Source organism: Pan paniscus, chromosome 6 (genome assembly GCF_029289425.2).
Source record: "Pan paniscus chromosome 6, NHGRI_mPanPan1-v2.0_pri, whole genome shotgun sequence".
Taxonomy (NCBI): Eukaryota; Metazoa; Chordata; class Mammalia; order Primates; family Hominidae; genus Pan; species Pan paniscus.
In genome coordinates this window covers 81682960-81827138 of record NC_073255.2, presented here as the reverse complement: position 1 = coordinate 81827138, position 144179 = coordinate 81682960, and the positions used below count along the sequence as shown (strand labels likewise).

Genomic DNA, 144179 nt, shown 5'->3' with positions numbered 1-144179 from the left:
AGCTGGGATTACAGGTGCATGCCACCATGCCTGGCTCATTTTTTTTTTTTTTTTTTTTTTTGAGATGGTGTTTTGCTCTTGTTGCCCAGGCTGGAGTGCAATGGCATGATCTCGGCAACTTGTGCCTCCTGGGTTCAAGCAATTCTCCTGCCTCAGCCTCCCGTGTAGCTGGGATTACAGCCACCCACCACCATGCCTGGCTAATTTTGTATTTTTTAGTAGAGACAGGGTTTCTCCATATTGGTCAGGCTGGTCTTGAACTCCCGACCTCAGGTGATCTGCCCGCCTCAGCCTTTCAAAGGGCTGGGATTACATATATGAGCCACCGTGCCCTGCCTTAATTTTTGTATTTTCAGTAGTCCTGATCTCAAGTGATCTGTCCACCTCAGCCTACCAAAGTGCTGGGATTACAGGCATGAGCCACCATGCCGGCTCAGTCTTCCTTTTAATATGCCCAGACACACCGGGCGTGTGGCTGCATTTCATCCTGGCCTGCTGAAGCCTTTGATTCTACTGCAGGATCACAACTCTTGCTCTCCAGCCCTGTTGTGTAGCTTTTTGCTATCTGCAGCAGACTCCCTCCTGGCATAGAGCAGGCCCTGCAGAAGAGCTCCCTGTCCCAGCAGATCTCCTCACCACTGTATGCAAAAATGACGCTGTGAGTCTCCCAGTTTGAGAACCATCTATTCCCCTGGAGGAACAAACCCTTAAGAGTTTCTTCTTTCTTGCTGCTTTCAACCAAACCAAGCCTATTTTTTTTTTTTTTTTTTTTTTTTGAGACAGAGTCTCCCTCTGTCGCCCAGGCTAGAGTGTAGTGGAGCGATCTCAGCTCAATGCAACCTCCGCCTCCCGGGTTCAAGTAATTCTCGTGCCTCAGTCTCCTGATGACGGGGAGATTACAGCTGGGATTACAGGCGTGAGCCACCACGCCTGGCTAATTTGTGTATTTTTAGTAGAGATGGGATTTCGCCATGTTGGCCAGGCTGGTCTCGAACTCCTGACCTCAAGTGATCTGCCCGCCTTGGCCTCCCAAAGTGCTGGGATTACAGGCGTGAGCCATCGTGCCCAACCATAAACCAAGCCTAAATGTATGCTATTACAGTAACACAGAAGTAACAAACACAAAATGGAAATATCATCTTCCCATTCCCTGTTTTGTTTTTTATTTTTTTGAGGAGGGGTCTTGCTCTGTTACCCAGGCTGGAGTGCAGTGGTGCAATCATAGCTCACTCTAGCCTCCAAACCCCTCCTGGGCTTAAGTGATCCTCCCACCTCAGCCTCCTGAGTAGCTGAGATTACAGGTGTGCACCACCATGCCCAGCTAATTTAAATTCGTTTTGTAGAGATGGGGTCTCGTTATATTGCCCATGCTAGTCTTGAACTCCTGGCCTCAAGTGATCCTTCTGTTTCAGCCTCCTGAGTAGCTGAGACTACAGGCATGTGCTGCCACACCACAGCTTAAAAAAAAAATTTGTAGTGACACAGTCTTGCTATGTTGCCGAGGCTGGTCTTGAACTCCTGGGCTTAAGCAATCCTCCCACCTCAGCTTCCCAAAGTGCTGGGATTATAGGCATGAACCACTGTTCCTGAAATCCCCCAACCACATTTGTACTCAATAACTGCCATTGCCTTCTCCAAAGGGACTTTTTATCCCAGCTGGGCACACAGAGTGTATCCATGCATGCTGCCCCGGGACCTCACTGGCAAAAATGCAACATGCTCAAAGAAACAGAAAGAGCCTGGAGAAGCCGCTGCTGGACTTTCCCATCCTGGGACGATGGGGCATTGCCCCCAGTCCCTGGCCCAGGACACCAACACGCCAGCCTGGAGAACCCGTGAGCTGATGGGATGTTCCCATTCTGCATCTGGGCCAACTGAACACTGCTCTCCTGAGACTGCAAGAGGGGTCAGCTCGGTGGCTTTGGGTCTGGCAGCCCTGGGGAGCCTCATGTCTGCCAACTGCAGCCAAACCGCATTTAACACCTTGCTGTCAAAGAAAAAAAAAAAAGGAGAAAAGAAAGGAGGCCTGGTGCGGTGGCTCATGCCTGCAATCTCAGCACTTTGGGAGGCTGAGGTGGCCAGATCACTTGAGGTCAGTAGTTCAAGACCAGCCTGGCCAACATGGTGAAACCCTGTCTCTGCTAAAAATACAAAAATTAGCCGGGCGTGGTGGCGGGCACCTGTAGTCTCAGCTACTTGAGAGGCTGAGTCAGGAGAATCGCTTGAACCCAGGAGGCTGTGGTTGCAGTGAGCCAAGATTGCACCACTGCACTCCAGCCTGGGAGACAGAGTGAGACTCTGTCTACAGGAAAAAAAAAAAAAAAGAAAGAAATAGTGGCCAGGCGCGGTGGCTCACACCTGTAATCACTTTGGGAGGCCCAGGCAGGAGATGGCTTGAGTACAGGAGTTTGAGAACAGTCTGGGCAATATGGCCAGACCCTATCTCTAAAAAAATAAAATCAATCAATTCAATCAATCAATCAAAAAATTAGCTGGGCATGGTGGCACACACCCGTGGTCCCAGCTATTCGGGTGGCTGAGGCACAAGAATCGCTTGATGGCAATTTGGTGCTGCTCCTGCCCCTGGGTGCTGAGCAGGCCTGGTGCTGTCTCCCGTGGACCTGGTCAGGCCTTACCTCTTGATGACAAACTGGATGCTGTTGCTGGCCTCCAGAATCTTCCAGAGCTTGGCGATCCCGAAGCAGTTGGGTCTGCGGAGGGAGATGCCTTCGGGCAGCCCCACCACAAACAGCTCCTCCGGGTGCATCAGAAACTTGGAGTACAGCACCTTGATGGGTTCCGAGATGCCAATGGCCTTGGCTGCAGAGACATGGCTGCTGTAATTCCAGCCGGTGCCACAGGGCCAGGAATCTCAACCCCTGTGTCCCATGCCTGTGTAGAGGGCAAAGCTGCCTGTCCTTTTGAGGGCCTTCCTGGGAGGTGAGCCAGGCGTGAGCCACCTTGCCCTGCCTATATTACTTATTTGCTTACTGCTTATCTCTCCACACGAGGATGTGTACCCCAGGAGGTGGGGACATCTGTTTGGTCCACTGCTTTTCCCCCAGCCCCTTGCACAGGACCTAGTACACAGTAGGTGCTCAATAAATATTTGTTGAGGCAGGGTGCATTGGCTCACGCCTGTAATCCCAGCTCTTTGGGAGGCCGAGGCAGGAGGATCATTTGAGGTCAGGAGTTTGAGACCTGCCTGGCCATCATGGTGAAACCCCGTCTCTACTAAAAATGCAAAAAAATTAGCCAGGCGTGGTGGTGGGCACCTGTAATCCCAGCTACTCAGGAGGTTGAGGCAGGAGAACTGCTTGAACCCAGGAGGCGGAGGTTACAGTGAGCTGAGATCGCACCACTGCACTCCAGCCTGGGCGACAGAGTGAGGCTCCATCTCAAAAAATTTAAGAGATGGGTCTCTCTATGTTGCCCAGGCTGATCTTGAACTCCCGGCCTCAAGTAATCCCCTTGTCTTGGCTTCCCAAAGTGTTGGGATTATAGGCATGAGCCACCTTAGCCTGCCTATTTTACTTATTTGATTACTATTTATCTATCTCTTCACAGGAGGATGTGCACCCCAGGAGGTGGGGACTTCTGCTTGCTTCACTGCTTTGTCTCCAGCCCCTTACACAGGACCTGGTACACAATCGATGCTCAATAAATAGTTGTTGGATAAATGGACAAATTAATCACAACAGGTGGCTCCTGGGAAGCATGCTGGGCCTTGTTAGAAATAGGGCCTATGGTAGGGCGTGGTGGCTCACGCCTGCAATCCCAGCACTTTGGGAGGCCAAGGCAGGTGGATTACCTGAGGTCAGGAGTTCGAGACCAGCCTGACCAACATGGCGAAAGCCTGTCTCTACTAAAAATACAAAATTAGCCAGGCATGGTGCCACGTGCCTGTAATGTGTGCCTGTAGTGTGTGCCTGTCAGTGTAGATTCTCAGGAGGCTGAGGCAGGAGGATCACTAGAGCCCAAGAGTTGGAGGCTGCAGTGAGCTGTGATCGCACCACTGCACTCCAGCCTGGGCAACAGAGGGAGACCTTATCTCAAAAAAAAAAAAAAAAAAATGGCCGGGCACAGTGGCTCATGTCTATAATCCCAGCACTTTGGGAGGCCGAGGCAGGTGGATCACCAGAGGTCAGGAGTTTGAGACCAGCCTGGCCAACATGGTGAGGCTGAGGCAGGAGAATTGCTTGAACTCAGGAGGTGGAGGTTGCGATGAGCCGAGATCGCGCCAAGGTCTTTAAATAAATAAATAGAGCCTACTTGAGGTTTCCAAAAGGAACCCAGCCTTGGATTGGAGTCAGGCATATATTGGGTTTCCTCTACTAGAGGTGGTCAAAATCAAGAAAAGCCTGAGGCCTGCCTGGCCCCCCACTTTCCGTTTGCTCCCTGGGGAGATGAGTCCCAAGCACCACCAGCCCAGCTCCATTTCTTACCTGTCAGCATCTCCATCCCACAATCAGAATCCTCCGATGGCAGGTGCCCAGGCATCGAGTCTGTCATTTCCTCAGAGGTTGGCGAGGGGTCTGAAGACAAAACTCCAAATGACATGGGTGTCTTCTGCCTGTCATACTCCTGTCACAGTCCCTCAGGGCCCACCCAGCCCACTCTCCCCACAGGCAAGGGTCTTTTTCTTTCTTTTTTTTTTTGTTCGAGATGGAGTCTCACACTGTCGCCCAAGCTGGAGTGCAGTGGCGCCATCTCGGCTCATTGTAACCTCTGCCTCCCAGGTTCAAGCGATTCTCCTGCCTCAGCCTCCCGAGTAGCTGGGATTACAGACGTGAGCCACCACGCCTGGCTAATTTTTGTATTTTTAGTAGAGACAGGGTTTCACCATGTTGGTCAGGCTGGTCTCAAACTCCTGAACTCAGGTGATCCACCTGCCTCAGACTCCCAAAGGGCTGGGATTACAAGTGTAAGCCACCGCTCCTGGCCTTTATTTTCTTTTCCTTTTTTTTTTTTTTTTTAGACGAAGTCTCATTCTGTCATCCAGGCTGGAGTGCAGAGGCATGATCTCAGCTCACTGCAAGCTCTGCCTCCCGAGTTCATGCCATTCTTCTGCCTCAGCCTCCTGAGTAGCTGAGACTACAGACACCCGCCACCATGCCCGGCTATTTTTTGTATTTTTAGTAGAGATGGGGTTTCACCATGCTGGCCAAGATGGTCTCAATCTCTTGACCTCGTAATCCACCCGCCTTGGCCTCCCAAAGTGCTGGGATTACAGGGGTGAGCCACCGCACCTGGCCTATTTTCTTTTAATGAGAATCTCAGCCAGGTGCAGTGGCTCAGCCCTGTTATCCCAACCCTTTGGGAGGCCGAGGCAGGAGGATCACTTGAGGCCAGGAGTTCACGACCATCCTGGACAACATAGTGAGACCTCCGTCTCTGTTAAAAAAAAAAAAAAGAGGGGACCTCATTAAAGGTATACAGCAAATGAAACTACGATATGATATATTTTGGCTTTGTAAATCAATGTTTTCACATACTGGTTTTGTTAGATTTATTTTTCCATCAGTGAAAACATTTTTTGAACACAAATTCCTTTTCCAATTAAACAATTTGTAAGTAAAGTTTATTCAAATGTATGTTAAAACATTTAATGTTTGTCTTCTGAAGTTTGTCTTTATGTACACCAAGATATTGTTTGTCTTGTTTTAAATGTATCATTGGATATCACATATTCTATTCGTTGTTTAATAAGGGTAGTGCCCATCTAGGAATGAAGAGTTTTTTAAAATCAAAAACAAGAAGACAAGTGACAAACTCCATGTGGCAGATAAAAGGTTAATGAGCTTCACATATAAAGAACTTCTTCAAATAAATTAAAAAAAAAAAATTTAGGCTGGGCGCGTTGGCTCACGCCTATAATCCCAGCACTTTGGGAGGCCAAGGTGGGCGGATCATGAGGTCAGGAGATTGAGACCATCCTGGCTAACATGGTGAAACCCCATCTCTACTAAAAATACAAAAAATTAGCCGGGCATGGTGGCGGGTGCCTGTAGTCCCAGCTACTCAGGAGGCTGAGGCAGGAGAATGGTGTGAACCCGGGAGGCAGAGCTTGCAGTGAGCTGAGATCTCCCCACTGCACTCCAGCCTAGGTGACAAAGCGAGACTCCATCTCAAAAAAAAAAAAAAAAAAGAAAAAGAAAAAACATTTAAAACATTAAATAATGCACCAAGGACATGAACGAACAATTCACCATTTAGACAGACAAAGGGCCAACAAGGGATGAAAAATATTCATCTTCATTAGTAATAAATGTCATTTGAGATTTGTGAAGTTGTCAAAAATGAAAAATTTAGTTTTGGGTTTTTGTTTTTGAAATGAGGTCTCCCTGTCTTGCGTTGCCCGGGCTGGTCTCAAACTCCTGAGCTCAAACAATCCTCCCACCTGGGTCTCCCAAAATGCTGGGATTATAGGTGTGAGCCACCACATGGGGCCAAGATAAAAATTTAGGATTGTATTTTATGCCTATGAGTGTACAGAAAAATGTACCTCCCTGATAAGCAAAAATTGTAACATTTCCAGGGAGCAATTCAGTACAATGTGTCACAAGCCTTAAAAATCTTTTTAGGCTGGGAGCAGTGGTGGCTCATGCCTGTAATCCCAGCACTTTGGGAGGCTGAGGCAGGAGGACCACTTGAGCTCAGGAGTTCAAGACCAGCCTGGGCAATATAGTGAGACCTCATCTCTACAGAAAGTTTAAAAAAATATTATTTGGGCATGGTGGTACATACCTGTAGTTTCAGCTACTCAGGAGGCTGAGGTTGGAGGATTGCTTGCACAGCCCAGAAGATTGAAGCTACAGTGAGCTTTGGTCACACCACTGCACTCCAGTCTGAGTGACAGAGTGACTCTGCCTCAAAAAAAAAAAAAGAAAAAAGAAAAAAAATTTACTTTTTGGCACACTCCACTTCTAGACATCTATCCTAAGATAATAATCAACATATAAAAATGCACATACAAATATTGACTATAAGAATAAAAAATTTCAGCATTTAAGTTGTACAGGTGAATGTTTAAATTATGGTACACCCATTTGTGTTATTTATTTTAAAAAAATTTTTTGAAGTATAACTATGTAGAAAACTGTCCTAGCATAATGTTAAGCATCGTTCCCAATGTGTTTTAAAATCTGATGCAAAGCAAACAGAAGGCAGGCAGATGGGAAGGAAGGATGGGGGAAAGAAAGAAAGGAACAATGAAAAGGAGAAAAAGGAAGGAAGAGAAAGAAAGAAAGAAAAGAGAGAAAGAAAGAAAAAAGAAAGAAAAGAAAGGAGGAAGGAAGGAAGAAACATAGGGAGGGAAGAGGGAGGAAGGGAGGGAGGCAGAGAGGGAGGGAGGGAAGAAAGAAGAAGAAAGGAAGGAAAAAGGAAAGGAAAAAGAAAAATGAAAGAAAGGAAGCAGAGAAGGTAGGAAGGAGAGAAAAGGAAAGAAATAGGAAAGTAGGGAGGGAGGGAGGAAGGAAGGAAAGAAAAGAGAAAATGGGAAAAAAGACAGCAAAATCTTAACAGTAGTTACTATTGGATTTGAAGGTTACAGGTGCTTTTAATTTTCCTTTTTAATATTTTCTAAATTTGCTATAGGGGTAGAATCACCCCCTCTTGGCAGGTTCTGAGACTTGTCCCTCCTTAATAGAATAAGGAGTTGGGCCGGATGCAGTGGCCCATGCCTGTAATCCCAGAACTTTGGGAGGCTGAGGCAGGTGGATCACAAGGTCAGGAGATCGAGACTATCCTGGCTAACATGGTGAAACCCCATCTCTACTAAAAATACAAAAAAAAAAAACATTAGTCAGGCGTGGTGGGATGCGCCTGTAGTCCCAGCTACTCGGGAGGCTGAGGTGGAAGAATCGCTGAAACCTGAGAGGTGGAGGTTGCAGTGAGCCGGGATTGCACCACTGCACTCCAGCCTGGGTGACAGAGCCAGACTCCATCTCAAAATAAGTAAGTAAATAAATAAATAAATAAATAAATTAAAAAAATGTGAGTTGTCTGCGGGGTACGTGTCTGGTTACATTTGCTCTATAGAACTGCACATCTGCAGAATGCTTTCACTGCCGGAGAAAATTGCTTGCTCCCTTAATGAAAAGTCAATAAAGCTGAAAGAAATCTACTTCTTGGATTTGGGGTGGAAGCCAGAAGACTGGTAAGCATTCTTAAATGCCAGGGAAACTCACCCGGGCACTGAGAGGGGATGGTTGTCAGGATGGACCTGAAATTCTCATGACATTTGCTGTGTGGGCCGTGGGCAGGGCCTCTAGTCACTGCCTCCTGATTTGAAAAGTTAGAGGGGTGAATGAATGCACAGGACCATGATTTCAAGTGGAAATGTCATCACTTTGAAAATAATAGCAACTCATCCTGAACTCCCTACCTTGTCTGTGTGAATGTAGATGAATCCATCAGTGGGGGACTGGGCTAGATGCACTTCCTTTCACACCACATTAATTCTGTGCCCTAAGGCCAGGCACAGTGGCTCACACCTGTAATCCCAGCACTTTGGGAGGCTGAGGCAGGAGGATGGCTGGAAGCCCAGGAGTTTGAGACCAGCCTGGGCAACATAGTGAGATCCCATCTCTACAAAAAATAAAAAGAAAATAAAGTTCTATGCCCTAAATATATGTCCAGCTCAGGCTACATATCTATAGTGCTGGTGAGCCTGCAAGAACACACAGGTTCTGGACCTTGCTTTCAGTTTATTTATAATTCAGTGGAAATGGAAAAATATGAAAAGTTGCCAAGCACAGTGGCATATGCATGTCATCGCAGCTCCTGAGGGGGCTGATACAGGAGGATTGCTTGAGCCTGAGAGTTTGAATCCAGCCTGGGCAACATAGTGAGACTCCCTGTCTTAAAAAAATAGAAAAAGGGGCCAGGCGTGGTGGCTCATGCCTGTAATCCCAGCACTTTGGGAGGCTGTGGCGGGCGGATCACCTGAGGTCAGGAGTTCAAGACAAGCCTGGCCAACATGGCGAAACCCCCTGTCTACTAAAAATACAAAAAAATTAGCCTGGCATGGTGGCATGCGCCCGTAATCCCAGCTACTCAAGAGACTGAGGCAGGAGAATTGCTTGAACCCAGGAAGGACAGGTTGCAGTGAGTCGAGATCACACCACTGCACTCCAGCCTGGAGGACAGAGTGAGACTCCTCTCCAGGGGGTGGGGAAATGCAACTTTTGGCAGGCATGGTGACTCATGCCTGTAATCACAGATTTTTGGGAGGCTGAGGCGGGCAGATCACTTGAGGTCAGGACTTCAAGACCAGCCTGGCCAACACGGTGAAACCCAGTTTCTAATAAAAATCCTAAAATTAGGCCAGGTGCAGTGGCTCACGCCTGTAACCCCAGCACTTTGGGAGGCAGAGGCGGGCGGATCACGAGGTCAGGAGATCGAGACCATCCTGGCTAACAAGGTGAAACGCTGTCTCTCCTAAACATACAAAAAAATTAGCCAGGTGTGGTGGCGGGCGGCTGTAATCCCAGTTACTTGGGAGGCTGAGGCAGGAGAATCGCTGGAACCCAGGAGGCAGAGATTGCAGTGAGCCGAGATCGCGCCACTGCACTCCAGCCTTTTTTTGAGACTCCGTCTCAAAAAAAGCAAAAAACAACAACAAAAAAACCCAACTCGGGTGCTGTCGCTCGGCTGCAGTGGCTGCGGTTGGTGGTGGCTGCGTCGGCCACCTCGAGCTCTCATGCATCCGCCGAGGCGGGGCGGGGCGGGCCGGCCGGGGGCCAAGGGCCCGGGGCTGAAGCCTGAGGGCCGAGGCGGGCGGCGACCGAGGCGGCTCCTGCCAGGGTCGGGCCGGGGGCCGGTGGGTGGCGGCCGTGGCCGGGACGATGACTCTGGAGTCCATGATGGCGTGTTGCCTGAGCGATAAGGTGAAGGAGTCCAAGCGGATCAACGCCGAGATCCAGAAGCAGCTGCGGGGGACAAGCGCGACGCCCGGCGCCAGCTCAAGCTGCTGCTGCTCTTCACGGGCGAGAGCGGGAAGAGCACCTTCATCAAGCAGATGCGCATCATCCATGGCGCCGGGTACTCGGAGGAGGACAAAAGGGGCTTCACCAAGCTCGTCTACCAGAACATTTTCACCGCCATGCAGGCCATGATCCGGGCCATGGAGACGCTGAAGATCCTCTACAAGTTGGAGCAGAACAAGGCCAATGCGCTCCAGATCCGAGAGGTGGACGTGGAGAAGGTGACCACCTTTGAGCATCGGTACGTCAGCGCCATCAAGACCCTGTGGGACGACCCCGGCATCCACGAGTGCTACGACCGCAGTCGCGAGTACCAGCTCTCAGACTCAGCCGAGTACTGCGTGACCGACGTAGACTGCATCGCCACCTCGAGCTACCTGCCCACCCAGCAGGACGTGCTGCGGGTCCGCGTGCCCACCACCGGCATCTTTCGACCTGGAGAACATCATCTTCAGGATGGCGGATGTTGGGGGACAGCGGTCGGCGCAGAGGAAGTGGATCCACTGCTTTGAGAACCTGACGTCCATCCTGTTTCTCGTCGCCCTCAGTGAATACGACCAAGTCCTGGTGGAGTCGGACAACGAGAACCGGATGGAGGAGAGCAAAGCCCTGTTCCGGACCATCATCGACTACCCCTGGTTCCAGAACTCCTCCGTCATCCCCTTCCTCAACAAGAAGGACCTGCTGGAGGACAATATCCTGTACTCACACGTGGTGGACTACTTCCCCGAGTTCGAAGGGCCCCAGCAGGACGCCCAGGTGGCGCGGGAGTTCATCCTGAAGATGTTAGTGGACATGAACCCCGACAGCGACAAGATCATCGACTCCCACTTCACGTACGCCACCGACACGAAGAACATCCGCTTCGTGTTCGCGGCCGTGAAGGACACCATCCTGCAGCTCAGCCTCAAGGAGTACAACCTGGTCTGAAAGCGCCCAGGCCCAGGGAGACGGGACGGAGACAAGGGCCGGGACAAACCTTCCTTCACACCCAACCCGCGGCTGCAGGCCAGGCGGCGCTGCTGAGCCCGGGCGGGGCCTCTGCCAGCGGAGGATTTTTTTTTTTTTTTTTAATATTTTTAACAAATGGTTTTTATTTCACAGTTATCAGGGGATGTATATCTGTCTGCACACTTCGCGCACCTCCTCACCTTTTGTCAACGTCAAAGGGAGCCTTTTTCTGGCCTTGACTTACGGTTCGCTTTTTTCTAAAAAAAAAAAAAAAAAGAAAAAAAGGAAAAAGAAAAAACCCAACGAAACCTAAAACACACGTGCGCCCGGTGTCCCCAGCGACTCTGGGCCTCACAGAGCCCCTTGCCAGCCAGCATGGGGGTCCCCACCCCGCAGCCTCCCGTGGCTGTCCTTCCAACCCCACATGCTTTTTCTTTCTCTTCCCCGCTTCTTTTCTTCTTCAACACGAAAGGCATGGAGACTCGGGGACTGATATTTTCCCCCCTTTTTTAAGTTATTGACGCCCAGTGCGCCTCTCCTCTTCACAATTCAATGCTGTGTTTTGCCCACTGGACTCCTGAAGAGGGGGTGGGGCACTCCCTCAGTCGCCCACCCTGGGAAGTGCCTAAACTTTTTTTTTTTTTTTAAGTAAAAAGAACGCCTCACTGCACAGGTTCAAGAAATGCCCAGGGTCCTGTCTTATGGCCGGGTACCCCGTCCCTCTGCAGAGGCTGGGAAGGATCCCTGGGCTGGAGTTACAGGGGCTCGAGGCTCCTCTGGGCTGTGCCTCCAGGGGCAACACTGGCAGCTTGGGGCTGCCGGGGGGCTCCAGAGGGCTGCACAGCCACCCTGTCCCGGCTGGAGTGCACCCCACTGGAGCTCACGTGGGCTTAGCTGCTGGAGGGACGGTCCCCCAGTAACACCCAGAGAAAGGCCACTTGGATGGGGGCATTTCTTTTCGTTTTGTTCTGCTTTGTATTGTCCCCAATTTGGAAACAGTGAGGGTGGGGTGGGGACTTTTACAGAATATTCTCAGGTGTGTACCTGAGAGGTAGAGAGAGGGACATGGCAGGCAGCTCCGTGCATGGCCTTGTCCCATGCACTTGTGCCCGCCCCCGAGGAGCGGGAAACCAGCACTTGCACTTGGGCCAGGGGCGCATGGAAGGTGGTGGCAGGCACTGGCCCTGGCAGCTTCCAGGCCTGGCTGGTCTGATGGGGAGCCCGCCAGGCCACGGCTGCGCACTGAGCCACAGCCCCAGGGACTGCCTCCCGGGACCCCTTTAGGCACTGAGGTACCCAGACTGGTTCTCCCCGAAAGACTCGGAAGGTGGGGAATGAGGGGATTCTTTTTGGGGAGGTGGGTTTTTCGTCTGCTGTTGACTGAACACTGTGGCGCTCTGTGGGTCTGGGCTTCTCATAGCTGTCCCAGGGATGGATCGCCCGTGCTGCCCTCGCCCGCTGCCATTCTGGGACCCTGCACGGCTGCTTCTGGCCTTGACAGATTACAAAAGAAATAGCCCCCAAATAAGACCACCCGGACCAGCAGTTAGTTCCCAGCTGCCACTGTCAGGCCTGCCCCGGACTCCTCGTGCACAGGGGCTGTCTGCTGGCTTCTGGGGGGAGAAGAGGGGGAGCCCCGTGGAGGGGGCAGGGGAGATGCATGCTGGTCAGGGCAGGTACATTTCTGGTGATGAGCCCCACTGGGAAACGGGGCAGTGCCCCCCCTCCCCTCGCTTCCCCACGCCACTTTTCCTCTTTTGTCTCTCCTGGAAGTGTCCTTTTTTTGTGCCAAGTGTCTACTTAAGAGGGTTGGTACCAGAAGCCCCCATGGTGAGTGCTGGGGCCCAGAGGTGCCCTGGGGGAGCACATGGTGCCACCCCTGGCGGGGCCGGTGCATCCATGGCTGGCAGCGGACCCCTCTAGGGGGCCTGGGCTTGTGGCATCTCTGAGGGCCCAGATCGCACAAGGGGACCCGAACCCGGCTGGAGGATGGAATCGCCTAGCATGCAAGCTGGGGCGCTGCTGGGCTAAGTATTAGCCCTTCCAGGGGAGGGGGCCGTGCCAAGCATCCCAGAGCCAGGCTGAGGCCACCAAACCATCTTGGCCTGGGTCCTCTGGGTCTGACTGCCTGATCCCCTGACCCCTCAAAAAAGCAGAGGTGGGTGTTGCAGGCCCGGGGCAGGGGTGCCTGTCCCAGTAGAGTCCCAGGCAGTGGTTCTCGTGCCAGTGACACCCTCATGTCAGGGAAGGGGCAGCCGACCCCCATCCTTATCATGTGTGGGGCCATGTGTGGGGTGTGTGTTTTTACCTTGGTGAATCTCACCTGCCAATGCTTTCTCATTACCGCCGACCACCTTCTCTGACCATGTCACGCCCAGGCAGCAGCAGCCCCTGGCCATCGCAAGAGCCACACCCTGGGTCCCCCCGGCTCCCATAGAAGAGCATTCCTGTGCCAATGTCCCCCAGTGGTGGCAGCAGATACTGCGGCTGGCCTGGCAGACAGGATCCAGTGATAGTTGTCCTGATTTCAGACAATTTCAACCTTATTTAAGAAAGAATATTCTATACCATGCTGTTTTTACACCTTTTACCATTTGAAATGCATGTGTCGTGCATGTTGGGGGATGGGAGGGGCTGAGGAGTGACTCAGTGTCAATTCCCATGGCCACTGGCCTTGACCCTTAATCCAGACACCGATGGAAGTTGACTTTTCATATCTTTCTCCTGAAATGAACTGTTTTAAATTGGAACATATTTTGTTAAAAAAAAAGACCCCCAAACCCCAAAAACAAAAACGAAAAACAAAATACCCACTAATAGATCCCTCTATAGAGTCACCAAAAATCCTAAAGCTGAAAGCACTAACAATGCCAAAGATTAGGAGGATGTGGTGTAACAGAAATTCATACAGCTCTAATGGGAGTTTACATTGGTGTACCCACTTTGGAAAACTGTTTTGTAGTGTGTGGTGGTGTTGGTAACACACTCAGATCTCCCTATTTTATTTTTTTGAGGTAGAGTCCCACTCTGTCGCCCAGGCTGGAATGTAGTGGTGTGATCTCGGCTCACTGCAACCTCTGCTTCCTGGGCTCAAGTGATTCTCCTGCCTCAGCCTCCCGAGTAGCTGGGATTAAAGGTACCCACCACCACGCCTGGCTAATTTTGTATTTTTAGTACTTATGAGATTTCACCATGTTGTCCAGGGCGGTCTCAAACTTCTGAGCTCAGGCAATCCGCTCACCTCGCCTCCCAAAGTGCTAGGATTACAGGCGTGAGCCACTGCGCCCAGCCAGTTCACTCTTTAGTAAAATTTTTATAGCAATTTCTCATTCCATAGTGATTTCAGTCACTCTCAACAAATTCACTTATAGTTATCAGTATTTGAACTTTTGCAGGTGTTGTCATAGATAAGAAATTTGGCCAAATGGACTCTTGATTATTGCAGTAAAAATTCTGCTCAAATTAGGTAACAGGCATTTGAAGTTTTAAAATTATGCAAACTGTGTTCCAAAAATTTCACTTCTAGGGATTTAAGAAACAGTCATGATTGTACAAATAAATGTGCTGCAGGGATGTTCATTTAACAAAATGTATAAAACAGGGAAAACCTGTAAACAACCTAAGTGTCCTATAATAGAATTCATTAAATAAGTTATGATACATACATATGATGAAATGTATGCAACCATTAAAAAATGTTATGAGGGGCTAAGTGCGGTGGCTCATGCCTGTAAGCCCAGCACTTTGGGAGGCCGAGGTGGGTGATCACTTGAGGTCAAGAGTCTGAGACTAGCCTAGTCAACATGGTGAAACCCTGTCTCTACTAAAAATACAAAAAAATTAGCTTGGCTGGGCATGGTGGCTCACGCCTGTAATCCCAGCACTTTGGGAGGCTGAGGCAGGTGGATCACAAGGTCAGGAGATCAAGACCATACTGGCTAACACGGTGAAACCCCGTCTCTACTAAAAAATACAAAAAATTAGCTGGGCGTGGTGGCAGGCGCCTGTAGTCCCAGCTACTCGGGAGGCTGAGGCAGGAGAATGGGGTGAACCCAGGAGGCGGAGCTTGCCATGAGCCGAGATTGCGCCACTGCACTCCAGCCTGGCTGACAGAGTGAGACTCCGTCTCAAAAAAAAAAAAAAAAAAAAAAAAAAATTAGCTCGGCTTGGTGGCTCATGCTTGTAATCCCAGCTACTAGGGAGGCTGAGGCAGGAGAATCGCTTCAACCCGTGAGGCAGAGGTTGCAGTGAGCAGAGATCGCACCATTGCACTCTAGCCTGGGTGACAAGAATGAAGTTCCGTCTCAATAAAAAAAAAAAGGAAAGAATATTTGACATGAAAGGTATTTTTTATAATACATACATTAAGTGAAAGAGCAGATTACACCACAGTACATATAGTGTATTTATATTTTGAGAAAATATATATTTTGAATATTGGAATTATATACATCCAACTAGTAATGTTATCCATTGATTCATGGAATTACAAGTGACTGTTTTTTTTGCTTGTCCCTATTTTCCAATTTTTCTACAGTGACCGTACTTGCAATAATTAAACATAGTATGGTCATTTAAAATATGTCCCCAAATTTTCTGATACTCTCTTCAAAAGGCGGAGCCCAGTTCCTATCCCTTTTAGTGTGGGCTGGGTTACGTGATTCCCTTCTGACAGATAGGAAAAAGCAAAATGGCTTGCAACTTTGCAAACTACATCATAAAAGGTACTACGGCTTCCTCCTTGCTCACTCTTTGATTACTCACTTGGGAAAGCCAGCTGTCACACCATGACACCTAAGCAGCCTGTAGGGAGGCTCATGTGACAGGAACTGAGGCCTCCGGTCAGCAGTCACATGAGTGAGCCATCTTGGAAACAGGCTTTAGGTGACTGCAGTCTCAGAGGACAGCTTGACTGCAATGTCACGAGACACCCTGAGCCCAGATGACCCAGCTATGCCACTCCTGAATTCCTGACTCACAGAAATGGAGTTCCTAAGTAAGTATTTTATTTATTTATTTATTTTTGAGACAGAGTCTCACTCTGTCACCCAGGCTGGAGTGTGGTGGTGTGATCTTGGCTCACTGTAACCTCTCCCTCCCTGGCTCAAGTGATTCTCCCACATCAGCCTCCTAAGTAGCTGGGACCACAGGTGTGCACCATCACACCTGGCTAATGTTTGCATTTTCTGTAGAGATGGAGTCTCACTATGTTGCCCAGGTTGATCTTAAACTGCTGGACGCAAGTGATCTTCCCACCTCGGCCTCCCAAAGTGTTGGGATTACAGGCATGAGCCACTGTGCCTGGCCCTAAGTATTTATTTTCAGCCACTAGGTCTGGAGTAATTTGTTACATAGCAGCAGATAAATAATACACGTATTTTCTATAGCGATCACATTTATAATTTAAATTGAATTAAAAAGGTTGGGAGCAGTGGCTCATGCCTGTAATCCTAGCACTTTAGGAGGCTGAGGCTGGAAGATCGCTTGAGCCCATGAGTTTGAGACCAGCCTGGGCAATATGGCAAAACACTTTCTCTACAAAATACAAAAAAAAATTAGCTGGGTGTGGGCCGGGCGCGGTGGCTCATGCCTGTAATCCCAGTACTTTGGGAGGCTGAGGCCACGAGGTCAGGAGATCAAGACCATTTTGGCTTTAATAGATGGTGAAACCTCGTCTCTATTAAAAATACAAAAAATTTAGCCAGACGTGGTGGCAGGCGCCTGTAGTCCCAGCTACTCAGGAGGTGGAGGCAGGAGAATGGCATGAACCCAGGAAGGAGAGCTTGCAGTGAGCCGAGATCGCGCCACTGCACTCCAGCCTGGGCAACAGAGTGAGACTCTATCTCAAAAAACAAAATAAACAAACAAAAATTAGCTGGGTGTGGTGGCGGCGTGCACCTGTAGTCCCAGATACTTGGAGACTATGGTGGGAGAATCACCTGAGTCAAGGAAGTCGAGGCTGCAGTGAGCTGTGACTGTGCCACTGTACTCCAGCCTGCATGACAGAGTAAGATTTTGCCTCAAAAAATTTTTTTTTGGCCGGGCGCAGTGGCTCATGCATTTTGGGAGGCTGAGGCAGGCGGATCACGAGGTCAAGAGATCAAGACCATCCTGGCCAACATGGTGAAACCCTGTCTACTAAAAATACAAAAATTAGCTGGGCATGGTGGCATGTGCCTGTAGTCCCAGCTACTCGAGAGGCTGAGGCAGGAGAATCGCTTGAACCCAGGAGGTGGAGGTGGCAGTGAGCCGAGATCACACCACTGCACTCCAGCTCAAAAAAAAAAAATTTTTTTTTTAATTAACAAGTTCTAGTATCTAAAATGAGCAAAATCGTCACGTGTGGTGGATCACACCTGTAATCCCAGCACTTTGGGATGCCAAGGCACGTGGATCATCTGAGGTCAGGAGTTCAAGACCAGGCTGCAGTGAGTCAAGATTGCACCACTGCACTCCAGCTGGGGAGACAGAGTGAGACTCCATCTCAAAAAAAAAAAAAAGAAAAAAAAAAAAAGTAAATATGCGTTTGAAAAGAACAGCATCAGCCAGGTACAGTGGCTCACGCCTGTAATCCCAGCACTTTGGGAGGCTGAGGGTGGAGGATAGCTGAGCCCAGGAGTTTGAGACCACCCTGGGCAACATGGTGAAACCCTGTCTCTACAAAAAATACAAAAATTAGCCAACTGTGGTAGCACAACCTGTAGTCTCAGCTACTTAGGAGGCTGGGGGAAGGATTGCTTGAGTCTGGGAGGTCGAGGCTGCAGTGAGCCATGATTGCACCACCTCACTCCAGCCTAGGCAACAGAGCAAGACCCTCTCTCAAAAAAGAAAAAGAAAACAAAACAGAACAGCATCATTTCCTTATCATTAGTTTGAAGGAAGGGAATCACTGGTAAAAGTTTCCATTTTCTTTTTTTTGAGATGGAGTCTCACTCTGTTGCCCAGGCTGGAGTGCAGTGGCACGATCTTGGCTCACTGCAAGCTCCACCTCCCGGGTTCACACCATTCTCCTGCCTCAGCCTCCCGAGTAGCTGGGACTACAGGCACCTGCCACCATGCCTGGCCAATTTTTTGTATTTTTTAGTAGAGATGGGGTTTCACCATGTTAGCCAGGATGGTCTCAATCTCCGGACCTCGTGATCCGCCCGCCTCAGCCTCCCAAAGTGCTGGGATTACAGGCGAGAGTCACTGTGCCTGGCCAAAAGTTTTCATTTTCAAAAAAAGCATTAAAATGTAGTGTGAGGCCAGGCATGATGGCACATTCCTGTAATCCCAGCACTTCCGGAAGCTGAAATGGATAGCCTGAGCCCAGGAGGTTAAGGCTGCAGTGAGCAGTGTTTGTGTCGCTGCACACCAGCAGCCTGGGCAACAGAAGAAGACCCTGTCTCAAAACAACAAAACATGGTTTACCACAACCAACAGGAAAATTCTGGATAAAGCTATGTATGAAATATTTACTGCTCTGCTCAACAAGGTAGTGTAGAGGTCAAGGGCAAAAGTCCTGGGGTCAGGTCACCTAGTCTGCTGTCTAATTAGCTGTGTCATCTTTGGAAAGGTACTTGAACTCTCTGTGCCTTAGAATTCATTTTCTAAAATGTGGGCAGGGCGTGGTGGCTCATGCTTGTAATCCCAGCACTTTGGGAGGCCAAGGCGGGTGAATCATCTGAGGCCAGGAGTTCGAGACCAGCCTGGTAAACAAGGTGAAACGTGGTCTCTATTAAAAACACAAAAATTAGCCGGGTGTGGTAGTGGGCACCTGTAATCCCAGCTACTGGGGAGGCTGAGGTTGGAGAATTGCTTGAACCCAGGAGGCAGAGGTTGCAGTGAGCCGAGATCATGCCATTGCACTCCAGCCTGGATGACAGAACAAGACTCTGTCTCAAAAACAAACAAACAAAAAGTGGATAGCAGTATCTACCTCGAAGAATTGTTATGGGATTGACAGTGCAGATAACCTAGCAACTATAAAATAAAAAAAAGTTTCAGGACCCTCTATAAATTTATCATGCCAGGAGGGAAGTTACACCCTGACCGAGTCACATAGCATGTTTGCAACTTCTGCTTCTGTTTTTTTTTTGAGACGGAGTCTTGCTCTGTTGCCCGGGTCAGAGTGCAGTGGCAGGACCTCAGCTCACTGCAAGCTCCACCTCCCGGGTTCACGCCATTCTCCTGCCTCAGCCTCCCAAGTAGCTGGGACTACAGGTGCCCGCCACCAAGCCCAGCAAATTTTTTGTGTTTTTAGTAGAGACGGGGTTTCACCGTGTTAGCCAGGCTGGTCTCGATCTCCTGACCTCGTGATCCACCCGCCTCAGCCTCCCAAAGTGCTGGGATTACAGGTGTGAGCCACCGCGCCCGGCCACTTCTGCTTCTTAAATTATAATTTATTCCTTCCTTATTATTTTCATTCAGTAAATGACTATGAGAGACCAGAGACTAGTCCTACTCTCCTTCCAATCACTCATCTTTATTACACATTAACTGCCTCCTTTATTGTTCTGTACCTCACGCCAGATGGCACAAAAGACCCCATGATTTACATCTTCAGTGTAGAAGGTAAAATACACCTTTCCCGGAAAAAAGACCACCTAGTCTGGGCGCCGTCACTCATGCCTGTAATCCCGGTACTTTGGGAGGCCGAGGTGAGTGGACTGCTTAAGCCCAGGAATTTGAGACTGGCCTGGGCAATGTGGTGAAACCCTGTCTCTACAAAAAATACAAAAATTAGTCAGGTGTGTTGGTGCACGCCTGTAGTCCCAGCTACTAGGGATGCTGAGGTGGGAGGATCACTTGAGCCAGGAGGCTGAGGCTGTAATGAGTTGCGATTGCACCACTGCACTCCAGCCTGGGTGACAGAGTCAAAGAAAGACCACCTGAACCAATCAGATTGTTTTAACTATGTATTAAGCCTTAAACGGAGAGATGCTGAAATTCTGCTAAGCTTCCCTAAACTTTGTCTATGCAAGTGATCCCAAACTTCTAAGCCTTGGAACACTGTCTTCCACCCTTGGGTACCTGTGCTTCCCAGGTGGCTTTCCTTAAAGTCTGTGCATGAATAAACTCCCTTTAGATTCTGACCCTTTTGATTATTTGAGGTTGACACACTGTGCAATATACATCACAATACCAAATATTAACCTTCAGAGTAGTCTGTGACATTTAGGTAGAAGTCTTTTTTTTAGACGGAGTCTTGCTCTGTCGCCCAGGCTGTAGCGCAGTGGCATGATCTTGGCTCACCGCAACATTGGCCTCACAGGTTCAAGCGATTCTCCTGCCTCAGCCTCCCAAGTAGCTGGGACTAAAGGCGCCCACCACCACACCCATCTAATTTTTGTATTTTTAGTAGAGATGGGGTTTTGCCATGTTTGCCAGGCTGGTCTCGAACTTCTGACTCCAGGCGATCGACCACCTCGGTCTCCCAAAGTGCTGGGATTACAGACATAAGCTACCGTGCCCTGCCAACATTTAGGTAGAAATCTTACACATATTCCTATCTTTGTTCTCTCCCCACTTACATTTCTGACCTCTTCTTTACAGCTAAGAACAAATCATTTGTGGACTTGAAAAGAGTTATCATAGTAACTGAAAAAAAAACCCCAAAAACCAGAAGAGTTAAAATGCCATTCTTGCTGCTCTTTTAATTAATAAACCCTAAAAAGGCTAACTCACTTGGACACTACTTAACAATCAATTAGTAAGGAAAAGATATTGAAGCAGTAAACTTAAGTGGCAGCGAAAAGTTCTGTTGACCAAACATGGATTCTCTCCTCCTAGAACCAAGTTACAGTTGGAGTTACAGAAAATACTTTGAACAGGTCCTTCGGTATCCTGTAGGAAATCAGACAAAAACACAGATCAGTTACTTTCTTTTTCTTTTTTCTTTTTTTGACACAGTGTCTCACTCTGTCGACCAGGCTGGAGTGCAGTGGTGAGATCACCGCTCACTGCAGCCTCCACCTCCTGGGCTCAAGCGATCCTCCCGCCTCAGCCCCCCAAGCAGAGGGGACTACAAGCCCGTGCCACCATGCCCAGCTAATTTTTTGTGTGTGTGTGTGATGGAGTCTCGCTCTGTGGCCCAGGCTGGAGTGCAGTGGCGCGATCTCGGCTCACTGCAAGCTCCGCCTCCCGGGTTCACACCACTCTCCTGCCTCAGCCTCCTGAGTAGCTGGGACTACAGGCGCCCACCACGACGCCCAGCTAATTTTTTGTATTTTTGGAGAGACCGAATTTCACCATGTTGCCCAAGCTAGTCTGGAACGCCTGAGCTCAAGGGATCCGCCCACCTAGGCCTCCCAAAGTGCTGGGATTACGGGTGTGAGCCACTGGGCCGGCCCAATAACTTTCTTCAGTCTGAGCATGAGCACTGGAAGAAAAGCTCTTACTTGCATATATTTTTTTTTAGAGACAGGGTCTCCCTCTGTCACCCAGGCTGAAGTGCAGTGGTGTAATCTCGGCTCACAGTAACCTCAACCTCCCGGGCTCCATCGCATATATATATATATATATATATATATTTTTTTTTTTTTTAGACGGAGTCTTGGTCTGTCGCTCAGGCTAGAGTGCAGTGGCACGATCTCTGCTCACTGCAGCCTCTGCCTCCCGGGTTCAAGCAATTGTCTGCCTCTGCCTCAACCTCCCGAATAGCTGGTATTACATGTGCCCGCCACCACGCCCGGCTAATTTTTGCATTTTTAGTAGAGACGGGATTCACCATGCTGGCCAGGATGGTCTTGAATTCCCGACCTCGTGATCCACCTGTCTCGGCCTCCCAAAGTGCTGGGATTACAGGCGTGAGCCACCGCGTCCGGCCCGATCGCTTATATTTTTAAAAAGATGTTTTCTTGGTTTCCTAGCCCCTCGTACCCCCTACAAAGTTCCAAAGGCTTTGATGTTGTTGCAAGAGGTCAAGCCGAGGGGTGCAGCTCCCTAATGCGGTGCAGCCTCAGACGGGGCCGATCCTGCCCAGGATGAGCGGCGCCAGGGGTGGGGGACGCTGCCGGCGTCCCCGGGACCTGGCTGGGGGAGGAGTTGGGGGGCGCACCTACCCAGGCTCAGGTGACGCGAGTGTGCGGCAAGGGCTGTAGCCGGAGCTAGCGGACTTGTGGTGGCCACTGAGGAGCTTCTGCCTGAACGTGCCCCCCAGGAGACAGCCGCTTGGTGCGCAGCGCCTGCTCGCTAAGCGTCAGGCCCTTGCTGCGCCCTACGCCGCAGGCTGGGAAGTCGCGCAGGTAGTAGTAGTACAGGCAGCGGTAAAGCTCCTCCTTGTAGCTTATTGGTGTCGGCGGCCTGGTCTGAGCCTGCGGACCCTAACCCACCGCCTGCTGACACTGACCGGCAGCCTGTGGCCACGCGTCTGCGCATGCGCTCTCCTGGAATACCCAGCCGCCGCGCCTCGAGTTCCGATTGGTTCTACAGAAGGGGCGGGCCTGTGTGATGTCACAGGGGCGCGCCTCAGCTGACGTCACAGGCGCGGGCCTTCCGGCGTCGTAATAGCGCCGGCCTTCGGCGACGTCACAGTGGCGCTACAGTGCCTGGAGCTGGGCTGGTTTCTCCTCGGGGTGGAGCCTGGTAACCGCGACTTCCCCGCCATGTTCTGTGTGTTGCTGGCTGGAGAAGGGTGGTTGACAAACTCCGACCCAGCACAGTGTTTCTGTGGGTCAAAACTAGAAAACTATGTCCAGGCTCGGCCGAGGCGGAAGGATCCCTTCAGGCCAGGAGTTAAAGAGCAGCCTGGGCAACATGGCGCGACCCCATCTCTGTAGTCCCACCTCAGCTTCCCAGATACTTGAACCCCAAGGTTCAAGGCTGCAATGAGCTATGATCCCATCACAGCACTCCATCCTGCGAGACGGAGGTAAACCTTGTCTAAAAAAATAAACTATCCAAGTGTGCAACAGGGAGGGACTGCTTAAAGAAAACATGATAATTGTATGTTCAAATACTTTTAACAAGTGCAAAATGTATAGGCTGAAATAAATAGGGCTGGCCGGGCACGTTGGCTCACGCCTGTAAATTCCAACATTTTGTGTGCTCGAGGCATTCCGATCACTTGAAGTCAGGAACTCGAGGCCAGCCTGGCCAACATGGTGAAACCCCATGTCTACTAAAAATATAAAAATTAGGCCAGGCACTTTGCATCGTTTTAGGGGGCTCGCACCTCCCTAAGGGCCCGGAAATTGAACCCCCTGGACCTGAGGGTGAGAAACCTTGGCTCAGTTCTTCCCAGGGTGATCAGCCCAGGGGTAAGCGAGGAGAGGCCAGAAAACAGGACCCATGAGAAGGTCCCCCTCCTGGAGTTTGAGGCCCATTCCTTCTTGTCCCTGCGTCTCCTCTTTCCAGGACTCCTCCCTGCTCTGCCCCACTCCTGGGAGTGGGGCCATGGCCATGGGGGGCTGCTTTTGGGTACAGGCCCCAGCGGCAACTCTGGGCCCAAAGTGGGCAGGCTCACCTGGAGGGGATCAGAGTAACATGGCAAGACGCAAGGGGAAAAGCCGCGCTGGAACCGCAACTCTCTGCCCCCTGAACCGCAACTCTCTGCCCCCTGACGTCAGTGGGTGCACTCTTCCCTCACCTCACTCAGGCAGCGGCTTGAGTTCCATGGGAGCACTGTCCTGCTCCCTCTGCTGCCTCTTTTTAGTCTTGTGGCTACTATAACACTTTCCCTTCCCCAGCCCTGCCAACCTGGTGGGACATTGGGCTTCCCTCTTCCTGGGGACAGGCGGGTCCTGGGGACAAGCCTGTCCTGTATCATACCTGCAGCGAGACTCTTTTTTTCTCCAGGACCTGCGGAGCAGCCAGGCTTCATGAGTTAAATGCAGATCTGAACCATACCCAGTTGGGATTGGGGTACACACTCTACTCCTCTGAAAACTAGCTAGGGGTTCGAACTTGGTGAGAGGGAGAGTGGGACAGAGCCAGACCAGACAAGGACTGATCACCTGGAAAAACCTGCCATCAAAGACCTTGACGAGTGCTGGGGGCGGTGGCTCATGCCTGTAATCCCAGCACTTTGGGAGGCTGAGAGAGGTGGATCACTTGAGGCCAGGAGTTCGAGTCCCGCCTGGGCAACATGGCAAAACCCTGTCTCTACTAAAAATACAAAAATTAGCTAGGTATGCTATGCTCCTGTAATCCCAGCTACTCGGGAGGTTGAGGCAGGAGAATCGTTTGAACTGGGGAGGTAGAGGTTGCAGTGAGCTGAGATTGTGTCACTGCCCTCCAGCCTGGGTGACAGAGTGAGGGCTCCGTCTCAAAAAAAAAAAAAAAAAAAACGCACCTGAAGAAGGTTTCCAGTTCTGCCAGCAGTCCCCCACCCAACCCCCAGAAGCAGACATTCCTTTGCTGTGGGCCATGGACAGGCAGAAGGAAGCGCCTCCTCATGGCAGAGGCCTACCCAGGAGAAACCCAAGGGAAGGCACTGCTGGGCCAGCCCCTCTGCCAAAGCCATTTTCTTTTTTCCTTTTTTTTTTGAGACACAGTTTCACTCTGTCTCCCAGACTGGAGTGCAGAGGCATGATCTTGGCTCACTTCAACCTTCACCCCCTCCCCCGCCCCCTGCCGGGTTCAAGTGATTCCCATGTTTCAGCTTCCTGAGTAGCTGAGATTACAGGCTTGCGCCACCACACCTGTCTAATTTTTGTAGAGACGGGGTTTCACCATGTTGGCCAGGCTGGTCTGGAACTCCTGACTTGAAGTGATCTGCCCACCTCGGCTTCCCAAAGTGCTGGGATTACAGGCGTGAGCCACTGCGCCTGGCCCCTTCAGGTGGGTATTGAGGCTTCACTACAATACTAGTTCCCCGTTGCTGCCGCAATAAATTACCACACACTTAGTGGCTTAAAACAGCACAGAGGTATTCCTTTACATTTCTGAAGGCCAGAATTCTAAAGTCAGTCCCACTGAGTCAACGTGGGAGCAGGGTCAGTGCCTTCCCAGGCTCTGCGGGAGAATCTGTTTCCTGGCCCTGGAGGCGGCCTGTACTCCTCAGCTTGTGCTGCCCTTCTCGAATGACTCGCGTTTCCTGTTTTCATCACTACACCTCCCACCGCTCTCCATCACCTGCTCTGCTCTTATAAGGATCCAGGTGAGTACATAAACCCTGTGGGGACAAGCTGGCCAAAGACTCTTAACTTCATTATACTTGCAAAGCCCCTTTTGCCATATAAGGTCATGTTCACCGGTTCCAGGGATTATGATGTGGGCATCTTGGGGGCATCAGCCTACTACAGCTAGGCTGCAAAACTATTACACCCTCCTGGTGTTTCAATGATTGGGAGAAAAAGGGTTGGGATTTTTTGCTTTGGGGTCCCTGTTAAACTTGTATCTGTAAGGTCTGGGGTCTCTCTTAACCTGGTGTTTTTGTTGTTGTTTTTTGAGACAGAGTATTGCTCTGTCATCCAGGCTGGCAGTGGCACCGTCTCGGCCCACTGTAACATCTGCCTCCTGGGTTCAAGCAATTCTCCTGCCTCAGCCTCCCAAGTAGCTGGGACTGCAGCTGTCTGCCACCACACCTGGCTAACTTTTGTATTTTTGGTGGAGACGGGGGTGGGACTGGGGGGTGGGGGAGGGGAGGGGGGGGTTTCTGCTGTGTTGACCTTAGCTCAAAGGATCTGCCCTGCCTCTGCTTCCGAAGTGCTAGGATTACAGGCCTGCACCACCACCACTGTAAAATCTTATTTCCACACAGCTGAGACATGTTTTAGGAAGTTTGCTAAAAGACCCCTGGAGACCTCATTGTGGCCTCCCTGCTGTTGTGTTTAATTTGATTGATCTTCTCTGCCCTTCTGCTTTTCAGAATTAAAAGACTAAAAAGAGGTACTAAACTTTAAAACTTCTCTTATAGTTTCCCTTTAAAGTAGTTCTAAGAACCACCAAAAAGGGGAAAAATTTTTTCGAAAGCAGTAAAATGATATGGTCTGTTAGGATGTAAAATATAGAAAATAAGTCATTATATGTTATTGCTGCTTTGACATAGGGATGTATTGAGAATCAACTTTTGGTCAATTTTCAGAGAAATGGAATAATCTTATTGCTGATCTATGTAAACAAGTTGAAGAATTGTCTGAAAGAAAATACAGTGTGTCTAAACTGGAAAAGTCCTGTAATAGTTTGTTCATGAGCATTTACACAATGGAGTTACTGTTCATCATGGGGGTACTGTGGACAAGCCCAGGGCTGCTGGTGAGTCACGCCATCCTTACACGTCTCTCCTTGTAAGGTACTTTGTAGTGTCTGTCTAAATATTAGAAACATTCTTTGTTTCTAGATTAGTAGAAAGCTAAGGAAAAGTTGTATTTCTCTAATTATCAATTAGCATTTCTTTTAAACTTTCAGCATAGATATTTGGGATTTATTTACATATTTATTGCAAATCCCTGGATCTTAGGGATTTAATTGAACATATATATATATATATATATATATATATATATTTTTTTTTTTTTTTTTTGAGATGGAGTCTCACTCTGTCGCCGAGGCTGGAGTGCAGTGGTGTGATCTCAGCTCACCGCAACCTCCGTCTGCCAGGTTCAAGCAATTCTCTGCCTCAGCCTACTGAGCAGCTGGGATTACAGGTGCCCACCACCACGCCCCACTAATTTTGTATTTTTAGGTGAGATGGGGTTTCACGATCTTGGCCAGGCTGGTCTTGAACTCTGGACCTTGTGATCCACCCACCTTGGCCTCCCAAAGTGCTGGGATTATAGGCGTGAGCCAACTCGCCAGGCCATTTTTTATTTTTTTAAACTAATTGTTTCTCTCAATCTGCTTTGTTAAATTTGTTATTTGGTCAGGCATGGTGGCTCATGCCCATGATCCCAGCACTGTGGGAGGCCGAGGCAGGCGGATCACCTGAGATGGGAGTTCGAGACCAAACTAACCAACATGGAGAAACCCTTTCTCTACTAAAAACACAAAATTATCCGGGTGTGGTGGCGCATGCCTGTAGTCCCAGCTACGCAGGAGGCCAAGGCAGGAGAATTGCTTGAACCTGGGAGGTGGCGGTTGTGGTGAGCCAAGATCACACCATTGCACTCTTAGTCTGGGCAACAAGAGCAAAATTCTGTCTTAAAAAAAAAAATTCGATATTCATCAAGATGCCCCTATTGTCTCTACTTTTATCTTGATGCATTGCCGAGTTGACGTTAGATTTCAAATTCTTCTTTGCCCTTATACTATTCTATCCTAAAGCCACCTTTATATAATGATGAAAGAAATTAGCAATTTGTTGTTATCTCTTTGATGGTATATAGCAAATGCTTACCTAAAAATAGCAACAACCGGTGAAAAACATCATGTGTTTTGCCCTATTTACTTTGCAGTCTACTAGCAAGCTATAGAATTGTGTGATACGCAGAATTTTAACTGAAGTGCTTTAAGTGAACATTTAAACATGATAAACCATATTAATGGTGTTTATGTTAATATACTTGAAGTGAACATTTTCTCTTCATCATGAGTAATATAACGTGCCCCTCAATGAAAGTCTAGAATTAGAGTAAATTTGCTAATTAATTAATAACTTTTCCATAATATTTTTAGTTATGTGCTTAAGGCTCTTTTAGTGTTTCTCCTACTTTTTAATAGCTTATGCCTTTTTTGCCTTTGTTTTTTATTGGTTCATTTTAAAGCAAAAACCTCATAACGTGTTATTTGGAAGCACTGTAACCTAGTGGTGAGATCATAGGCTCTGGGGACACAGCCTGGCCACATCTCTTCTCCTTCTGAGCCTTAGTATCCTCTTTTGTGTTCATGAGAACTGAAGATCTATCCCGAAGATTTGATAAGATAGTAAAGTGCTTCACATAATACCAGGCATATAAATACATAGTAAATGCTTCCTTCTTATGTTTTTATTGGTTGATTGAGTGATTGATTGAGACAGAATCTTGCTCTGTCACCCAGGCTGGAGTGCAGTGGCACTATCTCAGCTCACTACAACCTCTGCCTCCCTGGTTCGAGAAATTCTGCTGCCTCAGCCTCCCAAGTAGCTGTGATTACAGCTGTGCATCACTACGCCCAGCTAATACCAGCTAATTTTTGTATTTTTAGTAGAGACAGAGTTTTTCCATGTAGGCCAGGCTGGCCTCAAACTCCTGACCTCAAGTGATCCACCTGCCTCCCAAAGTGGGATTACAGATGTGAGCCACCACACCTGGCCTATGTTTTTATTATATTGTTAATTTAGTACTATTCTGAGTAAAAATAATTTGCTATTACAGTCTTATAAATTGACTATGACAATTTTATAAATGTCAATGCTTTTTGTAAGGTGAAACATTAATGTTGTGGGGCTTTTGTTGTGATGGTGATTTATTAGATTATTTTGTTTAAAGACAATAATGTTCAGCTGTTGTGAAATTACAAAAACAGTCTTCACATTTCATAATTTTAAAGCAATATTAATGGTAATTACCTTAGAGAAAGATAGTTTTATTGTGATATATAAGTATGATACTGAAGTTTAGTGTACAGCAAAGGATATTAAACCTAAGTCAGCACTAATGTGTTATATAGTACACTTGAAACTTTAGTATAGATATCGATGTTTAGCAAATAGACATTGACACATAATGATAGCAAAAAATGGAGCTGTTCTGATGGGAGACCGTTGATTATGTTTGATTTTAATACTTCCCATGCTCTTGACTTTTTTTTTTTTTTCTTTGAGAGAGAGTCTTGCTCTGTCACCCAGGCTGGAGTGCAGTGGCACCATCTCAGCTCACTGCAACCTCCACCTCTCAGGTTTAAGCGATCCTCTCACCTCAGCCTCCCCAGTAGCTGGAACTACAGGCGAGTGCCACCTCGCCTGGCTAATTTTTGTATTTTTAGTAGATATGGGGTTTCACCATGTTGGCCAGGCTGGTCTCAAACTGCTGACCTCAGGTGATCAACCTGCCTTGGCCTCGCAAAGTGCTGGGGTTACAGGCATGAGCCACCACATCTGGTCAGCTCTTGACTATTTATAGCTGTTGTATTATTTTAATCTTGAGTAAATAAATGCTTGCTGAAATGTTGCAGTTCATGAGAATCTTCTTCTGTTATTTAAAAAACTATTTGTAAAAGTCCAATAAGGTTACACTAATGTTTATGTTTTGAAAATATTACCTCTTTCATTTAGTAGTATATGTATTAAATAAAAGTAGACGGTTTTTTTTTTTTTTTTGGCTTTATAATGTGGTTCAGATTTTTTTAGAAAGTCTGGCTGTGTCTACATTGCCTTAAAGCAATAGGATATTTCTCTTTATTTATTTATTTGTTTGTTTTTTTTGAGCTAGAGTTTCGCTCCTGTTACCCATGGTGGAGTGCAGTGGTGTGATCTCGGCTCACTGCAACATCTGCCTCCCAGATTCAAGCAATTCTCCTAGCTCAGCCTCCTGAGTAGCTGTGATTACAGGCACCCACCACCACACCCTCCTAATTTTTGTATTTTTAGTAGAGTTGGGGTTTCACCATGTTGGCCAGGTGGGTCTTGAACTCCTGACCTCAGGTGATTCTCCCACTTCAGCCTCCCAAAATGCTGGGATTACAGGCATGAACCACCTTGCCCCGCCAGGAATGTTTTTTAAGAAGGCTATCTACTTACAGAATTCCTGGCCTTGAGAGGATATTACTTGGAAAGGAAAGGATTCGTTTTGTGATTAAAAAGTAAGACTCTTGGATTCTTGTTGGACTCTTATCTCTGTTCTGAGTAATATATCTTTGTTATTGTTGACAAATATTCATTCACCATTAGGGTTATATTTAATTAAGTTTGAGTTATTTTATGTTTTTTGTTGTTGTTGTTGTTGTTGTTTTGAGATGGAGTGTTGCTCTGTCGCCCAGGCTGGAGGGCAGTGGCATGATCTCGGCTCATTGCAACCTCCACCTCCCGGCTTTAAGCAATTCTCCTGCCTCAGCCTCCCGAGTAGCTGGGAGTACAGGTGTCCACCAACACGCCCCGCTGATTTTTGCATTTTTAGTAGAGACGGGGTTTTACCATTATTGGCCAGGCTGGTCTTGAACTCCTGAGCTTGTGATCTGCCCGCCTTGGACTCCCAAAGTGCTGGGATTACAGACTTGAGCCACCGCATCCGGCCTATTATATGTATTTTTATGTATCACTTTTTAATTTATTTGGGTCCAACATTGAGTCAGTCATGCCAGTGTTACCTTTTGAAACATGAACACTGCCCGCACCTGACTGGCATGCAACTGACATTTTGTTTCACAATTTTCTGCTACTTTTGCTAAAAATAATAATATCCATGTCTTGCTTTTAGGCCTAAGATTTTTATAGCATATGTGGGAATATATGATCGTTTTTCTAGATGTGTAGAGGAAGATAGTCTTGAATGCAGTGTGATATTAAAGGATCCCATTTAAGATTTTTGTAATATGCTTCAAAGACCTATGGGTTGCAAAGTTACCACTTTTGAGGACACATGCTCCATGAAGCACCTTATGTGACAATTTACAATTATTGTTTTGTTTTGTTACTCTGTAGAAACCTCAAATGAAGGTGTAGTTGGGCTCAAGCATCCAGATTATCTTTTCTCTTCTTATTTTTTTTTCTTTTCCCAAGATGGAGTCTTGCTCTGTCACCCAGGTTGGAGTGCAGTGGCATGACCTTGGCTCACTGCAACCTCCGCCTCCTGGGTTCAAGCAATTCTCTTGCTTCAGCCTCCCAAGTAGTTGGGATTACAGGCACCTGCCACCACACACGGCTAATTTTTGTATTTTTAGTAGAGAGAGTGTTTCGTCATGTCGGCCAGGCTGGTCTAGAACTCCTGATTTTGTGATCTGACAGTCTCGGCCTCCCAAAGTGCTGGGATTACAGGTGTGAGCGATCGTGCCCAGCCTGTCTTGTCTTTTCAAAACCATCCTTGGTGATTCAGTGTTAAATATGTACTAGTGGATGTTACTTTGCTGAATATTGCCTAGTGAATATTAAGTATTCTCACCTTTCAGACATGAAGTTATGAATTTAAGATGTGAAGATTTACAGCTTGATAAACCAGCTTCAGGAGGTAGGTCTTCAGTCTTAAGTCAGATTGGAAGATTATATGCAGGCCGGCCATGGTGACTCACGTCTGTAATCCCAGCACTCTGGGAGGCCGAGGCGGGTGGATCACGAAGTCAGGAGATGGAGACCATCCTGACTGACAGGATGAAACCCCATCTCTACTAAAAATACAAAAAACTAGACGGGTGTGGTGGCAGGCACCTGTAGTCCCATCTACTCGGGAGGCTGAGGCAGGAGAATGGCATGAACCCAGGAGGCGGAGCTTGCAGTGAGCCGAGATCCCGCCACTGCACTCCAGCCTGGGCGACAGAGCAAGACTCTGTCTCAAGAAAAAAAAAAAAAAAAAAGATTATGTGCAATAATTATTTAATGCTTAACATTGTTTTTTTTAAAATGGTACCTTCCACATGAAATAATATGCCTGTAACTATTAATTATGTTCCAGGATAGGAGAATTCATGTTGTCAAAATTCTTTTTTTTTTTTTGAGATGGAGTTTTGCTCTTGTTGCCCAGGCTAGAGTGCAATGGCACAATCTTGGCTCACTGCAACCTCTGCCTCCTGGGTTCAAGCAATTCTCCTGCCTCAGTTTCCCGAGTGGCTGAGATTACAGGCATGCACTACCACACCCGGATAATTTTGTATTTTTAATAGAGACGGGGTTTCTCCGTGTTTATCAGTCTAGTCTCGAACTCCCAACCTCAGGTGATCCATCTCGGCCTTCCAAAGTGCTGGGATTACAGGCGAGAGCTACCCCGCCTGGCCTCACGTTGTCAAAATTCGAATACTCTCTAAAACAGTGAACTCATTTTCTTTTTTTCATCTCTTAATTGTTAGATGCGTTTTGAAAGAAATAGAATTGGTTTTCATACTTGTTTTGCTTCTGGAGTGAAATGGGGACAAAACAATGGAATCACACTGTTAAGATTTACTAAAATGGAAGGATTGCAGCAAGATCATATCCCTAGTCTCCCCATAACAAATGGCACCTGCTAGCTGTTCTTTTTTTTTGAAACGGAGTCTTCCTCTGTCACCCAGGCTGGAGTGCAGTGCTGCTATCTTGGCTCATTGCAACCTCTGCCTCCCAGGATCAAGCAGTTCTCTTGCCTCAGTCTCCTGAGTAGCTGGGATTACAGGTGCACGCCACCATGCTTGGCTAATTTTTGTAATTTTTTTTTTTTTTTTTTTTTTTGAGATGGAGTCTTGCCGTGTTGCCCAGGCTGGAATGCAGTGGTGCGATCTCGGCTCACTACAAGCTCCGCCTCCCGGGTTCATATCATTCTCCTGCCTCAGCCTCCCAAGTAGCTGGGACTACAGGCACCTGCGACCACACCCGGCGAATTTTTTGTATTTTTAGTAGAGATGGGGTTTCACCATGTTAGCGAGAATGGTCTTATCTCCTGACTTCATGATCCACCTGCCTTGGCCTCCCAAAGTGCTGGAATTACAGGCGTGAGCCACTGCGCCCGGCCCTAATTTTTGTAATTTTTTAGTAGAGATGGGGTTTCACCGTGTTGGCCAGGCTGGTCTGAAACTCCTGATATTATGATCCGTCTGCCTCGTCCTCCCAAAGAGTTGGGATTACAGGTTTGAGCTACTGCGCCTGGTCATAATGTTTTCTATAATGTTGTTTTATTTTAGGAAAGTAAATACAATGAGTAGGACACAGCTCCACGATTCTCTTAACTGTTTTTTTTTTTGTTGTTGTTGTTGTTGTTTTTTGAGATGGAGTTTCACTGTTGTTGCCTAGGCTGGAGTGCAGTGCTGTGATCTCAGCTCACTGCAGCCTGTGCCTCCTGGGTTCAAGCAATTCTCCTGCCTCAGCTTCCCGTGTAGCTGGGTTTACAGGTGCCTGCCACCTTGCCTGACTAAATTTTGTATTTTTAATAGAGATGGGGATTCACCATGTTTGCCAGGCTGGTCTCGAACTCCCGATCTCAGTTGATTCACCCGTCTTGGCCTCCTAAAGTGCTGGGATTACAGGTGTGAGTCACTGCACCCATCTGTAATGGGATATTTCACTGCAGACTTTGATAAACAGAATATTAGCATTTTTGGTGGTGTTTTTATTTTACTCATAATATTTTTCTTTTGACTCAATTACAAAAACAAGTAAAGTTCAGATTATAAAAATTAAAGAGCAATACAGATTCAATATTTTTTTCTACATATTGTGTTTAAATGATATCCTTTTTTCTTTTTGTCCTTATAGCTCAAGCTGTAAAAGCCAAAGGTCCACCCCTTTTTTCCAGTCTCATGTTGAAGATCTTTATGTAGAAGGCCTTCCCACAGGAATTTTTTTTTTTTTTTTTTTTTGTGACGGAGTTTTTACTCTTGTTGCCCAGGCTGGAGTGCCATGGAGCCATCTTGGCTCACTGCAACCTCTGCCTCCCGGGTTCAAGAGATTCTCCTGCCTCAGCCTCCTGAGTACCTGGGATTACAGGTGTGCGCCTCCAAGCCTGGCTAATTTTGTATTTTTATTAGGAACAGAGTTTCTCTATGTTGGTCAGGTTGGTCTCTAACTTGCGATCTCAGGTGATCCGCCTGCCTCGGCCTCCCAAAGTCCTGGGATTACAGGTGAGAGCCACTGCGCCCAGCCTATTTTATGTATTTTTATGTACCACTTTTTAATTTACCTGGGTCCAACATTGAGTCAGTCATGCCAGTGTTACCTTTCGAAACATGAACACTGCCCGCACCTGACTGGCGTGCAACTGACATTTTCTTTCACAATTTTCTGTTACTTTTACTAAAAATAGAATAGTATCCATGTCTTGTTTTTAGGCCTGAGATTTTTAAAGCATATGTGGGAATATATGATTGTTTTTCTAGATGTGTAGAGGAAGATAGTCTTGAATGCAATGTGATATTAAAGGATCCCATTTAAGATTTTTGTAATGTGCTTCAAATACCTGTGGGTTGCAAAGTTACCACTTTACTTTTGAGGACACATGCTCTGTGAAGCACGTTATGAGACAATTTGCAATTATTACTTTGTTTTGTTACTTTGTAGAAACATCAAATGAAGATTTAGTGGTGCTCAAGCATCCAGATTGTCTTTTCTTTTCTTAATTTTTTTTTTTCCCCGATTTGGAGTCTTGCTCGGTCACCCAGGATGTAGTGCAGTGGCATGGTCTTGACACACTGCAACCTCTGTCTCCTGGGTTCAGGCAATTCTCCTGCCTCAGCCTCCCAAGTAGCTGGGATTACAGGCACCTGCCACCATGGCTGGCTAAGTTTTGTATTTTTAGTAGAGATGGGGTTTCACCATGTTGGCCAGGCTGGTCTCGAACTCCTGACCTTGTGATCTGCCAGCCTCTACCTTCCAAAGTGCTGGGATTACAGGCGTGAGCCACCATGCCCAGCCTGTCTTTTCTTTTCAAAACTACCCTTGGTGATGAAATGTTAAATGTGATTAAATGTTAAATAAATACTAGCGGATATTTGCTGAATATTGCCTAGTGAATATTATTTATTCTTACCTTTCAGACATGATCTTATGAATTCAACACATGAAGATTTACAACTTGATAAACCAGCTTCAGGAGGTAGGTGGCACACCCCAGTCAGTCACTTGTGCATCCAGAAGGGAGGGAACGTGTTTCAAATATGAGTAAAGGCAGGGAGGTATCAGGTATGCTCACATGTTCACATACCTCACCTATTCTGTGTGGAGTGAGGAGTGCCATGTGGGCATTGTAGGATTGCATAGATAGACTTGGGTGGCCAAGTGGAGGAAGGCCTTAGATCCTACAAAAGCAGTGGTAGTCATTAAATGGTCTCATAGCACTTCTCTCTTAAAATAATGTGGATCTGTCCTTTAGAAAGATTATTCTGGGTTGATTTTGAAGGATAACACAGTGGGTAGTTTGAGTGTGGGGGGTAGGAACAGAAGGCCTCTCTCTACTCATGGAAGGAATGTTGAAGTGGGCAGAGTCTTGTTTACTGATTGGGGTTGTGTATCTGTGTATATTTGTTGGGACTGAGTTATAAGGGAGAGGAAAGGTTTAAGATGATGCAAGCTGCTTCTGGCTGTGCTGTGGGACAGTTCATCCAAGATTCAGAAACAGAATTGAGCTGGTTTGGGGGAAAAGTGACTTTTGCTTATTTATCTTATAAAAAAGATGACTTTGGAGACATCTAGATGGTCTCACCTGAGTGTCTGAAAATTGCTATTTTCAAAATTCAAGTCACCAGAATGAGTTTTTTCACTGTAAAATGAAGGCAGAGTGGACCATGTTTAAAAATTGGCTGGGCACAGTGACTCATGCTTGTAATCCCAGCACTTTGGGAGGCTGAGGCAGGTAGATCACCTGAGGTCAGGAGTTCGAGACCAGCCTGGCCAACATGGCAAAACCCTGTGTCTACTAAAAATACAAAAATTAGCTGGGTGTGGTGGGGCACACTTGTGGTCCCAGCTACTCGGGAGTCTGAGGCAGGAGAATTGCTTGAACCTGGGAGACAGAGGTTGCAGGGAGTCGAGATTGTGCCATTGCACTCCAGCCTGGGTGACAGAATGAGACTCCATCTCAATAATAATAATAATTATTATTATTAGCAGTGCACAGCTGTGTGAGAAAGGCCTATAAATTTCTTCTAAATGCTTTATTATAATACTAATATCAACTATGTTTTTACAGATCAGAACTTCTTACAATACAGCTGACGTTACTCAGCCTAGAACAAATACAACAGGTAACATAGTTGTGAAATCCTTTTTAAAAGCACAGATTAATCTTTAAGCTTTTAAAAATTAATCTTTTAATTTGATGGAACTGCTCCTTCCTTCACCTCCCCAAAAAATCTTTTGCTGAAGCTCAATACAGGCACCCCTTGATTTATCAATATGAACATGTGCAGTGTAGGGATCACTCAAGCTTTTTTTGTCTTTCTTCCTTTTTTTGATACAGAGTCTCACTCTGTCATGCAGGCTGGAGTGCAGTGGTGCAATCTTGGCTAACTGCCACCAGGCTTAAGCAATTCTCCTGCCTCAGCCTCAGCCTCCTGAGTAGCTGGGATTACAGGCGCGCACCACCATGCCTGGCCAAATTTTGTATTTTGTGTTTTGGCCAGGCTGGTCTCAAACTCCTTCGCTCAGGTGATCCTTCTGCCTGAGCCTCCCAAAGTGCTAGGATTACAGGTGTGAGTCACCGCACCCGGCATTAATGTACTCTGAGGATGCTGACTTCCAGATAGCCATTTTTGGGTCAAGGAAAGTTCAAGTCTCCTGAGTATAGTAGCCATACCTCCTAGAGAGCTTCCTTTTGGTTTGGTTACAAAATGTATTTTAGCTTAGTTTTCTTACATTAGGTGGGCGAAATAAGAATGAGCAGAAGGCTGGGCACGGAGGCTCACGCCTGTAATCCCAGCACTTTGGGCAGCTGAGGCAGGCAGATCACCTGAGGTCAGAAGTTCAAGAGCAGCCTGGCCAATATGGTGAAACCCCATTTCTACTAAAAATACAAAAATCAGCTGGGTGTGATGGTGTGTACCTGTAATCCCAACTACTTGGGAGGCTGAGGCATGAGAATCGCTTGAACCCAGGAGGCGGAGGTTGCAGTGAGCCGAGATTGCACCATTACACTCTAGCCTGGGGGATAGAGCAAGACTGTCTCCAAAAAAAAAACAAAAACAAAAAGGCAGAAAAGTTTAGGGACACCCAACAAAACTAGAATTGGAAACTGGGAATTACGCTGTTTGTAGATGATTTCTTTTCAAGATGGGCTAGTGGAGTTTCTGAGCAGCAGCTACGTTCTCCTTTCACATCTTCAGGTTTCATAAGGTTACCTTTAGCCCTCTGAGTGATCAGATTTCCCTCACAGTCACTCACGGGAGCCCTTGATCTTGACAAAATAGAACTTGAGTAGCTGAGTTCAAATAACTGGGGTGGCAAGAGGGGATCTCCTTCTTGGTTCTTATATTTTTTTTAAATGAAAGAGCTAGAGAAGCAATCTCAAGGTCAGGATAACTCACCCTGATGTTCTCACTTTTCAGGGATTGTGCTGCATTCTGACTTGGATTCTGCCATCGAACACAGAATGCCCTGATTCTTAGATGCAGAGGCAGCTCTTCAGCCTATGGGGTAAGTAACCAGGGAATGGAATTCTCACCAATTCTTATTTTCTATGCTAAAAGTTTTACTTTACGATTTGGGCCTGCTTCTTTTTTTTTTTTTTTTTTTGAAATGGGGTTTCATTCTTGGTGCCCAGGCTGGAGTGCAGTGGCACTGTCTCGGCTCACTGCAACCTCCGCCTACCGGGTTCAAATGATTCTCCTGCCTCAGCTTCCCAAATAGCTGAGATTATAGGCATGCACCACCACGTCTGGCTAGTTTTTTAAAATTTTTAGTAGAGATGGGGTTTCACTGTGTTGGACAAGCTGGTCTTTAACTCCTGACCTTGGGTGATCCACCTGCCTTGGCCTCCCAAAGTGCTGGGATTACAGGTGTGAGCCACTGGGCCTGGGCCTGCTTCTTTCTCTCTTTCTCTCTTTTTTTTTTTTTTTTCAGTAGCAGTTTAAAATTGGTACCTCATTTAGACACAAGCAAAAGGATATTAGCCCACTTTGGAAATAGGTGTGAGTCCACATATGATTTTCCTAGTTTTTCCTCTTCCTTCACTTTTTGCTCTCTTGGTAGTATGTTAATTCTATTCTGTCTCTGAATCTTTTTTCTTCATTTCTTTGGCAGATATTTTTACTTGTCTTGGAAGAGTAGTTTTTAGGACTCTTTAAAAGGGTACAATATGGATGACAATCTTGGCTAATGGTAACCAGATCCAGGGAGCTGGGGTCAGCGTTAGCTGGAATCAGTTCAAATTAGCAAAGCAGTGGTGTTCAGTGGCAGGAATACAAGTGTCCACATCTTGTTTAACACAAGATATGTTAAACACATCTTGAAAGGGATAGTGACATCATTCTCAGAATCTGTTGGGAATACACATAGCCTGTAGACCCATTCGTCTTTGACCCTGTAAAGATATTTTAAAGAGTAATACCCTGAGTGGTTTTCTGTCCAGTTTGCCTGCTCATTTATCTTTGAGGACAGTATGCCTTGTGGAGCTCCGCAGGCCCCAGGGGTGTGTGGATTCTACATTTGAAAGTGCTGATGCTGAGAGACTGTGTCTTGGCGGACCCCAAGGAGTCTGCTTTTCCTCTACTTATTGTCCCTACTTTTCCTGGCAGCTGGCATTGCTGTTTAAATGGGTTGTTCTTTGCTGTTTAAGTTATTTGGTAGTGGTGTGTCAGGATGCGGGTTTTCTGAATACTTTTCCAGCTGGTTACTTGAGTGGTGGTTAGGGAGGAGCTGTCTTGGGGCTGTTCTGGAGCTGTTGAGGTCAGGTGTCTGTCTGGATACTCACAGCCTATCTGTTGAGGAGAATGCTGTTCTCATTGTGCTGCCTTTGGTGGTGCTTTAGATGTGGGTGGAGGTGAGTTCGGGGAGTTAATGAGATCTTTTTTAGGTGCTTTTGATAAAGTAGTCTGCACTAGAGGATTCATTGTGACTTTCTCCCTTAACCTGCACATACTTCTCTGCTCACCCTTGCTGTCTTTCTCATGCCTTTGATTTTCCCATCTCCTGTTGGTTGAATTTACATAAAAGCTCTGCTGTAGTTTAAATGTGTCCCCTAAAGTTTATGTGCTGGAAACTAAATCCTCAATGCAACAGTTGGAATGTGGGGCCTAATAAGAGAGCCCTCATTAATGAATTAATGTTGTTATTTTGGTAATAGATGAGTAATCACAAGAGTGGGCTTATTGTAAAAGAGAGTTCAGCCCCTGTTGCCCTCTTGCTTTCTGGCACTCTCTTGTCCTTCTGCCTTCTGCCATGGGATGATCTTTTTCTGTCATGGGATGATATTCCCTCATATTCAGAAAAGGGAGTCTCCCATTAGGAATAAAGTCATGAGAAGAAATGGGCATTTTCATAATTGGGTGTTTTCTTTATAGCAGTGGTTCTCAAAGGTAATTCCTAGCAGTATCACCTGGAAACTTGTTAAATTTGAATTCTCAGGCCCTATCCCAGGCCAGCTGAATCAGAAACTCTGGGGTGGGACCCAGTACTCTGTGTTTTAACTAGTCTTCCAAGTGATATTGATGCGCATTCAAGTCTGAGAACTACTGCTTGTCAAGTTAGTTGTTCGCTAATTTTTTACTCCCACCTTCACTGGGCCCTGGAGAGTGTGGAAGGGACAAAAGTGAGAGAACACTGTCTCTGCAGGTACTTTGTCAGTCTTCTGATGAATCGTTTGAGAAACCTAGAAAACATCTGTTGAGCACCTGCTCAGTTCCTGGCACTGTGCTAAGTGGCTAAGAGCATGGGGTGGACATGTAAGCAAGTAATTGTAATAGGACATGAGTATTATAATGGCTGTATTTATAAAAAGCTACAGGAACTGGAGAGAAAATTATCCTGTGAGTGGGGAAGATGGAGTCAGATGTCACTTGATCCTTGAACAGGGTAGGATTTGAAGGTGAACAGACAGAAGGGTATCCTAAATGGGTTCATACATAGGATGACCATGCAACTTATTATCCAAAGGAGGTCACTTTTGAGAATCAAAGGGGGTGCTTTTATAGGCCAGGACTGTTGCTTGCTAACTGGGATGTACGATTGCCCTATTTGTAAAGTATGAATGATGCTGTGAACCCAGAGTTTGATGTAAATTTGTGGAAAACTCATTTCTTCTAATTATTTGTAGAGTTTTCAACAATTCTTATTGGAAGGTATATTTTTTTCCCTAGGGTTGCTGTAAAATATTACAGGCATACTTTGGAGATGTTATGGGTTTGGTTCCACACCACTGCAATAAAGTGAGTCACACAAATTTTTGTGTTACCCAGTGGATATAAAAGTTGTATTTTGGGCCAGGCTCCCTCTGCATCTCTGTGTTTCAGTTGGGGTAGGGTAATTTTCCTTTGAGTTTGAAGAGCTGTCCCTGGTATTTCTTCCAGTGGATGTCTTCCCATAACAATTTTTTTTTTCTCATCTGAAAATGTCTATTTTGCCATCTTTTTTTTTTTTTTTTTTTTTTTTTGAGACGGAGCCTCCCGCTGTCGCCTGGGCTGGTATGCCGTGGCGCAATCTTGGCTCGCTGCAACCTCCACCTCCTGGGTTCAAGTGATGCTCCTGCCTTAGCCTCCCGAGTAGCTGGGACTACAAGCGTGCGCCACCACGCCCATCTAATTTTTGTCTTTTTAGTAGAGTTGGGGTTTCACTATGTTGGCCAGGTTGCTTGAACTCCTGACCTCATTTCCACCCTCTTCTGCCTCCCAGAGTGCTGGGATTGCAGGCGTGAGCCACTGCGCTGGGCTATGTTTTTCTTTTTTTCTTTTCTTTTTTTTTGAGATGGAGTCTAACTCTGTTTCCCAGGCTGGAGTGCAGTGGCACGAGCTCAGCTCACTGCAACCTCTGCCTCCTGGGTTCAAGTGGTTCTCCTGCCTCAGCCTCCGTGTAGCTAGGATTACATGCGCGCGCCACCATGCCCGGCTAATTTTTTGTATTTTTAGTAGACACAGGGTTTCACCATGTTAACCAGTTTGGTCTCAATCTCCTGACCTCGTGATCTGTTCACCTGGGGCTCCCAAAGTGATGGGATTACAGGTGTGAGCCACTGCGCCAGACCTTTGCCATCAGTTTTTAAAGGAAACAGCTACTGAGCACTGGATGCGAGGTGGGCAGGTTTCTTCTTTCAGCTTTTTTTTTTTTTTTTTTTTAAAGCCATCATACTTTAGAATCTTTCAGCACTGTCAAATTATCTTCTGGCTTTTATTATTTATGTTGAGAATTTAGACCGGGCGTGGTGGCTAACACCTGTACTCCCAGCAATTTGGAAGGCCATGGTGGGTGGATCACATGAGCTCAGGAGTTGGAGACCAGCCTGGCCAACAGGTGAGGCCCTGTAGCAACATATGGTAGCCCTTTTTCAGTACATTGGCCTGATCCAGCTTAGTTGGATGTCATTTACATATGTGTCTTATATCTTAGATACAAGAAATTTCTTAAAAGCTTAAAGCATAACACAAATATTTACTTGATTGCACCATCTAACAAATCTAAATAAATACATTTCAGGTCTAGGCATTGCGTTTTGTATTTCTCTAAACCAGTGTGCGCATGTATTTCTCTAAACCAGTATGTGTGTATCACTTTACCCAGCCACAGCAAGTGATTATGGATGAAATGGCTGCAGCAAAGCTAAAACTATGATACGCCTTTGAGAAAAAAATATTGAGCTGAGGCCACCGCTGTCGCGGCCGCCACAGCCGCCGCCATCTTCTTCCTGCCCTTGCCTTGGTGGGTGGCGGTTTCCTGCGCCGTGTCTGGCGTGGCCAGCCGGGGCACCGCGCTGGGCTCCATGCGGCCAGGCTGCGCGGCCGCTCAGAGCGGGTGCCTCCGGGGCTCCGGTCGGGGGCTTGGCAGGAGCGGGCCGGGGATGGCCGCGGCAGGCGGCAGGTCGGCCGTGGAGCCCCGGGGAGGCGGCCGCCACGATCGCTGCCCGAAGTCTCCGAGATGTCCGGCAGTCCGCTCAGGGCCCCTTTTGCAGACTCGGTGCCCGGTGTGCGTCGGCGCCGCCTGCTCGGTCTTGGCACCGCTGGCGCGGCCGCCGCGTAGGAGGCCTGGCTCCAGATCCCCGACCCCTACGAGCGCCGGCCCTGCGTGCCTGCTATGTTGGTGCCATCTCTTCTGCATATTTATGCTTGCCTGTCACATTCCCTGGCCTCTGAGTGTCCTTTGGCAGTTTCCGAAGCATTTGGGCAAGAAGGAGCTTGGGGAGCTTCACAGCAGGTGGGGGTGCACAGGGGAGGGGCCGCGGCCGGACCAGCAGAGCGCTTCAAGGGCTGCCGCGCTGACGGACTTCCACACTGTCTTTCGGAACTGGGGTTAGGGGACAGCCCTTAGCCACCACTGTGTCCTTACTCTGTCGCTTTGCTTGGGCCTGGACCTCCCCTTTCCAGCTCTGGCGTGTGACACTGCACCGAGCATGGTGTCGAGACCACCACTGGCTGGGGCCGTGGGATGAAGGGTGCCCCAGGCTCGGGGAAGGTGGGGACCTTTTCCCCGCTCCCCAGATGATTGTTGCATGCTCTGGTGAGGGGACAGTTGTACTCCATTTCCCGTGTGCCAGCTTCGGGACTCAGCTGTGCTTTTGTGTCTCTTTGATTAGCAAAAGCAAAACGAATTCCTCCCTGAACACTAAGCTTCCTGGAAACTTCCCTAGACCTAAACCTGAGAACCGCATATAAACAGGCCTTGAGGGTTCTGTTGTCAGTAGCGGGTTACCTGATTGCAAACTGAGCAAGTTTAAAACGGAGTGGGCTGCTTTGGGCTGCACAGCCACCTGGCATTCTGACAGCTAAGCAGGAGGCAGAGGTGAGAGACCAAGATGGACTGAAAATGCCCTAGCCGCTGGGAGCCCAACTCGGCCCAGCCTCGTTGAAAGGAGGAACATTCGGTGCAGCCATCGGAATCTTATCCTTTATAAAACGGGACAGCTCACAGGATTACATTTCTAAGCCAATCCTGTGACCATCCTCCATGAAATTCTCTATTTTGGTTACATGTGGTCAAACTGAGCCTCACTGAAACAAATGAAAAATACTCTGGACAAATCTTAAGAATCGTTTTGAAAATCAAAAGGTATGGAAAATGTTGTGGCTTCTTTCTAAGCTTTCTTCAGCCCAAATTCTGTTATTCTCTGATCTTTTATGGTGTGAAATCATACCCATTCCATTATGTATTGATTGTCAAGAAGGAAGTAGGCTTTTATTGCTATGTTTATGTCAGTTTCCGTTTATTGTCTCACCACATTTATTGGGTTATTGCCTTTGCCTTTGACTCAACAGGAGCTGGAAGGGAAAGAATCCCAAATTCTGTTTCTTAAGGCAGCCAGTTGTCAGAATGAACTTTCCTCATTTTCTATTGTGAGGCCTGAGGAAAGACATTCAGTTCCAAAGGCTGTGCCTATCCTTTTAAATAGAAGAGAGAGGGCCTGGCACGGTGGCTCATGCCTGTAATCTCAGCACTTTGGGAGGTGGAAGAAGGCGAATCACGAGGTCAGGAGTTCGAGACCAGCCTGGCCAACATAGTGAAACCCCGTCTCTACTAAAAATACAAAGAATTAGCCAGGCGTAATGGCGGGCGGCTGTATTCCCAGCTGCTCGGGAGGCTGAGGCAGGAGAATCGCTTGAACCCGGGAGACGGAGGTTGCAGTGAACCAAGATCATGTCACTGGACTCCAGCCTGGGCGACAGAGTGAGACTCCGTCTCAAAAAAAAAAAAAATAGAGAAGAGGAAGCAGCCGTGCCAAGGCTAGGTACTGACTGAAGCAGGAGGAACAAATTGGAAATGTGGGAATGTGAATGTGGGCAAGTTGAGGGACTTGTAGCTTCTCTTCGGTTGAATCTTTTTGCTGAAGCTGCTTTATTGTATCTGACATGTGAAACTACACAATTTCAAACAAACCCCTATTGAAGTCAACATACAAAAAAGCATTTAAAGAACAGCCATTAGTGGCCAGGCATGGTGGCTCATGCCTGTAATCCCAGCACTTTGGAAGGCCGAGGCGGGCAGATCACGAGGTCAAGAGATCGAGACCATCCTGGCTAACATGGTGAAACCCCGTCTCTACTAAAAATACAAAAAATTAGCCAGGCGTGGTGGCAGGCGCCTGTAGTCCCAGCTACTCGGAAGGCTTGAGGCAGGAGAATGGTGTGAACCTGGGAGGCGGAGGTTGTAGTGAGCCGAGACCGCGCCACTGCACTCCAGCCTGGGAAACAGAGTGAGACCCCATCTCAAAAAAAAAAAAAAAAAAAAAAAACATTAGTAAAAATAATTTTTTCAGTTAATGCTATTTTTCCCTTGTATAGGTGTTGGTAATCAGATAAATAGCTTATTGCATATGGAAAGTTGTTTTCTTTAAGTTAATTCAACCTATTGCAACTTAGAATCCAGGAAAATAGTATTTTCAAATATGTATTTGGAATCTTCAAAATATTAGATTACAAATTACCTTAAAATAATAAATATTTATGCAGCATAGAAGAATCAGCAGTTCTCTGAGGAAGGTAAATAGCAGTTAAAATATCATAATGCACTTTTTATCAGTTGTAAAAAGAAAGATCCAGGCTTAGATTTGTGGTATTACCATTAGAAAAACAGTGTGAGTATTTAAGAAACATAGCAACCCTAGCCATTAAGTAGGCATCAAATAACATTCTGAATTAAGTTACAAGATAAAACCAAGATTTGGATGACAATGACAATATTGTCCATCATTGTTATCCAATTCCTGGTTTTATCTTATAACTGGTTTTAGGGGCAATTCTAGTGAATTGTCCCTAAAAGATGTTTGAAATTAGTTCCATACACTTTTCCTGAATCAACTTAAATATTGATTTCACAAACAATAAGATGGTGTGCTGTAGCATGTCATTGCACTAGAAAGAAAAGAAATACTCCACTAGTGGGGAATAATTTCAATAGAGGAAAGTGATGAATGTTGGATGTGAGTTCAGAAACCAGAGGTTGATAAAGTCTTATGATTGCTATATGCACTGTGAGGCTACTGTATTTGGAAAATTGCAAAACAAAATATTTTTTAAAGAACAAAAATCTGGTGAGTAGCATACACAGATTTCAAAAATAAATTGCATAACTTCATATTTCAGTAATTAAAGATTTAACAATTGTGATTTTGTGGCTAAACAAAATATACTGAACAATTATGTATAAACCATGGATTCAAAGCTCCAGAAAATTATCTTAATGAGAGGTATAAACTCTTTTTGTTTAATGTCCACACCAAATCATTATGGTCTGCCATTTCATGAAATAACAAGAGTTTTAAAATAAGTGATGTTTTTTAGTTTGTGTATCTGTATTCTTTCCTACCAGGTATAGCACAGTGTAGTACAAGGGCCTACAGTTGTAAGCCTTGGGAAAGATACTGTTTTGGCCACATATTTCAGCTATGTGACCCTGGAAATAGGGTCTCAGAGGGACACTGTGGCCCTCAGTGTCTTTTCATTGGTAAATGGGGGCAACATCTCTTGTATAATGACAGCTGAAAAAAAATACGATTTTCCTTTTATTCTCCCTTCCTTTCATTTAGGCTGTAGTTTTCACTTTTTAACTACAAAGCGATTTATCTCTTGATAACACTTCTAGTGTATTGTCCCTAAAACATTTTTGAAAGTAGTTCTATACACTTTCCCTGAGTAATGAAAACATCATGTATTTGCTAACTTGGAAGAATCCCGAGTCAGGAGATGGCCTGGATTCTCTCTCACCCTTCAACTGAAGTCTTTGACCAAAGGAGCACAGATGACCCCTCTCTCCTTCATTTTCTGACCTGTAGAGTTTTGGACTCAATGACTGATTCTCTCTTCTAGCTCCAAAATACTGGGCTAAACTCCATGGAACTCCCTTCTGAGTTAAAAATAGTAGACATGCCTGCACTATCAACATTTTTAGAAAATTATGAAATGCTTAGAGTCACTTTGTAATTGAGTCTAAGGTTTGAATGCATAGAGTTCAAATGCAATAACTGTGTTGATAACACAACAAAGACATGTACGTTTTTATGTACCTTTATGTTCTATGCATTAGTCCTTCATTCCTTGGCATGAGGAGAAGTGATGGTTTTTCAGTGACCTTCCAGAACTCTAAGGCTGTGTTTCACCAGGCCTCAGGGTTTCTACAGTTTGAACAAATTTCTGATATTGTACCCATGCACACCTGAGTCTAAGAACTCTGCTGTAAGGTGACATTAAACAGCACCCGAAGTTATATTTGAGATGATTATTCAGTAATCATTGTACAGTTGATTTTCATAGTAGGGATTCAAACACTGAATAGAGTGCAGTTTTAATTAAATCTGTATTTCTCAGTTGAAACTTTATTTTAGCAGTACATGATTTCTATTTCATGAATCATAAATGTCATGTGTCTTCACAAACTGTAGTTCTGAATTTAATTTATTCACCATTTTGTCGTCAAAAAGAAGAGTTGATGTTTTTGAAAGATCTAAACAGCTTTGCAACCGATGTTCTAAAGAAATAAAATATACCGCTGAACCCCCCTCCCAAAAAAAAAAAAAAAATACTGAGCTGAGTGCATTGGCTCCTGCCTGTAATCCCAGTACTTTGGGTGGCCAAGGTGGGAGGATTGCTTAAGGCCAGGAGCTCGAGATCAGCCTGGGCAATATAGCGAGATCCTGTCTCTACAAAAAACAACAACAAAAAAATTTAGCCAGGGATTCTGGTGCACACCTGTAGTCCCAGCTACTTGGGAAGCTGAAGTGGGGAGGATCACTTGAGCCTGGGCAGTCATGGCTACAGTGAGCTGTGATCATGCCACTGCACTCTAGCCTGGGTTAATAGAGCAAGACCCTGTGCCAAAAAAAAAAAAGGAAAGAAAAAATAAAGAAATGCCTTTAACACAGAGACCACCTCATGTATTGCAGGTTGCTGTTACTTTAGTGGAGTTAAGAGAAATAATTTTTGGTCAGTGACTTATTGAATAAATTGACCATTTGTGCTGCTTCCCTGGGCGAGGGCATAGAGAATGGTACAAAGTAGGCTACAGTAGCCAGATAATCTTGTATGTAATTTTGAGCTATTAGTCCGGAGAATGGCATGCTCAGATTAGAGTTATAATTTTGCTTAATCAAGGAGGGCGTGATCTAGTACAATAGAAGACCATTGTCTAGAACTCATTCCTTAAGAATGCTCCCCTGCTTGCTCTGCTCATTCCAGCAGCAATCAACTCTACATTTTATTCCAGGGAGTTGATTATCATTTGGAATTATTTGTCTAGGCTAATATTTGGATACTTTGTTTTGTTATATTTAACATTAAAACTCTGACATTGATTCTGTGTGACATTCACATTCATTTTGGAAGCATTGTATTTAATCATATGAAAGTTGGTGAAACTTGGATTACAGATTGCAAATGCTAATAAGTCTTTTATTAGAATTACGGTGTCTTCATACCATCAAGTTGAGGACTGAAAAATATATAAGAAGAGTACCTATAAATCGAAAGAAAACAGTAATGACATAGAAAACTGAGCAAAGACAGTTAATTTATTCAAAGAAATTATACTAGTGCCAATAAATATCTGGAAAGGTGGCTAACCTTAGGGAAAAGCACGTTAAATGAATTTTTTTTGTTTGCCTGTCAGACTGACAAAAATTAAAGTTCGATAATGCTATGCTTATGAGGTTATGGGAGACCAGATTCTCTCATACACTGTAGGTGGGAATGTAAATGGTATAGCCTTTTTGTCAGACCAGTTTGGTATATGTCAGAATTTTAAATGCACATACCCTTTGGCATTCCATTTCTGTTTCTAGCAAACTGCTCACATTTTGCGGTCTGCTCAAGGTCATGATCTGCTTATAACCTTGTCCTGCTTGGCTATCAAAGGTTTATAAATTTTGTTAGTACTATTTCTGAATTTAATAAAATACTTCATTGTCCTGTTTACTTCAGATTTTTTTTCTAGTCCCTTATTTGCTTTTATGTTTTGGCTACAGATAGCCTATTAAGAACCAGCTAGATGTTTCAGTTTATGTATTTTAAGTTTTGTTTCCATTTTGACTTTCCCTGCAGTTTGTAAACTTAGATAACCCTCACCTCTTTAGAACTTTCATGAATACTTCATTTTAGTTCTTTCTATTTTCTGTTTGTTTCTACAAACTTTTAACTTTTTAAAGATACCTGTAATTAATGTAGGGGGTAGCAGATTGCTGACCAGTTATTGCAACACTATTTATTGAAAATTTCCCGTTCCCCTCCTTCTTCTAACATTAAATTACCTTATATTAGATTAGATTAGATTAGATTCATTTTTGAGTCAGTCTGTCCTGTAGTGGTTTGACAGGTCTGTTCTTGAGTTCACAGTCTTCTAACTAGTTTGCAAATAAAAATTCAGAAAATTAATTTAGAAAATCAAAAAATAATTTAGTGTTTATTTTTGCTGACAGAATCATTTTGTTGAGTTCCAGAAAGTCTTGTGGGATTTTTATTGCCATTCGTAGTAAACTTACACATTTTGGAATGTTTGACATGGTTATAAGATTTTATTTTCGCACATTGCGTTAAGTATATCTCAGTGTTTCCATGTGGATTATAATTTTCTCATTAAAATATTTTCCATAAGTCTTTACATATTCATGCTATTTTGACTGATATCTCTTTTTATACTTTCTAACTTGTTATTGTTTGTCTGTTACAAGAGTTCCACAGATTTCGTGTACCTATTTAGCTTATTTCACATAAATATGAATTCTTTTATGAAAGTTAGCCATTTTAAAGTTAATTTCTCAGCAGTAACAGTGTTTTATTTTCTTTAGGCCTTCCACATATACAGTCATATTTCTTATATTACACGGTAAGCTCCACAAGGACTGAAATGATTTATTTTTAGTTATATTTGTGTCCTAAGTGCCTGTCATTCAGTAATCAATCAGTATATAAATATTTGTTGAATGAGTGCAAGGGAACACTATAAGAATATGTACCATATACAGTGACTCTATGACTAAAACTTTTTTTTCTACTTGTCTATATATATCAGGTTTTGTAAATAATGAGTATTCTTTACTTCTTTAACTAGAAAAAAAAACAAATTTAAGGGAAAAAAATCACCTGTAAGTTTTATTTCTTAACTGAGGTCAATGGATAGCTTATCATTTTACTAGAATTGATTGGATGTTTCCTGTAAGTCCCAGATGAGTTGTCTGGAGATAGGAATGACCTCTGAGGGCATGACATTGAACCCAAGAATAGGAAGCAGGGCCTGCTCAAGGATAGAGGGAAACTACTCACATCTGTAAAGTGTTTTGGTTTTGCTTTTCTGAGATGAAACTGGTTTGCATCCAGAGCCTTAAGAAAGAACACTAATAGTTCTGTGAGCTTTGTAAGTAAGCTTTGTACCTCTCTGGCTTTTGTAGGTACCTGGACCTAGAATAAATCCTAGCCCTGGGGCACAATTTATAGAATCCTAACTGTCCCAGCAGCAGAGATCATTTTTACTCTGTCTTCCCTGACATAAGTGGGACCAATTGAATCGTGCATTCTTTATGCCCAGGTTGCTCAATCAAGCTCCTATTTATTGGAGTGCGGTGCTCAAACAGGAGCGGCATGTGGCCCCTCGGAGCTCCCTCCTGGAAGCAGTGCTGGTGGTGGTTACCTGTCTAGGGACAGGTCTGTCTGCCCAGGAAAGAGTTGAGTCTCATGCAGTCGATCCCCCATGTTTCTTCCTGTGTTTACAGGATATGCTGTCTGTAGCTCTGATGTCCAATCTGGGTGTGCCGACTCTCCTGCCTTCTACCATAACAGCTGTCGGCACCACCACATAGCCTTTCAAATGATGGCACTCTCTTTTGGTGGTACCCTTGCTCTCTTTTTATACTTAGAAGCAGCAGAATGATCTGAGTGTTGTGTTTAACTGGTACACATTAGTTCCATGATAGGTGTTTATTTTTATTAAAAAACGTTCATGTGTGATTTTTAACTAAACTTTAGAATTTGGAATAATTAATAACGTCAAATCCATAGGAAGCTGTAAGGATAATACAGACAGGGCCTGTGTACTCTTCTGGTTTGCTTAATGGTTACATCTTACATAACTGTAATATAATGTCAAAACTAGGAATTTGATATTTGTGCAATGTATGTGTATAGTGTCATGCACATTTTATCTCATACATAGATTCCTGTAGCCACCACCATAGTCAAGATACAGAACTATTCCATTACCCCAAAGACCTCCCTTATGCCCTTTTAGTCACATCCTATGTCAGCAGTCCCCAGGGCTGCCCCCAGGTTTCGTAATTCGCTCAAGGCTCTCACAGGACATTCTTTGCTATGGTTTGTTACAGTGAGGGGATACAAAGCAGGATTAATAAAGGGTAGTTGTGCATTGAGAAGATTCTATAGGACACGAGCATTGTGAAGATTCGGAGTCTTCTCTCCATGGAGTTGCCCAGGATGTGCTTACTTCCCCAGCCATAAACTCTAGCAACACATGTGAAGTGTTTTCTATTGTGAAAGCTCACATGAGCCTCAGAATCCAGGGCTTTTATTGGAGATGGGTCACATAGTGTATTAGTTTGTTCATTCTCACATAGCTATAAAGAAATACCTGAGACTGAGTAATTTATAAAGAAAGGAGGTTTAATTAGCTCACAGTTCTACAGGCTGTACAGGAAGCATTGCAGCTTCTGCTTCTAGGGAGGCGTCAGGAAGCTTCCAATCATAGTGGAAAGCAAAGGGGGAGCAAAGTGTCTCCCCTGGTGGGAGCAGGAGCAAGAGAGAAGGTGCTACACACATTTAAACAACCAGATCTCACAAGCACAGAACCACAGGGGATGGTGTGAAACCATTCATGAGTAACTGCCCCATGATCAGATCACCTTTCACAGGCCCCACTTCCAACATTGGGGATTTCGATTCACCATGACATTTGGGTGGGTACACAGATTCAGACCATATCACATAGGCATGTAGTTCCTTTGCGACTGATCGCTATTACAGCAACTCCAGAAGGAAAGCAGGTGTTTACCATAAATCATACAGTTCACATAAAATATCTAGAGAAGCTGGTACAGTGTGGTTCAGTACCGTAACCATACAAAACACCCTTATCATTTAGGGCATAGGGCTAGTACAAGACCTCAGTTTCTAGGAGCTGACCAAGGGCCAGTCTCAGAAGCAGGCTCGTCTGAGAATGTGCATCATTTGAGCAACTCAGCTTGCTGAGTTAACTGCTTATACTATTTTCCTTCCCCTCCTCTCCCTTGCCTTCACCACTGTTAACCTGGAAAAAGCACTAATTTGTCCTCCATATCTGTAGTTTTGTCATTTGGAAAGGTAGTATAAATCCTAGAGTATGTGACCTTTTAAGATGGACTTTTTAAAAAACTCAGCATCTTGCTCTTGAGCATCCAGGCTTTTGCGTGTGTTAACAGTTTGTTCTTTTTAGTGTTCGGTATTCTCTTGTGTGGTCATGCCCCAGTTTGTTTAACCATCCCATAGATGTTTATTTTCCCTTGTAAAGTTGATGAGCATGTATAATTTTTTTTCTTTTTTGAGATGGGGTCTCGCTTTGTCGCACAGGCTGGAGTGCAGTGGCGTGACCTCGACTCACCACAACCTTCACCTACCGGGTTCAAGTGATTCTCCTGCCTCAGCCTCCCTAGTAACTGGGACTACAGGCACGCGCCACCATGCCCAGCTAATTTTTGTATTTTTAGTAGAGATGGGGTTTCACTATGTTGGCCAGGCTGGTATCCAACTCTTGCCCTCGTGATCTGCCCGCCTCGGCCTTCCAAAGTGCTGGGATCAGAGGCGTGAGCCACCGTGGCCGGCCAGCATGTATAATTTTAACGTAATTGCTAATTACTCATGAGGGGAAGAGATTTTTAAACATTTTTAAATAATAGAGACAGGGTCTTGCTATGTTGCCCAGGCTGGTCTTGAATGCTTGGCTCCAAGCCATCCTCCCACCTTCGCCTCCCAAAGTGCTGGGATTATAGGCGTGAACCATTGCACCTGACCCTGGGGGAAGGGACTTTTGTATTTATTAAGCATTTAGTATGTATCATTGCTCTATAGCCATGTTATTCTATAGTCTCTACAGTAACCTTATTCATTCAGTTATTCTTTCAACAAAGATTTGAGAACGTATGATATGCTTGGTTGTGTAGGGAAAAACAATTCTCAAACTGTGTTTTTCCTCTGTTCACGCCACAGTAATCATCAACACAGAAGACTTCCATGACCATATGTGTGGGGATTCTTCCCCTACACACCACACCAGCTGGGTGTCTTCTAGTTCACTTCCTGCACCATCTACCAGGAGGTAGTGTCAGATCGCACAGGGTGAGGACTCAGTCCCCATGAGTGCCCCTCCTAACCCCCATCAGTTGCAACTCCGGGCCTCCAGGAGTTCTAACTGACCAGCTTCAAGTTGGGGTTCCCATGGCTCCCTTTTTAGGTTCGATGAATTTGCTGAGGTGGTTTACAGAACTCAGGGAGGTGCTTCTGTTTTCCGGTTTATTACAACAAATGTTGCAAAGGATCCAGAGGAAGGAGATGCTGGGGGCGAAGAATGGGGGAAGATGCGAGCTTCCATGCCCTCCCTGGGTGCACACCCTCCAGGAACCTCCACTGTGTTCAGCTATCTGAAAGCTTCTTGGGCCCAGTGCTCTTGGGTTTTTGTGGAGGTTTCCTGACATCAGCATTCGTCCCTGAGAGTATAGAGCGGGCCCCTCCCTGAGGAGGGTTTAAGACCAGTCATCAGAAAGGCACGGGGAGTAGAGTCCTGCCTTGGGGCAGGTGAAAGGAGGGCAGAAGAAAATCAGAGAAGCTGCCCACGAGGCCTAACACACCCAACCTTGTAACAAAAGCCTGGGGCTGGGACTGGTGGCTCACGCCTGTAATCCCAGCACTTTGGGAGGCAGAGGTGGGTGGATCACTTGAGGTCGAGTTCGAGAGCAGCCTGGCCAACATGGTGAAACCCCGTCTCTACTAAAAATACAAAAATAGCTGGGCATGGTGGTAGGTACCTGTAGTATCAGTTACTCGGGAGGCTGAGGCAGGAGAATCTCTTGAACCCGGGAGGCAGAGGTTGCAGAGAGCCGAGATCTTACCATTGCACTCCAGCTTGGGCAACAGAGTGAGACCCTGTCTCAAAAAAAAAAAGAAAAAAAATGCCTAGTATGAGCGCTATGGTAGTTACCAGCCAGGAACCATGGACAGAAGTCAATATATATTATAACACCACACTGGTACTATTTGAGTCACTAGAAATGTAACAGTGGAGAAGGAAAATAAGGTCTCTGTCCTCACTAAATTGCATTCTGGCAGTGAGGGAGACAGACCAACAGGTAAATAAGTAAATAAAAAATATTTACTAGAAATAAGACATGGAGGCTGGGTGTAGTGGCTCATGCCTGTAATCCCAGCACTTTGGGAGGCCAAGGTGGGTGGATCACTTGAGGCCAGGAATTCAAGATCAGCCTGGTCAATATGGCGAAACCCTGTCTCTACAAAAAAATTCAAAACTTAGCCAGGTGTGGTGCCACATGCTGGTAGTCCCAGCTTCTCAAGAGGCTGAGGTGAGAGGATCGCTTGAGCCTGGGTAGGTCGAGTGCAGTGAGCCCATGATCGTACCACTGCACTCCAGCCTAGGTGACAGAGTGAGACCCTGTCTCAAAAAAAAAAAAAAAAAAAAGGGAAAAGAGAAAGAAATAGCACATGAAGCCCAGGCATGGTGGCTCACATCTGTAAGAAGTTAAAGACCAGCCTGGGCTACGTTGTGAGACCCCGCCTCTACCCCTCCCAAAGAATAATAAGAAATAGGACATGGAGAAGCGGCATTTGGCCCAGGACAGAGGAGAGGGTTGGGTAGGTTGGGGTAGGTAGTATTTCACAGAGGCTAAGGAAGGCCTCTCACAGTTTGATGTGAAAGCTTAGATCTAAATAATGAGAAAGAAACCACAACCTGGACAGCAAGGAGCATAGCATTCCTCACATTGGAACAGCATGTGCAAAGGCTCTCCCAGCAAAGGGGGAAGTGGAAAGGATAGCAGTTTAAAACAACATTCATTTATTTTTTATTTTTATTTTTTTTAAAAGAGAAGGTCTCTGTTGCCCATGCTGGAGTTCAGTGGTGCAGTCATAGCTCGCTGCAACCTCAAATTCCTAGCCTTAATCAGTCGTCCTACTTCAGCCTTCCTAAGTACCGGGAATACAGGCATGAGCCATCGCCCCTAGTCCATAGCACTCATTTATTATCTCTAAGTTCTGTAGATTAGAGGTCCAAGCAGGCTTCGCTGGGTATTCTGCTGAGGACCTCAGGAGGTCAGAATTAAGCATCGGCCAGCCTGGGTTTTTATTTGGAGGTGATAGGGAGAGTCTCCTTCCAGACGCACTCATGTTGGCAGAATTCATTTTCATGTGGTGAAGGTCTGAGGTCCTCATTTCTTTGCTGGCCGTCAGCCAGAAGTCATTCTCAGCTTCTAGAAGCCACTCAAATTTCTTGGCTTTTAGTCTCCTCCAGCTTCAAAACCATAAATAGTGCTTTGACTCTAACTTCACATTCTATCTCTTCTGTTTTTTAAAAAGACAGCTTTATTGAGGTGTAATTCACATACTATACAATTCTCCGTTTTAAAAGTGCACAATTAAGTGACAACCATTACCACAGCCAATTTTAGAACATTTTCATCGTCTCAAAAAGGAACCCATGCCCTTTCTCTATCCCCTTTATTCCCATCCTCTCCCCTCTTAGTGCTCAGTGACCACCAGTCTATTTTCTGTCTCTAGATTTCCGTGGTATGGATGTTCAGATGAATGTAATCATATAACGGGTGGTCTTTTATAACTGGCATCTCTCACTTAGCATGTTTTCAGGGTTCACCATGTTGTAGCATATATCAGTACTTCATTCCTTATTATGACCAAGTAATATTCCATTTTATGGATATACCACATTTTGTTTATTAATTCATCATCTGATGTACATTTGGGTTGTTTCTGCTCTGGGACTATTACGGATAATGCTGATACAAACATTGATGTACAAGTTTCTCTCTGGACACGTTTTTATTTCTCTTAGTCTAGGAGTGAAATTGCTGGTTTCTGTGGTAATATTGTTTAATCATTTGAGAAACTGCCAGACTTCTCCACAATGGCTGTACCATTTTACATTTCTACAAGCAATGTATGAGGGTTCCAGTTTCCCCACATCCTTGCCAACACTTGTTATTTCTGACTTTTTGGTTCTAGTCACCCTACTGGATGTGAAGTGGCATCTCATTGTGGTTTCGTTTTGCATTTCCTTGATGACTGATGATGTGGAACATCTTTTCACATACTCATGACTGTTTGCCTTTCTTTCTGGAGAAATGTCCATTCAGATCTTTTACCCGCTGAAACAGTTGTTACTTACTTTTTATTATTGAGTTATAAGAATTCTTTATGTATTCTGGTTTACGAGTTCCTTATTACATAAATGACTTGCAAATATTTTCTCTCATTCTGTGGGTTCTGTTTTCACTTGATAAGGTCCTCTGAAGCACAAAGATTAAAATTTTGTTGGAGTACAATTTATCTGTCTTTTGTTGCTCCTGCTTTTGGTGTCATATCTAAAAATCCTTTGTCAAATCCAGTATGAAAATTTTACCTGTATATTTTCTTCTGAGAGCTTTAGTTTTAGCTTTTACATTTAGGTCTTTGATTGATTCTGAGTTAATTTTTGTACGTGGTATGAAGTAAGCATCTAACATCTAACATCGTTCTTTTGTACGTGGCTATCCAATTTTCCCAGCACTATTTGTTGAAAAGACACTTTTTTCTCCATTGAATGGTCTTGGTACTTTTGTGGAAAATCAGTGGACAGAAGACGTGTGGGTTTATTTCTGGAATCTCAATTCTATTCCATTGATTTCTATGATTGTCCTTGTACCAGTACCACACTGTAGTAATTACTGTGGCCTTGTAGTAACTTGAAATCAGGAAATGTAAGTTTTCTTACATTCTTTTTGAAGATTGTTTTGGCCATTCTGGGTCCTTGTTCTCTTCTGCATTTTAGGGTTCATGTGCTTTTGTTGGGCCCATCTAGATAATCTAGGATAATCTCCTTATTTCCATTATCAGTCAACTTAATTATATCTGCCAAGTCTTTTTTGCAGTGTAAGGTGACATAATCACAGTTGTAGCACCAGAGAGTGAAGGTCATGGGTGCACAGGTCCTATGAGGCTTAGTTTGGTGAAAAGATAGAGAATGATAGGAGCAGAGAGGCTGGAGAGGGAGATAGGAAAGGGAGTTTCAGAAATATTACATAGTTTGCCTAAAGTCACATTTCTAGTATGTGGCAGAGCTGGGGTTTGAGTGCAGATTTGACTGATCTCTGTGATTTCATGGTCCACACCAAATAAGTCTTCTTAGACTCGGAGCTGTTGTTATTGTTTCTAATACATAGTGAGCTTTTAATGTGTGCCAAGTAATCCACAGAGCACTCCTTTATTTTTTTTCTAGCTCTTAAAGAGCATCTGTACAAGTCTTTTGGCATAGATAATAGGCTGTACTGGAACTAGCTTGATAAAAAAAGAAAAAAGCAGTTAGGGGACCAGGGGGTATGACTCAGAATCTGAGGGTGGGCGTGCACCCAAACCTTAGCCAGGGATTGGAACTGGGAGATTGAAATCACTCAGGACGTACAGGACCTTCTACCTTTCTCTGCTTCTTGGCGTATGTCTATTTCACTCTGTGGACTGTCTTGATACTTGGACCACTTGATGGAAGATGGTCATTTCACACAGCTCCATCATTCAAGAGAACAGCCCCGACTTAGTCCCATTTGCAAAACTCCAAGCAAAAGACTCTGACACAGTTTGGGGCAATCAGCTGTGACCCTGAATTGGGGGACCATTCAAATTATACAAACATAGCTTCTGCCAGCTTATCTTTGTGGATTCGGAGGACAGTTTCCTGATACACAGGAGGTATTTGCACATGTGCTAGGCAGACTCCCCAAATTATGTTCATTTTAGTAACATCTACTAGTATTATCATACTTATAGTACAAAATTTTAAAAACTTAATTGATCTATGGAAAAAATAGGTATTTCCTTTTGCTCATTTCTCTTGGAAGGGAAGAAAAGGGACATCAGGATGATAATGGCGAGAAGATTAGCTCAGACTTTCAAAATAATTTGAAACCCAGGACTTGGTATACTAAGTGTAGGCTTACTTGAGCCCAGGAGTTCAAGACCAGCCTGGATAACATGGCAAAACACCGCCTCTACAAAAAAATACAACAATTAGCCAGGCATGGTAGCTGAGTGGTGGGAGTATTGCTTGAGCTCAGGAAGTGAAGGCTGCAGTGAGCTGTGATCACGCCACTGCACTCCAGCTTGAATGACACATCCTGTGTTCCAAAAAAAAAAAAAAAAAAAGGAAGCTTAGTGATGTCTCTGCCACTTAATACTTTTTGATTGAATAAGTTATGATTTCTTAATGTTAGTATCTTCATCTCTTACAATAGGACGTAGTAGATGGTCTTTAAAGTTTCTGCAGGTTAACATTTTAGGACTATTTTTCTTTTTCTTTTTTTTTTTCTACTTCTCATTTTCTTTGTTTCTACCTAAGCCTCATCTACTATTTATAAATGGCTGGTGTCTTAGATCTAAATCCTGACTTTGGGAGGCTTTAACCTTGTAGAGGAAGTAAACAGTAAACTTGAGAGTTCTTTCTAATTAGATTTCCCTCTCCCCTCGAGGTCTCATTAAATAACTCTTACAGATCTGACCTCTAAGGTAGATTACCACCCGTCATCTTTCCCTTCCCATTGTGTTACCTCTTATTTATTTATTTATTTTTGAGACAGGATTTCACTCTGTTGCCCAGGCTGGAGTGCAGTGGTGTGATCTCGGCTTACTGCAGCCTCTGCCTCTGCCTCCCAGGTCCAAGCGATTCTCGTGCCTCAGCCTCCTGAGTACCTGGGATTACAGGCAAGCGCCACCACGCCTGGCTACCCACTGTGTTACTTCAAGTCCTCTAATTGTAGTTGTCTCTTGGTCAGTATCTGTGTCTCCTGTTCTGTACTTCTCCCTAATCCAACCTAGAAACTGCCTCTCAAGTTTCTTCTTCTTTTTTTTTTTTTTTTGAGATGGCGTCTCCCTCTGTTGCCCAGGCTGGAGCACAATGGCATGATCTTGGCTCACTGCAACCTCCATCTCCCAGGTTCATGCGATTCTCATGTCTCAGCGTCCCGAGTAGCTGAGATTACAGATGTCTGCCACCATGCCCAGCTAATTTTTGTATGTTTAATAGACTAGATGGAGTTTTGCCATGTTGGCCAGGCTGGTCTTGAACTCCTGCCGTCATGTGATCCACCTGCCTCGGCCTCCCAAAGTGCTGGGATTATAGGCATGAGCCACCATGCCTGGCCGAGGTTGTTTTTTTTTTTTAATCATAGAGTAAAATTGATTTGGGAGGAGTATAATGTTCTGCGAATTTTTTCATTTTATTAGATTTATGTAAACACCTCCACAATCAGAATACAGAACAGTTTCATCACCCCAAAAAACTTTCTTATGCTAATCCTTTATAGTCACATTCTTTCCTACCCCTAGTTCCTAAATGGAATCATACAGTATGTAAACTTTTAAGATGACTGCTATGGTCTGAATCTTTGTGTGTCCTCCAAATTCATATGTTGAAATTCTAAACCACAAGGTGATGCTACTAGGAGGTGGAGCCTTTGGGAGGTGATTAGTTCATGAAAGTGGAGCCCTCATGATTGGGATTAGTGCACCTGTAAGAGACGGCAGAGAGCCTAGCCATGTGAGGACACAGGGAGAAGGTACCTTCAGTGAACCACCAGACACCAACATCTGTTGACTTCTTGATCTTGAACTTGCCAGCTTCCTGAACTGTGAGAAATAAATTTCTGTTTTTTATAACCTACTCAGTTTATGGTATTTTGTTACTGCAGCCAGAAGGAACTAAGATTCTGGCTTCTATCAGCATAAAGCCTCTGAGATTCATCGAAGTTATTGGGTGTACTAATACCTGTTGTTGTTCTTGTTTTCCTGAGTAGCATTCTGTTGTATGGAGGCACCATAGTTTGTTTATTCATTCACCCATTGAAGGATATTTTAGTTGTCATTTTTTTGTCATCACAAATATTGCTACTATAACTGTTTAAGTACCGAATTTTGAGTAAATAGCAGTTTTTATTTCTTTAGAGGAAATACCCAGGAGAGGGATTGCATGGTTGGATGGTCATTGTATGTATACATTTTTATGAAACCATAAAAGTGTTTTCTCTAGTGTCTGTACTATTTTGCATTCCACTAGGAAGGTATGAGGGTTTTAGTTGCTCTGCATCCCTGCTACCGCTTGGTATTGTCAGTATTTATTTTTTTTCTGAGGTGGGGTCTCACTCTGTCACCCAGGCTGGAGGGCAGTGGTGTGATCTTGGCTTGCTGCAACTTCCACCTCCCAGGCTCAAGTGATGCTCCCACCTCAGACTACTGAGTAGCTGCGACCACAACCATGCACCACCATCGCTCCCTAATTTTTTTTGTATTTTTTTTGGTAGAAACAGGGTTTTGCCATGTTGCCCAGCCTGTGTCAGTATTTTCTATTTTAGCCATTCTAATAGATTTGAGTGATATTTCATGGTGGTTTTAATTTGCATTTCTCTAATGACTGAACAATGTTGAACAAGTATTCATATGCTTATTTGCCACCATGTCAATAACTGCAAGGGACCTGAATTTTGAGTTCTCCCTACTTAAATGTAGCAAGTTAGTCTCCATGGTTTCATGGATATTGGCCCAAGACATGAAACTCCTGGGTTGGAGGCAAAAGAGGAGGACACAGGTCACAGGACATCAGCAGAACCAGCTTCATGTCCACGTGGACTACCTTTGCCCTGTAAGTTCCCTGTGGGCAATGACACAAGTAGGAAATCCAAGCTCAGGGAACTCAGCTCTCATAAGGGGTGGCAAACAAATGTCTCAAACCTTTGATATGAAGGGAGACATTATATTTACTGTACTGGACAGTTAACAAATTGTCTTCTGCTGTGGAAGGAGCTATCATCTTTCTCTTGTAAGGATGTTCAATATACAAACATCTTTGACTGGACAGTATGTAGCAAAGGCTTCTCACGGAAATGTGGGACACCAGTATGTATATCTTCTTTGGTAAAGTGTCTGTTGAGATTTTTTGCTCATTTTTAAATTGGGTGGTTTGTTTTCTGACAACTGAGTTTTGAGAGTTCTTTATATATTCTGGATATGTAAGTTCTTTGCCAAATAGGTGATTTGCAATTATTTTCTCCCATTCTGTAGCTTGTCTTTTCATTTTCTAAACAGTTATTCCCAGAGCAAAAGTGTTTTGTTGTGTTGCCAAGTTTGGTATACAGGTTCTGTGGGCTGTGGCTTTAATGTCAGTATATTGTTTAGAGTTTTGTAGTGCTGTTTCCATCTGTTTCATGTATGTGCTGATCTGAGACCTGCATAGTGGTCTCTCCGTTAGTTCCAATTTGGAAACCTTTGGTATGGAATAGCGTCAGATCCATGCATATGCAGCCTAGGGGTAAGCCTAGAAATTGCTTTCTTGAGTTCTCCTCAGCAATTTTTCCCACACTTTTTGTTCTCAAAGGGCTCATATTTTCTTTCTTTTGTCCAGAAAACTGTGGATTTACTCCACTCTGCCATGTCTTTCCACCACTGCCTGCACATTTGAGACCAAGGATAGAGATGGGGAAAAATTGATAGTTCTCCTGCCTCAGAGTTTGGCTCCTGCACTCTCATTTCAGCCATAGCTGTAGACAAAGCACACGATTGCTGGGCACTGTGGCTCAAGAGAAGGAGGAGATGGTAAGTGGGGGGATCCCCATATTCTCTCTGGCTGTTAGGAGTTCCCTTTCACATGCCTGGAGCCCGAACTAGAGGAGCTTTCTCTGTGCTGTGGGGCCCATTTCCAGGTCGGCTGGTGGTATTGAATGGGAGAAAGTGGTAATCTCTTAGACGGCTGGGTGATACTTTCAATTCTGGTCTTCCCCACATCTCCATTTTGCTTTTCAGAATCCTCAAAAGTAGTGCACACTGCATACTGTCAGGTTTGATAGCTGGTGACTCTCCATCCGCACTTGGTAGCTTCGAGTTTTAAAAATCCATGATGATTTGACTTCCCACCTAACTTCTTTAGTTTACCTTCTGTCTATACTACATCATTCATATTTTACATTTGCCTTCCTGCTTCTGAGCTTTTTGTGAAAGGCATTCTTCCTGTCCAGAATATCCTTCCTCTTTCTGTCATGTTTCCAAGACCCTTTCAACACAAGGCTCTTTAAGGTCTATCACCAGCACCCCCAAGTGTGGTCTCTCTATACTCCCTAGGTCAGAATTTGTATGTGTGTTACTCCCCAACAGTTTCCTAACACTTTCCCTTTTTCCGCGTTTTTCAGTCTGGCTGTACTTTTGGTTATGAGCTTCATGAGGGCAAGGACGTGTTCTATCCGTTGCATCACCAGTGCCATCTAGCTTAATTCTCTGCACACAGTTGGCACTTAGTAAATGTTTGAGTTAAATTAATGAGACCTCCAAGATATAGGGCCTAATTTTATCTGCACATGTGAGTCTCTTGAGTGAATGCTGTAGAGTGCTGCTTTTTTACTGTGCTTCTTTGGCAGTTTGTTATTGTGGAGAAGAATGAGGACCATGTGGTTTCAGTTTGAAAGGAAATTGTTACATAGCGATTTACCATACAGCTGTGAGACTATGAACAAATGAGTTTAAATATTACACAGTGGAAAAGAAAACTAACTTTGGAAATTATGATATTACTTCAATTTTTTTCTCTTCTCTTCTTTCTGGACAAGGCCTTGCTCTGTCACCCAGGCTGGGGTGCAGTGATGTGATCATAGCTCACTGCAGCCTCCCATCTCCTGGAGAGGCGATCCTCCTGTCAGCCTCCCGAGTAGCTGGGACTACAGGCATACACCATCACACCCCACTAGTTTTTGTATTTTTTTGTAAAGATGGGATCTTGCTGTGTTGCCCAGGCTGGTCCTGAACTCCTAGCCTCAAGTGATCCTCCCACCTTGGCCTCCCAAAGTGGCATGAGCCACTATGCCCATCGTGGGTTTGTTTTCTTTTACAGTAGCCATCCTAATGGGTATGAAGTGATATCTCATTGTGGTTTTGATTTGCATTTCCGTGATGATTAGTGATGTTGAGCATTTTTTCACATGTTTGTTGGCTGTTGGTATATCTTTGGAGAATTGTCTATTGAAGTCCTTTTCCCATTTGTTAACCGGATTATTATTATTATTATTTTTTGTTATTGGCTTGTAGGAGTTCCTTTATATTCTGGATATTAACCCCTTATTATATATGTGGTTTGCAGATATGTTCTCTCATTCTGTGTGTTGTTCCTTTTTACTCTGTCAGTTGGTTCCTGTGTTGTGCAGACATTTTAAATTTTGATGTAATTAATATATTTGTCTGATTTTGCTTTTGTTGCCTGTGCTTTTGGTGTCATATCCTAGAAGTCATTGCAAAATCCAGTGTTGGGAAGCTTTTCCCCTAAGTTTTCTAGTTTCCAGCCTTTACATTTAGGTATTTAATCCAATGTTAGCCCTTTCTTAATGGGTTCTGTGTATTTTCGGCAGGGAATAAGTCTTTAATATGACTGTTTCAGGAATTTACCATAGTTAACTTTTCCTTTTTCCTTCTTCCTTCCTCCTCTCTTTCCCTCCCTCATTCCCTCCCTCCTTCATTCCCTTCTTCCCTCTCTTACAGCCTGAAGATAATGGAATCACTCACTTTTTCTTCATAATTGCTAAGACTTTAGTTAGTAGAATGAAAATTCCTTTTCAACAGCACTTTGTTATTTGTTCATTGGTTAACAGTAAGAAGACGAGCCTTAAGTCTGAACGCTGAGGAATTCATGTGCATCAGTCGGACCTCCTGTGCAAGAAAGGATGTGGTTACTACGGCAACCCTGACTGGCAGGGTTTCTGCTCCAAGTACTGGAGGGAAGAGTACCACAAAGCCAGGCAGAAGCAGATTCAGGAGGACTGGGAGCTGGCGGAGTGGTAAAAGGACTTAACTAGGGGCGGTTGAACAGTGGCGTGACTGGATACATACTTCTGTCACCGTCCAAATACATTTTTTTAAATTTCTGCTTTGACCTATCAGCAAGTCAGTTTAAAATTAAGGAAAAGGATGTTTCCCCCTCTTCTTCTCAGTCAACCTTTAATGAACAGCTTTGAGTATTTTCTTCATTTTTTGTATGTCTTAACTTCTGATTATATTCTTTGGGTTGCGTTAATCTTAGTTCTCAAATGTAGACAATAAGCTCCTTGGAGTGGAAGAATGGAGATAGGCATATTTCCTGGTGAAGATTAAATGAGCTAATAAATATGATGTACCCAGTGCAGGGCTTGCAAATGGCACTCATCAAGCATTATTTCCCTCATTCTTTTTTTTTTTTTTTTTTTTTTTATAGACTACTCTCTCAAGCACTTTATTTAGAACAAAGAAATATTCCTTGAAGACACTCAAATCTGAAACAACTTCAATCAATGCCAGTTTGAGATGCTCAAGAAGGTCAGCTGATGGAAGCAGCTATTCTAAGGGAGCAAAGAAATTTAACAAACACTTAAGGCATTATCTCTAGGGTGGTGACTTCATAATTGTTTGTATTAGATGTCACTGTAAACAAACCTTTTTTTTTTTTTTTTTTTCTTTTTTATTGATCATTCTTGGGTGTTTCTCGCAGAGGGGGATTTGGCAGGGTCACAGGACAATAGTGGAGGGAAGGTCAGCAGATAAACAAGTGAACAAAGTTCTCTGGTTTTCCTAGGCAGAGGACCCTGCGGCCTTCCGCAGTGTTTGTGTCCCTGGGTACTTGAGATTAAGGAGTGGTGATGACTCTTAACGAACATGCTGCCTTCAAGCATCTGTTTAACAAAGCACATCTTGCACCGCCCTTAATCCATTCAACCCTGAGTGGATACAGCACATGTTTCAGAGAGCACAGGGTTGGGGGTAAGGTCACAGATCAACAGGATCCCAAGGCAGAAGAATTTTTCTTAGTACAGAACAAAATGAAAAGTCTCCCATGTCTACCTCTTTCTACACAGACACAGCAACCATCCGATTTCTCAATCTTTTCCCCACCTTTCCCCCCTTTCTATTCCACAAAACCACCATTGTCTTCATGGCCCGTTCTCAATGAGCTGTTGAGTACACCTCCCAGATGGGGTGGTGGCCGGGCAGAGGAGCTCCTCACTTCCCAGTAGGGGCGGCCGGGCAGAAGCGCCCCTCACCTCCCGGACGGGGCGGCTGGCCGGGCAGGGGGCTGACCCCCCCACCTCCCTCCCGGACGGGGCGGCTGGCCGGGCGGGGGGCTGACCCCCCACCTCCCTCCCGGACAGGGCGGCTGGCCGGGCAGAGGGGCTCCTCACTTCCCAGTAGGGGCGGCCGGGCAGAGGCGCCCCTCACTTCCCCGACGGGGCGGCTGGCCCGGCGGGGGGCTGACCCCCCCCACCTCCCTCCCGGAGGGGGCGGCTGGCCGGGCAGAGGGGCTCCTCACTTCCCGGTAGGGGCGGCCGGGCAGAGGCGCCCCTCACCTCCCGGACAGGGCAGCTGGCCGGGCGGGGGGCTGATCCCCCCACCTCCCTCCCGGACGGGGCGGCTGGCCGGGCGGGAGGCTGACCCCCCCACCTCCCTCCCGGACGGGGCGGCTGGCCGGGCGGGGGGCTGACCCCCCACCTCCCTCCCGGACGGGGCGGCTGGCCGGGCGGGGGGCTGACCCCCCCACCTCCCTCCCGGACGGGGCGGCTGGCCGGGCGGGGGGCTGACCCGCCCACCTCCCTCCCGGACGGGGCGGCTGGCCGGGCGGGGGGCTGACCCCCCCACCTCCCTCCCGGACGGGGCGGCTGGCCGGGCGGGGGGCTGACCCCCCACCTCTCTCCCGGACGGGGCGGCTGGCCGGGCGGGGGACTGACCCCCCCCACCTCCCTCCCGGACGGGGCGGCTGGCCGGGCAGAGGGGCTCCTCACTTCCCAGAAGGGGCGGCCGGGCAAAGGCGCCCCTCACCTCCCGGATGGGGCGGCTGGCCAGGCGGGGGGCTAACCCTCCCACCTCCCTCCCGGACGGGGCGGCTGGCCGGGCCGGGGGCTGACCCCCCCACCTCCCTCCCAGACAGAGCGGCTGGCCGGGCAGAGGGGCTCCTCACTTCCCAGTAGGGGCGGCCGGGCAGAGGCGCCCCCCACACCTCCTGGACAGGGCGGCTGGGCGGGCAGGGGGCTGATCCCCCCACCTCCCTCCCGGACGGGGCGGCTGGCCAGGCGGGGGGCTGATCCCCCCACCTCCCTCCCGGACGGGGCGGCTGGCCAGGCGGGGGGCTGACCTCCCCACCTCCCTCCCGGATGGGGCGGCTGGCCGGGAGGGGGGCTGACCCCCCCACCTCCCTCCCGGACGGGGCGGCTGGCCGGGCAGAGGGGCTCCTCACTTCCCAGTAGGGGCGGCCGGGCAGAGGCACCCCTCGCCTCCCGGACGGGGCGGCTGGCCAGGCGGGGGGCTGACCCCCCCCACCTCCCTCCCGGACAAGGCGGCTGGCCGGGCAGAGGGGCTCCTCACTTCCCGGTAGGGGCGGCCGGGCAGAGGTGCCCCTCACCTCCCGGACGGGGCGGCTGGCCGGGCGGGGGGCTGACCGCCCCACCTCCCTCCCAGACGAGGAGGGAGGACGCTCCTCACTTCTCAGACGGGGTGGCTGCCGGGCGGAGGGGCTCCTCACTTCTCAGACGGGGCGGTTGCCAGGCAGAGGGTCTCCTCACTTCTCAGACAGGGCGTCCGGGCAGAGACACTCCTCACATCCCGGACGGGGCAGCAGGGCAGAGGTGCTCCCCACATCTCAGACGATGGGCGGCCGGGCAGAGACGCTCCTCACTTCCCAGATGTGATGGCGGCCGGGAAGAGGCGCTCCTCACTTCCTAGATGGGATGGCGGCCGGGCAGAGACGCTCCTCACTTTCCAGACTGGGCAGCCAGGCAGAGGGGCTCCTCACATCCCAGACGATGGGCAGTCAGGCGGAGACGCTCCTCACTTCCCAGACGGGGTGGCTGCCAGGCAGAGGCTGCAATCTCGGCACTTAGGGAGGCCAAGGCAGGCAGCTGGGAGGTGGTTGTAGCGAGCCGAGATCACGCCACTGCACTCCAGCCTGGGCGCCATTGAGCACTGAGTTAACGAGACTCCGTCTGCAATCCCGGCACCTCGGGAGGCCGAGGCTGGCGGATCACTCGCGGTTAGGAGCTGGAGACCAGCCCAGCCGACACATCGAAACCCCGTCTCCACCAAAAAAATACGAAAACCAGTCAGGCGTGGCGGCGCACGCCTGCAATCGCAGGCACTCGGCAGGCTGAGGCAGGAGAATCGGGCAGGGAGGTTGCAGTGAGCTGAGATGGCAGCAGTACCGTCCAGCTTCGGCTCGGCATCAGAGGGAGACCGTGGAAAGAGGGGAGAGGGGAGAGGGGAGAGGGGAGAGGGGAGAGGGGAGAGGGGGGAGGGGGGAGGGGAGAGGGGAGAGGGGGGAGGGGAGAGGGGAGAGGGGGGAGGGGAGAGGGGAGAGGGAGCTCTATCTACCACACAGTCCTTCTCTGAATATCTAAATCCTCCCTCATTCTTTTAATATATTCAGCGTGGCATCTAGCTCAGTGATAAAACACAGTAGTAGAAATCTGTTGACTTGTATACATAGTCCTTGCATTATAGAAATTTAACTTTTCCTTAAAAATTAGGTTACTCAAAGGCAGTTTGTATTATCTGGAAATATAATGATGTTAAAAATTAAATAATGGGCCAGGCGCAGTGGCTCATGCCTGTAATCCTAGCACTTTGGGAGGCTGAGGTGGGAGGATCACCTGAGGTCAGGAGTTTGAGACCAGCCTGACCAATATGGTGAAACCCCATCTCTACTAAAAATATTTAAAAAGTTAGCCAGGCGTGGTGGTGTGCACTTGTTATCTCAGCTACTTGGGAGGCTGAGGCAGGAGAATTGCTTGCACCCAGGTATCGGAGGTTGCAGTGAGCTGAGATTGTGCCACTGCACTCCAGCCTGGGCGACAGGGTGAGACTCTGTCTCAAAAAAAAAAAAAAAAAATTAAATGATGGGATGGCTACTGAGCATAGGAACTAATAAAATGCCATGAATAATGTTAATTCTTTGCCAGAGCATTTTAGAAATTCTAAAACTGCTTCAACAGAAGAAAGGCAAATGGAATTCTGCCAACTCTTCTTGCTAGTTTTTTTGTTTTTTCATCCAGTCAACCAATATTTGTTGAGTGACTACTTTGCTGGCACCTGTGGTGAGCTCAGAGAATTAGAAATTACACATTGCTTTCAGTGACTGTGGTCATCAAAGAGAAAATTTTAGCCAAGAACATGAATGATCTCCTCAGGGTTTCCACTGCATGCCTGATGTTGTCAGTAGCAGATCCTGTTTCAAAAACAGAGTAGAGGCCACTAGGCACGAACTGCCTCAGCTTACTCCCCTCGCCACATAAAAATGTACTAATATCTTTATATTAACTTCTTGTCCGTCCCAGAGAAAGAAGTGTCCCGATTCCATACTCAGACTTAGCACCTCCCCTGTGGTTTTTGTTTCTATTTCTTACTGCTTTTAATTGTGACCCTGCTAAATCTCTTGGAAAGCTTGTAAAAGCAGTGATTGCTGGACCTTACCCACAGAGTCTCTGATTTTAGTAGTTTGGGAGTAAGACTAGAGAATTTGCATTTCTAACAAGTTGCCTGGTGATGGTGCTGCTGCTGTCTGGGGAACCACGCTTGGAGAACCACTGTCTTATAGATAGTGCTTGAGTTTTTTGTTTTGTTTTGAGACAGGGTCTTGCTCTGTCACCCCGGCTGGAGTACAGTGGTGCAATCTCAACTCACTGCATCCTCTGCATCCTGGGCTCAAGTGATCCTCCTGCTTCAGCCTCCCAAGTAGCTAGGACTACAGGAGCATGCCACCACGCCCAGCTAATTTTTGTATTTTATGAAGAGACAGGGTTTCACCATGTTTCCCAGGGTGGTCTTAAACTCCTGAGCTCAAGTGATTCGGCTGCCTTGGCCTCCCAGTGTGCTGGGATTACAGGCGTGAGCCACCGCACCCGGCCTGTGTTTGGGATTTATTACAGATGGTTCACATGCAGCTAATCCAAACCCAAATTTATTGCTTTTATTTATTATTCTCCGCATTCTGAACATTTTCCTCCTAACCCTTCTCCTGAGTCAATTAATGGCATCATTGTTTACCAAGTTAGCTAAAAAACCTTGGTTTCATTCTTGATTTCTCTTTAACCTCCCTTGGCACCTACAGTTTGACCAAGTTCCATTTGTTCCAACTCAGAAAAGTCTTTTGCATTTTATCTTTGCTCCTCTTCTTTTCCAGGTATTTATTTTCTTTTACTTAAACCTTTATAATATACGCTTAATTCCTGTCCGTGTCTCTAGTTTCTCTATCCTTCAAGTTGTTCACATAGCTACCTGCATGATCTTTCTAAAGCACAGATCTGACAACAATAACTTTTGGGATTTGCAGTTTTTCTTGCTTCCCCACCACATGATGAAATCCAGAATAGGCTTAGCAATGGGCTTAGCAGTCAAGATTCCCTACCCTCTGGTGCCTTCCTGTGTATCCAGCATCACAGTTCATCACACGCCCAGTGCTCTGGCTACATTCAGCTTATTGTGAAGCAAACCACAGGCTTGCACATTTGTAGTTCCTTCTTCCTGGAATGTCCTTTCACTTAGAATCCTAATCATCCTTATCAGTCAGGCGTGGTGGTGTGTGCCTGTAGTCTCAATAACTTGGGAGGCTGAGGGATGAGAATTGCTTGAACTTGGGAGGCAGAGGTTGTAGTGAGCTGAGATCGTGCCATTACACTCCAGGCTGGGTGATGGAGTGACACTCTGTCTCAAAAAACAAACAAACAAAAAAAACAGAAACAAAAAAAGGATCCTATTTGTTCTTTAAGACTCACCCCAAACATCACCGTTGTAAAGCCTCATCAGACTCCTCCAGCAGATTGCGTTGTTCTTTCCTGTGTTTTCACAGCACTCAATTTTTACTCTCTGATGTAGCAGCTGTCCCATTATATAGCAGTTGTTTACTTACCTTTTTGTTTGTTCCAAGCTTGAGCTTGTTAGGGAAAAGGACTAGACTTTATTTATTTCACTGAGCTTGTTGGGGAAAAGGACTAGACTTGATTTCTTTCATGTAACCTAGAGCAGTTGCTGAATGAGCATGAGAGGATCCCATTTGAAATCTGTAGTGCATGAAGAGCCGTCCATCCTGTAGCTATGTGAGACCTCAGACTGATTTGGCGTATTTAGTCTCTAGTTCTAAAATCTTTAGATCCTCCTGAATTAATGGAGTAATAACCTTCACATACAGAGAAATCTTGGAGAATATCTAGATCATTCTAATCCTCTCTTGAATTGCAGACTCCAGCGGGAGGAAGAAGAGGCCTTTGCCAGCAGTCAGAGCAGCCAAGGGGCCCAATCCCTCACATTCTCCAAGTTTGAAGGAAAGAAAACCAACGAGAAGACCCACAAGGTTACCACAGTGAAGAAATCTTCAGTGCGTCTTCCAGGGTCGGATCAAAGAAGGGTAATGTTCTGATACTCTTTTTTTTCTTCTCTGCCTGAGTGAGACACAGAGGAGTTCCCCAATGCTCATAGGCTCAGCTTTGTAATTTCTGTCAACTTTTTGAGATCATCAGCTCAGATTTGACACTGAAATTGGGCTTGAGGGTCAGACAATATATGAAACCAATACTCTCTTTAGTTGAAAGACATTGTGTTTTAGAGAAATTTGTTTACTCTGTAGGAGGAATAAAGAGAATTGAAATAGATAGTTTTGTTTATGAAATTCATCCCCATCCAAATGACTATCTCTTTGGATGTTTTGGGTTTTGTGCCTTTATTTGTGGATCCTGGTTTGTTCTGTGGTATAATACCCTCACTGTTCATAGCTTGTCAGAAATGGTGATTTCTAGGCTTGAAAGTCATCTGAGAGAGAGATTTTCTGCCCGAGAGCTTATTTGAGAGACAGCTTGTGTCTTGAGAACATATAGGAAAAGGCCCACATTGGGCTCCTGGAGGGATGAAAGTGAGCCATAGTAGCTATTTTCCAGTGCATGGATTTGTATGTAGGTGATCATATTCACCTGGCTTCTTAAAATGCCATATGACCAGCAAGAAGATTGTCATGTAAGTCACAGTTGTTCTATAATTGAGCAGACAAGCCAGTTGAATGGCCCAACATGAAGCAAGAAAAGAATCTCTGTGGTTAGGCCTCGGTCTCTGAAAATTTACGTTGGTACTCAGTTATACAGTTAATGTGAAATGATGAGGGAGACTGGGAACCAACACTGATGCTGTCAGAAGACCTGTTCTCTGGGAGCCCCCTCACTTGCTCCCCAGTTCCTACCCTGGGGTAATTGTAATGAGGTCTCCCCTGGAGGCAGGGGAATGAATAATAAGACACTGTTACCCTTAAGACCCTTGCCAGTCTTCTAGGTTTTGTGACTTTTGCTGTTTCCTTTTGTTTTATTATAAGGAAATAAAAGGAAATATTGCTTACCAAAAACACAGTTCTCTTTAAGACATTGATACCAGGTGCAGTGGCTCATGCCTGGTAATCTCAGCACTTTGGGAGGACACGAGGGATGGATCACCTGAGCTCGGGAGTTTGAGACCAGCCTGGGCAACATGGTGAAATCCCATGTCTACAAAAAATACAAAAATTACCCGGGCACAGTGGCATGATTACATGATTAATTTGAAGTTGTTTCTTGGTTGGCTGCCAGTTTTAGCTATTTTGTCTCTACTAAAAAGGGGGAAAAATTAGCACCTGCCAGAGATTAAATAAGAATGTATTCAGCTTATGATTTATTAGGAGGTGAAATTTTCAGGTGGTTAGTAAGGTGACTTTGGAGTCACTCTTGATTTGAGTCCTAGCTTTGTCATTTACCAGCTTTGTGACCCTGGGCGGACTAACCAAGTCTTGTCCACACTGAGGGACAGTAATACCTATCAGAGACATTTGATGAGGATTCAATTAGTTGACATATGTAAAGAGCTTAGCACAGTGCCCGACACACACAGTAGATCTCCAGTAAGTGTTAGCTTTTTTAAAATGCAAGTTCTTCTTCTGATAGAATAATCTTGCAGGGAGCTCAAGGCCATTTATTATTAACATCCTTCATTCCTATTTAGCTTAAAGTCTGTTTCTTGATGATATGTAGTGAAATGGTAAGTATGATAACATGAAATAGTAAAAAAAATCATCGAATTATCAGCTCTAATAGCCTCATTTTGCAGATGATAATATGAAAGTCCATAAAGGTTAACTAATTTACCGAAGGTTGAACGATGAGTTTGTGCATGAGAACTCAGGTTTCCTAACTCCTGGGTCAATATTTTTCCATTATATTCCTTTATTCAATGTGTATACTTCAGAAACCCAGGTTATTTAATGTATATAATAAATAGTAAATATATATATATAATTAAGTTTCTGTTACTTAAGTACATAATTGTCATTTATATTCACTGACTCTCCTTGGTGGTTTTAAAAACCTGTGTCCCAAAAGCCTCTGTACAGTGTGCATGATACTATGGAAAGAAGATTTACAATTTAGTGCCGAGTCTGTACTTTAAAAAGAAACCATTCTGGAGTTGGGTACAGTGGCTTGTACCTACCTATAATCCCAGCTACTTGGAAGACTAAGGTAGGAGGATTACATGAGCCCAGGAGTTAGTGGCTGCAGTGAGCTGTGATTGTGCCACTGTATTCCAGCCTGGGCAGAAGAGTGAGACACCATCTCTAAAAAAATTAATTAGTTAAAAAAAGAAACAATCCAAGTGACTTTTATTTTAAAAATGTGTATGCAGAATGGTTTTTACCTTTGTTCTTGTTTCCCCCCACCCCGCATCTTTTTGAATGGTAGATTTGTACTTTCTATTTTTTGTTCTTTAGTTGCTTTTTGTCAGTAGAAAGCTTTGGGGATAAAGATCTTAAAGTATTTGAAAATTTATGTTAGAAGAGAAGATTCCATTATGTCTTTGTTTCACAGATCACTTAATATAACTTAGCCAGGTAAATTTTGCATTTCACACTGATTACTTGTTTGGCCATCGTGTTTGGATAAGGTTAGCCTCAGTGCAGTTTTAATGTATTGGGTCTAGACTAGAAACAGACTTTTTGGATTTTGTATTCTTGATCTTCTTTAGTCCGTGATGCCCTTGCTCTTGGTATTTTGCTTGTTTCTGTTAGTAGCATAAAGGAAAGCTTTTCGCCATACAAAGCAGCTTGGTAGCAGACAAAATACAAATAACCTTCTAAGGAATTTGAAGAATATTTTCACATTTTTTTAGAGTTGGATTCACTTTCAGAGAAAGTAAATGGAATGTCTTGACTGTAAAGACTCAGTTAAAGTGTTTTAGTCTCCACAGTCAGGGTGAGTGAGCTGTATAGAGGAAGTCATAGTGGTTGGCCAAGCTGAGATCACTTGCTTATACATTCCAAAGTGCCCTTTTCTTTCAGAACTCCTATAATCTTGTCATCCCAAGTAGAATCTTGTGTACCTCTTTCACAAACGGATCTAAAGACAGTGATCCTCCAAAGCGTATCTTTTCTTTTTTAGAGTTAAAATACCAATACCACCCAGACCTTAGATTCTAAATAGTATTATTCATTAAAGTGAGCCAGGGCTTCTTAGAGAAATGACTGATTCTGGGGCTGGGGCAGGGAAAAAAAGGCCCCTTCAATATTTTGGTTACATTTCAGAAGATCTAGAAGCCAGCTTGGAGGGGTTTCCACTGGCCAAGTCTGGGATAATTTGAGTGTCAAAATAAACAAGGACAATAAGGCCGGGCACGGTGGCTCACACCTGTCATCCCAGCACTTTGGGAGGCCAAGTTGGGCAGATCACCTAAGGTCGGGAGTTCGAGACCAGCCTGGCCAACATGGTGCAACCGCATCTCTCTTTTTTTTTTTTTTTTTTTTTTTGCACAACCCCATCTCTACTAAAAATACCAAATTAGCCAGGTGTGGAGGTGTGTGCCTGTAATCCCAGCTACTTGGGAGGCAGAGTCAGGAGAATGGCTTGAACCCAGGAGGTGGAGATTGCAGTGAGCTGAGATCGTGCCACTGCACTCCAGCCTGGGCAACAAGCGAGACTCCGTCTTAAAAAAAAAATAAAGTGAAGAAATCAATAAATAAGGACAATAAATGAAGTATAACTGAACAAAATCATAATCCGTGTGTTAATTTAACTAGTAAAATAGAGAAATACGGCTGGCACAGGGGCTCACGCCTGTAATCCCAGTACTTTGGGAGGCCGAGGTGGGTGGATCACCTTTGGTTGGGAGTTCGAGACCAGCCTGACCAACGTGGAGAAACCCGTCTCTACTAAAAAAATACAAAATTAGCCAGGCGTGGTGGCAGATGCCTGCAATCCCAGCTACTGGGAGTCTGAGGCAGGAGACTCGTTTCAATCCGGGAGGCGGAGGTTGTGGTGAGCCGAGATCATGCCATTGCACTCCAGCCGGGGCAACGAGCAAGACTCCATCTCAAAAATAAAAAATAAAAATAAAAAAAATAGAGAAATACACAAATGAGAGGTTATAGTCATGTTAGTAGCAAAAATTGATTCAGGTAAAGTTTATCTGGGTGCTAAATCTGGGATGAGGGGAGGGAGTTTCCCAGGAAACAAGTTATGAACATGATCTCAAATTCACTGCCTGTGAATTATTTATGTGTTTATTTATTTTTCTTTTTTTCCTTTTTTTGTGGAGACGGGAGGTGGGTCTTGCTGTGTTGCCCAGGCTGGTCTTGAACTCCTGGCCTCAAGTGATCCCACCACTGCAGCCTCAAAGTGCTGGGATTACAGGTGTGAACCACCATGCCCAGCCAGATTATTTATTAATTATAAATAGAGAAATGGTAACTATAAAATGGGGATGTAGGAGGCAAGGATAGATGTCATGTGTGCTTCCAGACATGACACTTTGAGAACACAACATCATTTATGAAATACCTAAGCCGAAAATTTTTAACAACCTGAATCCAGTCATGAGGACACCCAATCTAAATGGCATTCAACAAGATACCTGGCCTGTGTTCTTCAGAAGTGTCATGCTGAGAGAAACAAAGGCTGGGAAAATTGTGAACTGCTCATTGTGAACAATTGAGAAACTTGGAATATGGATTTTCAATTGAGTAAAAGTATTGTATCAATGTAAATTTTCCTGAATTTGGTAGCTATCCTGTAAGGTACATAAAACAATGGCTTAATCCCTTTGCATTGCTATAGAAGAATACCTGAGGCTGGGTTACTTATAAAGGAAACAGGTTCATTTGGCTCACAGTTCTGCAGGCTGTGGAAGAAGCATGGAGACAGGCCAGGTTCAGAGGCTCACGCCCCGTAATCCCAACACTTTGGGAGGCCGAGACGGGCAGATCACTTGAGTCCAGGAGTTGGAGACCAGCCTGGCCAACATGGCAAAACCCTGTCTCTATTGAAAATACAAAAGTTGGCCAGGCATGGTGGCCCATGCCTGTAATCCCTACTACTCAGGAGGCTGAGGCAGGAGTATCACTTGAACCTGGAAGGCAGAGGTTGCAGTGAGCCGAGAATGCGCCGGTGTACTCCTGCCTGGGCTGCAGAGTGTGAGACTCCTTCTCAAAAAAAAAAAAAAAAAAAAAAAGAGAGATTGGGCAATGGAAGGCTTGATAATCATGGTCTACTTGCTATTCCTGAAATACAAGCTTTGTTTCTGTATTAAAAACATAAGGTGCAGCTTGGTCCAGTGGCTCATGCTTGTAATTCCAGCATTTTGGAGACTGAGGCAGGAGGATCACTTGATCCCAAGAGTTCAAGACCAGCCTGGGTAACATAGTGAGATTCCATCTCTTAAAAATAATAATGATTAGCCGGGCTAGTGCCTGTAGCCCCATCTACTCTGGAGGCTGAGGTCGGAGGATCATTTGAGCCTGGGAGGTTGAGGCTGCAGTGAGCTGTGATCGTGCCACTGTATTCCAGACTGGGTGACAGAGCGAGACCCTGATTAAAAAAACAAACAAACAAACAAAAACGCAAGGTGACTTTAAGTTGAAGAGCAAGCACTTGCCGTTTGAGCCCTAGCCAAAACTATGAACTGTAATGTGGGTGAGGTTGTTCTTTTCCATATTTCCTTCTTCTTCACTTCTTTCACCTTACACACTGAATCCCTATTGGCTGTTCAAACATAACTAACCTCCTCCCTGTGTACCAAACACCTGAACTGTCTCTCACTTTCCCCTCTCTAATCCAAACTTGTGGCCTCTTAATAGGGGTTGATTTTTAGGAAGCTTAGAGAAAAACAACAAAATGTTGATTTTAGTAACTTGTATGATCATAACTAGCTAATAGAATTAATCTTCATTTACATTTTAAAAGGAGATTTTTTTTCTTTTTTAAGCAAAAGTGTCTCTTTGGAAAAGTATGTGTGGGAGGGAAGCATGTTGTAAGCAAAGCAATAAAGGAAATGAGTAGGGTTTTCCTGTCTTTGACTGGTGTACAGACCTCCAAAGTCAGAGGGATTGGTGTTATTCTAAAAAGTCTTCAGTCCTCTCTGGCTTACTGAGGTAGTTATAGCATAGTCAACAGCTCAGGCTTTGGATTTAAGTGCACAGACCTGGGTTCAAATTCCAGTCTTTATAAGTGACTGCAACATTATTCAAGTTACTTAACATATTCAAGCCTCAGCTTCCTCATTTGTAAATATCATAAGTATACTACCTGATAGACTTGTGAAGATTATACAAAATAGCATTGTAAAAGTACCTAGTGCATAATAGACATTACCTATATGTAAGTTTATACTACCATTATTATTTTGTCAGATGGAATATGTATTATGTTTTTATTGGGTTGAGTGTTCTGTCAATGTCAGGTAGGTCAAGTTGGTTAATAACATCATTCAAGTTTTCTGTCTTTACTGACTTTTTAAAAATATCTCTCTGTCAATTACTAAGCGAGGAGTATTGAAATCTCCAAATATCATTGTGAATTTGTTTCTCCTTTCAGTTCTATCAAATTTTGTTTTATGTGTTTTGAAACAGTGTTATTAGTATATACAAATTTAGGATTGCTGTGTTTTCTTGAAGAATTAACCCCTTTTTTATGATGAGATACCTCTCTGTGTTCTTGATAATATGGTCCATGTTCTTAAGTTTACTTTGTCTAACATTGGTATAACCACTTAAGCTCTATTTCATTGTTTCAGAGTATCCTCTTCCTTTCATTAGTTTTTAACATATTTGTATCTTTATATTTAAAGTAAATTTCTTACAAACAACATGAAGTGAGGTCTTGTTTTTTAATCTAATCCGATAATCTCTGACATTTAATCAGACTGTTTATAGCATTTATAATTAATGTGATTTTTGATAAGGGAAGTTTTACCCCTGTCATCTTGCTCTTTGTGTTTATCTCATCTTGTCTTAGTTCCTTTTCTCCGCTTTTCTTGCCTTCTTTATGACCACACCTTTACCTCCACTATCAGCTTGTTAGCTACACCTCTTTGTTCTGTTTTGTTTTGTTTGGTTTTTGTTAACCGGTTGTTCTGGGCTTTACAGAATACATCTTTAACTTACTTACCTTCAAGTAATATTTATACCACTTTACAGAAAAAAATTTTTTTAATAATAGTATTATACGACTTTACATATAAGAATCTTAAACAGGATTCTTATATTTCTTCCTCCCGTCCTTCGTGCTGTGGTTCTACGTGTTACTTGGTGGTTCTTTCTCTCATCTTGGGTAGTTTCCTCATACGCATGTGTAGTACTCAGCCACACTCAAGGGAACCCTCTGCAGATACCTGGAGCTTTTTCTGTTAGCCCTCTCCCCTCCATAGCATTTGCATGATATTTTGCCATGCAAATTCTGGTCACATTGGCCTCCCTGAACTCCAAATGCTATCTCCTCAATTCAGCAATTCAGCTAAGCTGTGTTTGAGTGGCCTCTCCCTATGCCAAGACTTTAAAACTCTCCCAGCAGTGAGCTGGGACACTGTAGGACAGACTGTGTTTGTTTCCTGTCTTTCAGGAGTTAATCTGCTGTTTACCTGTCGTCCAATGTCTGAAAACCTTTCTTTCATATATTTGACATTGCAGTTGTTAAGATAGTAGGGTAAACCTGATGCCATCAGATTATTCCGTCATGACTAGAAGTGGAATTATCTGACAGAGAAGGATTTTTGATAAAGATTTTTTCCCTAATCATACAGATGTCAGCACAATCTTTGGTTTTTTATTTACATAAAAAATATTTTAGAAAAGATGTTGCTCTTTTTGTTTTGAATTAGATTGTACATGATTTATTTATGTGCTTAAAAAAGTAGGTAGTGTATCCAAATGACTCAAACGTAACAGATACGGTTAGAAGTTTCCTTTCTACTTTGTCTCTCGCCCATCTAGTTCCTAAGTACCACTGCTATTGTTCCCCTACTTTCTTTTTTTTTGAGATGGAGTCTGTCTCTGTCACCCAGGCTGGAGTGCAGTGGCGCGATCTCGGCTCACTGCAAGCTCCGCCTCCCGGGTTCATGCCATTCTCCTGCCTCAGCCTCCCGAGTAGCTGGGACCACAGGCGCCCGCCACCACACCCAGCTAATTTTTTGTATGTTTAGTAGAGACGGGGTTTCACCGTGTTAGCCAGGATGGTCTTGATCTCCTGACCTCGTGATCCACCCACCTCAGCCTCCCAGAGTGCTGGAATTACAGGCGTGCGCCACCGCGCCCCGCCTATTGTTCCCCTACTTTCCCAGAACTTTTGTTATTAGTTTCTTGTGTATCCTCTTTCTGTGCTTTTATTCTAATTTATAAAAACGCATATTCTTACCCCACTACCCCGTTTTATATAAAACATAGCACAGTGTACATACCTTACTTTTTTTTTTTTTTTTTTTTGAGACCAGGTCTCACTCTGTCACCCAGGCTGGAGTGCAGTCAAACTCCTGGGCTCAAGCGATCCTTCTGCCTCAGCCCCTCCAAATAGCTGGCACTATAGGTACGCACTACCATGCCTGGCTAATGTTTTTACTTTTTGTAGAGAGCGCATCTCACTATGTTGCTAATTTATGTTTTTGCTTCCAATACATTTATGAGCTCTTTCCATATCAGTACACAAGAAGCATACTTTTTAATTTTAAAACCCTACGGCATTTTATTTTATGGATTAAAGGATAATTTATTTAGTCCCTCAGTGATGGCCAGTTATTTCCAGTCTTTTGCTATTACCAGTAATGCTAAAATGTACATATTTCATTTGGTACATGTAAGATTTTATTAGTAGAAAATTTTGGAGAAATAGAAATGTTAGGCCAGGCACAGTAACTCACACCTGTAATCCCAGCACTTCAGGAGGCCGAGGCTGGTGGATCACCTGAGGTCGGGAGTTCAAGACCAGCCTGACCAACATGGAGAAACCCCTTCTCTATTAAATATACACAATTAGCCAGGCGTGGTGGCACATGCCTGTAGTCCCAGCTACTCGGGAGGCTGAGGCAGGAGAATTGCTTGATCCCAGGAGGTGGAAGTTGTTAACCGAGATCGTGCCATTGCACTCAGCGTAGGCAACAAAAGTGAAATTCCGTCTCAAAAAAAAAAAACAAAAAACTCCTGAAGATCAAAGATTATAAGGAATTGCTCTGAGAGCGAGATGCAGTGTTTTGTACCTGTAATTCCAGCACTTGGGAGGCTGAGATAGGAGGATCATCTGAGGTTAGGAGTTTGAGACCAGCCTGGTCAACATGGTGAAACCCTGTCTCTACTAAAATACAAAATTAGCTGGGCGTGGTGGGGCATGCCTGTAATCCTAGCTACTTGAGAGACTGAGACAGGAGAATCATTTGAACCTGGGAGGCAGATGTTGCAGTGAGCTGAGATCCACTGCGCTCCAGCGTGGGTGACAGAGTGAGAATCCGTCTCAAAAAAAAAAAAAAATTTAAGAAACTGTAGAATAGGTAGGTTAATATCTTTAAAACATACTTTCTGGCCAGATGCGGTGGCTCACGCCTGTAATCCCAGCATTTTGGGAGGCTGAGGTGGGCGGATCACCTGAGGTCAGGCATTCGAGACTAGCCTGACCAACATGGCGAAACCCCATCTCTACTAAAAATACATAAAATAGCTGGGCATGATGGCACACGCCTGTAGTCCCAGCTACTTGGGAGGCTGAGGCAGGGGAATCGCTTGAACCCAGGAGGTGGAGGTTGCAGTGAGCCGACATCACACCACTGCACTCTAGCCTGGCGACAGAGCGAGACTCCGTCTCAAAAACAAACAAACAAAAAAATACAAGAATTAGCTGGGTGTGGTGGCACTCGCATGTAATTGCAGCTAGTTGGAGACTGAGCCAGGAGAATCGCTTGAACCTAGGAGGCAGAGGTTGCAGTGAGCTGAAGTCTTGCCACTGCACTCTGGCCTGGGTGACAGAGCAGTACTCTGTCTCAAAAAAAAAAAAAAAAAATCAAATAAAACATACCTTTTAAAAAAATTATTTTTAGGAAATCATTGGGATATGGGGAACTTAAATTCCTTATAAACATTAGAGAGCATAGTTCAAAATCAGGAGGCTTAGAATGTGGTCAGAGACCAAGTGGTAGTTCATACTTTCTGAAAGCACTTACTGCCTGTTACAACATCCTTATCTCTCTTGTGTAAATGTTCCATTTTCCTTTCAGTGTGTTTATTTGAAGAGGGGAAAGAATTGTCTGCCCAGCCGGTGGGATAGTGTAGTGCATGTTTCCCTTGTCTCTTCATTGTATGCTTTGTTGTGTTCATCTTGCTATTAATACTTTGGATGCGTTCTTTCACTTTGATCAGTATGACTCACCAACGAAATGGTGGGTAAATAATTGTGAGTCTCCACATAAACACATTAACCTTTGCCTTTTTGTTAAGTAAAATGGGATTTGGAAAGGTTGTCTGACATTTATAAGTCACCTAACATTTCAGTGCTTCTATTGATTGTTATTCTATTTGTTGACTAGTTTTATAAACTCCAGCAGTCTTTGAGAAGCCTAGTGGTGCCATTTCAGTGTTCATGATTGAATAGATCAAAGCATGATAGATTTTGGCAAAGAAAATACTAATAGAACAACTTTTATTTCAGTAGGAATATCTTTTAGATAATGTAGTTTTGTCTACTCATACTTTCTACTTGTAAAACAGATTTAGTTTAAGGGAAGTTGTCCAACCATTCAAACATAAAATGATTTAAATTCAAGTTTTAACTTTGATGAAACATAATTTAAATAACCTTAGGTAAGATACTTAAAGTAATTCCATGCATGGATCTTTTATGTCATGAAACTTACTATGTTTAATTTTCCCAGCTGAAATTCAGGAAGCAAAAGCTCCCAGTCCTTCCATAAACCGGCAAACCAGCATTGAAACGGATAGAGTGTCTAAGGAGTTCATAGAATTTCTCAAGACCTTCCGCAAGACAGGCCAAGAAATGTATAAACAGACCAAGCTGTTTTTGGAAGGGATGCATTACAAAAGGGTAGGTTGAGAATAATCACATAGAAACATAGAGTTTTGGTTTGAGGAAAGGTCTTAGAGATAATATAGTGCAACCTTGTCATTTTATGCCTGAGAAAATCCAGACCAAGAGATGTTAAATTACTTACCTAAGAAAAGCCTCTGAATCAAGCTAAAACCCAACTCTTAGGCTAGTACTTTTCCACTGCAACTCAGTGGTGTTTGAATCATCTTTGTGTGGAAATTCTGACCTTGAAGCCACTTGAATTATGTGCTTTAGTAACAGGCCTTTTTGACTTGTGACCTTGTAAATAGTATAAACTGCCATAGTAGACCTTTAACTCTGTGCAACCATTGTTAGGCCAGTGGCAGTAATTTTAAGGGTTGTTGTTGTTGAATTCTGTTTTGTTTTTTGTATTTTGATTTTGAATTTTTTCATTCAGTTAGAGAAAGGACAGATAGAATTTAGACAAGAAAGGGACTTTAGCAGCTATGGAGTTTCAGTCCCTTTATTTTATAGATGAGGAAGTTGAGAGCCCAAGAGGATAAGTGACTTGTCCAGGTTACACAGCTAGATTTTGCCAGTGTCAAGTAATTGTGACTTCCACACCTGTTTCTTTTATCCATAATTTCTGATCCATAATTTCAGTGGCAATAATTCATGAGACTCCCTGTAAAGGAAATCATTTTGTAAATAGGGATTAATTCTGTTGTAACATTCTATAACCATTAAACTCAGAATTAGCTCCAAAAGTTCCTTCTGTGCAGTAAGGAAGTCTTAGAAAGAAAAAGGAAATTAGAAAAGCAGCAGGGTGTTTAACTGTTTAGCTATATTCTAGCTGGGGTCAGCAATCACTAGGCTAATAAGCAGTGGACTTGTGTTGAAATAATTTTTAGATATTGAATTCAGTTTGTAAAGGAGAAAAGCTTGCTTTCTCGCCCTTCAGAAATGTAATTAGACTGTGTAAGTAAGTAGCTGTCTTTCTCTAGATATTTTTTCTCTCTAGAGTAAAACATTTGGAGTTAAAACAAGTGAGCTGTTATTGATTTTTTTTTAAAATTAGGAACCATGATAGATATCTTAATATGGAAAAATTCGGAGTCCATGTGACATACATCTTTCATTTTTATCAGAACTAAAAACTGAGGTTTTGTATTTATTCTTGAGCCCACCTGAAATGTTGATGGGATAGCTGTACTAACTTAGAATATGTATACTGTAGTACTTAAGCATATATGCTGTATAATAATATGTTTTAGAAAATTGCTCAACTTGGATTTGATGTTTTTCTTTTGCTCAGAAGTGTGATGTGTTCTTGTTCTGTAATAATTTAGTAGACTTCTAAATTAGTGTACTAAAGTAAAGAGGTAATTAACTGGTACAAATATCACCATGTTTATTTGTAAGGCATCACTAGTTTAATCAGAGACCTGGATATGGCCTCAGATTTCTCCTGTTTTAAGAGCCACTAAGCCATCTATTTTCCATTTCTACACTATGTGTTTCATGGTTAGGTGGCCAAGTCCTATGCATTATCTCAGGTATCTTTAGTGACCAACATGAAGTCTGCACATATTGTATATGAAAGAAATGTTTTTTAAACTGGATGTCCCTAGAGAAGCCCTTTTGGCCTTTGGCTGCAAGTTAATGTCCTTTCAAATAAATAAATAAACACTCTTTACACCTGAACTAACCTAACTAACTTCAGATCAGTAATCATATAAATTTCTTGGGGCAGTTCCTCTGACGTTGTGAAGAATGTGGTAGTATAAAATAGCCTTTGTACTCAGTTTATCAAAACTGCTCAAAAACTTTAAATTCATGTTATTCCCACCAACTAAACTTTCTAGATGGCATCCTAAGGGCCTATGCAATATGAGAATTCATTCTTACCTGTTTAAAAACTGCCCAGGCAGCCTTGCCATAAACGGATAATTGTTCCTACTGGATCCCACAATATTATGCTTTCTAAAATTTCTGAGATCCAGAAGACTGATCTGCTCTTGCCCACATGTTTTCCCACATAATTTCTGTTTTCACCAATCCCAGTATATGCCGGCGGTGAGCAGCCTTTTCAGCATATGGGTCAAGTCTAGAAAATTAAATCTTTTCCGAACTGCATTAAAATTTTTAAGCCATTTTATCTTTATCAAGAAACACTTTATCTACACTTAGATGTTTTTTGTTTTTAGAGTTTAAATTTCAGCACCTACATAATTTTCATACCCACTGCAGTATTTCCATGTAATGCTTTACTATGCAACACATCTCTCTTTCTTTCTTTCCTTTCCTTCCTTCCTTTCTTTTTTTGAAGCAGGGTGTTACTCTGTCTTCTAGACTGGAGCCCAATGGCACAGTCACAGCTCACCGCAGGCTTGACCTCCCAGACTCAAGTGATCCTCCTGCCTTAGTCTCCTGAGTAGCTGGGACTATAGGCGCACACCACCATGTCTGACTGAGTTTTTTAGTTTTTGTGGAGACGGGGTCTCCCTATGTTGCCCAGGCTAGTCTTGAACTCCTGAATTACAAGTGATCCTCCCAACTTGGCCTCCCAAAGAGCTGAGATTACAGGTGTGAGCCACCGCACCTAGTGCTATTCAGCAAATACTGTTGTTTGCTAATACTTTTCTGTAGCTTATTTTGCTCTGTTTTCTTTCTTGCTATTCTTAGTAGCTATTTAATGTTAAAACATGCATACTCTTATAGTACCTCTATAGGTCCTTTAAACAAGATATTTCTATTGCAAATGAGACAGGCAACTATGTCATTTACACAGAATCCTTTTATGTTGAACATACGGTTGTCACCAGCTACTTTTCTGTTCTTACAAATCATCATAGCAAGAATTTAAATTGATGAGCCAAATTAATAAAGCTTAATTTTTAAATTTAAAAATTTTAAAACCTAGTATGTACAACATAACTTGAATAATAAAAATAATAATTATTATTAAAATGGGCTGGAGTACCCATTTTTTGGGTTTCTTAATTCAGTTATTTTTATTTTTTTAATTTTTATTAATCCCTTAATACTCCATTCATGGCAATCAATTCAGTTTCTACAACAAGACTTCTTAATAGTCATTCTGATAAGCTCTTTTTTCTCAGGAAGCAGTTAAGCACAACATAACACCTTTTGCTTGTTTCATTGTTCTTTTTCTAGCCAGTTCTTCTGTAAAAATCTGATACTGAGCCAGGCATGGTGGCTCATGCCTGTAATCCCAGCACTTTGGGAGGCCAAGGCAGGTGGATCGCCTGAGGTCAGGAGTTCGAGACCAGCCCTTGCCAGCATTGTGAAACCCTGTCTCTACTAGAAATACAAAAAATTAGCTGGGCTTGGTGGCAGGCGCCTGTCATCCCAGCTACTAGGGAGGCTGAGGCGGGAGAATCACTTGAACCTGGGAGGCGAAGGTTGCAGGTAGCCGAGATTGCACCATTGCACTCCAGCCTTGGCAACAGGAGCAAAAAAACTCTGTCTCAAAAAACAAAAAAATGAGATACTGATTATATGTTATGTACTTAAAGCCTTGTACCTGAATGAGGACAAAAAATACACAGTTTAAGACATGGCTATATCTTCATTTCCATGATCTTTCCCAGAATAAGTAGAAAGATAGGTGTCCTTCTATATTTTAAAATCACTCCATTCTTCTAAACTATATATTTATGCAAGGATTAATTTGCCCTGCTGTGTAATTACTATAAGAAGAACAGAAGTATGTATCCAAAACATACTTTAACCAGCAAATAGGCTTATTGTGAGAACTTCAGCAGGGCTAGCAACCCAGGACCTAAGTTTAAAACTGGAAGCACTGAGGATGAGAAGTGAGGCAGTGGAAATAGCTCTGAGCTCTCAGCATCTATAAGTCATAAGGAAGAAAAGTAGATGAAAGATGTATTTGATAATTACGCTGAAGGAATAAAAATAATTAAAAACGTGTCATAGAGGCATATAGTGATAGGCGAGGGGAAACTTAAATCATCAACCTGGGCAGCCGTGGCAGCTCCATGCGTGAGGCTGGTGCCATGCAGTCTCCCGGTGTTGGCATTGTCTCCAGGCCTTCTCTGTTCCGCACGCAGTTACAAAACAAAAGAACAGTTGCCAGCAGTTGGAAGAGGATGTGGATCCAAACCAAATGGGGGACAGATACTCCCTCTATGGACAAGATACTCATGGAAGAAGTCAAGTTAGAAGAGCAACCGAAGGAGGCTGTGGAAGAAGATAAGCAAGCATTGGCAGATACTGAGGGCTCGCAGCAGAGCAGCCAAAAATTGGTGGAGGAGGCAAATATGTGTAGCATTCAGGGCTTCTGCAAGGACTCGTTAGAGCTTGCAGATGTTTTAGAGAAGGCAACACAGTGTGTTCCAGAAGAAGAAATTAAAGACAATAACCATCACCTGAAGAACCTCTGTGAAACTCTCACAATGAGTGAAGGTCAGATTCAGGAAGTGTTCAGCAAGCACCACCAAGCTGAACCCTGTCAGAGCCAAGTTCCACTGTTATGCGCGTGAGGGTCTTTTTTTTGTCTTTCTTCACATCCGACAGGCAATGTGCCAGTGCTGTAACAAGGTTTGAGCAAGGCATATCTCACACACGAAAACCCAGTGTGAAAACCTAGTCATCACACTCCCAGTGCTTTGGGAGGCTGAGGCAGGTGGATCACTTGAGGTCAAGAGTTACAGACCAGCCTGGCCCACATGGCGAAACTCTGTGTCTACTAAAAATACAAAAATTAGCCAGGCGTGGTGGCGTACGCCTGTAGTCCCAGCTACTCGGAGACTGAGGCAGGGGAATTGCTTTAACCTGGGAGGCGGAGGTTTCAGTGAGCCAAGTTTGCACCACCGCACTCCAGCCTGGGCAACAGAGTGAGACTCCGTCTCAAAAAAAAAAAAAAATACTTTGCAGGTCAGTATAAACACTTAAAATATCATTTGAATCACTGTATTACATTATTTATTATAGAAAAAGAGGGAAACAAATATACCATATGTTTTTTTTGTGTGTGAGAGGGTAAAAAGCAAGAATTTGTGAAGCGGGGATGTTTCCAAATCCAGCAGAGTTTTTAATATATTCTAAAATGAAAGTCATCACACCTATATGAGATTTGGGTAAAAAATGAAAATACGGAACAGTGAAATCAGCCATAGATTTCAGAAATAGATTTAATTTCTCAGGAGCAAGTTACATGACACCTGGAGGACGAGGGGGAACAAGGTTGTGCTTTACTAACTGCTGATGGTGATGACAGATACACTTATATAGAGTTTTAGTTCTGTTTCATACCATGCACCTTACATTCCAGCCAAATCAAAGAGCTAAACATGAAAAAATTGAGAAGAAAGTAGATTAGGATATGAGCTGGGCATGGTGGCTCATGCCTATAATCCCATCACTTTGGGAGGCCAAGGCAGCCAGATGAGTAGAGGCTAGGAGTTTGAGACCAGCCTGGTCAACATGGGGAAACTCCATCACTACTAAAAATACAAAAATTGGAGTTTGAGACCAGCCTGGTCAACATGGGGAAACTCCATCACTACTAAAAATTCAAAAATTATCTGAGCGTTGTAGCAGGTGCCTGTAATCCTAGCTACTCAGGAGGCTGAGGCAGGAGAATCACTTGAACCCGGAGGTGGAGGTTGCACTGAGCCAAGATCACACCATTGCACTCCAGCCTGAGCAAGAGAGCAAGACTGTCTCAAAAAAATAAAAAAATAAAATATTAGCTTGGGCGTGGTGGTTCATGCTTGTAATTCCAGCTACTTGGGAGGCTGAGGCAGGAGAATCGCTTGAACCAGGGAGGCAGAGGTTACAATGAGATCACACCACTGCAGCCTGTGTGAGAGAGCGAGACTCCGTCTCGGGGAAAAAAAAAAAAGAAAAATATATATGAACGGTACCTTAGGATACGTATTTCAGCTGTAGAGAGGAGCAAAAATTGAACCATCAAAAAATTGTTTTACCTGGGCACGGTGGCTCACACCTGTAATCCTAGCACTTTTAGAGGTCAAGGCAGGAGGATCACTTAAGCCCAGGAGTTTGAGACGAGACTGGGCAACATAGTGAGACCTTGTTTCTATATATTAAAAAAAAATAAAAAGAGAAATAAAATTAAAAACTTACAAGAAATTTGTTTGTTTTTGAGACAGAGTGTTGCTCTGCCGCCCAGGCTGGAGTGCAATGGCATGATCTTGGCTGACTGCAACCTCCACCTCCCAGGTTCAAGCAATTCTCCTGCCTCAGCCTCCCAAGTAGCTGGATTACAGGTGTGCAGTAGCATGCCCAGCTAATTTTTGTATTTTTAGTAGAGACGGGTTTTGCCATGTTGGCCAGGCTGGTCTTGAACTCCTGACCTAAGGTGATCCGTCCGCCTCGGCCTCCCAAAGTGCTGGGATTACAGGCGTGAGCCACTGCACCCAGCCAAAAGAATTGTTTTTAATGACCAGATAAAAGGCTTAATAGTATTAACTTTTTAAAAATCTGTGCAATAAAAAATAAAACATGGGAAGTCATGAATATAAATAAGAGCTTCATATAGTGAAATATCTAAACTTTACTAAACGTAGCACCTAGGCTTTTATAGATGAGGGATCAATTTTAATTCAACCAAATGGCATGTATATGGGTAACTAGTTGACAGTGATTAGGGCTGCAGTCAAGGTGATCACATGACTTGTGATCACCATGATCACATGTGTGCTTGAGTGCTTGGCCATTTTCACTGAGGGAATGAGGTGACTGCCCCTGACCCCCAGCGTCCTGCCTTCCTTTTAGAGTTAAGCCAGATGGTCGACTGCTGCAGGCTTCCACAGGATGTATCGGCCCTTGGTGTGTGATGTCATTGGCCTGTGTAGATGAGGTCTGTGACAGCCCGTCCTGGGGGTTTGTTCTCAGCCTTATTCATGTTCTTCTACTGTGACATCCTTGTGAGAACCGTTGGGAGAAATTTTTGATTTTGGTGTCAGAATTTCACCTGAAGAATTTGTTTGCTTTCATCTTTTTTTTTTTTAAGTTTTTTTCTTTTATTATTATACTTTAAGTTTTAGGGTACATGTGCACATTGTGCAGGTTAGTTACATATGTATACATGTGCCATGCTGGTGCGCTGCACCCACTAACTTGTCATCTAGCATTAGGTATATCTCCCAATGCTATCCCTCCCCCCTCCCCCCACCCCACAACAGTCCCCAGAGTGTGATGTTCCCCTTCCTGTGTCCATGTGATCTCATTGTTCAATTCCCACCTATGAGTGAGAATATGCGGTGTTTGGTTTTTTGTTCTTGCGATAGTTTACTGAGAATGATGATTTCCAATTTCATCCATGTCCCTACAAAGGACATGAACTCATCAAACTGCATCAACTAACGAGCAAAATAACCAGCTAACATCATAATGACAGGATCAAATTCACACATAACAATATTAACTTTAAATGTAAATGGACTAAATGCTCCAATTAAAAAACACCATGCTTTCATCTTTTGAACCCTGAATTACGTAACTGTTTTCATCTTAGTGATGATTGCTAAAAAGTTTAGTTAGAGACAGATGTATGGGCTGACTCTTGACTAATTTAGACATCTTCCAGGAAAACATTTCTGTCTTGTCATTTAGGTCTCTCTCCATGTGTGATTTATTTATTTTTTTTTTTTGAGATGGAGTCTCTCTGTGTCGCCCAGGCTGGAGTGCAGTGGTGCAATCTCGGCTCACTGCAAGCTCCGCCTCCCAGGTTTACACCATTCTCCCACCTCAGCCTCCTGAGTAGCTGGGACTACAGGTGCCCGCCAGCACACCCGGATACTTTTGTTTTTGTATTTTTCGTATAGACAGAGTTTCACCATGTTAGCCAGGATGGTCTCCATCTCCTGATCTTGTGATCTGCCCACCTTGGCCTCCCAAAGTGTTGGGATTACAGGCGTGAGCCACCAAGCCCAGCCTAAAAATTTTTAAAAATTTTTAAAATTATCTTTCTTTTCTTTTCTTTTCCTTTTCTTTTCTTTTCTTTCTTGAGATGGGTTCTCACTATGTTGCCCAGGCTGGTCTCGAACTCCTAGGCTCAATCGATCCTCTAGCTGCAGCCTCCCAGAGCACTGGGATTACAGTTATTTGTTACTCTTTTTATTTTGTAGTCCGTTGTGCTGAACTGCATTTATCTTTTAAATAGACTTTAAATATTCTTTGGCAGAAAGTGAGGAATAAATGCATATATTCTATGTATAAAATCAGTAAAACCAAATACAAATTATCAAGCCCACTGTTGTAAGGGCCATAGGGAAATAAGCGCATACACGTGGTTAATGACAGTGTGCACTGAGTTTCCGAGGAGTGTGGCTAGCAATAGGTACTTAGTGCTGTAACGTTGTTTATTCTTATTAAGTGGTTAATGCCACTTTTGGAAATGTATCACAGAGAAGTTAACTCAGAAGAAGATAGTCCTTACAAAATTATTTATTGCTACAGTGCACAACAATGAAAGAGGGGAAGCAACCCAAATGCACAGCGGTAGAGGAGAGTTGAATAAGTCAGTTAATATAATGCAATGTTATAAAGCCACCAAAAATGTTCGGTGGGTTAGATAAATAGAAGTGTCCATAAAATATGTAAATTATCAAAACATGCATTAAATCTATTTAAGAGTATGTAGATATGGCAAAAAGAATGAGATGGTCATGGTGAGACACCACTAGGTAGGAAGGGGTCCCCAGAAAAACTCCAGCCGGCCTGTGCACTGGGGTGGAACTTGAAGTTTGCACCGTTGATAGCGGGGAGGAGCCTGGCACCTCTTCTTACTGTGTAAAACCCATTATTCTAGCTGCTGGCAGAAAGCACTCTAGCAGGGACTCTGGCCTTGTGAGAGTCCCAATAAAACCCTGTCTTACTCACCATTCAAACCGTCTGTAAGCCTAAATTTTTGTGGCCTTGAGACGGACAAGGACCCCGTCCTTAGCTGAACTAAGGAAAAATCCTGCAACAGTGGATACTGGAAATAATGTTAATGGATAGGTTTTACTCTCCTAAAGGATTAATATAATCTGTGAGTACTTTTATGCTTACTGCCAGTACAAGGAGTGGCTTACTTACTATCAGTACAAGGAGTATATATACTCTCTTGAGCTTTTCTGTTTGGCTATTTCAGTGCCTCCAGAATGACTTGAGAAGATAAATGGATCAGATTGAAAAGTACATCATGACTCATCTCTATAAATATGTGTTCTGTCCAGAAACTGCTGATGATGAGATGAAAGATCTTGCCATTCAAAAGAGGATCAGGTAGTTGCTTATTTTGTTTTGCTTTATGCTTACTACCTACTGATGGAAGAACATATTGGGGGAAAATAAGGCATCTGAGTTTCAAACCTTAAGAGAAAGCAACAGCTCATGTTTCTGCTTCCTTAGAGTGGAAGCTGCTCTGTGGTGTCAGAAAGACAAGGAATGTGGTGACCTCACCTATCCATCTCCCTCAAGGCAGCTTTTGGTAAGTCGTGTTTGGTGTTTGAGATTGTTTTCAATCTCTGAACTCTCCAAGGAATAGGGGGACTGTGTTCTTGGTCCATTACCATTTCCTCAAGCAGGAAGCTGTGAATATCCGTATCAAGGCAGGGGATGTCGGCTGGGCCCGGTGGCTCATACCTGTAATCCCAGCACTTTGGGAGGCTGAGGTGGGTGGATCACTTGAGGCCAGGAGTTCAAGAGTAGCCCGGGCAACATGGTAAAACCCCATCTCTACTAAAAATACAAAAATTAGCCAGGCATGGTGGCACACGCCTGTGCTTCTAGCTATTTGGGAGGCTAAGGCACGAGAATGGCTTGAATCCAGAAGGCGGAGGTTGCAGTGAAGCGAGATCGTGCCACCACACTCCAGCCTGGGCAACAGAGCAAGACTCCTTCTCAAAAAAATAACAAGTCAGTGGATGTCCTCTTTCCTCATTCCTCCCAGGGGTGTGCATTTTTCACCATTCCCCAGTCACATCTTTCACTAGCATTGGATTGATGACATTTCCCACAGCACCCAGTCTTCCAGGCTCACTGGGGTGAGCCCCAGCACTGTGTACTCCAGTTGTGGTGGACACTGAGGAAGAGACCACCCAAGTGTGGGAACACGGCCAAGGCTGAGCTGATGAGTTGTTTTAAGAGGAGAGGGGACTTGGAGTCCCAGGTTCCAGACAAGGGGCTGGTACTTGCTAGATCTGTATTGGAAGTTTCACAGCTGAAGTGAGGAGTTGATACTGGGCAGGCTGAAGTTGTGGAGCCCAAGGTCAGGAGCCAGAAGTAACCAGAGGGGCCCTGGACCAAGATGCAGAAGGAAAGCAGTAACCAAGCAAGAGGGGAGGCCTGCAGCAGGGTAGTTGGAGTGCAGTTAGGGTGGGACCAGGAAACACACAGTGATTCAGGCATGGTGATCCTGCCTGTGGCGTCCTACGCGAGCTCCAGTGTGCCTTAGAAATTGAGGGCTGAGGCCAGGTATGGTGGCTCACACCTGTAATCCCAGCACTTTGGGAGGCCAAGGCAGGTAGGTCACCTGAGGTCAGGAGTTCAAGACCAGCCTGGCCAATAGGGTGAAACCCCGTCTCTAGTAAAAATACAAAAATTAGCTGAGCTTGATTGTGGACGCCTGTAGTCCTGGCTACTCGGGAGGCTGAGGCAGGAGAATTGCTTCAGCCTGTGAGGCAGAGGCTGCAGTGAGCCAAGATCATGCCACTGCACTCCATCCTGGGCAACAGAGTGAGACTCCATCCCCCACAAAAAAAGTAGTTGAGGACTGAGTGTAAAAGGACATTAACACAGTAGACAGTGAGGACAGGCAGCAGCCAATTCTCAAATGGTCACTTTCAAATACGGAGTGCATTTCAGTCTTGGTAGCACTGTGTAACGTCACTTCAGTCAGCAAATGGCCTTCCATTCTTGTGATAAGTACAGAAGAGAAGTCTCATTTTAGGATCCTAGCTGCTTTGTCATGTCATTTGACCTCCTAGTATTTCGAAAGGTGATGTGTGTGGGCCTGGGATTGTCTGAGTGTTCAGTGATGCCTCAGGCTTTCCCTAAACTGAAGGAGGTGACAAGACGAATGGTCACGGTTTGTCCTTAGAGCTCTTGTTTACTGTCTCTCTCCCTTTAGAGCCCTGCACTGGGTTACACCTCAGATGCTGTGTGTCCCTGTTAATGAAGACATCCCAGAAGTGTCTGATATGGTGTTGAAGGCGATCACAGGTCAGTGAAACCAAGAGCCTTTTTATTGGGGTGTTTTCCCCTTAAAGTTAACATTTTACTGTAATATTAGTCTATAACTTTGTAAAATGCAGATTATTGAAGGTACATTGGAATGTAGTAAAAGTGATTTGTAAGGTTGTTAGTTTTATGAATTTGATGGCATTCAGAAGAGCAGGTTAACTCTTTTCCCCCTTTATTTTCAGGGATTATGGTCTCGTTTCTTGGGCATTGAACTAAACTAAGGTCAAATACAGATAGAATATTTTTTTTTGTTTTTTTTTATGTAGTTTTTTTTATTCAGCTGACTGTTCCCATGATAGAACAAATTTCTTAAGATTCAGTTGCATTTATATATTCAAAATAATTTTGGAGAGAGGAAGGGAACTGGTAAGGCAAGGTAATCCCCACGCTGGAGTAACATAGTAAAATGATGCCTCTGACTGGTTGTTAGAGAAGCGCTGTGAGTTATTTTTCTGGTTTAATCAGGAAATAAATGAAGTTCCCCAGGTTGATGTGGTGCTGCCGTTCTAGACAGGTCCAGCCTCCTAATAAGGTTTGTTTCTCATTCATGGGAATGACCCAGGAAGAGTGCAACACAAACGTTTCAATTAAAAAAAAAATCTTAACGGAGAGATGGTCATCTTTGGCCAGTGTCTCCTTTATTAGAAAGAGGCCTTGGAAAGGCTTGTTCATGTAGACATTGTTAATGAAATTCTACTGGAAAGGAAGTGGGTTAACTGATAATAGTAGTGTTGGAGGCTGGCCATCGAGTAGGCTTCTTTTGTTACAGGAACCAGAGACTCACCCAAGCTACAGAAGAAATGGAGATTTGCTTAAGGTATTATCAGGTTTATAAAGAATCTGGTGGAGTCTTTCAGGACCTCAGCCCCAACGGTCCTCTAGGGAGTGGGCTATCTTACTGCCTCTACGCAGAAGAGGGTCTGCTCCAGGCATTCTCTGCTGATGTGATTCTTCCACTTTTCGGGTTCTGCTTCTCTTTGTGTATCTTCCCATGTCAACTCCTGTTGTTAAGTAAATTACTGGTTTCTGTAATTTCCTGTGCACGTTCTGGGGGTAGAATCCAAGTGGCCTAGGTCAATACTATGTGTTTTTTTTCTTGCAAGCTTTTCTGCTATTCTATGGCATAGGTCATGACTACTCTGCCCCCCCGCACCTTTTGCTTGGGGAACCTCATAAGAGGTTGAAGGTGAAAAAAAAAAAAAAAAAAAGAGGTTGAAGCTGGAGGCCTTCTAAAAGCCTGAATATGGACCTGGGACTTTTGTTTTTCCTGACTCTTACTAGAAAGTTCAAGATCAGCTGCTTTACATTTAGAGTGTTCCATAGGAGTTTTGTCCAAGCCAACGTAGCCTTTATGACCTATTGCTAATAAGGAAGTCCCCGGCCTTCCTGGCCTCTTTCACCCAGGTAGGGCATGGTTCATTGGGGCGTCAGCTGGTAGCAAGTGTTTCTGTGACCCATCAGTGGTGAAAGTAGAGGTGGGTTGCCCAAGGGATCAGGGAAGTGTAGCTGTGTTCCAAAAATATTGAGACTTGATAGGAGAGGCTGCCTGTCAAGTTACGCAGTGTGGGTCACATTCTTCTAGGGCTGAGAACTCATGTTCTGGGCTGACAAGTAATACGAGGTCTGTTGAAGAGAACTGCATAAAATTTTGAGAGTCATCAAGTGCTCTGCCCTGAGGTCGAACACTCTTCAGGACTTCTGAAAGGAAGTGTGTGTCACCCCAGGAAGGGGACCAGAGAGTCTATCATCAGCTCCTCTTAGCTCCAAGAGTTTAGGACAAGGAGAGTGTCAGGGCCTGTGGCTGATGGTGGAAATTTCCCTTTCTCTCTGTTTTGTTTTTTTAATTTTTAATTTTTATGTGTACGTAATAGGTGTATATATTTATGAGTTCCATGAGCTATTGTGATCAAGGCAGGTAATGGGTCGTAATCACCTTAGGGGAAATGGGGTTCATCCTCTGAAGCATTTAGCTTTTATGTTACAGACAACCCAGTTATATTCTCTTAATTACTCTTAAATGTACAATTAAATTACTTTTGACTACAGTTCCCCTTCCGTGCTAGCAATACTAGGTCTTATTCATTCTTTCTAACTTTTCTGGTACCCCTTGGCCATCCCCACTATCCCCCATGCCCCCCACTACCTTTCCTATCCTCTGCTAACCATCCTTCTGGTAAAACATCCTTCAGTTGTTTTAATTTTTTAGCTCTCACCAATGAGTGAGAACATGTGATGGTTGTCTTTCTGTGCCTGGCTTATTTCACTTAACATAATATCCTCCTGTTTCATCCATGTTGTTGCAAATGACTGGATCCCATTCTTTGGTATGGCTGAATAGTACTCCACTGTGTATGTGTGCCACGTTTTCTTTATCCATTCATCTGTTGACAGACACCCTTTCCCATTTGGCTCCGCTTGCATGACTTCTGTGTGGCTATGGGAGCAGTGGTTCTCAGCCAGGCACTAGTGGTCCTGGGTTCATTTGACAACATCCGGAGACATTTTTATTTATTTATTTTTGAGACAGGATCTCTCTGTCACCCAGGCTGGAGTGCAGTGGAACAATCATGGCTCACTGCAGCCTTGACCTCACAGGCTTAAGCGATCTTTCCGCCTCAGCCTCCCAAGTAGCTGGGACCACAGGCCACCACGCCCAGCTAATTGTTGTTTACATTCTGTAGAAACAGAGTTTCATCATGTTGCCTTGACTGTTCTCAACCTCCTAGACTCAATTGGTCTTCCCACCTTTACCTTCCAAAGTACTAGGATTACAGGTGTGAGCCACGAAGCCGGGCCTGGAGACATTTTAAAATGTCACAGCTGTGGGGGTGCTACTAACATCTAGTGGGTAGAGGCCAAGTATGCTACTAAACATTCTACAGTCACAAGATGGTTCCCTACAACAAAGAATTATTCAGCCCCAAATGTCAGGAGTGTCCATGTTGAGAAGCCATGACCTGGAGGTATAGCCTTTGTTTTCACACCACCATTAAAGATAAGCCTGGACACCTGGATCCAGCAGAGATGGAGTGCACACTCAGCTCTGTACTTCCTATTCATGAGAAGGCAGAGCCCTGGGAGAAGACATAGAGCAATTATGCAGGGCTCTGAAAAGTAAATCATAGCAGGCAGGCCTGGGAGGGAAATTATTAGACAGCAGTGAGTTTCCTGTATGTTGCTTTCTTCTCACATATCTCCTAGTTGAGACTTTGAAGCAGTGCAAATCATGGAATCACACACCAGGATGGGAATCCAAAGAGTTCCACGAAGAATTCCTTCAGGCCAGAGGATGCTAGGAAGGGGTCTCTGCAGGATGAAGCATGTGGAAGAGATCCCTTGGGGTGTTTGTCTTCCTTTATTCTCCTTTTCCTTCCCTTCTCTCCCTTTTTCCACCCCAGCCATGCCTTATGGCAATAGCAGCCACATACACATCCAGATAAAACATAATTCACTTTTTACTCGCTTTCAAAATGTCAGCAATAAAGATGAACAGGATGCCAGATGAAAGAACATTGAAAAATAAAGATTAACAAGAAAGTGGTTTAAACTTTAAAAGAGAGAATAAAAATCACCAATAAAAGGCAGAAGTCTAAAGATAAATGAAGGTATTAAAAATGGCTTTAAAAATCTTACCCAATCTTGGGCCAAGCGCTGTGGCTTACACCTGTAATCCCAGCACTTTGGGAGGCCGAGGTGTGTGGATCACGAGGTCAGCAGTTCGAGACCAGCCTGACCAACATGGTGAAACCCCGTCTCTACTAAAAATACAAAAAAATTAGCTGGGCATGGTGGCGGGCACCTGTAATCCCAGCGACTTGGGAAGCTGAGGCAGGAGAATCGCTTCAAACTGGAAGGCAGAGGTTGCAGTGAGCCAAGATTGCACCACTGCACTCTAGCCTGGGCAATAAGAGCAAAACTTTGTCTCAAAAAAAAAAAGAAAAAAAAAGTCGGTAGTGGCTTCGTCCTCCACTTTTCTCTTCCTCCGCTGATGCCTCCCAGCTCTCGTCAGCCTCCTGCTGGCCATCTCCTTAACACCAAACACTATGCCTTCAATTCAGTTGCAGAGTTTTGATGGAGAGATATTTGCAGTTGATGTGGAAATTGCCAAACAATCTGTGACTATCAAGACCACGTTGGAAGATTTGGGAATGGATGATGAAGGAGATGACCCAGTTCCTCTACCAAATGTGAATGCAGCAGTATTAAAAAAGGTCATTCAGTGGTGCACCCACCACAAGGATGACCCTCCTCCCCCTGAAGATGATGAGAACAAAGAAAAGCAAACAGACGATATCCCTGTTTGGGACCAAGAATTCCTGAAAGTTGCTCAAGGAACACTTTTTGAACTCATTCTGGCTGCAAACTACTTAGACATCAAAGGTTTGCTTGATGTTACATGCAAGACTGTTGCCAATATGATCAAGGGGAAAACTCCTGAGGAGATTCGCAAGACATTCAATATCAAAAATGACTTTACTGAAGAGGAGGAAGCCCAGGTACGCAAAGAGAACCAGTGGTGTGAAGAGAAGTGAAATGTTGTGCCTGACACTGTAACACTGTAAGGATTGTTCCAAATACTAGTTGCACTGCTCTGTTTATAATTGTTAATATTAGACAAACAGTAGACAAAAGCAGCGGCAAGTCAATTGTATTAGCAGAATATTGTCCGCATTGCATGTGCAGTTTGAGTACAGATTCCAAACCTATGGCTGAGTTTCTTCTAGTATGATCAAAAGTTTCTTTTTTTTTTTTTTTTTGCTCTGAATAAAACTGAACTGTGGGTTCTCTATAAGTGGCATTTTGGGCTTTCCTTCTTTTTTGTAAAGTAATGTCTGCCTAGTTTATTGTCCAGTTAACTTTAGTGACCTTTTAAAAGTTGGCATTGTAAATAAAACAACTTGCAAAAAAGTTTTCTGGAATAGAATTAACAAAATATTATCTTTATTCATGAGTTGGAAACTGGAAAAAGGCTTCTTGAAGTAAATGTTCTGAGCGGAGTTACTAGGATGTCTTCCAGCCTCCTGCAGTCAAGGAGTACCACTGTAATGATTAGCCTGTATGTAGCTGGGCTCCCTTCATTGCATTTGAGGACTTGTTTTCTTTTTCTTTAATTTTATTTTTAATCCTCTTAGTTTTAAATATATTGCCTAGAGACTCGGTTACTACCCAGTTTGTGGTTTTTTGGGAGAAATATAACTGGACAGTTTGTTAGCTTTTCAATTAAAAAGACACTTAACCCATGTGGGATGTCATGTTTTTATAATCATTGTTCCCATGTGGAGAAAATTATTCACACTACTTGCATGTAAAAAATAATTTAACTTTTTACATTAAAATATGTGGTAAAACCCAGAAAGCATCCATCATGAATGCAAGATACTTTCAATAAAAAGTAAGTTATAAAAAAAAAAGTCTTACCCAATCTTACCTAATTCTTATTTATAATAAGTTCCATATAAGTAGAAAAGAAAAATAAATAGATCAAGACATAGTAACAGTAATTATAACCTAGAATTAAAAGATTAAAGGAACCAAACAATAAAATAAGCAAAAGTTATGTAATTCACACAGTAGCCTCATAAGGGAATAAAAGCACTCAAAAGATAAGGCCTGTGCACTGCCCAATGTATCTGTCCCCTACACGTTGTCTTTCATGGCAGATGGGCCAAGGAGGGTTCCCCAGGAAGCTGACCTCAGGGATGATCTGAGAGCTGAAAGAACCCTTTGGTATACCCCACTGCCTGGCCAGAGTCTGAAAGTTTTATTCCTGCTAGTGGCAAGAATTTGGTGTAAAATTAAGCTGCCTTGGCTCTTTTATGATGTTCCAAGTTACCGGCAGATGTGCACCCATAGAGGCATGCTGCCTCTCCAGCAGTGCTGTCACCACGTGCTTCAGCACCCTTTGCTGTCCGCCACGCTTGTTGGAAAAGGGTGGGCATTCATGAGAGCCCCCTGCTTGGACTTAGTGGTAGTCGTGGGTAGTGAAATTTTTCTCTGGGAGAATTAAAATGTTATTTTGAGATTAAATGTATTACCTTACTTGATCCCCTCTGCCAATTAGCAGGTGTGAATGTCGTGATTTCTGTAGCTAGTGAAAATCCACGTGCTGTAGAGTTGGCCACTGTAGACCTAAGTGTGTTGGATTCTAGTAGCTGAATTTTTTTTTTTTTTTTTTTTTACAGGATTTTGCTCTTGCCCAGGCTGGAGTGCTGTGGTGTGATCATAGCTCACTGCAGCCTCAATCCCTCGGGCTTAAGCCATCCTTCTGCCTCAGTGTTTTGAGTAGTTGGGACTACAGGCACATAGAAGCACGCTTGGCTAATTTTTGTATTCTCACATCCAGTACAAAGATGCTTTGTGTAGCATTTTTGTATAGCATTTTCTGAGATTTTTTTTAAAAAGGTCAGTTCAGAGGATGTGAAATGATTTTCAAGCATTGTTTTGTTACAGTGGTTATTGATTCTAGGCAAGGCAGTTTTTAATTATCTGTAAGTTAATAAGGCTGAATACTCCCCCCCCCCCCTTTTTTTTTTCTTTTTTTGCTACAGGGCCTCACTCTGTCACCCAGGCTGGAGTGCAGTGGTACAATCGTAGCTCACCGCAGCCTTGACCACCCAGGCTCAAGCAATCCTCTCACCTCAGCCTGCTGTGTAGTTGGTACCACAGGCATGCACCATCACACTGGGCTAATTTTTTTTTTTTTTTTTTTTTTGAGATATCGTGTCTCACTATGTTTCCCAGGCTCGTCTCATACTCCTGGGCTCAAGCAGTCCTCCAACCTCGACCTCTCTAAGAGCTGGAATTGCAGGCACGAGCCACCACTCCTGACCTGAATTCTTCCTTTTTCTTCCTACTAAACTCTGCTTATTTGCTTTCGACTAAATGTACTGTGAAGCTAATCAATTTGGAGTGGTGCAGCTTATGGACTTGGTTTTCTGTGCTAAGACCCTGGGAAGTAAGAGGGGGGGGGACGGGAAGCCAGGATGTTTAGGGAGCATTTCTGATAAATTGCCTAAAAGATCTCAAAACAGGTACAAAAATTAGCTGAGCATTGTAGCAGGTGCCTGTAATCCTAGCTCCTCAGGAGGCTGAGGCAGGAGAATTGCTTGAAACGGGAGGTTGGGTTGCAGTGAGCCAAGATTGCACCATATCAACTGCATACCAACTTCCCACAAAAACTGACTTTTTGGGGACTCTCACATATCTTTAAAGTAGGTCATTGAATTGATTTTTTTGGAGGTTTCTCATATTGGTTGAATTATTCTGGTACGGACTCTTGCCTTATATAGAGGTTTCTATTTCTCTTAAGTCAGTGTCAATACAATGGCTGGAGTTTCTGTTTTTGCAACAAGAAGGTGTTGGTATTTTATGTAGGGTAAATGTGATTAGAATAAACCTTTGGAACAGAAGTCTTTTTTTTTTTTTTTCTTTTTTATTGATCATTCTTGGGTGTTTCTCGCAGAGGGGGATTTGGCAGGGTCACAGGACAATAGTGGAGGGAAGGTCAGCAGATAAACAAGTGAACAAAGTTCTCTGGTTTTCCTAGGCAGAGGACCCTGTGGCCTTCCGCAGTGTTTGTGTCCCTGGGTACTTGAGATTAAGGAGTGGTGATGACTCTTAACGAACATGCTGCCTTCAAGCATCTGTTTAACAAAGCACATCTTGCACCGCCCTTAATCCATTCAACCCTGAGTGGATACAGCACATGTTTCAGAGAGCACAGGGTTGGGGGTAAGGTCACAGATCAACAGGATCCCAAGGCAGAAGAATTTTTCTTAGTACAGAACAAAATGAAAAGTCTCCCATGTCTACCTCTTTCTACACAGACACAGCAACCATCCGATTTCTCAATCTTTTCCCCACCTTTCCCCCCTTTCTATTCCACAAAACCGCCATTGTCTTCATGGCCCGTTCTCAATGAGCTGTTGAGTACACCTCCCAGATGGGGTGGTGGCCGGGCAGAGGAGCTCCTCACTTCCCAGTAGGGGCGGCCGGGCAGAAGCGCCCCTCACCGCCCGGACGGGGCGGCTGGCCGGGCGGGGGGCTGACCCCCCCCACCTCCCTCCCGGACGGGGCGGCTGGCCGGGCGGGGGGCTGACCCCCCACCTCCCTCCCGGACAGGGCGGCTGGCCGGGCAGAGGGGCTCCTCACTTCCCAGTAGGGGCGGCCGGGCAGAGGCGCCCCTCACTTCCCCGACGGGGCGGCTGGCCCGGCGGGGGGCTGACCCCCCCACCTCCCTCCCGGAGGGGGCGGCTGGCCGGGCAGAGGGGCTCCTCACTTCCCGGTAGGGGTGGCCGGGCAGAGGCGCCCCTCACCTCCCGGACAGGGCGGCTGGCCGGGCGGGGGGAGGAACAGAAGTCTTTATGAATAAAGTTTTGCAATCCACCCCTCTTCCAAAAATTGATTTGATTCTTTCTTAGGAAAATATACATTATTATTAATACTCTCATGCTACAAAGGTTTTCTGGTTAAGCTGCAGCCATCATCATTCCTAAAAATGAAACATTGGAGACATTTGTCAAGATACTCAGTCTTCAAACAGAAATAAAAGTAGAGAAAAAAGGAGTTAACATAATCAGTATAGAGCTATTATTGTCTGGTGGTGAGGACATGAACTCTGGAGCTGGAAGTCTTGGATTTGGTTTTGAATTTTATTCTGCTACTTATTAGCCCATTGGCCCTGAACAAATCTCATGTTTCAGAGTCCTCAGTTGTGAAATGGAGTTAATAATATTACTGCTTCATGGGGTTGTTGTCTGAACTTAGAACAAATAATAGCTATTATTTGTAAATGGTTATTTTATGTAGATAACCCAAGAGAAGTCTGGGTGTTGTGGCTCACACCTGTAATCGCTTTTGGAGGCAAGGCAGCAGGACTGCTTGAGGCCAGGAGTTCGAGAGCAACATCAGAAACATAGCGAGACCCCCATCTCTACAAAAAATAAAACACTAGCTGGGCATGGTAGTGTGTACCTGTAATTTCAGCTGCTGGGGAGGCTTGAGGGGAAGACCACCTAAGCCCAGGAATTTGAGCTTGCAGTGAGCTGTGATCTCACCACTGCATGCTGGCCTGAGTGAGACTCTTTCACAGAAAAAAAAAAAGGAAAAAAGAAAACCCAAAAGAATTTATATTGAAACTATAGAATTTCATCTCCATCTTAGAGATGAAATTCTAAAATAACCATAAAAACTAACTGTACAAAATGACTTTCCTATATATTATTACTAACTACTTAGCAAATATTATGGAGAAACAATTAATTTACAATAGAAACAAATATAAATCACCTATAGAGAACAAGAGCTTTCAGGATCGTTATGAAAAACAGAAAATTGAGTGAGAAGCACAAAGATGTGACTGCACAGTGCCCTGTGCTTGGACTTTAGGGCTCTGTAGCTGCCATTGTGAAATTCTTTTTTTTCTTTTTCTTTATGAGATAAGGTCTTGCTCTGTCACCCAGGCTGGAGTACAGTGTTGCAAACATTACTCATTGCAGCCTGGACCTCCTGGGCTCAAGCTAGCCTCCCTTCTCAGCCACCTGAGTAGCTGAGACTACACATGTGTGCCACTGCACCCAGCTAATTTTAAGATTTTTTATAGAGACAGCCTCTCACTTTTTTTTTTTTTTTTTTTAGTTGGAGTCTTGTTCTGTCGCCCAGGCTGGAGTGCAGTGGCACGATCTCAGTTCACTGCAACCTCCACCTCCTGGGTTCAAGCGATTTTCCTGCATCAGCCTCCCAAGTAGCTGGGACTACAGGTGCGTGCCACCATACCTGGCTAAGTTTTTGTATTTTTAGTAGAGACGGGCTTTCACTGTGTTAGCCAGGATGATCTCGATCTCCTGACCTCATGATCCACCCGCCTCAGCCTCCCAAAGTGTTGGGATTACAGGTATGAGCCACCGCGCCCAGCTGTCCTGGCTTGTTTTAAACTCTTGGGCTCAAGCAGTCCTCCCACCTTGGCTTCCTAATGCGCTGGGATTACCGGCATGAGCCTCCGTGCCCCACCCCACTGAAAAAAGAAATTTGTACTTAGTTTTTCCCCCCAGGATCCTCTGTGTGTTAAAAAAGGTTGAATGGGGAACCTGAAACTCCTCCCCCTGCTCTTGGAAGTGTAGGGCACTTCCCTTTCTCCACAGTGTCAGTAGAGGTTGGGTGGAGACTGAACTTCCAGCCCTGCCAGGTGAGCATGAATTGTTTGTTCCTGTCCTCTCCACCATCTCTGTGGTATTGGTGGGGGCTGAGAGGGGAGCCTGGATTTCTGCCTCCACCCATGGTAATGAGGTCACAACTCCCTTTTCCCACCAGTGTGATGTTGGCTAAAGAATATTTAAATCAGATTGAGAGCCTCCTAATATAACACCCCAGACTTTCAAGACACAATAAAAAAATCACTCACCATCTGTGCGCACTTCCTGCCTGTAATCCCAGCACCTTGGGAGGCCAAGGCAGGCAGATCACCTGAGATCAGGAGTTTGAGACCAGCCTGGCCAACATGGCAAAACCTGGTCTCTACTAAAAATACAAAAATTAGCCGGGCGTGGTGGTGGGCGCCTGTAATCCCAGCTACTTGGGAGGCTGAGGCAGGAGAATTGCTTGAACCCCGGAGGCGAAGGTTGCAGTGAGCCAAGATTGCGCCCTGCACTCCAGACTGCGAGACAGAGCTAGACTCTGTCTCAAAAAAAAAAAAAGAAAAGAAAAAAGAAAAAAAAATGGCCGGGTGCAGTGGCTCAAGCCTGTAATCCTAGCATGTTGGGAGGCCGATGGGGGCAGATCACCTGAGGTCGGGAGTTTGAGACCAGCCTGGCCAGCATGGCGAAACCCTGTCTCTACTAAAAGTACAAAAGTTAGCTAGGCACGATGATGGGAGCCTGTAAAATCCCAGCTACTCAGGAGGCTGATGCAGGAGAATAGGTTGAACCCAGGAGGTGGAGGTTGCAGTGAGCCAAGATCGCACCACTGCACTCCAGACTGCATGACAAGAGCGAGATTCTGTGTCAAGAAAAAAAATCATATCTGAACCAAATGACACATATGTTGGAATTACCTGACAAATATTTTAAAGAAAACATCATAAAAATTCACCAATGAGTAAAGAGAAACATGCTTCAAACAAATGAAAAAGCCCCAGCAAAACCACTGGAAACATGAACCAAATGGAAATTTTAGAATCGCAACTGATAATAACTGGAAGTTCTTAAATTTCGTATTAGAGGGCCGGGCACGGTGGCTCACACCTGTAATCTCAGCACTTTGGGAGGCTGAGGCGGGTGGATCACCTGAGCTCAGGAGTTCGAGGCCAACCTGGCCAATGTGGTGAAACCCCGTCTCTACTAAAAATACAAAAATTAGCTGGGCACGGCGGTGCATGCCTGTAATCCCAGCTACTCGGAAGGCTGAGGCACAAGAATGACTACTTGAACTGGGAAGCAGAGATTGCAGTGAGCCAAAATGGTGCCACTGCACTCCAGCTTAGGCGACAAAGAGAGACTCCATCTCAGAAAAAAAAAAAAAAATTCATATTAGAATTGCAGTGACTGAAGAATGGATCTATTAACTGGGATATAGATCAATAGAAATTCCCAATGTGAACAACAGAGAGCAAATTGAACCTTTAAAGTGTAGGCTTAGGGACAGGTGGGACGGTGAAAAAAAAAAAAAAATCTATCATTCTTGTCACTGGAGTCCTAGAAGGAGAGGAGAAAAATGCATATGGCTAAAAAAATATTAAATAGCAGCTGAAGATCTCCCCCAAATTTTCAAAGGCAGAAAGCTATAGATTTAAGAAGGAGAATGAACCACAAACAGGATAAATTAAATAAATTATGCAAGGATATGTCACAAACCTCTCAGAATTAAAGACAAAAAAAACCTTGAAAGTAGTTAAACAGCAAATGACAGATTACCTATAGTGGAACGATTGATTGATTGATGGATGGATTTTTTGAGACAAGACCTCTCTGTCACCCAGGCTGGAGTGCAATGGCAAAATCATGGCTCAAGGCAGCCTCAGCTCCCAGACTCATGCTTCAGTGAGGTGTGACTCTGCCACTGTACTCCAGCCTGCATGACAGAGTTAGAGTTTGTCTCAAATTTATTTATTTATTTATTTATTTTTGGCTAGGCGCAGTGGCTCATGCTTGTAATCCAGCACTTTGGGAGGCTGAGGCAGGCGGATCATGAGGTCAAGAGATCGAGACCATCCTGGCCAACATAGTGAAACCCTGTCTCTACTAAAAATGCAAAAATTAGCTGGGCATGGTGGCATGTGCCTGTAGTCCCAGCTACTCAAGAGGCTGAGGCAGGAGGATCGCTTGAACCTGGGAGGCAGAGGTTGCAGTGAGCCGAGATAATGCCACTGCACTGCAGTTCAAAAAAAGAATTTTTTTTTAATTAAAAAGTTCTAGTATCTAAAATGAGCAAAATCACTGTGTGCAGCCAAGGTGGGTGGATCATCTGAGGTCAGGAGTTCAAGACCAGGCTGCAGGGAGCCGAGATTGCACCACTGCACTCCAGCCTGGGAGAAAGAGTGAGACTCCGTCTCAAAAAAAAGTAAAAATGCATTTAAAAGAACAGCATCAACCAGGTACAGTGGCTCATGCCTGTAATCCCAACACTTTGGGAGGCTGAGGGTGGAGGATAGCTGAGCCCAGGAGTTTGAGACCAGCCTGGGCAACATGGTGAAACTCTGTCTCTACAACAAAAATTAGCCAAACGTGGTAGCATGCACCTGTAGTCTCAGCTACTTGGGAAGCAGGGGCAGGATTGCTTGAGTCTGGGAGGTCGAGGCTGCCATGATTATACTACCTACTCCAGCCTGGGCAACAGAGCAAGACCCTGTCTCAAGAAAAAAAAATGCAAAAACAAAACAAAAGAGAATAACATCATTTCCTTATCATTAGTTTGAAGTGAGTCATTGGTAAAAGTTTCTATTTTCAAAAAAAGCATTAAAATATAGTGTGAGGCCAGGCATGATGGCTCATTCCTGTAATCCCAGCACTTTGGGAAGCTGAAATGGATTGCCTGAGCCCCGGAGGTTGAGGCTGCAGTGAGCCATGTTTGTGTCACTTCACACTAGCAGCCTGGGGAACAGAGCAAGACCTTGTCTCAAAACAACAATACGTGGTTTACCACAACCAACAGGAAAAATCTGGATAAAACTGTATGAAATATTTACTGCTGTGCTCAACATGGTCGTGTAGAGGTCAAGGGCAAAAGTCCTGGGGTCAGGCCACCTGGTCTGCTGTCTAATTAGCTGTGTCATCTTTGGAAAGGTACTTGAACTCTCTGTGCCTTAGAATTCGTTTTCTAAAATGTGGGCGGGGCACGGTGGCTCATTCTTGTAATCCCAGCCCTTTGGGAGGCCGAGGCCGGCGGATCACGAGGTCAGGAGGTCGAGACCATCCTGGCTAACGCGGTGAAACCCTGTCTCTACTAAAAATACAAAAAATTAGCCAGGCATGGTGGCAGGCGCCTGTAGTCCCAGCTATTTCGGAGGCTGAGGCAGGAGAATGGCGTGAACCCGGGAGGCGGAGCTAGCAGTGAGCCGAGATCACGCCACTGCACTCCAGCCTGGGCAACAGAGCGCGACTCCATCTCAAAAAAAAAAAACAAACAAAACACACACACACACACACACACACACACAAATTAGCCGGGCGTGGTAGTGGGCACCTGTAATTCCAGCTACTGCGGAGGCTGAGGTTGGAGAATTGCTTGAACCCAGGAGGCAGAGGTTTTTATACTTGCTAGGCAGAACTTAATTAACAATCAATTAGGAAAAGATATCGAAGCAGTAAACTGAAGTCAGGGTGAAAAGTTCTGTTGACCAAACATGGATTCTCTCCTTCTAGAACCAAGTTACAGTTGGAGTTACAGAAAATACTTTGAACAGGTCCTTTGGTATCCTGTAGGAAATCAGACAAAAACATAGATCAGTTACTTTCTTTTTCTTTTTTGACACAGTGTCTCACTCTGTCGCCCAGGCTGGAGTGCGGTGGCGAGATCACCGAGATCACCGCTCACTGCAGCCTCCACCTCCTGGGCTCAAGCGATCCTCCTGCCTCAGCCCCGCAAGTAGTGCGGACTACAAGCCCGCGCCACCATGCCCAGCTAATTTTTTGTATTTTTGTAGAGACAGGGTTTCACCATGTTGCCCAAGCTAGTCTGGAACTCCTCAGCTCAAGCGATCCGCCCACCTCAGCCTCCCAAAGTGCTGGAATTAAGGGCCCCTGAGCCACCGGGCCGGCCCAATTACTTTACTCAGTTTGAGCATTAGCACTGGAAGAAAAGCTCTCACTTGCATATATATTTTTTTAAAGACATGATCTCACTCTGTCCTGTCACCCAGGCTGGTGTGCAGTGGCGTAATGTCGGCTTACTGTAACCTTAACCTCCCGGGTTCAAGCAATTCTTTTTTTTTCTTTTTGAGACGGAGTCTCGCTCTGTCGCCCAGGCTGGAGTGCAGTGGAGCGATCTCGACTCACTGCAACCTCCGTCTCCCGGGTTCAAGCAATTCTCTGCCTCAGCCTCCCTAGTAGCTGGGATTATCGGTGCCCGCCACCACGCCCAGCTAATTTTTGCATTTTTAGTAGAGACGGGGTTTCACCATCCTGGTCAGGATGATCTTGTACTCCTGACCTCGTGATCCACCTCCCTTGGCCTCCCAAAGTGCTGGGATTACAGACGTGAGCCACCACGCCTGGCCCGATCGCTTTTATTTTTAATAAGATGTTTTCTTCGTTTCCTATTCGCTTCTACCACCCTACAAATTTCCAAAGGTTTTAATGTTGCTGCAACAGCCATCAGAGGTCAAGCTAGGGGGTGCAGCTCCCTAATGCGGGGCAGCCTCAGAGGGGGCCAACCCTGCCCAGTATGAGCGGCGCTGGGCGGCAGGGGACGCTGCTGTGGTCCCCGGTACCTGGCTGGGTTAGGTGTTGGGGGCCGCACCTACACAGCCTCAGGTGAGGTGAGTGCGTGGCAAGGACTGCAGCTGGCTCTAGCGGGCTTGTGCTGTCCATTGAGGAGCTTCTGCGCCACCTTGTGCTTGTGCCCGCTGGGCGCCAGCCCGTTGGTGCGCAGCGCGTGCTCCAGTAGCGTCAAGCCCTTGCTGCGCCCAACGCGCAGGCCGGGAAGTCGCGCAGGTAGTAGTAATCCAGGCAGTGGTAAAGCTCCCCTTGTAGTTTGTTGCCTGCCGCCGGGTCAGAGCCTGCAGAAGCTGACCAGCTGCCTGTGGCCACCCGCCTGCGCATGCGCGCTTCTGGAAGCCCCAGCACCCCCCCTCCCCCGCCGCCCCGCCTCGAGTTCCGATTGGGCGCACCTCTGGTGACGTCACGGGGACGGGCGTTCGCCGAAGGCGCGTGTCTTCGGCGATGTCACAGCACCGGGCCTTCCGCGATGTCACAGTGACGGTACAGTGCCTGGAGCTAGGCTGTTTTCTCCTTAGAGTGGAGCTTGGTAACCGCGACCTCCCTGCCAGGTCCTTTGTGTTGCTGGCTGGAGATGGGTAGTTGACAAACTCCGACCCAGCACAGTGTTTATGTGGGTCAAAACTAGAAAACTATGTCTGGATGCGGCCGAGGCGGAAGGATCCCTTCAGGCCAGGAGTTAAAGAGCAGCCTGAGCAACGTGGCGCGACCCCATCTCAGTAGTTTCACCTCAACTTCCCAGCTCCTTGAACCCCAAGGTTCAAGGCTGCCATGAGCTGTGATGCCATCACAGCACTCCGTCCTGCGAGACTGAGGTAAACCATGTCTAAAAAAATAAAAAAATAAACTATCCAACTGTGCAACAGGGAGGGACTGCTTAAAGAAAACATGAGGCTGGCTGGACCCTATAATCCCGGCACTTTGGGAGGCCGAGGTGGGCGGATCACAAGGTCAGGAGATCCAGACCATCCTGGCTAACATGGTGAAACCCCGTCTCTACTAAAAATACAAAAAATTAGCTGGGCATGGTGGCAGCAGCCTGTAGTCCCAGCTTCTCCGGAGGCTGATGCAGGAAAATGGCGTGAACCCGGGAGGCGGAGCTTGCAGTGAGCCGAGATCGCGCCACTGCACTCCAGCCTGGGCAACAAAGCAAGACTCCGTCTCAAAAAATATATATATTTGGGCCTGCTTCTTTTGTGTGTGTGTATAATGGAGTTTCACTCCTGTTGCCCAGGCTGTAGTGCACTGGTACTATCTCAGCTCACTGTAACCTCCACCTTCTGGGTTCGAGGGATTCTTATACCTCATACCTCAGCCTCCTGAGTAGCTGGGATTATAGGCATCCACCACCATGCTCAGCTAATTTTTGTATTTCATAGTAGAGACAGGGTTTTACCATGTTGGCCAGGCTGAAACTCCTTACCTCATGTGATCTGCCCACCTTGGCCTCCCAGAGTGCTGGGATTACAGGCATGAGCCACCGTGCCCAGCCTAAACTGCCCAATTTTAAGGGGACAATTGGGAAAACAATTGTTTAAAAAGGCAATGAAGGCGTTGCCATGACTGTGGTTAGCAGTGCGAAGATCCTAGAAAACCTGTGTGAACTCCTGGGGGCTCATAGTCTACTGCCTGGTCAAGAGCTTTAGAAAACTTGGATGTACATGTTAGGACACCAGGTTCTGAAAGCTCTCAGGGTTGTATAAACTTCTATATTAAGTTCCATGATGCTCGATGGGTAGTCCCACATTTAGACACGCTATTGCTATTGCTGCTGCTTTCCTTATCATGAAAAGAGAAGATGCAGATAATACCTGAAGCAGGAAGACAAAGGGGAGATACTGAACTTGTCATCTAACTTTGGGTGCCCCTCATGCTTCGTGTTTCCCATTGAGCCTCACTTATCAGTGACACAGGGAATGGTCCCTTTGCTCTCCACTTTCCCTGTGGCTGCCTGGAGGTAGGGGAGGCAGATCATGTCACTTGCCGACATTATGTTGCTGTGGATTCGTTGGAGCGACAGGAACAGGAAATTTTCCTGGTGGTGTATGTATCACTGGGGCTCACAGGGGTACTTTTTAGTCTTCTCACTGGGCTCTGTGATTCTGTGACCCTGGTTATTACATGTTCAGAAAGTGTCAGCTTATTTGAAAGTGATACTCTTCTTTTCTATTTAAACATTGCCAAAGACCATCACACTGTTTTTTTTAATTGAAATATTTTTTTATTTTTTTATTTTTTGGAGATAAGAGTCTTGCCCTTTCATATGAACATGAAGGGACTCAGTCCTTCACCTATTGTTGGTCTTTAATTTGATAACGTATCAGTAAAGGGTTATGTCTGAGTGAATTATAGAAGTTTAGGACCTAAAAAAGGAAGGTCCCAGAAACTGGGCTTTGGTTTATTTTTACTACTGCACTTGCTATTGAAACCAAGCAGGTGACTTCATTTCTCTTGGATTCAGCTTTCTCATGTGTCAGGATGGGAGAGGAAGGGAGGCGTTGGGATAAGTGTCATTCCACTGTCTGTACTTCAAATCTGGCTAACATGTGTGGCAAATACTTAGATTTGTTGACAGAGGTTTCCTGGAGTGCTGTCTTGAACGATTCTGAACAGGCTCAGCAAGAAAGTGTGTTTCAGTTTTGGGTGTATCTGTCATGGAGAAGGAAGTAAGGACTGGGGAGCACTCACAGCATTCCTGGGGCATTCCTGTCCATTATTTCAATACCTGGTGCTGATGTTTCCTGTCTCTTGTCAGGAATCCTGTCTACTGTGTGTCTGATGACATGAACTTACTGAGTGCTGCTTAGTTGCATCATAGACACCACCTGTCTTTGAACAGCTACCCTGACTCTTGATGGAATGCAAAGGCTGCCAAGGGCCACTGGTATGTGGAATGGCCTTCGGTCATTTCTGCTTAGAACACAGAGGTCATTTTGGCTACTAACATAACTCTTCTTTTGAGTGAAAGGGTTAAAATGTTCCTCCCAAAAGTACTTAATTTTTAGGCTTGTTCTTCAGATTTGCCCAATATCCTAAGCAAAATGCCTTCAATATGAAGTGAATATTGCTTGATTGTAGGGAACTTGTCCATAATGTACTTGAGAATGCAGATACAAATAAAAGAATGTCTGTGTCAAATTTTATTTTCCACAAATTATGTTCTCTTTCAGCTTAAGCTCTTGGACTCACTGAGGCAGTAAAAGAACCATATCCTGTGTTTGAATCAAACCCCGAGTTCCTGTATGTTTAGAAGGTTTGCCAGACAGAATTCCCTTTTGAAGCCCTCCTGGTTTGGAATTCCATGACTTAAAAGGATCGTCCGTGGGAGTAATAACATCAAGTTTGTTGGTAAAAAGTAAGTTTTAGGCCAGGTGTGGTGGCTCATGTCTGTAATCCCAGAACTTTGGGAGGCTGAGGCGGGCAGATCACCTGAGGTCAGGAGTTCGAGACCAGCCTGGCAGACATGGGAAAACCCTGTATCCACTAAAAATACAAAGAATTAGGTGAGCATGGTGGCGGGCACCTGTGATCCCAGCTACTTGGGAGGCTGAAGCAGGAGAATCACTTGAACCTGGGAGGCAGAGGCTGCAGTGAGCCAAGATCACAACACTGCACTCCAGCCTGAGTGACAGAGCGAGACTCTGCCTCAACAACAACAACAACAATAAAAAGTAAGTTCTATTTGCCACTGTCGTCATTTCTGGAATTAAAACAATAAAATGACATTTCTACTAAAATGTTTTTCTAGCTAGAGGTGACAGGTGTGGCTGTAAGTCCTTGATGGAAAAGCCTGGCTCTGAGCCACAGTCCTGGCACTCTCCATTGCCCCTGCCATTCCCCATCCCGTACTCAGTCATCTTCATCAGTGCAAGAATAGTGACCACTGCCTCCACGATGTTCAGACACACTGTGGTGGCATGCACTATACCTAAGTACTTGAATGAAGTTTAATCTGCTGGGTTTTTTCTGCTCTGTTATTCCTGGGTCAATCTTATTAGCAAGTAAATATTGATGATTGAGTTTCTTCTCCTTTTTCTGAGACAGAGTTTCACTCTTGTTGCCCAGGCTGCAGCGCAGTGGCGCGATCTCCACTCACTGCAACCTCTGCCTCCCAGGTTCAAGTGATTCTCCTGCCTCAGCCTCTGAAGTAGCTGGGATTACAGGCATGCACCACCATGCCCGACTAATTTTTGTATTTTTCGTAGAGATGATGTTTCACCACGTTGGTCGGGCTGGTCTCAAACTCCTGACCTCAGGTGACCCACCTACCTCAGCTTCCCAAAGTATGGGGACTGCAGGTGTGAGCCACCATGCCCGGCCTGATGATTGAGTTTTTCTTATTATATCTGCATTTCTGCAGAACTTTAGTGGCTGAAGAAAGTACACTAGTGTTAATTTTCTTTTTCATGAAAGAAGTAATTTACTCTTCAGACAATTACTTGCCAGTCATAGGAAGGAAAAGTCAGGGTTTTCATCCACAATGATAGGAATTATTGTGACATTACAGGATGACTCTGTGATCAGCTTTAGGAAAAAACCCTGGTCATATCACAACCGTTTTACTAGCTGTGAGGCCACCATTGTTGGTAAAAAGTAAGTTTCTTTCTAGACCTGAACTAGTTATTTCCTAGTTACCTCCTGGAGTGGCTAATAAAATAAACACTAAAGGTAAGAGATTACCTGTATTTCGTATTATATTTCACTGCATTAAGACACTCTTTATCAGCATTTCTTAAATCACACAGAATCATTGTCCACTCTCTTTGTGGGACTTGCAGTTAGTTTCTTGCCTTTTTAAGGTATTTTATTTAATGGACCTCTTTTTCTTTAAAAAAATTTTGTTGGAAGTGTCACATTTGCAATCCCACTTCACTCATGTTTCCATGGCTTTGTTGAGCCCCCTGTGGAGGATTACACTACAAGTTTAATTCTGCAGGTTTCTTTGAAAAGAGCCAAACTGAAAGAATTTTAATGCTCTGCTCTTATAAAGCATCTCCTTCTGTATTTTTTTCTACAATATACTAAAATAATTCTGTGCTCTATTTTACAGCTTCACAGTTTCTAAAAAGACCACGAAGCCCTGAGAGTAATGAAAAGGTTCCTGAAATTGAGGTCACTGTGGAAGGTAAGGGCCAGTCCTTGCCATGTTTCTGTTAATACTCCAGTTTAATAGTTATGTCAATTCACTAGCTTCATGTTTATACAGATGAAGGTAACCAAACTAGTTTTACCTGTGAACAGCTGCCTGTGATAAAGCTAAATTTCTGAATGTCTTTAATTGAAATTTTGAAAATTATTAACAGGAAGTAAATAACATGGATCACATCATAAACTGCACTCAAGAAAATCCCTAAAATGCTTTTCCTTTATTACAACAAATAAGGGTGCAGAGGGTCACATGGAATGTTTCATCTTTTGTCTGCTTTGATTTTTTTATTCTTTTAAGGAAAGGAAGTTGAGGGGTGGTTTAAACAGCAGTGCCTGGAATCAAAGTATTTCCTACGACACCCTCTAATGTACTTCCTTCTCTCCATGCCCACGGGGTCTGCAGGGTTCTCATCTTTTCATGTTCACAGTATTAAAATACTTCATACAATACCAAAGACAGTTCCCAACCAACCATCAAATATGGGTATTTCTTCCATCTCCTCATAAATGCAAAAGGAAATAACTGCGTTAGGATCATTCTTTTTTATTTGGAGATGAAAGTCTCGCTCTGTCATCCAGGCTGGAGTGCAGTGGCATGATCTCTGCTCACTGCAGCCTCAGCCTCCTGGGTTCAAGCAATTCTCCTGCCTCAACCTTCCGAGTAGCTAGGACTACAGGCGCACACCGTCACATCCGGCTAATTTTTTTTTTCTTTCTTTTTTTTTTTTTTGAGACGGAGTCTCGCTCTGTCGCCCAGGCTGGAGTGCAGTGGCGCGATCTCGGCTCACTGCAAGCTCCGCCTCCCGGGTTCACGCCATTCTCCTGCCTCAGCCTCCCGAGTAGCTGGGACTACAGGCACCCGCCACCAAGCCCGGCTATTTTTTTTTTTTGTATTTTTAGTAGAGGCGGGGTTTCACTGTGTTAGCCTGGATGGTCTCGATCTCCTGACCTCATGATCCACCCGCCTCTGCCTCCCAAAGTGCTGGGATTACAGGCGTGAGCCACCGCGCCTGGCTACATCCGGCTAATTTTTTGTATTTTAGTAGAGATGGGGTTTCACCATGTTGCCCAAGCTGGTCTCAAACTCCTGAGCTCAGGCAGTCTGCCTGCCTCGGCCTCCCAAAGTGCTAGGATTACAGGTGTGAGCCGCCGCGCCCAGCCTAGGATCATTTTTTTCTGTCCTAGGTGTTGATTTTTTAAATAAGAGTTTGCAGTACTGGTGTTTAGTGGTGCAATAATTTCCATTTAATCATCTGGCATACTCAGAGAGAGGATACCAGATGACTAAGAGTATACCTCGCAGAGAGTATACCAGATGACTGAGAGTATATCTCACAGAGAGTATACCAGATGACTGAATGGGGATTAGAGCGAGTATTTAAACTCTTCATTCATTGATCCTGTTAAAGGAAAGCTTACTTAATAACATAAACTCTTGGTTATGAATTAGATGTTTCTCCTATGAAAGCTTGTGGGCATCTTTGAGCAACTTAATACCTGATTATTTCTGTTCAAAAATGCCGAGAACTAAAAATCCATTCAAACCTTTACTTTTCTCCTTTTGGAAAAGTGCATGAGGTGTTCCTTTTGGTAAAAAGACACACTGTGCGACCACAGAGACCTGAGCCTGAACCTATGAAGATGTGAACAAGGTGAACAATGAGACTGTGTAAAGGGGAGGTTAATTCCAAGGTGACAGGAACTTTATGGAGAAGATTATGATTTCTACACTTTGTATCCCCTTCTAACTCTAGTATGAAGTTACATTGTATACGTTGGTGCTCTAATCTCAGTCTGTGGATATTAGATATTAAGATTGGGGAGAAAATAAAACAGCCAGTTAATGTGCACCATTTTTATAGGCACTGTCAGTAGTGTATAAGAAATAGCATGTTTCTCAAAAGTAAATTAGTTCATAGTAGTCAGTTGGCACATTTGGCAGGTACTTCTGTGAACTTTTTTTTTGCTATCTTTAAACTCTTCATTCATTGATCCCGTTAATCCAAAGCTTATTTAATAACATAAACTTTTGGTTGTCAATTAGATGTCAGGAAAAACAGAGAAATGAACAGCTAATATAACGAGTTAAAAGGATTGAGGCTGTAGGAATAATGTTACCAAGAATAACTTTAGGATTGTTTGCTACTGTAGCTAGCTGTGATTATCAAAATAGGGAGATGCCTGTTTTTCTCACATAAAAGTAATTGTGCAGGTAGGCTGAGGCTGACATTGGTTCAGTTGCTCAAACATGGTAAGACTGGCTTCCCTGTGCCTCTCTTCACTCTCCTTTCTGGTGCACAATGACCAAGAGAGCTCCTGTCGTCATGTCTCCATCCATCATGTCTCCATCCAATTATAAGTAAAGAAAATGCAGCACGAGCCCTGCCTGCACCCACAGTCAGGAAAAGCAAGAGGCTTTTTTTGAATCCTAGCAGAATTTTGCATAAGCCTCTTGGTTTTAAAAAAGGTGAATTTTAAAATAATAAAATAAAATAAAGCACAAACTCTGAGGCCAAGGTAATAGGATTTAAATCTGTGCTCTGCCACTTAGAAAAATTACTTAAATTCTCTGTTCTTTAGGTTGCACACATGTAAAATGGGAGGAAGAAAATAATATTTGACTCATGGTTTTTAAAATTTGAGGTGTTATTTCTTTAATAAACAGCTGCTATCATTTGAGAACACTTGCTATTTAGGCAGTTAGGAATTTTTCATTAGAAGGGATGTAAAGAAAGACGATGGGCATTTGTAATGGATTTAACATTCATCATTTGGCTGCCTGACTGACCCCCAGAGCTGTGATTTTACTCATGAATTTTTCAGAAGTCCCTTAGCTAGCAATGAGCCTAACCAGCCTCCCATTCTCACCATTCAGTGCTCTTGTTCTTATGTGTTTCTCTACAAACTTGGTTACTCTCACAAAGTGATAAAAACTTGCATTTCTTTTCTTTCCTTTTTAGAAACAGGATCTTGCTCTGTCACTCAGGTTGCAGTGCAGTGGTGTGATCATGGCTCGCTGTAGATTCAAACTCCTGGGCTCAAGCAGTATTCCCGCCTCAGCCTCCCAAGTAGCTTGGACTACAGACGTACACCACCATGCAAAGCTAAATTTTTTATTTTTTTGTTGTAGAGATGGGATCGTGCTATGCTGCCCAGGATGATCTCAAACTCCTGTCCTCAATTGATCCTCCTGTCTCAGCCTCCCAAAGTGCTGGGATTATAGGCAGCCATGGGCCATCTGGGTCCAGTCTGCTATTTTCTTTTTTTAAATAACAACTTTATTGAAATGTAGTTCACATACCATGCAATTTGTTTATCAAAGTATGCAATTCAGTGGTTTTTAGAATATTCATGGAGCTGTGATCTATCACCACTATCCATTTTAGAAGCTTTCATTACCCTATAGAGAAATCCGCTGTTCTTTGCACTAGCTAAGAACGTGGCGGGGAGTAAGCTAGTGGCTTACTCCCCTCAACGCTTCTGTGTTCCCCATAGGCAACCACTGATCTATTTTTTGTCACCATAGATTTGCCTAATCTGGACCTTCTATATAAATAGGGTTGTGCAATATGTGATTGTTTGTGGCTGGGTTTTTTTTCCCTCTTAGCACAGTATTTTCAGAGTTCCTTCCTGTCATAGCACATGTCAGTATTTTGTTCCTTCTATGGCTGAATAATATTCCATGGTACAGAAACAACACATTTTATTTATTCTTCAGTTGATGAACATTTGGGTTGTTTCCATGTATTGGCTGTTATGAATAATGCTGCTATGAAGATTCATGTACAAGTTTTTGTGTGGACATACATTTTTATTTTTCTGGGATATATACCTAGGAGAGAAATTGTTGCATTCTATGATGTTGTACATTTAGCCTTTTGAGAAACTGTTTTCCAAAGTGGTTACACCAGTCAGGTGCAGTGACTGATGTAATCCCAGCTACATGAGAGGCTGAGGTGGGAGGATCACTTGAGCCTATGAGTAAAGAGAGACCAGCTTGGGCAAGATAGCAAGACCCTGTCTCGGTTTTTGAAAAATCAAATTAAAATGACAAGAAGACAGGTGCGGTGGCTCATGTCTGTAATCCCAGCACTTTGAAAGGCCAAGGTGGGTGGATAACTTGAGGTCAGGAGTTCAAAACCAGCCTGGCTGGGTATGGTGGCAGATGCCTGTAATCCCAGCTACTCGGGAGGTTGAGGCAAGGAGAATTTTTTGAACCCAGGAGGTGGAGGTTGCAGTGAGTCAGGATCACACCACTGCATTCCAGCCAGGGCAAAAGAGTGAGACTCTGTCACACAAAAAAAGTAAAAATATAAATAAATAAATAAAATGACAAGAAAAGAAACACCCAAAGTAGTTAAACCATTTTGTGTTCCCACCAGTAATGTATGTGGGTTCCAATCTCTCCACATTTTCACCAACATTTCTTTTTTTGAGACATGATCTCGCTGTGTCACTTAGGCAGGAGTGCAGTGGTGTGAACACGGTTCACTGCAGTCTCGAACCCCCAGACACTCGTGATCCTTTTATTTCAGCCTCTTGAGAAGTTGGGACTACAGTCAAACTCCAGCACATTCAGCTAATTTCTTTTATTTTTAGTAGAGACAGGATTTCACTATGTCGCCCAGGCTGGTTTCTAACTCCTGGACCCAAGTGATCCACCTTCCTTGGCCTCCCACACTGCTGGGATTATAGGTGTGAACCACCATGCCTGGTCCTCTCTCTCTTCTCTCTCTTCCCTTTCTTTCTTGGTAGAAGGAAACGTGTCATGTACCAGCTATCCATCCAATGACTGCCCATCAGTTCCATATTCACCCTTCACTGCCTGATCTGCAAACATAGAGGTGGGTTCCTTAAATGCTTCTTCTGTCAGCTGGTACATGATTAAATGTTGTCAGTACATAGTACTAGAGGGACCTTGTAAGAGGCTTTTCTTTCTGGTTGTGGTGTGCGAATCTCCACAGGCACTGAGCTTCTCCAGTACCGGGCTCTTGCCCTGCATGGTGCTCAGCAGCACCCAGTGACCAGCAGTTCTCTGCACCTGCCTGGGTGGATTTGTAGTGAGACAACTGTTCATTAATAGCTTAATCTAGCACCCCAGAGGGTGAATTTTCAGCAAATTCCAGAGGGCAGATTGCTAGCATGTTCGACCATGTGCTAATGCAGCAATTCTGCTATTGAATTACCCATGACTGTGCTCTCTCCAAGCGGGGGCTGGATCTCAGCCATAGTGGGGGAGTCTTTTCCTTGATCACAGTATCTCAGCATTGGGACAGTAGGGACAGTTACTGCTTGTTATATCAGCTGGTCCTATACTCTTTTTTTTTTTTTTGGAGACAGGGTCTCCCTCTGTTGCTCAAGCTGAAGTGCCGTGGCAAAATCATGGTTCACTGCAGCCTTGACTGCCCTGGCTCGAGCAATCCTCCCACCTCAGTCTCCTAAGTACGTAGGACTATAGGTGTGTGCCACCACACCCAGGTTTTTTTTTGTTGTGGTTAGTTAGTTTGTTTGGGTAGAGACAGGGTCTCACTGTGTTTCCCAGGCTGGTCTCAAACTCCTGGCCTCAAGGAATCTTCCTGTCTTGGCTTCCCAAATTGCTGAAATTATAAACATGTGCCACCATGCCTGGCCTCTGCTAGTCCTATATTCTCTAGCATTCTCTTTACTTTTTGGTAGCAAATCTCTCATTATGCTGTTGCCCTGTTATAATTAATAATTTTTTATTTTAAATTTAACACTTTAAACTTTTGAGTGGTTTATGTCTCCTGTTAGGACTCTGACAAATACAGAATTGATGCTAGGAAGGGTCCCGGGAGATAGACCCAGACAACTGGGATTTGGGGATAGGTTTGGTTATCCAAGGGGCAGCGCTGAGCTCCTTGGCAATGGGAAATGGGATGCTGGTGATTTCCAGGAAGTGACCTCATAATGACTCAAGCTACCACTTGCTGTTGATTGTGATGAAATGCCAGTGGAGGCACATGCCTTGGGAGCTAAGTGGCTGCTGCACTTGACCACTATGAAGACTGGTGTGGGAAGAATCCTTTTGGATGCACTTCAGCAGGGACCCCTGATCCCTGGGTCACAGGCCTGTACTGGGCCACACAACAGGAGGCGAGTAGAGGGTGGGTGAGCGAAGCTTCATCTGTATTTCCAGCCGCTCCCCACATTACCACCTGATCTCTGCCTTCTGTCAGATCAGCAGCAACATTAGATTCTCATGTGAGCACGAACCCTATTGTGAACTATGCATGCAAGGGATCTATCTTGCTCTGTCCTTAGGAGAATCTAATGCCTGATGATCTGTCATTGTCTCCCATCACCTCCAGATGGGACCATCTAGTTGCAGGAAAAGAAGGTCAAGACTCCCACCCATTCTACATTATGGTGAGTTATGTAATTATTTTGTTATATGCCACAATGTAATAATAATAGAAATAAAGTGCACAATAAATGTAATGTGCTTTATATATCCCAAAACTGACCTTTGCTGCCCCTAGTCTATGGAAAAACTGTCTTCCACAAAACCGGTCCCTGGTCCCCCCAAAATTGGAGACCGCTGCACTTGAGCACTTACAGAGAGAAAAGCAAAAAGCTCAAGTCTTTACCTCTCAGCATAAGTCATGGTCTGAGATCCAGAGAGCTTCCATGATAGCACAAACACAATTCCTTATTTCTTGTATCCACAGGGGTGATATTATTGGTAATCAATATCAATTGGTAATCAATAATTATTAAACGTGTTGGTTGCTGAATTACCATGACAGTTGAATTCACTGTGTCACCAAGGTTCTCATGATAATGTTAGGGCACTAATAAGTGAAGAATGGGAACTTTTTCTTTTTCTTTTCTTTTTTTTTTTTTTTTTGAGACAGTCTTCCTGTGTTGCCCAGGCTGGAGCACAGTGGTTTGATCTTGGCTCACTGCAGTCTCAACCTCTCAGGCTCAAGCTATCCTTCTGCCTCAGACTCTGGGGTAGCTGGGACAACAGGTACTAGCCATCATGCCCAACTAATTTTTGTGTTTTGTAGAGATGTGTTTCATCACATTGCTCTGGCTGGTCTCAAACTCCTGGGCTCAAGCTATCCACACACCTTGGACTTATAAAGTTTTGAGATTACAGGCAGGAGCCACCATGCCCGGCCCTATTCTCTTTTACACTGGTTTATTGTGAGGGCCTCCAATTGTCTTCCTATTAGGCTTGCTCACTTCGGCCTGTTCACTGAAGCCAGAGGAATTCTCCTAAAAGGCAAATTTGGATCAAAATAGTTCTTGATTAAAACCTGCTGGTGACTGCCCATTGCCTTTAAGACAAAGTCCAAACTAATTTGGCCAGAGGGCCTGGTAAGAGCTGGCCTCTGCTCACCTTCCCAGTTTTATCCTGCACCAGCCTCCCCAAATCCCTACCCTCCAGCCACAGGAATGTCAGTTTCCTTGGGGGACTTTACTGGTCCTTCAGGAAACCCTCTCCCTACCTCCATCATCACTCTTTCACTCTCATCTTTGCTCATCTTTAGCCTCAGCCAAGATGTCTCACCCTACTCTCTATGATGCAACAAGAAGCCCCTGGGGAATGTTTCAGTCCCAGTCTGTACTATTGTCATGTGCTCATCACAGTCTGGTAAGTGTTGGCCTGTGATTCCTAGATTAGTCCATTTTGCATTGCTATAAGGAAACACCTCAGGCTGGGTAGTTTATAAAGAAAAACAGTTCATTTGGCTCACAGTCCTGCAGACTATACAAGTAGCATGGTGCCAGGCTGGGAGCAGTGGCCCACACCTGTAATCCCGGAACTTTGGGACGCTGAAGCAGGAGGATTGCTTGAGCCCAGAAGTTCGAAAGCAGCCTGGGAAACATGATAAGATCTTGTCTCTGCTAAAAATAAAAAAAAAAATAGCGAGGTATGATGGTACACTGATGCATGCCTGTGATTTCAGCTACTTGAAAGGCTAAGGTAAAAAGACCTCTTCAGCCCGGGATGTCAGAGTTGCAGTGAGCCATAATTACACTACTGCTCTCTCGCCTGAGTGTCAGAGTGAGACTCTGTCTCAGGAAAAAAAAAAAAGCATAGTACCAGCATCTGCTGGTGAGGACCTCAGGAGGCTTCCTCTCATGGTGGAAGATGAAGGAGGAGCTGGCATGTCACTTGTTGAGAAGAGGGAGCAAGGGAGAGGGGAGGAGGTGCCAGGCTCTTTAAACAATCAGCTCTCATGTGAACTAGTAGAGAGAGAACTCACTCATTACCTTGGGGAGGGCACCAAGCCATTCATGAGGGATCTGCCCTCATGACTCACACACCTCCCACCAGGCCCCACCTCCAACATTAGGGATTCAATTTCAATAAGATTTGGAAGAGACAAACGTTCAAGCTATATCAATTTCCTGCTACCCTATAAGCTCTGCGAGGGCAGAAACTTTTTTTTTTTTTTTTGGATACAGAGTTTCACTCTTGTTGCCCAGGCTGGAGTGCAGCGCCTCAGCTCATTGCAACCTCCGCCTCCTGGGTTGAAGCGATTCTCCTGCCTCAGCCTCCCGAGTAGCTGTAGCTGGGATTACAGACATGCACAACCATGCCTTGCTAATTTTTGTACTTTTAGTAGAGACAGGGTTTCACCATGTTTGTCAGGCTGGTCTCGAACTCCTGACTTCAGGTGATTCACCTGCCTCAGCTTCCCAAAGTGCTGGGATTACAGGCGTGAGCCACCACGCCCGGCCAAGGGCAGAAACTCTTATACCTTGTTCACTGCTGTTTCTTGGGCACCTATTATAGTGCCTGGTATTTAGTAGGAGCTCAAGAAGTGTTTGTTAGGGCCTGATGTGTTGGTGCAATCCTGTAATCCCAGCTCTTTGGGAGGTGGGGGCCAGAGGATTACTTGTGCCCAGGAGTTCAAGGCCAGTCTGGGCAACATAGTGAGACCCTGTCTCTAGAAAAAATAATAAACTGGCCAGGCACGGTGGCTCACACCTGTAATCCCAGCACTTTGGGAGGCTGAGGTGGGCAGATCACCTGAGGTCAGGAGTTCAAGACCAGCCTGGCGAACATGGTGAAACCCTGTCTCTACTAAAAATATAAAAGTTAGTCAGGCATAGTGGCACACACCTGTAATCCCAGCTACTCGGAAGGCTGAGGAAAGAGAATCGCTTGAACCCAGGAGGCAGAGGTTGCAGAGAGCCGAGATTGTGCCACTGCACTCCAGTCTGGGCGACAGAGCGAGACTCCGTCTGAAAAAAAAAATAAAAAGAAAAAAAAATAAATTTAGCTGGGTGTGGTGTTACATGGCTGTAATCTCAACTACTTGGGAGGCTAAGGTGGGAGGATCACTTGAGCCCAGGTGATGGAAGCTGCAGTGAGCCATAACGAAGCTGCAGTGAGCCATAATCATCCTGCTGTACTTCAGCCTGTGTGACAGAAGGGGACTGTGTCTCAAAAAAAGTAAAAAAGAGAAAAAAAAGAAAAATATTCGTTGGGAAAATAAAAGAGTGAACAAGCAAAGTTTCAGGAGAGTACTGTGAATGTGGGTCATGTCAGTAGAGTGTAGGAAGTTGGGCAGGAGCGGCTGTACTTGAAGAGCAGGTTGGTGGAGACCAGGTCATTTATCCTAAGAAGTTTGCCCTGTAGCATGTGGATCAAATATCCCACATTGGCTGCTGGTGACTGAACTGGGCTTCCTGTTTCTGTGTTTGGTTTGACCATCACAGTGTTGAAGAACTATTGAAGTGAATACCTTCAGTTTGCTACAGTTCCCCCCGGTCTCCCACATTACTCTGGCCTCATTCCCTCCTGTAGGTTGCCTGACCCTCTGAGACCTGTGTTTGCTGTCCCTGCAGATGGGTGGGTAGGAGGTGATTTAAGGAGGAAGATTTAATATGTGAGTTATAGAAAGATAAATAGACTGGGCTCAGTGGCTAAAGCCTATAATCCTAGCACTAGGCCAAGGCAGGAGGATTAGTTTGACCCAGGAGTTCAAGACCAGTCTGGGCCATAGTGAGACCCCATCTCTACAAAAAATTTAAAAATTAGCCAGGCATGGTGGCATGCACCTGCATTCGCAGCTACTCGGGAGGCTGAAGTGGGAGGATAGCTTGAGCCCAGGAATTGAAAGCTGCAGTAAGCGGTGATCTTGCCATTGCACTCCACTCTGAGTGACAGAGTGAGACCCTATCTCAGAAAGAAAAAAGCAAGAGAGAGATAAATAGATCCAGCATTGGTGGGAGTGTGCTTTTGAGTGCTCTTTAGGAGAAAATTTTATTTTAATATTTTTTTCTTCTTTAAATTTTTTATATTCTAGCAGGCTGGGTCCATTCTCTCCCCTTTAATTTCTCAAACACAAAGCGCCCTGCTGGAATTTCAGGTTGGATCTGCAGTATATCACCATTAACATAGCAGCCTGCTATGTTGTAAGTCCTTATGCCAGGAACTGTGCGGGATACAAAATGTAAGAGAAGGCTGGAATAGAGCATCTCCGGGGGAAACGAGAGCCAGAGATACAGCTGTGCCCCATGGAGAGAGCCAGCTGGTGTTTGGTAGTTCCTTGTGGAAAGGCTGTACTTTGGTAAGGTCTCCACATCTGCAATGTGGCCTTCAATATTATAGGTCCCCAAACTCCAGGTTTTTATGTTCCCTACATAGGTCAGGGTCGTAGGGAGTGATTCACCCTAGCAGAACTCCCTGGTTTTTAAGGCAGGTGTTCCATTTATTAATTGACAAAGGATGCATATTTCTCCTTTGGTAACCTGATGAGTTAGGTCTTTTCTCCAGGGACTCCCTTTCCACCTGAAGGTTCTTGGAAAACTAAGCAGAGAATGAGGGAAAGGCTGTGAACAAGCTTGCTGGTCCCTCCCTGTCCTAAAAAAGAGCATACCTCTTCTGTAACCAGAAGACCCTTTTCACTAGTCAAGGCTGGGCAGACTGAGATGAGGGGTGTGTGTGTGTGTGTGTGTTTGTGTGTGTGTGTGTATGTTGAGACAGGGCCTCACTCTGTCACCCAGGCTGGAGTGCAGTGGTGAGATCAGAGCTCACTGCAGCTTCTACTTCTGCAGCTTCCACTTTGATCCTCCCACTTCAGCCTCCAAAGTAACTGGGACTATAGGAATGTGCCACCACACCCAGCTCATTTTCTAATTTTTTGCAGAGATGAGGTTTCGCTCTGTTGCTCAGGCTGGTCTTGAACTTCTGGCCTCACGGGATATCCTCCTGCCTTAGTCTCCCAATGGGCTGGGATTACAGGTGTGAGCCACCTCACCTGACCTGCGATGAGTTTTCAACAATGTGATTCCTCTTTTACAGAACCACCTTAGCTAAATATTCTTTTGAGAACAAGGGCTAGCCTGTAGTTTCATGGCCTTTTTTCCATTTGTGGTTTTTGCCAGGTGGAATTTAAATGACCTTTTATCAAGATGGATAAACCCAAGTTTCCCAGTGCTGGAATACAGAAAATGGATGGACAAGTAAGTCCCACTCAGCACCCATAGCCCAGACATGGGGACCTCAACACACCTGGGCCCCAGACATCACCTTTCATTGTGAGTAGCTCAGAGATGACACTTTGTTGTTAAGTGCCCACTGGCAATAGTTTCTATAACAGCAAGTGAAGGAATAAATAGTCACCAAAACATTTTATGTTCCCAATTCCAACATTAATTGGATGAGATAATTATTTTATGAAAATTTTCATATAGCACAGTCCTGGCCATATCTTTAAGTGAACAGAAAAATTCTATTAAAAAGTCAACCTTCTATCTCACTCTGTTGCCCAGACTGGAGTGCAGCGGTGCAGTGGTGCAGTTATGGCTCACTGCAGCCACAACTTACTGGGCTCAAGCAATCCTCCCACCTCAGCCTCTGAAAGTGCTGGAATTATAAGCAGACAGCCACCATGCCTGAAAACTCGACAATTTACATCAAGTGTAATAAGAATGCTCATGCCCTGTGACTCACAGTAATCTCACTTCTGGAAATACCATCTTTGGATATAATTCAACCTAAACAAAAGGTCATATGCACACAGTGAAAATCCGGATGTAATTTTTTTCTCTTTTTAAAAACATATGGAATGATTCACAAATTTGCATGTCGTTCTTGCACAGAGGCCATGCCAATCTCTCTATCGTTCCAACTTTAGTATATGTGCTACTGAAGCAAACATGAGTAATTTAAGATAAAGTGGTTAAGTGGAATAAGGAAGAGTTATGGGGAATTTAAAAATTTATGGTATTTATAGGCACCTAGTAACAGCTCAGTAAATATTAGCTGCTACTTTTATTATTTTTATGGTAATTCCACTCAATTAAAAACTGTCATTAAAAATTACCATTGTCATGGAACATAATGTATCCTACAGTATAATTGTAAAAACAGATACAATTTGTCCCTTGGTATATGGGGGGGATTAGTTCCAGCTCCCCCATTTCTGTGTATACCAAAGTCCACCCATACCCACTGCAGCCTAGACTTTTCAGGCTCAAGGGATCTTCCCACCCCAGACTCCAAAGTAGCCGGAACTATAGGTGTGCACCACCACATCTGGCTAATTTAAAAATTTTTTTTGGTAGACAACAGGGTCTCACTATGTTGCCCAGGCTGGTCTCCAACTCCTGTCCTCAAGCGATCCTCCTGCCTAGGCTTCCCAAATTGCTGGGATTACAGGCATGAGCCACCATGCCTGGCCTCTGCTAGTTCTGTATTCTCTAGAGTCGTCTTTCATTTGTGCTAGTCATTACGCCAATCCTCTGTTATAATTAATACTTTTCATATTAAATTTACATATATATTTTTTACTTTTTTTTTGTTTTTTATTGGTACTGGGTCTCACTCGATCACCTAGGCTAAAGTGCAGTGGCACGATCTCTGTTCACGGCTACCTCCACTTCCCAGGCTCAAGCAGTTCTCCTTCCTCAGCCTCCCGAGTAGCTGGGATTACAGATATGTGCCACCACCCCTGGCTAATTTTTGTGTTTTTTGTAGAGATGGTGTTTCGCCGTGTTTCCCAGCTGGTCTCAAACTCCTGAGCTCAAAGCAATCACCTGCCTTGGCCTCCCAAAGTGCTGGGATTACAGGTGTGAGCCACCGTGCCCATTTTAGTTTAAACTTCTGAGTAGTTTATATCTCCTGATTGGACTCCTAGAAATACAGAATTGATGCTAGGAAGGGTACCAGGAGATGGACCCACACAGATGGGATTTGGGCATAGGTTTGGTTATCCAAGGAGCAGAGCTGAGCTCCTTGCCAGTGGGACATGGGATGCTGGTGATTTCTAGGAAGTGACCTCACAATAACTCAAGCTACCACTTACTGTTGATTGTGATGAAATGCCAGCCGAGGCATATGCCATTCAAGCTAAGGGGTGCTACACTTGACCACTGCGGTAGTATAGATGAGTCTGAAGAATGGTATGGGATGTATACTTTCGAATGCACTGGAGTAGGGGTCTCCATCCGCAGGGCCACAGAGCCGGAGATGAGCAGTGGGTGAGTGAGGGGAAACTTCATCTGTATTTATAGCCCCTCCCCATCGCTCACATGACCACCTGAGCGCCATGTCTTGTCAGATCAGTGGCAGCATTAGATTCTCATAGGAGCACGAACCCTGTTGTGAAGTGTGCATGTAAGGGATCTAGGTTGCGCACTCCTTATGAGAATCTAATGCCTGTTTCTCCCATCACCCCAGATGGACAGTCTAGTTGCAGGAAAATAAGTTCAGAAATCCCACTGATTGTACATTATCATGAGTTGTAGAATTATTTCATTGTATATTACAATGCAATAATAATAGAAATAAAGTGCACAATCTATGTAACGCACTTGAATCATCCTGAAGTCATTCCCTCCACCCCCAGTCTGTGGAAAAAATTGCCTTTCACAAATTCACTCTGTTTTTTGCATAGAGACAGGGTCTTAATATGTTGCCCAGGCTGATCTCAAACTGCTGGGCTCGAGTAACCCACCCCTCTCAGCCTCCCAAACTGTTGAGATTACAGGCGTAAGCCACCACGCTCAACCAAGACTGAGTTTCTTAAACCAAATAAAAATTATGGGAGATTACTTGAGCCCAGGAGGTTGACGCTGCAGTGAGCCCTGATTGCACCACTGCATTCCAGTGTAGGTAACAGAATGAGACTCAGTCTCAAAAAAATAAGATAAAATAAAAATTAGACCGGGCATGGTGGCTCACGCCTGTAATCCCAGCACTTTGGGAAGCCAAGGCAGGCAGATCACGAGGTCAGGAGATCGAGACCATCCTGGCTAACATGGTGAAACCCCGTCTGTTCTAAAAGTACAACGAATTAGCCAGGTGTGGTGGCAGGTGCCTGTAGTCCCAGCTACTTGGAAGGCTAAGGCAGGAGAATGGTGTGAACCCGGGAGGCAGAGCTTGCAGTGAGCCGAGATCGCGCCACTGCGCTCCAGCCTGGGCAACAGAGCAAGACTCTGTCTTTAAAAAAAAAAAAAAAAAAATTAACCCTTTATGAAGTTCCCAGTAATTCTTTGCTTCTTAAGTGTTCCCCATAAGCCTTTGAATTTTGTTTGCTTTTCATATACCATTTAAAACGTTTAAGAACTTGTGTCTGTCTGTGTCATCCTTTTTTTTTGAAGAATATCTTTTTGTCACTTCCAGCTGGATCTACCATGAAAGACTTCAGAGTTCAGGAAGAGAGACTGACTGGGCAACATCTTATTCAGGTACAAAAAGACTTGGACTATGACTCAAAAATGATCAAATAATAGTTCATGCATCAAATGCAATAGGAAGTACTTCTGGAGGGTGAGAGAAGCATCCAGTTAAGGTGACATTGAAGCTGGGTCCTGAAAGATGAGGAAGAATTGTATGAGAGTGGGCAGAGAAGGGGGAGGTGGAGGGATGGGGAATGGGCTGGGATGGAGTGAGCTGCTCAAGCAGGGAGACCAGCACTGTAAAGACCTGGACGATAAAGACGGCACATTTTATTCAGGGAATGGTGAATTAAGTGTGGCAGAAATGCTTTGGAGAGATAGTAATTTGCCTGTATGGAATTTTGCCCGAGAGGCCTCATTACAGTTTCTAATCTTTTGATGTTATCATCTATCACTGTCCTTGTCAAATAGTTTGGAATAGGTATAATGATCACAATAACATCAAGCATAATATTTCATTAATTCTCACAAAATCACAGGTAGGTGCCACAGTTATCCCCATTTTGTGAATGAAGTGATGAAGACTTAGGAATAATGAGTGATTTGCCCAAGCTCACCGGGATATTAAGACTGAGTCAAATGTGGGGTCTGGTCTGACTTTAATGTTTGCTTTGTTCATGAGCACCACGTATTGCCTCTCCTATGCAGTTAAGCAGGTAGACAGGTGAAAGAAAAGCCCGTGTTAGTCTCTACTCACACACTTCCGACTGAATGTGTGTGTGGAATTTCTACACCAAGTTCTCCAATGCTCTGGATATTAACTGGGTATCCTACAATTTTATTCTGACACTTCCTGGAGTTGGCGTAGACCCCACAGGTTACGGGCTCAGTCCCACAAGACCACCCTTGCTTCACATTGCAATGGCAAGTCCTAGGTTGTCACCTGTACTTTTGACCAACCTGTTACAAATCAGGGGTTCCCATGACCCCCTCTTGGAGTTTAATCATTTGCTAGAGCAGCTTACAGAACTCAGAAAAACAGTTTGTTTCCTTTTTTTCTGAGAGACAGGGTCTCATTTTGTTGTCCAGGCTGGTGTGCAGTGGTGCAGTCATAGCTCACTGCAGCCTCGACTGCCTGGGCTCAAGTGGTCCTCCCACCTCAGCCTCCCTAGTAGCTGAGACTACATGCTTGCACCACCGTTTCTGGCTTATTTATTTTTTGTAGAGATGGGGTCTTGTTATGTTGCACAGGTTGGCCACAAATTCCTGGGCCCAAGCGATCCTCCCACCGCAGCCTCTTTGAAGTGCTGGGATTACAGATGTGAGCCACCACATTTCCTATTACTGGTTCCTTGTAAAGGATATATCGCAGAAACAGCTAATGAAAGAGATGTATGTGCCAGATGCAGTGGCTCACGCTGTAATCCCAACACTTTGGGAGGCTGAGGTAGGAGGATTGCTTAAACTCAGGAGTTTGAGACCAGCCTGGGCAACATGGTGAAACCCTGTCTCTGTAAAAAATTTTTAAAAAGCTGGGCACGGTGGCTCAAGCCTGTAATCCCAGCACTCTGGGAGGCCAAGGTGGGTGAATCACGAGGTCAGGAGTTGAAGACCAGTCTGACAAACATGGTGAAACCCCGTCTCAACTAAAAATGCAAAAGTTAGCCAGGCGTGGTGGCGCACACCTACAATCCCAGCTACTTAGGAGGCTGAGGCAGGAGAATCGCTTGAACCTGGGAGGTGGAGGTTGCAGTGAGCTGAGATCACACCACTGCACTTTAGCCTGGGCAACAGAGCTAGACTCTTGTCTCAATAAATAAATTAACTGAGTGCGGTGGTGTGCACCTGTAGTTCCAGTTACTACAGAACTAGACTCCATCTCAATAAATTAAATAAATAAATAAATAAATGAATAAATAACTGAGTGTGGTGGCATGCACCTGTAGTTCCAGTTACTAGGGAAGCTGAGGTGGGAGGATGTTTTGATCTGGGGACTGGGGAGGCTTAGGTTGCAGTGAGGTAAGATTGTGCCACTGCACTCTAGCCTGGATAAAAGAGCCAGACACTTTCTCAAAAAAAAAAAAAAAAAAAAAAAAAGAAAAAAAAAAAGATGCCCAGGGCAAGGTAAGTGGGGAGGGGCACAGAGCTCCCATGCACTTTGTTGAACATGCTACCCTCCCAGCATCTCCTATGTTCAGCAACCCAGAAGCTCTGCAATCCCTGTTGTTCAGGGTGTTTATGGAGGCTTTATTATGCAAGCACGATTGATAAAATCCTTGGCCATTGGTGATTAAGTCAATCTCCAGCCCGTCTTGCCTCCTGGAGTTAAGCGGGTGAGGCTGAAAGTTCCAAGCCTCTAATCATGTGGTTGCTTTTTCTGGCAATCAGCCCTCCTCCTAAAGAAATGTAGGAGCTTGCAGCCACTCATCATCTCAACAATATCCCCAAATGCATTCTTGTCATGCTGGAGATCCCAAAGTTCTTAAAGTCTCTTGTGTTAGAAACCTGGGACAAAGACCAAATATTAAAACAAAAGATGCTCCTATCACCTCTAACACTGAGGTCTTTATAAGAGCTTTAGAAGCTCTGTACCAGGAACCAGGGACAGAGACCAAATATATTTTTCTGTTCTTTTTTTGAGACAAAATCTCCCCATGTCATCCAGGGTGGAGTGCAGTGTTGTGATCATAGCTCACTACAGCTTTGACCTCCTGAGCTCAAGTGATCCTCCCACCTGAGCCTCTTAAGTAGCTGGGACTACACATGCATGTTACCCATGCCCAGCTCATTTTTGTAGTGATGAAATTTAATTATGTCGCCCAGGCTGATCTCAAACTCCTGGGCTAAAGCGATCATCTCACCTCAGCCTCTCAAGTAGCTGGGAGTACAGGCACACACCACCATGTCTGGCTAATATTTATTTTTATTTTTTCATAGAGGTGAGGTCTCACTATGTTGTCCCGGCTGGTTTCAAACTCTGGGCCTCAAGTGTTCCTCCTGCTTTGACCTCCCAAAGTGTTGGGATTATGGGTGGAAGCCACCATGCCCAGCAATCACAAGGATTTTTTTTTGTTTTTTTGTTTTTTTGTTTTTTGAGACGGAGTTTCGGTCTTGTTGCCCAGGCTGGAGTGCAGTGGCGCGATCTCGGCTCACCAAAACCTCCACCTCCTGGCTTCAAGCGATTCTCCTGCCTCAGCCTCCAGAGTAGCTGGGAATACAGGCATGCGCCACTACACCCGGCTAATATTTGTATTTTTAGTAGAGACGGGGGTCTCTCCCTGTTGGTCAGGCTGGTCTCAAACTCTTGACCTTAGGTGAATCACAATGATCTTTATAAAAGAAAGAGGGTAGGAGAGTCAGAACTGGAGCAGGAGATGTGATGGAAGCCGAGGTCAGAGAGGGAGATTTGAAGATGCTTCACTTCTGACTTTGAAAATGGAGTAAGGGGCCATGATCCAAGGAATGGGGGTGGCTTCTAGAAGCTGGAAAAGCCAAGAGAAAATGTTAGAGCCTAGAGCCTTCAAAAGGAATGCAGCCCTGCTGACACCTTGACTTTAGCTTTAATAGACCTAGTTTGGGCTTCTGGCCCCCAGAATTGTAAAGATGGTTGATTTGTGGTGTTTTTAGCCACTAAATGTAGGAAAGTTTGTTGCAGCCACAAGAAGAAATGAACATGAAGCCAGGCATGGTGGCTCATGCTGGTAATCCCAGCACTTTAGGAATCCAGGCAGGAGGATCACTTGAGGCCAGGAGTTCAAGACTAGCTTGGGCAACATAGTGAGACCCTGTCTCTACAAAAAATTTAAAAAATGGCTCAGTGCAGTGGCTTGTGCCTGTAATTTCAGCACTTTGGGAGGCTGAGGCAGGCAGATCACCTGAGGTCAGGAGTTCAAGAACAGCCTGGCCAACATGGCAAAACCCCATATCTAATGAAAATACAAAAGTTAGCCAGGTATGGTGGCACACGCCTGTAATCCCAGCTACTAGGAAGGCTGAGGCAGGAGACACCCTTGAAACTGGGAAGTGGAGGTTGCAGTGAGTCAGGATCGCACCATTGCACTCCAGCCTGGGCGAGAAGAGCGAAATTCCATCTTAAGATAAAATGAAATAAAATGATAAATCAGCCAGGCATGATGACATGCACCTGTAGTCTCAGCTACTAGGGAGGCTGAGGTGGGAGGATTGCTTGAGCCCAGGAATTGGAGGTTGCAGTGAGCTGTGATTGCACCACTGCACTCCAGCCTTGGTGGCAGAGTGAGATCTTGTCTCCACAAAAAAAAAAAAAAAAAAAAAAAAAAAAAGTATGGTAGGCATGGGGACAGATGGCAATGTTAATAGAATAGTCAGGGGTGGCCTCCTAAGTAAAAATTGAGCAAAGACTTGAAGGAGGGGAAGGAGTTGGCCAAGGTGCTGAGGGAAGAGCATTGTAGGTAGAAAAAACAGAATAAGGTGTCTGAGGTGTGTCTGAGGCTCTGGAAGGAGGCCAGTGGAGCAGGAGAGAGGGAGAGAATTAGGGCAGTAGGCCAGAGATTTGCTGGGCAGGGATCAGTACAGACCGTGTAAGCCCTGGGAGGTTATTGCTGGGCTAGATAGGAAATTCAGGAGGGTTCTGAGCAGAGAGGCGACATGATCTGTCTGCCGATTTAAAAGCATTCTCTGGCTGCTGAGTTGAGAAAGACTGTGGGAAGATTTGGGTAGAAGCATGGGGGCCAAGCTGTGGCAACATCCAGGCGGGAGATGATAGTGGTCTTGACCAGGGTCATGGTGGTGTTGAGAGATGGTCAGAGGAGAGAAGTAGGGGAGGAGGCCAGGGAGTTGCTGGGTGGGGATCTTCAGTACGTGTTGAAGACAGTCAACAGGATTTCCTGTCAGACTGGATGTGGAATGTGAGAGAAGGCAGGGGTCAAGGTTGAGTTAGATTCTTACCGAATTATTAAGTAATTTTAAAAAACACTACTGTCTTTCCCAGTCCTATTAAGTATGGGATACTAGATTAAAGAAATATCTTCAGGCTCAGTGCAGTGGCTCATGCCTGTAGTCCCAGCTGTTTGGGAGGCAGAGATGGGAGTATCTTTTAAGGGCAGTAGTTCGAGACCAGCCTGGGCAACATAGCAAGACCTCCTCTCAATAAATATATTTTTCAAAATTTAGTAAAACGAAATGTAGCTAGGCATGCTGATGTGTACTTGTAGTCCCAGCTACTCAGGAGGCTGAGGTGGGCAGATCTTTTGAGGTCAGGTGTTTGAGGCCAGCTTGGGCAACATAGCAAGACCCCTCACTCTACAAAAAAAATTTTAAAAATAGCCAGGTGTGGTGGCACTCAACTGTGGTACCAGCCAGTGGGGAGCTGAGGCAGGAAGATGGCTTAAATTCAGAAGGTCGAGGCTTCAGTGAGCTATAAGTGCACAAGTGCTCTCCAGCCTGGGCGACAGAGCAGGACCGTGTCACAATACAAATTAAGTAATGAAATCATAAGTTAGAGCCTTTAGGCTTTGTAGCCCTTGCAACCCCGGAGCCGTGCAGTGGGATTTGCATCGCTGGGAATGAAGAGACCCCTGCCCAGTATTGCTGCCTAACTAATCAGTGTTTTAAAAAATATATGAATCTGTTGGGAGGCCGAGGCGGGCAGATCACGAGGTCAGGAGATCTAGACCATCCTGGCTAACACGGTGAAACCCTATCTCTACTAAAAATACAAAAAAATCAACCGGGCGTGGCAGTGGGCACCTGTAGTCCCAGCTGCTGGGGAGGCTGAGGCAGGAAAATGGCATGAACCTGGGAGATGGAGCTTGCAGTGAGCCGAGATTGTGCCACTGCACTCCAGCCTGGGGAACAGAGCGAGACTCTGTCTCAAAAAAATATATATATATATAAATAAATATATGTAAATATATATGTAAATATATTAATATATAAACATACATGCAAATATATATTAATATGTATGTAAATATTAATATATATGTAAATATATATTAATATGTATGTAAATATTAATATATGTAAATATATATTATATATAAATGTATAAATATATATGTAAATATATTAATATATAAATATACATGCAAATATATATTAATATGTATGTAAACAATATATATGTAAATATATATTAATATATGTAATATATATAATTATATATATCAATCAGTGTGGACACAATGGCTTACACCTGTAATCCCAGCACTTTGGGTGACCGAGGTGATCACCTGAGGTCAGGTGATCACCTGAGGTCAGGATTTCGAGACCAGCCTGGCCAACATGGCTAAACCACATCTCTACTAAAAAAACATAAAAATTAGCCAGCCATGGTGGTGGGCACCTGTAATGCCAGCTACTTGGGAAGCTGAGCCAGGAGAATTGCTTGAACCCAGGTGGCGGAGGTTGCAGTGAGTCAAGATCGTGCCACTTCACTCCAGCGTGCATGAGTCAGACTTTGTTTCCCCCCCAAAAAAAAGTACTACTTACGTCAACTTGTAATGGTTTTATTATTCATGTGTAATGAATGTATATTTTAAAAATTTGTCCTGTACTATATCAACATGAAATGGTTTTATTATTAATATGTAATGAATAATATTTTAAAATTTTTGTCTTATTTTCTAATTTTAATATAATTATTTATATAAAGAAAAAGGCTTAAGAGATCTTCAATAGAGTTAAAAAATGTAAAGGGATGCTAGACCCAAAAAGATTGGGAACATGTAGTTTAGACATATTCACAGTAAGCCACGTACAACTTGCTACTTTACCTATTTTCTTTCCTTCTTTTTTTGTTTTGTTTTGTTTTAGTAGATGGGGTCTCCTCTGCAACCCAGGCTGGAGTACAGTGGTGCAATCACAGCTCACTGTAGCCTTGAACTCCTAGGCTAAGGCTCCTCCTGCCTCAGCCTCCTGAGTAGCTGGGACTGTAGTTATATATGATGACACCTGGCTATTCTTTAAATTGTTTTGTAGACATGGGGTCTCACTTTGTTGGCCAGGCTGGTGTCAAACTCCTGGCCTCAGGTGACCCTTCTACCCCTGCCTCCCATCCTAGAGGTATGAGCCACCACAACAAGCACTTGTTCGATTTTCTAAAAAACAAATTTCCAAATTAAGGCTGTGGGATGATGGCCAGAAGATAAAAGTAGAAAAACAGAAGAATAGGCCGGGCGCGGTGGCTCACGCCTGTAATCCCAGCACTTTGGGAGGCCGAGGTGGGCGGATCGCGAGGTCAGGAGTTCGAGACCAGCCTGGCCAACATGTTGAAACCCCGTCTCGACTAAAGATACAAAAAAATTTAGCCAGGCGTGGTGGCACATCCCTGTAATCCCAGCTACTCGGGAGGCTGAGGCAGGAGAATCGCTAGAACCTGGGAGGTGGAGGTTGTAATGAGCTGAGATGGTGCCATTGCACTCCAGCCTGGGTGACAGGGCAAGACTCTATCTCTAAAAAAGAAAAACAGAAGAATAAATTCTAATGACTTACACATATTCTTTTGACAGCAAGAAGAACTTTTAGTAAATACATTCCTTACAAACAAACAGAAGGCAAATAAACACTGTTGTACAGGAACTTCAACACACACTGTACAATATTCCCACTTTGCTGATGTCAGTTATGGAAATTCTTCACGGTTTACTTGACTATCGCTATCAGTATTTTGCATCTCTCATCATTTTTGTCAACTTCCTCATCTGCTAACTTCTCTCCAAGATATGTCATATTGTGACATACTGCTGCTGCACGAACATGGCCAGTGTCATCCTATTAAACACGTAGAATCCTTCCCTAATTTGTTTTTTTACCCTCTGTCTCTTTGTTTTGCATTTTTCTTACCCTTATTGTCAGAAACTCCAGAAAGTCAAGCGTAGTGATTTATCACCAATTGCTCCATTAATTTATACTTTGCTTACATGGAATTTTGCCCAACAGACATCATTACAATTTCTAACCTTTTTTTTTTTTTTTTTTTTTCTGAGACAGGGTCTTGCTCTGTTGTCCAGGCTGGAGTGCGGTAGTGCTATCACAGCTGACTGCATCCTCAACCTCTCAGGCTCAAGCAGTCCTCCCACCTCAGCCTCCCAGGTGGCTGAGACTGTACGTGCTTGCCACAATGCCCAACTAATATTTGGACTTTTCCTATACATGGGTTCCAAAGGGCTGACTGCGAAACGTGAGTATGCATAGATTTTGGTATATGCAGAGATGGGGGGCTGGAACGAATCCTTTCTGTATACTGACGGACGACCATATATGTTTTTACACTTATGCTGTAGGACACATATTGTTCCATAGCCTTGAAAATAGTAATTTTTAATGACAAATAATTTTGAATTTAGTGGTATAATATAAAAGCAGCTGACCAGGTGTGGTGGCTCACACCGGTAATCACAACACTTTGGGAGGTTGAAGCAGGAGGATGGCTCAAGGCCAAGAGTTTGAGACAGGTCTCAGAAATCAAGGGAATCACCATCCCTACAGAAATATACATGAATTAGCCTAGTGTGGTGGCATGTTCTTGTAGTCCCAGCTACTTGGGAGGCTGAGGTGGGAGGATCACTTGAGCCCAGGGAGGCTTAGACTGCAGTGAGTCATGATCAGGCTTCTGCACTCCAGCCTGAGTGACAGAGTGGCCCCGTCTCAAAACAACAAAAAAGTAGCAGCTAACATTAACTGTCCTTCTACCAGGTGCCTATAAATACCATAGATAGTTTAATTTCTTATAACTGTTTCTTATTTCACTTAACCACTCTGTCTTCAGTTACTCCCAGATTTTCACTGTGTTTGTGCAGATGACCTTTTGTTTAGGTTCAGTTGTCTTGCAAGGTATTTCCAGAAGAAAGATTACAGTGAGTCATGGTGAATGGACATTCTCATTGTCCTTGATGTAAATTGACAAGGTTTTGGGTGCCTCGCAGGTATAATCCCAGCACTTTGGGAGGCCAAGGCAGGAGGATTGCTTGACCCCAGGATTTGGAGGAGACAGTAGGGTGAGACAGTGTCTCTATTATTAAAAAAATTGCTGGTCAGGTGTGGTGGCTCAAGCCTGTAATCCCAACACTTTGGGAGGCTGAGGTGGGTGGATCACCTGAGTTCTGGCTTGCGATAACCAGCCTGACCAACATGGAGAAACCCCGTCTCTACTAAAAATACAAAATTAGCTGGGTGTGGTGGCACACACATGTGATCCCAGCTACTCAGAGGCTGAGGCAGGAGAATCACTTGAACCCAGGAGGTGGAGGTTGTGGTGAGCCGACATCGCACCATTGCACTCCAGCCTGGGCAACAAGAGTGAAACTCCATCTCAAAAATAAATAAATAAATAAATAAACAATTGGAAGCTTTACCGTGAAAGGCTTACATACAATTTAAACACCCCTCATTGTATAAGAAAGTGCCCATTTCACTGCATCTTTGCCAGCACAGGGTATTATAATTTAATGTTATTTTTTTGTTTTATGATTTTACTATTACTTCGTCACATTTCAACATCTTATACATTATTAGCCCTATTTCTTTTCTGTGTGTAAATAGTTGTTTTGTTCTTTGAGACAGGGTCTTGCTTTGTCACCCAGGCTTGACTATAGTGCCATAATCATGACTCACTGTAGCCTTGACCTCACGGGCTCAAACTACCCTCCCACTTCAGCTTCCCGAGTAGCTGGGATTATGAGTATGCACCACCACACCCAGCTAATTTTTTTCTTTTTTTGGATAGAGACAGGGTGTTGCCCAGGCTGGTCTCTACCTCCTGGCCTCAAGCAATCCTCCTGCATTGGCTTCTTAAATTACCGGCATGAGCCACCATGCCTTACTTTGGCTAGTCCTATATTCTCTAGAATTCTCTTTACTTTGTGCTAGCCAATCTCTCATGCTGTTCCCCTGTTACAATGAATAATTATCTATATTAAATTTTAGCACTTTGGGCTTTTGAGTGGTTTATGTCTCCTGATTGGGCCCTGACTAATACAGAGTTGATGCTGGGAAGGGTCCCAGGAGACAGACCCACACAGATGGGATTTGGGGATCAGTTTGGTTATCTTAGGGGCCGTGCTGAGCTCCTTGCAATGGGAAATGGGATGCTGTTGATTTCCAGGAAGTGACCTCACAATGACTCAAGCTACCACTTAGTGTTGATTGTGATGAAATGCCAGCTGTGGCATATGCCTTGGGAGCTAAGTGGCTGCTGCACTTGACCACTATGAAGACTGGTGTGGAAGGGTCCTGCTGGATGTACTTGGGCAGGGTCCCCAACGCCGGAGCCATGGAACTGTAAGGAGCCACACAGCCGGAGGTGAATGGTGTTGAATGAGGGAAGCTTCATCTGTGTTTACAGCCACTCCCCATTGCTCACATTCCCGCCTGAGCTCTGCCTTCTCTCAGATCAGCAGCAGCATTAGATTCTCATAGGAGCATGCACCCCATTGTGAACCATGCATGTGAGGGATCTACGTTGCGCTGTCCCTATGAGAATCTAATGCCTGAGCTCTGTCACTTTCTCCAATATTATCTTCAAGTGAGCCGCTCCTGGCCCAATTCCTGTCTCCCGTTGGCCTATAGAGGCCAAGCCTCTGCCTCTTGATGGCCTCTGCAGGTCGAGCTCCTCCTCCTGGTTCCGTCTACAGGCCCAACACTTTCCTCAAATAAACTCTTCTGCCCAGCTCCTGTCCAGCTCACAGCAGCCACTGTAGGCATGAAAATTCCTCAATTCAAGCTCTGTAGGCCCACCTTCTGCCTCCCACTGGCCTGGACATGCCCAGCTCCGACCTGACAATGGTCTCTACAGGCCCAGCTCATCGGGCTCTGAGGGACCTCTCCAGGCCAAGCTCTTACCTCACGGAGGCTTCTCCAGGTCGTTTCTCCCTGTCTTTAGGCAGCTCCTCCTTCACACTGGCCTCGTTTGGGCAGGTCCTGCCTCTTGCAGCCTCTCAAAGCCCAGCTCCTGCCTCTGAGTGGCTTCTGCACACCCAAATGTCCTCCAGTCAGCCTGTCCTGCTGAGCTCCTGCGTCCTGGCTGAGCTCCTGCCTCCTGTCGGCCTCTATAAACCCAGCCTCTGCTGTATGGTGGTCTCTCCAGGCCCAGCTCTTCCTCCTGGCAGTGTATACAGGTCCAACTCCTGCTTCCCAATGGACTCTTTAGGCCAGGCTCATGCCTTACGGCGGCCTTTCCTGGCCCAGCTTTTGCCTGTTGGCATACCCTCCAGGCCCACAATGTACTCAGATCAGCCACTCCATTCGCAACTCTTCTTCCTGGCTGTGTCTACAGGCCCAACTGCTGCCTCACAACACCCTCTTTTGGCCCAGCTCCTGCCCAGCACCTGGTGGCCTCTATATGCCCCAGACTTCTTAAAGTCAACTTTGCTAGGCCCACCTTTGGCCTCCCAGCGGCTTTGACAGGAGCAGCTCTTGCCTCATGGCAGCTTCCCAACGCCAGGTTTCTGCCTGCATTGTGGCATCCTTGATGGACCCAACTCTTGCTTTATGCCGGCCTTCCGACACCAAGTTTCTGCCTGCCTCATGGCAGTATCCGATAGGCCCAGCTCCTGCCTCTAATGGCCTGGTTAGGCTCATCTCATCCCTCAAGGTGGCCACCCCAGATGAAGCTCCTGCCTCTTGGCAGCCTTTAGAGGCCCAGCTCATGCATCTCATTGCCTCTTGAAGCCCAGCTCATTCCTCAAAACGGCCTATCCACGCCCAGCTTTTCCCTTTGGTGGCTTCTCCACGCCCAGAAATTCCTCAGTTTGGCTTCGCAAGGTGAAGTTGCTGCCTCCCTGTGCCTTCTCCAGGCCCAGTTCTTCCTCCCAGCTGGGTCTACAGTCCCATCTCCTGACTCAAAACAACCTATTTTGGCTCGGCTCCTGCCCAGCACCTGGCGGCCTTTGTAGGCCTAAAGCTTCCTCAAGTCAAGCGTTCCAGGCCCAGATCATGCTGCCCAGGGGCCTTCACAGGCCCAGCTACTGCCTGACGATGGCTTCCCCAGGCCCAGGTCTTGCCTTCCCCCAGCCTCCCGAGGCCCAGCCCTTGCCTCACAGTTGCTTTCCCAGTCCACGTTACAGCCTGCTACCCGACGGCCTTGACAGACCAAACTCTTCCTTCACACTGGACAGTTTAGGACAAGCTCATACGTCTTCCAGCCTCTCCGGGTCAAGCTCCTGCCTCACACTGGCCTCTATAGGCCCAGGTGCTGAATCGCAATGGTCTGTTTAGGTCCATCTCATGCCTCTCTCGGACTCTCCAAGCGACGATCTGGCCTGACACTGGCTTCTGTGGGCCACGTGATCACTCACACTGGCCTCTTTAGGATCAGGGGATGCCTCTCCACAGGCCGAGATCCTGCCTGTTGTAGGCCCCTTCAGGATGCGCCGCTGCCTGACAGTGGACCCTCCAGGCCTAGATGTTACGTGATCATGGCCTCTGCAGGTCAAGAATTTAAATTTTCGCAGCCTCTATAGGCCAGGCTACTGCCTCCTGATAATGGCTTCTGCAGGCCCAAATCGTCCTGAAATAAGCCTTGCCAGGAACAGCGAATGTGTGTTGGGTACCCGAACAACCATAGCTTCTCCCCCACAGTGGCCCATGGGGGCCGGGCTCTTGCCTCAGCCTGGCCACCTCAGGCCCAGTTCTTGCCTGTTGGCGGCCGCTCCAGGCCCGGCTCCTGCCCCTCGGCCTCCTCTCCAGGCCCAGAACTGGTTCCTGTAGGCCTCTCCAGGCCCAGCTCTCCCGGCCAGCTCCACGGGCCCAGCTCCTGCCTCATGACAACCACGTTCGACCCAGCTCCTGCCCAGCTCCTGGCAGCCGTTGTAGGCCCCAGGCTTCCCTGCGTTCAGGCCTCCCAGGCCCACCTTCGGCTTCCCGGCGGCCCCGAGAGACCCGGCTCCTGCCTGTCAGCAGCCTCTCCCGGCCCAGCTGCAGCCTCACGTCGGCCTCCCCAGGCCACGTTTCCGCCTGCCTCGTGGCAGACCCGGCAGGCCCGGCTCCCGCCTGACTGGGGCCTCTTGAAGAGGCTCATCTCGTGCCCGGCCGCGGCCTCCCCAGGCCAGGCTCCTGCCTCCCGGCAGCCTCCGCAGGCCCGGCTCCTGCTTCCCGATGGCCTATCTAGACCCGGCTCCTGCCTCGCCGCGGCCCTTGAGGCCCAGCTTTTCCCTTGGGGCGGTCTCTCCAGGCCCAGAACTTCCTCAAGTCGGCCTCCCCCGGCCCAGTGGCTGCATCCTGCCCTCCTCTCCGGGCCCAGCACTTTCCTCGCGGCTGCGCCCTCGGGCCCAGCTCCCGCCTCCAAACAGCCTCCTTCGACTTGGCTCCTGCCCAGCTCCCGGTGGCCTTCGTAGGTCTGAAGCCTCCTCCGGTCCAGCTCTCCAGGCCCACCTCTTGCCTCGCCTCGCCTCGCAGTGGCCTTTCCAGGCCCAGCTCCCGCATCCCGGCGACCTTACCCGGCCACGCTCGTGCCGGCCTCCCGGCAGCCTCCATCAGCCCGGCTCTTGCCTCACGCTGGCCCCTCTGGGCCCAGCTCATGCCTTGCGGTGGCCTCTCCGGGCCCAGCTCCCGCCCAGCCCGACGGCGCCTCCGGGCCCCTAGCTGCCTTCCTCGACGTCTGTCCCTCTCGGTCCAGCTCCTGCCTCCCGCCGATGGCCTGTGCAGGCCCAAAGCCTCCCGAAGTCGGCCTCGCCAGGCCCGGCTCCTGCCCGGCGTAGGCCCCTAGGGGCGCGGACTCTGCCCCACACTGGCCCCTGCGGGCCCGGCTCTTGCCTCAGCATGGCTGCCTCAGGCCCAGCTCCTGCCTGTTGGCGGTCTCTCCAGGCCCGGCTCCTGCCCCTGGGCCTCCTCTCCAGGCCCAGAACTGGTTCCAGTTGGCCTCTCCAGGCCCGGCTCTCCCTCCTGGCCGCGTCCACCGGCCCAGCTCCTGCCTCACAACCACGTTCGACCCAGCTCCTGCCCAGCTCCTGGCAGCCGTTGTAGGCCCCAGGCTTCCTTGCGTTTAGGCCTCCCGGGCCCACCTTCGGCTTGCTGGCGGCCCCGAGAGACCCGGCTCCTGCCTGCCAGCGGCCTCTCCCAGCCCAGCTGCGGCCTCACGTCGGCCTCCCCAGGCCACGTTTCCGCTGGACTAGCGGCAGCCCCAGCAGGCCCGGCTCAAGCCTGACGGGGGCATCTTGAAGAGGCTCATCTCGTGCCCAGTCGCGGCCTCCCCAGGCCAGGCTCCTGCCTGCCGGCAGCCTCTGCAGGCCCGGCTCCTGCGGCCCGATGGCCTCTCTAGGCCCCGCTCGTGCCTCGCCGTGGCCTCTTGAGGCCCAGCTTTTCCCTTGTGGCGGCCTCTCCAGGCCCAGAACTTCCTCAAGTCGGCCTCCCCCGGTCCAGTGGCTGCCTCCTGGCCTCCTCTCTGGGCCCAGCTCTTTGCTCGCGGCTGCGCCCGCGGGCCCAGCTCCCGCCTCCAAACAGCCTCCTTCGACTCGGCTCTTGCCCAGCTCCTGGCGGCCTTCGTAGGCCCGAAGCCTCCTCCGGTCCAGCTCTCCAGGCCCACCTCTTGCCTTGCCTCGCCTCGCAGCGACCTTTCCAGGCCCAGCTCCCGCATCCCGGCGGCCTTCCACGGCCACGCTCGTGCCGGCCTCCCGGCAGCCTCCACCAGCCTGACTCCTGCCTCACGCTGGCCCCTCTGGGCCCAGCTCATGCCTTGCGGTGGCCTCTCCGGGCCCAGCTCCCGCCCAGCCCGACGGCGCCTCCGGGCCCCTAGCTGCCTTCCTCGATGTCTGTCCCTCTCGGCCCAGCTCCTGCCTCCCGCCGATGGCCTGTGCAGGCCCAAAGCGTCCCAAAGTAGGCCTCGCCAGGCCCACCTCCTGCCCAGCGTAGGCCCCGAGGGGTGCGGCCCCTGCCCCATACTGGCCTCTTTTGGGCCCTCTCTTACACCAGGCCGTCTCAGGATTGTCTCTTCACGCCCATCTTCTGCCTCATAGTGGTCACTCAAGGCCTTGCTTTTGCTTCATGATTGCGTTTTCTGGTTTTGCTCTTGCCTTGTATTCCCTTCTTCGGGATACAGCTTTTACGTCTTCCATGGTGAACCTCATCAAGGAGACTAAATCTTCCCTGGTCTGTCATTTTTTTCACTTCGCACCAGAGTGCCTTGGGAAAACCCCATCTCTTCTTTTAACCTTGAGAGTGGATTTCTGACGAATTGATAATAAATTTTTTCTCTGTGGTTTCAGTGATTTCTGTTTTATTTAATGTCCCATGGTGTTTTTTTGTCTGCGGGGGGTGAGGGTGGGAATGAATTTTTGGCCCTTTGTCTTTGCCCCGGAGATGGTAGCTTCTCACTTCATTTCTTCTGTTTTTATATTATTTACTGTTTTCTTTTCTTTTTTTCTTTTTGTTTTTCCTTAGGTTCTTACTCTGTCACCCAGGCTGGAGTGTAGTCATGTCATTATGGCTTACTGCATCCTTGGCCTTTTGGCCTCAAGTGATCCTCCCAACTCAGTAACTGAGACTATAGGCACATGCCAATATGCCTGGCTGATTTCTGGTTTTTTTATGAGGTTTTTTCTCACTAGGTTGCCCAGTCTGGTCCCAAACTTTTGGACACAAGCATTCCTTTTGCCTGGGCCTCCCAAAGTGCAGAGATTACAAGCATGAGCCACCATGCCCTGCCTGCAATTTTTCTGTTATGAACTATTAATAATTTACTTTTTGCTTAATATTCTATGACTATATATATTTATGTAAATATAGATACTTTAAATTTTTCTTTGATACCAATTTTTCCGGTTGTGTTTTTTTTTTTTTTTTTTTTTTGAGGCTGGGTACTGCTTCGTCATTCAGGATGGAGTGCAGTGGTGTGATCTCGGCTCACTACAAACTCTGCTTTTTTGGCTTAAGTGATCCTCCCACCTCAGCCTCCTGAATAGATGGGACCCCGGGTATGAGCTGCCATGCCCAGGTAATTTTTATATTTGTTCTAGACAGGAAGTCTCACCATGTTTCCCAGGCTGGTTTCAAACTCCTGGGCTCAAGCGATCCTCTCACATCAGCTTCCCACAGTGCTGGGATTACAGGTGGGATCCACACCTGGCCTGCCATTTTCTTTTCCATAGATCATTAAGAATTTACTTTATGCCGGGCACGGTGGCTCACGCCTGTAATCCCAGCACTTTGAGGGGACGAGGTGGGTGGATCACGAGGTCAGGAGTTCAAGACCAGCCTAGTCAAGACAGTGAAACCCTGTATCTGCTAAAAATACAAAAGTTAGTCATGTGTGATATAATCGCAGCTACTCAGGAGGCTGAAGCAGGAGAATCGCTTGAACCCGGGGAGAGGAGGTGGCAGTGAGCCAACATCGTGTCACTGCACTCCAGCCTGGGTGACAGAGTGAGACTGTCCAAAAGAAAAAAAAAGAACTTGCTTTTTGATTAGTATACTGTAAATATATATATGTATATGTGTGTTATATATTCGTATATGAATATATGTGTGTGTATATTTTCATAGCACACACACACACATATATATTGTGAAAGAGATATCTGAATACCTAGAAACTGATAAGCTTCTTCCAGGTTTTGAAACCACCCTTAGAACAAAGACAAAAGAAGTACAAAATATCATTATTAATGACCATGGACCAAGATGACCATGAGTCAATAGTACTTTGCACCTCAACCACCTTCCAGCAGAGTATCTCAAAGTGTTGGATATATCTGAACATCACACCCTTTCACATGGACTAGGATGCTTTGTAATTATTACTTCTCTTAAGACCTCAGTGTGACCCTTGTCAACGTGAAATCAAACTATTTCTCAAATTATGGAGATATTGAGTAACAGCTTTGGTCAGGAAATAGGTATTGCATTTGGTTCGTCATGATAAGTTCCTGGCCTAAGAAGATGAAATGTTGCAGAAATATGTGTGTGTGTGTGTGTGTGTGTGTGTGTGTACGTACATTCTTGCGCACAGATGTGGGGGTGGAAGTGGGGGTTGAATTTGATAAAACCAGCAGTGGGCAGGCTGCTGGGAGGGGCCACTTGCTTTGGCAGTGGCAGTGTAACTCTAGAATTAACAAATGCTTCTAAGCCTCAGTTTTCTCTACTGGAAAATAAAGATTATAATTCCTGCCTTGATATGTGGATTAGGTGATCTGCTATATGCAAAATATCTAGTATATAATAGGCGCTGAACTATTGCTACTTTCTGTAGCTCATTCTTAATCACTGCTTAATTTTAAAAAGTTTAGAACACTGCTTTTATAAAAATTATTTGTAATTATTATATAAAATCTAAGTCCTATAGAAAAGTACAAAGCAGGCCGGGTGCTATAGCTCACATCTGTAATCCCAGCACTTTCGGAAGGCAATGTAGGAGGATTGTTCAAGGCCAGGAGTTTGAGACCAGCATGAGCAACATAGCCAGATCCCATCTCTATAAAAAATTAAAAACTAGTTATGGTAACGCACACCTGTAGTCCCAGCGACTCGGGAGGCTGAGGGAGGTGGATCACTAAAACCCAGGAGTTTGAGACTGCAGCCTGGGCAACAGAGTGAGACCCTGTCAGAGAGAAGGAGGGGGAGAGAGAGAGACAAGAGAGAGAAAAGAAAAGTACAAAGAAGCAAGTAACAAATCAGGAAATTTTCAACCACCAAGAAATAACTCTTAACATTAGGTGGTATGGCCAGGCGTGATAGCTCACGCCTGTAATTTTAGCACTTTGGGAGGCTGAGGCAGGCGGATCACTTGAGGTCAGGAGTTCAAGACCAGCCTGGGAAACATGCTGAAACCCCATCTCTACTAAAAATACAAAAATTAGCTGGCGTGGTGGGCGCCTTTAATCCCAACTACTCGAGAGGCTGAGGCACGAGAATCGCTTGAACCTGGGAGGCAGAGGTTGCAGTGACCCAAGATCACACCATTCCACTCTAGCCTGGAAAACAGACTCAGTCTCAAAAAAAAAAAAAAATAAGTGATAGTTCACACCTCTTTTTGTGCAAATAGGTACTTAGATAAGTAGATAGATTAATGGATTAAAAATAACTGACGGGCGCTATGGCTCACACCTGTAATCCCAGCACTTTGGGAGGCTGAAGTGGGCAGATCACGAGGTCAGGAGATGGAGACAATTCTGGCCAACATGGTGAAACCCTGTCTCTACTGAAAATACAAAGATTAGCTGGGTATGGTGGCATGCACCTGTAATCCCAGCTAGCTCAGAGGGTGAGGCAGGAGAATCGCTTGA

At 45.4% G+C, this 144179-nt stretch overlaps 1 protein-coding gene, 1 long non-coding RNA gene and 5 pseudogenes across 2 annotated transcripts; 4 read left to right on the top strand and 3 right to left on the bottom strand.

The window, feature by feature from the left end:
- The first annotated feature begins 9848 nt into the window (after positions 1-9848).
- Positions 9849-11065, top strand: LOC129398220 (guanine nucleotide-binding protein subunit alpha-11-like; annotated as a pseudogene).
- A 9487-nt stretch (positions 11066-20552) lies between these two features.
- LOC100972247 (uncharacterized) lies at positions 20553-22362 on the bottom strand. The gene is made up of 2 exons (XR_611076.3): positions 21980-22362; positions 20553-20762 (listed from the first exon to the last, which is right to left on the bottom strand). It is a non-coding gene; the product is annotated as an uncharacterized LOC100972247 (long non-coding RNA).
- Positions 22363-24805: 2443 nt separating this feature from the next.
- Positions 24806-42708, top strand: LOC103785386 (uncharacterized; annotated as a pseudogene).
- Positions 42709-53312: 10604 nt separating this feature from the next.
- LOC106634974 (rab5 GDP/GTP exchange factor-like) lies at positions 53313-136052 on the top strand (annotated as a pseudogene).
- On the bottom strand, positions 84613-84724 carry LOC112440622 (small nucleolar RNA U13; annotated as a pseudogene).
- LOC100996208 (S-phase kinase-associated protein 1-like) lies at positions 95101-99156 on the top strand. The gene has a single exon (XM_063605762.1). It carries the CDS (start codon positions 95347-95349, stop codon positions 95833-95835), a length of 489 nt encoding a protein of 162 aa, XP_063461832.1. The 5' UTR covers positions 95101-95346; the 3' UTR covers positions 95836-99156.
- LOC112440537 (U6 spliceosomal RNA) lies at positions 123421-123520 on the bottom strand (annotated as a pseudogene).
- Positions 136053-144179: the final 8127 nt, after the last annotated feature.

Coding starts and splice junctions, on each gene's coding strand:
- LOC100996208 (XM_063605762.1), top strand. CDS start 95,347: ATGCCTTCAATTCAGTTGCAGAGTTTTGATGGAGAGATATTTGCAGTT.